At 42.3% G+C, this 144179-nt stretch overlaps 2 protein-coding genes across 3 annotated transcripts; both read left to right on the top strand.

The window, feature by feature from the left end:
- The first annotated feature begins 34526 nt into the window (after positions 1-34526).
- LOC139557226 (forkhead box protein J3-like) lies at positions 34527-118602 on the top strand. Of its 2 annotated transcripts, none has more exons than XM_071371745.1 (13): positions 34527-34834; positions 67269-67386; positions 67755-68201; positions 80793-80867; positions 90794-90877; positions 96039-96140; positions 98655-98783; positions 105674-105872; positions 107963-108307; positions 109324-109425; positions 111102-111305; positions 113436-113537; positions 113781-118602. In XM_071371745.1, exons 3-13 carry the CDS (start codon positions 67851-67853, stop codon positions 113891-113893), a joined length of 1806 nt encoding a protein of 601 aa, XP_071227846.1. In that variant the 5' UTR covers positions 34527-34834; positions 67269-67386; positions 67755-67850; the 3' UTR covers positions 113894-118602. The 2 variants fall into 2 exon arrangements, with proteins under 2 accessions (XP_071227846.1, XP_071227847.1); XM_071371746.1 differs by lacking the exon at positions 34527-34834 and adding an exon at positions 67079-67167.
- Positions 118603-124369: 5767 nt separating this feature from the next.
- LOC139557225 (cytochrome c1-like) lies at positions 124370-141849 on the top strand. The gene is made up of 4 exons (XM_071371744.1): positions 124370-124916; positions 137892-138305; positions 138656-138764; positions 140422-141849. The coding sequence occupies exons 1-4, from the start codon at positions 124850-124852 to the stop codon at positions 140426-140428; spliced, it is 597 nt and encodes a 198-aa protein (XP_071227845.1). The 5' UTR covers positions 124370-124849; the 3' UTR covers positions 140429-141849.
- Positions 141850-144179: the final 2330 nt, after the last annotated feature.

The following is a 144179-nucleotide window of genomic DNA, read 5'->3' as shown; positions in this document are numbered from 1 at the left end:
ATACAACACGTTCAGATTCATACCTTTTACTACTGTCAATACTATTTTCTCTTTAAACAAATGAATGAATGATGGAGTGCCTGATTTAAAGGGATTTTAAGACATGAAGTTCACAGGACCAATCTAGAAGCAGAACTACCACCTGACATTATATGGTTAACATTCATCAGGATGTGTGTTATGAAAATGCCTAATGGCTATTAGAGTAACATTTCCTACATGAACAATATCCTCATGTTGACGATTGGTGCCCTGATTCTGATCACACAGTACGTCTACCAGTTGTTGAGGTTTGCTTGTTGACGAGAAGTGGCTTAAGAGAGGTGAGGTGTAGTGTGGTAGGTTACTAAACTAAGCTCTCACGATGAGTCACCTTGCCTTAAAGCTATAATTCACTCCTAATCTCAGAGCGCTAACTCAGTCTTTAGTCACACAATCACACATGTATGGTATCACTGTTTATGGTCATCATTATTGTAATTTATTATGCAATTAAATTTTATATTGTATTTTGTACTCTCTTACTGTTTCATGTTTATGTTTTGTACTCAGTTATCATTCGAAAAAGAGATCACGGATCTCAATAGGATCTCCTGAATAAAAAATAATTAAAAATGATACTGAAACACCCAGAAATGTATTATGACTGGTTTCATAAAGGTGTTATGATTGTCTAATGTGTACCCTGTATAGTAAAGTGTTACCTAAAAACATACTGTTTACACTCAGATGTTCCTCTGAGGTACCTTGGGTAGCTTCATACTATACTGCGTATAATAGTGTTACTTCCCGAGAGGGAAATTCACCGTTAAAGATCCTCCTCATAAATACTCCAAAAGCTGGAGACAGCATAATCCATCTCTCTTCCCTGCCTCTGCAGACAGTTTCCTGACTCTTGTTTGGGAATTCCTAGCTCTGCCTTCCTGTATTAAAAGACACAGGTGTGTGTCCCAAATGGCACCCTATTCCCTATTTAGTGAACTTCTTTTGACCAGGGACCATAGGGTTCTAGTCAAAGGTAGTGCACTATGAAGGGAAAAGTGTGCCATTCGGTACGAAGCCACAGACTGATCCTCTTCACTCCACAGCAAAGTGCTAAACAGGGGGAACTGGATTGGTCAGGTCACACAGAAGCCAGATATAAACCAACCAAGGAACGTTCTTCTGGAGAAGACAGAAAAAGTACAATCCTGCAGGCCTGCAGAACAAAACACTTGGATCCCAAATGACACCCTATGGGTCCTGGTCAAAAGTAGTGTACTATATAGGGAATAGGGTGCCATTTGAGACGTACACTTAGAAAGTCTATTGCTCCGATGCAATACATTCATTACAGTAATTAGCTAAGCTGCCTTCATCAGGTTTTAACATAAACCAAGGAACAACCACAGGGAACTAGGGTGAAGCACAATTGAAAGGGTTATACAAAATATAACTAAAATCACATGGTGTTGAATTAACATGGTGGTCATGTATCCTGCTCTTTGTATAGAATGAGTAGATATTCTGGGAGTCCAGGTATTATTTTATTATAAATGACCTCTAAGTGGTTCAGCCCTGTTCAGGTCCTGTGTGTCTCAATTGGTAGAGCATGGTGCTTGTAACTCCAGGGTTGTGGGTTCAGTTCCTGCTGGGACCATTTATACAAAACTATATGCATGCACTTCTGTGAGTTGTGTTGGATAAAAGCCTCATCTAAATGACATATATCTTCACTTCCTGTTAAGCTGATTCTGGATGGGGTAGGATATAAACACACACGCAGCACCACAAGGAGAAACTACAGTCAAGACGCTGTCCAAACAGATGTTTATTCTGCCCAAAGCGGAGCAGGCCCACTGCCTCTTGTTTTTATTTGCCGCCCTGAATCCTCGCCTTTCGTGTAACCATAGAGGCTCTGTCGCGGGGGTCAGCTCTTTCAACCCCACATGGCAGCACAGAGATGTGGCGGCAGCATCGAGACAGGGAGGAGGAGGAGAAGGGGGAGGAGGGCCTCAGCTGCCAGACTCATGGGGACCGACCGAGCCCTGGCCAGCCCTATAAACATGACGCAGTGTGGCCATCAGGGACTTGTCTTTAAAAACGTCCCTCTGGAAAAAGTCTGCACCAGAGTGACTCACCGTCCGAAAAGGAGGAGGAGAGAGAACATGAGGGGGAACTGTCCCAAACATTTCCAGACAATCGAAAACAGGCACGGTTTGTCCCTGACTGATGGTAACCAAATGTTGAATTAAGGGTAACGTTTTGCTGTTGTGTTTCCATGACAGAATAGAAAACCAAAGCTTCTTTATAAGCTCACGTGACCAGGGATAATGAATACGTGATGAACATTTTTATTCAGCATTTACGTACCATGGGAGTTGGTCAAGTGACGGGATGGGATTTCATTGCAGTGTGTGTGTGTTCCCTGTGGTCAAGAAGTGGTTTGTGTGAACCACTTCTTGATCCAGATTGAATAGAACTCAAATCCTATGGAACACTATCCCCACTTTAAAAAATATATAAATCCCAACTCACTGTTATTAAAACACATGAGAAAGTAACACATATCCAGCTCCCACATTTCACTGAATAGTTTCTCCAAACAGTATTGACAACCATCTTCCGTTCCTAACATCCAAATTAGTACCAATAGCCTACTAATGGGGATAGAAACACATGGCTGTACGCTGCTAAACTGTTACACAGAACCAGACATTAGCCCTGCTAATTCCCAGTCAGTATACAATATGTCTGGTGTGAGTTAAGGAAGCTGGTGCTCCATGTGGTCAAGGGGGAGAGGTCGGGGAAGCACTACAGAAATGCTCGGTGAGGCCGCTGCTTTGGCAGGTAGATGAAGTGTGGATCACACGGGGCGGCGTAGGGGTGATTCATGCGCAAGGGAATGCACTGTAAAGAAAACAACGCCATAAATCAGCCCGTCCAGCTGCCATGCTAATTGTAATTGAAATGAATTTGTCTCCCGCCCAGTGCCGGTAATTGCAATTGGTATTGACCAAAAAAAGTCCACCGATGGTTGTTGGGAAATGAAACAGTGATTTGTCTCAAATGGCACCCTATTTCCTATATAGTGCACTACCTTTGACCAGAGCCCTATGGACCCTGGTTAAAAGTAGTGCACAACATTGGTTTTGTCCAAAATGGGAGGCCTATTCCTTAAGGAGCACGCTAAGAGCGATGTGGGGCCTAGCATTTGTGACGTAAATAAAAGGAGGGAGGGAAGGAGAAAAGAGGGGGGAAACATGTAACAGGTGAGTTACCGTTGTGCCTTGTTTGTGATGATGTGTTCAGTCAAAGTGTGATGTCTTTCTTTTCGAGGGATATCAGAGGTTGTGCTATGGCATGAAACGTAACATGGCTTATTGAATCTCACTTAGGCCAAGGACAGGTTGCATACTGAACATACACTATGCCTCATAACAAAGAGGTCCACTGTTACTATGTGCTTTTGGTTTAGTTGGAGATTGACCTAATACCTTGATTTTCACATGGTAGTAGCCAAATGTGGTCTATGAATTATGATTTAACACGCATCTGTTTACAAATAATTTAAAAAATAATGATTATTAAATTATGAATATTCATATTGCATTGGCTGTTTACCTGGCAATAATTATACCTGATAGTATCTGATTAAGTCAAGTGCAGGTCCTATGTGCATAATTTTTCTCCCCTCTTCAAAAAACTAGTGCAAACAACCCCACCGTCCCCATCTCCCCTATTGGCCGGTTCAGCCCTATGGGCTCTTGTCAAAAGTGGTGCACTACCTAGGGCAAGGAAGGCTGTTCAATTCTAGTCCTGGAGGGCCGAAACACTTCTGTTATTTCAAATAAAATAAAATAAAATATATATATATATTTTTTTGTCACATACACATGGTTAGCAGATGTTAATGCGAGTGTAGCGAAATGCTTGTGCTTCTAGTTCCGACAATGCAGTAATAACCAACGAGTAATCTAACATAACAATTTCACAACAACTACCTTATACACACAAGTGTAAAGGGATGAAGAATATGTACATAAAAATATATGAATGAGTGATGGTACAGAACGGCATAGGCAAGATGCAGTAGATGGTATAGAGTATAGAGTACAGTATATGGTATAGAGTACAGTATATACATATGAGATAAGTAATGTAGGGTATGTAAACATTATATAAGTGGCATTGTTTAAAGTGGCTAGTGATACATTTTTTACATCCATTTTTCCATTATTAAAGTGGCTGGAGTTGAGTCAGTATGTTGGCAGCAGCCACTCAATGTTAGTGGTGGCTGTTTAACAGTCTGATGGCCTTGAGATAGAAGCTGTTTTTCAGTCTCTCGGTCCCTGCTTTGATGCACCTGTACTGACCTCGCCTTCTGGATGATAGCGGGGTGAACAGGCAGTGGCTCGGGTGGTTGTTGTCCTTGATGATCTTTATGGCCTTCCTGTGACATCTGGTGGTGTAGGTGTCCTGGAGGGCAGGTATTTTGCCCCCGGTGATGCGTTGTGCAGACCTCACTACCCTCTGGAGAGCCTTACGGTTGTGGGCGGAGCAGTTGCCGTACCAGGCGGTGATACAGCCCGACAGGATGCTCTCGATTGTGCATCTGTAAAAGTTTGTGAGTGCTTTTGGTGACAAGCCAAATTTCTTCAGCCTCCCGAGGTTGAAGAGGCGCTGCTGCGCCTTCTTCACAACGCTGTCTGTGTGGGTGGACCAATTCAGTTTGTCTGTGATGTGTAGGCCGAGGAACTTAAAACTTTCTACCCTCTCCACTACTGTCCCGTCGATGTGGATAGGGGGGTGCTCCCTCTGCTGTTTCCTGAAGTCCACGATCATCTCCTTTGTTTTGTTGACGTTGAGTGTGAGCTTATTTTCCTGACACCACACTCCGAGGGCCCTCACCTCCTCCCTGTAGGCCGTCTCGTCGTTGTTGGTAATCAAGTCTACCACTGTAGTGTCGTCTGCAAACTTGATGATTGAGTTGGAGGCCTGCATGGCCACGCAGTCGTGGGTGAACAGGGAGTACAGGAGAGGGCTCAGAACGCACCCTTGTGGGGCCACAGTGTTGAGGATCAGCGGGGTGGAGATGTTGTTACCTACCCTCACCACCTGGGGGCGGCCCGTCACGAAGTCCAGTACCCAGTTGCACAGGGCGGGGTCGAAACCCAGGGTCTCGAGCTTGATGACGAGTTTGGAGGGTACTATGGTGTTAAATGCTGAGCTGTAGTCAATGAACAGCATTCTCACATAGGTATTCCTCTTGTCCAGATGGGTTAGGGCAGTGTGCAGTGTGGTTGCGATTGCGTTGTCTGTGGACCTATTGGGGCGGTAAGCAAATTGGAGTGGGTCTAGGGTGTCAGGTAGGGTGGAGGTGATATGGTCCTTGACTAGTCTCTCAAAGCACTTCATGATGACGGAAGTGAGTGCTACGGGGCGGTAGTCTTTTAGCTCAGTTACCTTAGCTTTCTTGGAGACAGGAACAATGGTGGCCCTCTTGAAGCATGTGGGAACAGCAGACTTGGATAAGGATTGATTGAATATGTCCGTAAACACACCAGCCAGCTGGTCTGCGCATGCTCTGAGGACGCGGCTGGGGATGCCGTCTGGGCCTGCAGCCTTGCGAGAGTTAACACGTTTAAATGTTTTACTCACGTCGGCTGCAGTGAAGGAGAGTCCACAGGTTTTGGTAGCGGGCCGTGTCTGTGGCACTGTATTGTCCTCAAAGCGAGCAAAGAAGTTGTTTAGTCTGTCTGGGAGCAAGACATCCTGGTCCGCGACGGGGCTGGTTTTCTTTTTGTAATCCGTGATTGACTGTAGACCCTGCCACATACCTCTTGTGTCTGAGCCGTTGAATTGCGACTCTACTTTGTCTCTATACTGACCCTATCCCTCCTTGCGGAGGGAATAGCTACACTGTTTGTATTCGGTCATGTTTCCGGTCACCTTGCCCTGGTTAAAAGCAGTGGCTTTCAGTTTCGTGCGAATGCTGCCATCAATCCACGGTTTCTGGTTTGGGAATGTTTTAATAGTTGCTGTGGGTACGACATCGGCGATGCACTTGCTAATAAACTCGCTCACCGAATCAGCATATTCGTCAATGTTGTTGTTTGATGCAGTGCGGAACATATTCCAATCCACGTGATCGAAGCAATCTTGAAGCGTGATATCAGATTGGTCGGACCAGCGTTGAACAGACCTGAGCGCGGGAGCTTCCTGTTTTAGTCTCTGTCTATAGGCTGGGAGCAACAAAATGGAGTCGTGGTCAGCTTTTCCAAAACGAGGGCGGGGGAGGGCCTTATATGCGTCGCGGAAGTTAGAATAACAATGATCTCGGGTTTTACCAGCCCTGGTAGCACAATCGATATGCTGATAGAATTTAGGGAGTCTTGTTTTCAGATTAGCCTTGTTAAAATCCCCAGCTACAATGAATGCAGCCTCAGGATATGTAGTTTCCAGTTTACATAGAGTCAAATAAAGTTTGTTCAGGGCCGTCGATGTGTCTGCTTGGGGGGGAATATATACGGCTTGTTTCTACCTGGTGTCCCAGGCATGAATTAGTCCCTGAATTAGGATGAACAGCCCTGACCTAAGAAATGGGGTGCCGTTTGGGATGTAAAAATTATGACTTTTATATGCCAATATATTGAGATTTGTCTGGTTCTGGCTCACACCACACATAGCCAGGTACTTATTCATTAAATCAATCTCTCGCTAGCTAATTGGGATGTGAACAGACCTGTGTGTGGACTGGAAATCAGCTAGAAGAGAAGAGTGAAAGGAAACATATCCTAAATAGGATATACAAATATTTCATTGGATATTTTGGGACAAGGTTTACAAATTTGTGCAGGAAGACAAGCCACAGATATCCAGAGATACAAATTTCACTACCAAATGCATAGGACCTAGAATCAACAATTCAACAGTGTACTGTTATAGTGTTGAGAAATTGACTAGGTTTCCTGGCAGTATTTACAGTTTTTACTTCTGTATTCAGCAGATGGGACCAACAGTATAATAAAATAGTGCATTGTTTATATGACAGATTTTTGGACAGTTCAGATTTTTGGACATTCTCTCTGTTGCAATGACTATGGATGTGATAGATAAACCAGTTGTGAAAGCTACCATGCCCCAAAATGACACAACGCTTCCATCGTGAAGCCCAGAAGACTCCACACAGTCGGAGGAGAAGACCACAGGCTTCTCTGCTCCACCGCACCCCCTCCCTCTCCGGCAGGCAATCTATATTTCATAAGCGGGCTGTGGAGCTCCAGTGCCCAATTATCAGCAGATAAGGCACAGGAAGCCCTGCAGCGGTGGCAGAGCTATTTAGACAGGGGGGAAAGGAGGGAAGGCAGGCAGGGACTCAACCCCCAAGGGGCACTTCACCCTCCCTCCCACCCTCCCTCCCTTCCTTCCTCCCTTCCTTCTCTGACAGCCTCCTCCCTTACCTTACTGCAAGGGTTCAATTAGCTGCGGCGGCAGCTACACTAGCACCCCAAGCCAGGGAGCAGGGAGGGAGCCATTATATCACCGCCACCGCCGCAACACGCAACACTGAACTCAACCTCTACCCAGCAACCTCAGAGTAGGCTCTGGGTTGATCTCCCACACACACTCTTACAGGAAAGCTTTGGCTTCCTCAGCCTGGAAAACAATAAGGTCATTCGTACGAACGTGAACTTAGCACTGAGGAGAATGTGTCAAAAATCAACAAAAGACGAGGATGGCTTATCTTTATGATTCCTAAACCTTTATTTTGCAGTCGACAGCAAAAACAACCCCGTGACCTCATAGTGACTCTAGAGTCAAATTGTATCCCGTTTTCTGAGGCTTTGACCTGTATACCTCACATTAAGTAATTCCTGTCTCTGACAAAGTGCTTCCTGTGAACTCATTTCCTAAATGTTACAGCGGCATCGGCTTTATCAGTTAAGCACTTTAATGTCAGGGTTTTTCACCCCCCAAAAAAATAAATGAGTCAAGAATAAATTACTTTGAACCCAGAGTTGATTAGTTTGAGGTAAAGCTCTATGCCGTGTTGGCGTCACACTTTATTTTGCCTCTGTCTGCTCAGGAGAGGAGCTCCAGGAACTAGTGCTGCGCAAGGTCGGACAAAGATCAGGCACGACTCATGGATACGAGACAGATTTCGATTTGGAGGGACAAGCGACACACACACACTCCGCAGGGCAGGGCAGCCCATAGATCAGCCAGGGACAGGATGCAGGCTGGGTCAGAGATGAGGGTGTGTGTGTGTGTGTGTGTGTGTGTGTGTGTGTGTGTGTGTGTGTGTGTGTGTGTGTGTGTGTGTGTGTGTGTGTGTGTGTGTGTGTGTGTGTGTGTGTGTGTGTGTGTGTGTGTGTGTGTGTGTGTGTGTGTGTGTGTGTGTGTGTGTGTGCGTGTGTGCGTGTGTGTGCATGCGTGTGCGTGCGTCCGTGTGCGTCCGTGTGTGTGCGTCCGTGTGCGTGCATGCGTGTGTGTGCGTGCATGTGTGTGTTGTCTGCGGACGAGTGTACTGTGTCTGTGTGTGTGTGCACGCAAGCATGTGTGTGTGTGTGTTCGAGAGTTATAAATCAATTAACACACAAAATCAATGAATACAACACGTTCAGATTCATACCTTTTATTACTGTCAATACTATTTTCTCTTTAAACAAATGAATGAATGATGGAGTGCCTGATTTAAAGGGATTTTAAGACATGAAGTTCACATGTGTGTGCACGTGTGTGTCAGTGCGCACTCACATACAGTACCAGTCAAAAGTTTGAACACACCTACTCATTCAAGGGTTTTTCATTTTTTTACTATTTTCTACATTGCAGAATAATAGTGAAGACATCAAAACTATGAAATAAAACATTTGGAATCATGTAGTAACCAAAAAACTGTTAAACAAATCACAAATTAACAAGGCACACCTGTTAATTTAAATAAGCTGGTTGAGAGAATGCCAAGAGAGTGCAAAGCTGTCATCAAGGCAAAGGGGGGCTACTTTTAATAATTTCAAATATAAAATATATTTGGATTTGTTTAACACTTTTTTGGTTACTACATGATTCCATATGTGTTATTTTACAGTTTTGATGTCTTCAGTATTATTCTACAATGTAGAAAATAGTAAAAAATTAAGAAAAACTCTTGAATGAGTAGGTGTGTCCAAACTTTTGACTGGTATTGTACATGTGTGCCCACATGTGTGTGTGTGTATATATATGAGAGCGAGAGAGCGAGAGAGCGAGACCGAGAGCGAGCGAGAGAGACAGAGAGCGAGAGAGAGAGACAGAGAGAGACAGAGAGAGACAGAGAGAGACAGAGAGAGACAGAGACAGAGACAGAGACAGAGACAGAGAGAGAGAGAGAGAGAGAGAGAGAGAGAGAGAGAGAGAGAGAGAGAGGCCAAAGCGAAAGAGGCCAGGCAATGCTCACGGGCATGGAAAGCAGGCCAACTCCACCCCCCACTACAGAGACACTCCAGACTCCCTGCTGAACGGTCATGTCGAGGTACCATCTTTCGCTCTCTCTCTCTCGCTCTCTCTCTCGCTCTCTCGCTCTCTCTCTCTCTCTCTCTCTCTCTCTCTATCTCCCTTCCAACCTTTCTTCCCACATGAAAAAATACAATATTATACTATGGTATAAATACTATAGTATTCACTGTAGTGTTTTTGCGGATTGTAGTATACTGTATTATATACTGTAGGGTTTTTGAAGACTATAGTATACTGTACAATTTACTGTAGGGTTTTTGCAGACCATAGTATAGTGTAGTATTTACTGTAGTGTTTTTGCAGACCATAGTATAGTGTAGTATTTACTGTAGTGTTTTGCAGACCATAGTATAGTGTAGTATTTACTGTAGTGTTTTTGCAGACCATAGTATAGTGTAGTATTTACTGTAGTGTTTTTGCAGACCATAGTATAGTGTAGTATTTACTGTAGTGTTTTTGTTTTGTTATCTTTGACATAGAAGTGGACACCTACTGGTGAAATAGTAAAAGAGCAGATTTTCCACAACCTCTAGGTAGGTAGGACTGGGGTCTGAAAGGATATTCCAGGATATATTCAAATTAAATACTGTAGTTTTTTCAGACATTACTGTAGTATTTACTACAGTGTTTTTTATATATACACTAACTGGACAGTTTCTTAGGTACACCACCCTGTTCATGAAAATTGACAGTGAGTCACGTGGCCGTGGCAGACAGGCATCGAGGCATCGAGGCATTCAGTTACTGTTCGATTGAACGTTAGAATGGGCAAAACAAGTGACCTAAGCAACTTTGAGCGTGGTATGATCCTCGGTGCCAGGTGCGCTGGAAACGAATGCCCTCCTTGGGTTTTAATGCATGACACTGTCTAGGGTTTACCGAGAATGGTGCGACAAACCAAAAACATCCAGTCAGCGGCAGTCGTGTGGGTGAAAACAGTTTGTTGATGAGAGAGGTTGAAGGAGAATGGCAAGAATCAGGCAAGCTAACAGGTGGGCCACAAATAGACAAATAACGGCACAGTACAACAGTGATGTGCAGAACGGCATCTCGGGACGCACAACTCCTCGATCCTTACCATGGATGGGCTATTGCAGCAGACGACCAAACCGTGTTCCACTCCTATCAGCTAAAAACAAGAGGAAACGGCTCCAGTGGGCACGCAGTCACCAACACTGGACAACTGAGGAGTGGAAACACATTGCCTGGAACATGACAGCGAGTTCAGTTTACTTGAGTGGCCTGGTCAGTCCCCAGACCTCAACCCAATAGAGCATCTTCGGGATGAGATGGAATGGGCTGTTCGCAGCGCGAACGTACTGCTGTCCAATCTGCAGCAACTGCGTGATGCCAATGCATCAGCATGGACCAACATCCCTGTGGAATGTTTGCGCATCTTCTAGAATGCCTTGAAGTGGGGTCCGATTCACCGCCGGTGAATATGTATAGTAAAATAAAACATGTTATAGTAAGTACTACACATGATCGTGGGATACTACAATGTGTAATATAATTCTGCAGTATACTACAGTTTACTGCAAAATTCTATAGTAAGGACTGTAGTATTCTATAGTAAATTGTAATATTGTTTCATGTGGGTTTAGCTCTCTTTCTCAATAGATTGTCTGCAATCTCTTAACTGCCTAGTGCTCAAGCTGTAGCTTTTTACAGAGAGAGAGATTGAGAAAGAGCAAGACAGAAAGAAAGAGAGCAAGAGAGAGAAGTTTCCCTTTTTTGAAGTGCATGTTCCATTGCGAGAATACCCCGGCAGCGGCAGCCCCAGACATCTGGTTAGAGTTAGCACCGTGACGCGTTTCCTGTGCCAAACCGGGCCACGGTTCACGAATAGCTATTTATAAACCCTCCGACATAAGTTGAGGTCTTTGGCTTTGGAGACCACTTTAACACTTTCAAAACACTGTTCCAAAGTACGAGTAAAACCCATGATAACGCCATCACAGGAAACGTATCTAGAAGTACAACTAGAGGTAACAGGAGATGCAGTGTTACTCCGCACTTTGAGTATGATCTTGATCAACCACTGAGAAACTGAACACATTATCAGTGTCACAATTCCAGTCACTCTATTCCCGATAACGATGATACTGATAAGTCATACTACATAGAACAGTACTAATGTCATGAAGCATGACTCTCCATAGGCTTTTTTAGTCCAGGACTAGGCTTAATCTGTGTCTGTGAAACCAGACCCAAATAATCAGTTTGCAGATCAGTGTTAAGCAGATAGGTCCTGCGTTATAATCTTTATGTGAGATGGAGGAGTGGAAAAGTGTGAACCCAGAGAGTAGTGGTGGAATGTGTAACAGAGGTGAGGGTTGAACCCACACACAGCCATGCTCTACAGGGAAACCCTGTGTACTGTGTGGGCCACGCCGGGGCTTGTGGGTAACGAAAGCGAGAAATGAGGGGGAGAGACCCAAGTCAGAGAACTGAAAAAGCAAAGAAGCGGAGGTGGAGAGAGGGTATAGGCCTTAGAAGGGATTTCCTGCGTTGGAGGGACACCATTTAGACAGATTTTCAGTAACTACAAAAGTAAGGGCATTGTTGTAGGCTACTTCTCAAAAGAGAGGATGTTCTTGAATTCAGTTGGAAAGTTCATACTCCATACACTGAAAAGACAAAAACGTAAACAGAAACGTATCAGTGGCATATTGCCTTCCGAAATCCTTGTGTCATAAACTTGTGTCATAAATTCTCATTCTAATGTAGTGTAGCCTCTGAACTTGACTCCTGAAACATCGCTTGGATTGTTAAAGGATCAGTGCAGTCAAAAATGTGATTTCTGTGTTTTATATCTTTTTCCACACTATGAGGTTGGAATAATACTGTGACATTTTGAAAATCACGATAACGCCCTTTTAGTGTAAGAGCTGTTTGAAAAGGCCGCCTGAAACTTCAGCTTGTTTTACAAGGATGGAGCTTTGGGCTGTCTGGCAACATCACCAGGAGGTATAAGTTAGTAGACCAATAACAAAGAGCGTTTCAAACATTTCTGCCAGTAACTAGTTTCCAGGTTACATATCACTCCTGTTACTCTCAGATTAGGCTCCTGCAATTGTGCCCCTCACTCAGACCATTACCAGACAGTCCGAGCAATATTCTTGCTTGAGAAATTGCTTTTTGCTAAGAAGCTATTTTTGTTTCTTTTTGACCATATTAATTGAAAACAATCAAAATAAGGGTACCCCAAAATAGTTTGATATTGAGATAAAAACGTCTGCATTGGACCTGTCGTACCCATATACGGGTTGAAAATGGAAGATTTAGACATTGACAAGTGCCTAAATTGGAACACAGTGGCTATACATGACGTCAGAGCTCAGGGTCTCCGCTTCACAGCTCTGTATGGGTTTTGACTGACAGCCGTTCTGAACTTGAGCACCGCGCATGACAAGGAGTTGCCCCCATCCCTCCCGCTAATTGGACAACTTTTGCACATTTTCTGCTGTCTGAGTGAGAAAAATGCTGTAAATTACGAGGACTATGTAGTTTGAAAGATGAGGCGTTGAGGATTATAATAAATACCGCTTGATGTCAATCAAGCAAGACAAACGCCCAGTCCAAATGTGCACTTCACATTGCCATGCCATAAAACTCATGTAATATACAGTGTCAACATTTATGATCACTATGTTTGGCGTACATTTACAAGATGCCATGGCATTGTACCCTGGGTTGTCCTGAACAGAATGAGCCTGTTTGTAGTATTGTGAAGACAATTCTCCGCAGGCTGCACTTCTGAATGCCCTCGTGGCTCCATTCTAAGCGCCCCAAAATGACCATCTGCTTATCTGAATTGCCTTGTGATACTTAATACTGTAAGATCATATTCTATAATTTATCTAGTCATAGAACGAGCTTTCAAATTATGCCCACTTGACCCAAATTGCGATTTACAATGGACTGTTTTTGGATTGCATAAACTACAACAGTAATTGTGTGATGGCTGGGATGCAGGGCTGTGTTCAAAACAACTAAAAGTGTGCTTGCTCTAATTTCTCAACGGCACAAAAGAAAAACACCTTATAGTTGAAAACTCTTCTTTGACTCATAAAGGTGCATTGATATTACGTAGGAACTGTGCAAACTTTGGAGAGGTGTGTAGCCACTTGGAAACACCAGTTAGACCTCTCACTCAAACACTTGTCATTTTTTTGTCTTATGTTGCACCGACCCAAATGTTCCAATAATATTATTTTCATGTTACTGAATGTATCCAAAGAATTTTCAGATTTCGTTATCAACAAATGCAGCGAAAGGTACAGTAAATGTAAAATGCACATAAAATCAACAGTATAATGTTTGGATTCAGTCTTGTGTCAGTGGAACTGTTATGTCCTCACCTTTAGTCTAATAATTTTCCCATAATCTCCAAACTGATCCCTTTTAATTGCTGCCATAGTTATGCATATGCTTTCCATATTTCTTCTGTAAGGAACATTTCAATTTAGCCCTATCCATATAGGCCAATTCCCACAAGCGTAAGAGGTTAAGGATTCAATCATCCCACTCAAATTCCAATATTCCAATAATTGCCTAGAGATTTAAAGGATATTGAGTGGGGTAAATGGTTCTAACCAATCCAATCTGAGCTGAAAATACATGTTTAGGTTTGCAATTGAATCAGAAGACGGCAAACGAGGACAAACGAGGACAAATGAACGTTTAAGGAGAGTGTATTGATCTGTGTGAGGGTCACGGTGAGGTCAGCACTATCTGATGATAAATGAAAGGGTCCTCGGCGTGGACAATCACCTCCTGACCCACTCTACCTTTTCCAGGGCGAATGACCCACAGCTGCACCTGCCCGCCGCACAGGATGCATGTGGGTGACTAAGACATTTGACTAAGACGGTGGAGCTAGCTGACGCTTTATCGCTGGAGCTAACTGATGGTGCTTTTCAATCCTATATGCCCTCTTGTTTGTCTCTCTCTTTCTCTCTCTGTCTCTCTGTCTCTTTCCATCCTGGTCTCTTCTTCCCACTTGAATTATCCCTCTCTCTGTCTCATTTTTTTTTTTTACATTCCTACCATTTCTCCCTCTCCACTCTCTCCATGCCACATCTCCTCCCGTGCTCCCTCTCTCCCTCCATCCTTCTCTCCCAGGCAGGCGGCAGTAACCGCCCTCCAGCGTAATATCCTGCAGGTGCCCTCAGGTTCTAACCTGTCAATAACCCAGCATTTTAGTATTTTTGGCACAAATCCCATTCAAGTCATGGTACCGATATTAGCATTTTCTGGGCCATTTGTGACAAAACCATGGACCTCCCGTCCCTCAGCCAACCCGCAGCGCCGATTAAGGCCTGTTCTCAGTTTACTGCTGAGTTAGATACATGGTATGATGGTCAGGTCTTGTATTGAACCGTCATAGGAATTACGGAACTGGAAATGGAACTGCAGGAATAGAGGGAAATCTTTTGGTTGAAGTTTAAGTGAGAGCCAATTGGATCTGCAACCACTAAATGTTTATCTATATACATTTCAGTGAGATACACAATCTATGTTGTTTATTTGATTTGGGAGAAAAAATAAGAAGAATGACTGCCCCCTCTCATTGAAGCCACGGAGGTTCAAGGCCAACCACCAGGCATTGTTTGCAGAAAACAGGATCCCCATTATAATGAATGGAACAATGACAATCTTCATGGTCAGTCTTCATGTAAAAACAAGACAGACGAGGTACCAATAATAGCTTGTCATATACCACAATATAACCTTGAACAGATTATTTTAAAATCGCACACAGAAGAAGTTCAAAGGATAGTTGAGTTGCTAATGGCAGCCTGCTGTACCCCGGTCGGCCTTCAACTTGAGTTACTCAATGAGAGGGGGCAGCATTGAGATAGCCTGCAACGTCACTTCCTGGAGTAGCTCAAACTGTGCATGTTACAGTATGTCTCCATGACATGCCATCTTATCCAACTTTGTTTGGTTTCAATGCACTTTTGAGTCTTCACATAGGAATGAATGGTGTCAAGTGATCGCTGGCTTTGTCCAATCATATATACAGTAACTTATCCCAAAAAATAAGTCAGCTAACCCATTCATATCCATAACGGAAATGTATTATTTCCTTTAATACCTTTGTTCTCTGAGCGTACTGATGGACAATTCTGAAGACACTTCATTAAATTGGCCAAATCGCTTGTCTCCAGTTTTTATATATATATTGTACTACAGTGAGTTTTTTTTTACTACAGGATTTAAAAAAATTGTTATTGTGTTACAAAGTGGGATTAAAATGGACAACATTGTAGTGACTTCACAAAAGTGACCTAAATGACAGAGCGAAAAGAAGAACACAAATATTCCAAAACATGCATCTTGTATGCAGCAAGGCACCAACGTAATACTGCAAAAAAAACATGGCAAAGGAATACACTGGCCTAAATGCAAATCCATGTTTGGGACAAATCCAACATGACACGTCACTGAGTAACTGCCTCCTTATTGTCAAGCATGGTGGTGGATGCAGCATGGTATGAGTATGCTTGACCTCGGGAGTTTTTCAGGATAAAAAGAAACGGGTTAGGGCTAAGCACAGGCAAAATCTGCTTCAGTATACTTTACTCCAGACACTGAGAAAATAATTCACCTTGGCTACACAGACTACCTGAGTTGACTAAGGGGTCTGAATACTTTTGCAAGGCATTTAGTCTTTGGACACATTGAGTAATTGTTTAATACACATTTCAATGAATCAAGTCCCTCTCTCTCACACACATACCACAGACATACAAACACACAGGTGTGCTTTGATGTCTGTGGTATGTGTGTACACACGTGTGTTTGTGTGTGTTTGGGAGAGAGGGAGAGAAAGAGGGAGAATGCGATCACTTGACCTCATTCATTCCTATGTGAAGACTCAAAAGCGCATTGAAACCAAACGAAGTTGTGTAAGATGGCATGTCATGGAGACATCTGTAACATGCGCAGTTTGAGCTACTCCAGGAAGTGACCCTCGACAACCACTGTGATTATTATTATTTGACCCTGCTGGTCATCTATGAACATTTGAACATCTTGGCCATGTTCTGTTATAATCTCCACCCGGCACAGCCAGAAGAGGACTGGCCACCCCTCATAGCCTGGTTCCTCTCTAGGTTTCCTGCTAGGTTCTGGCCTTTCTAGGGAGTTTTTCCTAGCCACCATGCTTCTACACTTGCATTGCTTGCTGTTTGGGGTTTTAGGCTGGGTTTCTGTACAGCACTTTGTGACATCAGCTGATGCAAGAAGGGCTTTATAAATACATTTGATAGATTGATTGCTGTAGCAGGCCTCACTCGCCATTGACTTACACTGGATTTGCTTATGATATACTCTAGGAATGTGTGAGAGTGTTTGGATTTCTTTAGATATTATTTTTATTTACAGTACCAGTGAAAAGTTTGGACACACCTACTCATTCAAGGATTTTTCTTTATTTTTACTATTTTCTACATTGTAGAATAATAGGGAATACATCAAAACTATGAAATAACACATATGGAATCATGTAGTAATCATGTAGCTGGTTGAGAGAATTCCAAGAGTGTGCAAAGCTGTCATCAAGGCAAAGGGTGGCTACTTTGAAGAATCTAAAATCTAAAATATATTTTGATTTGTTTAACGATTATACTTTTCTTTCAAAGTAAATTTGTTTTTAACCCTTATCGTATATAGTATTTAGCGTTTATTAGGATCCCCAATTAGTTGCTGTCGAGGCAGTGGTTACTCTTCCTGGGGTCCAAACAGGAATCAAAACACAACAAATAAAATACATAAAATGCATAGTATACATAGCTCTACATTTACATCAAAATGTAGCCATTCAGCAGGTGCTCCCATCCCAGAGTGACCCACAGCTAATACATTAATCCCAAGATAGCCAGTTGAGACAACCCTATATCAAAGTTGTATCACAATTATACATATCACATCGCTACATAATACAATACATAACACAATGCAAAATACAATACAAACTACATAAAAATGTACTGTGTCTCTTCACAGTCCCCGTTGTGCAGTAAGGTGTTCTTTTATCTGTCTCTTGAATCTGGTGTTATTGCTAGATTTAGTTACCTGGGGTGGCAGAGAGTTCCATGTAGTCATGGCTCTATTTAATACTGTGTGTTTCACAGCCTCTGTTCTGGACCTGGGGACTATGAAGAGACCTCTGGTTGCATGTCTTGTGTTGTACCGATGAGTGTCCAAACTGTGTGCCAACTGATTGAACAGACAGTTCGGTACCTTCAACACATCAACACCTCGCACAAAGACCAATAGTGATGCAGTCAATCTCTCCTCAACTTTGAGCCAGGAGAGACTGACATGCATGTTACTTACATTCACCCTCTGTGTACATCTCCGTGAAATACGTGCTGCTCCGTTTTGGACCAACTGCAACTTACCTATGTCCTTCTTTGCTGCACATGACCACACAACCGGGCATTAGTCCATGTGTGACAAAACTAGGGCCTGTAGGACCTGTCTGGTCGACTGAGATGTCAAGAAAGCAGACCAACACCTTACCATGGACAGACCTCTTCCAATTTTAGAGACCATTGAGTGTATACAGTTTTGACCATGACAGCTTGCTATCTAGGGTTACACGCAGCAGTTTAGTCTCCTCAACTCCTCAGCTCAGTTGCCACATTATTCAATAATAGATCTAGATGAGGTTTAGGGTTGAGCGAGTGATTTGTCCCAAAAAACGCTACTTTTTATTTAGCACCAGCCTATTGCTAGTTACCTATTCTAAAACTGACTGTGTTAACGGTGTTAGTTAGTTATTTTACTGCCGTAGCCGACGTGTATACCGTTGTCGTCGGCGTACATAGACACACAGACTATATTCAAGGTCAGTGGAAGGTCATTAGTAAAAACAGTAAACAGTAACGGCTCAGAGCATCTACAGAGGGACTATCTGGACAATCCAAATAATGTGTGACCCAAACTGTACACACAGAGAACACACAAATGATGCATGGCACTAACAGTCTTGTGAGGGCCTCTCTCCAGTCTGGGATGAGGGTCCTCCCTAGGCCACACAGTACTGTAGGTGTGTGAGGAGTTCATGTCATCCTGATCCCAGCCGTAGCATGTGGCAGCATGAATACCATCCTCTCCTAACTGGGGGGCAGCGCGTATTTCTCCCGTGATCTCCTGTTACTGCGGTTAGCGGCACAGACGTCATGAAAATCGTCTACTCTCTACTGTCGGGTTGCCATTTTGTGAGCGGTGGGGCGGCTTGGCAGCGGCTTGATCTACAGTGCCTGCCTGCGTCATCCCACAGCAGCATTCAGAGTAGCACTACACCATGCCATCCCCTCCAGGTACAGGTATGATTTAAGCACCCGAGTACGCCCCCTCCCTCTCAATCACTATACACTCAGTGTAAAGAGTTTACTGTGAATTTGACAGTAGCTTATAGACAGCTCGGTGGCAAGTAAAATTCTATATTTCATATTACAGTACACCTACTGTAATATAAATACGGTATCAAAGCAAGTACAGTGTAATGACACACAGTAAAACTGACTGTATTATACTGTAAAAGAGTAAATGCTACCGTAATCGGAAACAAATGAATGAATGAAGGGGAGGGGTTTGTACTTCACAGTATTTTACTGTAATTACAAGAGATTGGTGCAAGCAGGTTGGCTGTTAGGTAAAGTGTTTACACATTACAGTATATTAATGAATATTTGGTGTTTTATATCACTTGCACTTCCAGAGGCCTTAATAAAGGCTTGCAAACAGGAAGCCACTGCAGAGCAAAACAGAGCAAAACAACACAGCAAAATGCTCAAGCGTTTAAGGTTTTAGACTTGCTGCCGCTCCAATCTGTCCCCTATATAAATTGACAGGGCACTATGACCATATAAGAGTTAAATTAGTACAGCATTCTCACTCACCGGTGCAACAAATACAGCCTCTTACAAAGCACGCCTCAAAATATGTTAATGAGCCAGAAACAATAATACCATTCACCCACTGTGGTCGAAGGTTTTTTTGGCGCTCCAAAGATACGATAAGGTACTGTATTCTGTGGGGTGGAATTACAGTACCATTCACAATACAGCAATTCTTACCCTACCCACAACATTTTCCCACAATGCACCATCGTTTACAGTATGCTGCAGTAAAACGTTTCAGAGTATTTTACTGTTGATAATTCCCCAAATTTCCGTATAATTGACAGTTTTCCATTACAGTGCTCTCACACTCTCTTAGTTTTTGCGATTCACTAGAGATCTGTATTGAGTGAACCTGCTTCTTGCTTTACTTGCCTGAAAATGAATTAGGGCAGTTGACGGCTGTAATTAGTGGTGTTTCCATGATTCTGTTTCAATTGCATTGTTATTTCATGTTTTATAAGCTGCTGTTCTCCTTATTTTTGCCACACTTACAGACTGGTCTGCCCAATATACTACAAATCTGTGCCACAATGTGTTCCCCAAACCTGCTCAGTGGGTCATCTCTCATTGTGTCATGGCCGCTTCTATGGAACAGATCATCCTGGAGAAGCATGGGGGAGGTTGTTGTTGGGTTGTCCCATTGAGGTGAGGTGCACTCGAGGGTCAGCAAAGAGGGGACCCTCTAACCGCGGCGAGGGTGCGATGGCTCTCCCGCTCAGCGTGGAATGGAATGGCACTCATGAATGATGCATGGGGGACATCTGCCACCACTGAATTATAGATCAGTGGAGCCCAAGCATATGGGAACAGACTAGCATGTGTTAATGGATGTGGCATGTGGCAGATATCATGTCAAACACATACAGTACATATCCATGGTGAATGGAAATAACCAAGACACCCCACATTGTAGTCTACTATAGTATTTACTGTCGTGCTTTTGCGGATTTTAGTATTTACTGTATTGTTTTTGCGGACTGTACTGTGCTGTATTATTCACTGTAGTGTTTTTGCAGACTCTAGTATACTGTAGTATTTAATGTAGTGTTTTTGCAGACTGTAACGGGTGTCGTCGGAAGGATGAGACCAAGGCGCAGCGTTCTTTGAGTTCCACATAATTTATTGACGAAGTGAAACTTTAGAAAAGAAAAAACAATAAAGAATACAACGACCAAACAGCTTCGTTGTGCAAACTACCTGCACACAAACAAAGAACAAGATCCCACACAGAAAGAGGGAAAAGGGCTGCCTAAGTATGATCCCCAATCAGAGACAACGATAGACAGCTGCCTCTGATTGGGAACCACACTCGGCCAGAAACAAAGAAATACAAAACCTAGAGATACAGAACATAGAATGCCCACCCAAATCACACCCTGACCAAACCCAAAATAGAGACATAAAAAGCTCTCTAAGGTCAGGGCGTGACACAGACATTACTGTAGTGTTTACTGCAGTGTTTTTGTTTTATAATCTTTGACATAGAAGTGTAGGATTTCTCTTTCAGGAAACACACTGGAGAAATACTAAAAGAGCAACCAGTAGGTAAGTAGGAAGGTAGGACTGGGGTCTGGATGGATACTTACATATGGTCTATACTTGTTATGTGGGTTTCTCTCTGATGCGTGGCAAAAATTGTGATATGGAGGAGGGGAATGGGCAGGGTATATGCAAATTAAATACTGTAATATTCACTATTGTTTAAAAGGTGTAGTGTTTTGGGGGACTGTAGTGCTTTTGTGGACATTACTGTAGTATTTACTACAGTGTTTTTTTTGGATTCTACAGTATACTACAACATAATATAGTAAGTAATACAAATAATCTCTGAATACTACAGTACAGTATGTAGTATAGTATTCTACTGTATACTGCAGTTTACTATAGAATTGTTTCATGTAGGAGTGAAGAAGATTCTACTGTACAATCCAGGTCCAATGGCAAGAGCAGTGGTGCAGTGGAGGGTAAACACACTTAATTAAACAAACATAAACAAAGTCATTGCCGTTTGCGTACCTTATTTACGGGAAAATGGGACCATTATTTTCTTCACAGTGAAAGGCGGTCAGTGTAAACCCACCTATATTTTTACCACTATGTCACTGGGCAGAAACCTTTACAAAATATTGGATGTGCCAATGTAAAATGTACAAGTGGTGATGATGCATTGTGTTTGGTTTGACATTTGCTCAAAAATCATTAACCCAATCTAAGGGATATGACTCAGTGAATAACAGGGATGGACTCAATTCCATTTCAAATTAGGAACTAAACAGAAATTACAATTACAAATTACAATTACAATTTTCTGTCAGGGAGAAGCGTTGAGGAAAATTGGAATTGGAATTTCAGTTTGGTTCCTACAATCGCCTGAAGTCCAATGGAATTGACCCCAACTTAAAAAAAACGACCTCCAATTTCCTCATGCTGGTAGTTTGTAAAGGTTAAAATGATGGAGCTAGTCTTCTAGGCATCCCTCTCGCTCCTTAACTCAGGCCTGCTTGAATAGTCTATACTCTCTGCTTACAAATCCGCCTGTCTTTTAAAGAGGGCAGATTTTCTTTAAACATTTCAACTCTAGATCTGACATGGTACAGGTGTCGTCTTTTCTTAAGCCCATAACCATGTGTGTGAGGTGTATACTTTTGTTTCAAAGTAGATTTATTTTAAACTACCAAGAAATACCTTGTCTGACCCTGATTTAGCCCACTGCAGTAAAAGGTTAATTAACCAGCACCTCGCTCCAAACCACCCACATCTCACTCAGGCGTCTTTTAGCTCAGCTCTCCCGGAGTAAAGGCGAGTGATCAGAAAAGGTCAAAGTTGACATCGGTGTAGTAGATGAACTGAAAGTTGCATCATACGGAACCCCCTCGCCCTCACACATATCTACACCACAGGTTTCAAAGGGAATCCTCTCGCCCACCACTGTTCCATGGCGACTCACTCTGTGTGCGCGCGCGCGTGCCTGCGTGCTTGCGAGTGCGCATGTGTGTGAAACTGTGCTGCCACTCACTCACCAACTATTTTGCCATTGATGCCTGCTGATACCTGACAGTGGAAACAGGCGTAGGCTGTAGGCTGTAGGGCGTAGGTGGGAGATTGGTGGTAGGAAACACCAAGAATTCCTCTGAAGTTCAGAGCACGCGGAACAGAATGGAATCAGCCCTGTCGCTTCTCACAACCACATCTCTGTCATGTGTATGTCCTTCTATGTATGTACTTAGTAAAACATTTTATAAAACTAAATACTGATAAACTTGTCTTTCTTGCACTCACACTTGTCTTTTCTTAAAGGGAGAATGTACTCAAACAATTGTTTTGTATTTTTTTCATTAGTCCACTGTTAATACAGCCCCAAAATGTTTTCCATGTCAGCAGTCAAGTTTTTTTTACAATATATTTGGCATTTTAGTAACCTAGTAGACACTCTCATCCAGTCAGTGCATTCAACTAAAACAACCACATATCACAGTCACTGCAATAACAGGTCAAATTCACCCAAAAATGATTGTGCTTTTTTTTTCATGTCAGCAGTCAAGTTTTCAATATATTGGACTTTCAAGATGCAGTATCACTGGCCAAATCATCATGATGATACAAAACGCATCACATGATGCAAAAAAGGTGTTCAGAGTCAGAGACGGCCCAATAGTTTTGTACACACCTACAGCGGGCTAATTATCTGGCTAATAGAATCAGCGAGCATGGGGTCAGCATTGGGTCAGCTGAAGGCGAGTGTGAGCACGCTGACTGCTGCAGATGAAAAAGACGGAGGGGAGAGAGGGAAGGAGGGAGTGGGCGGTGCCCTGCCCTGGCGATTGCCAAATGGCGGGGCTGGGGGGTGTGGGGTAGGCCAGAGCATTTATACATTAGCAGGCCCCGGCACACTAATTGCTTCTCACTTAGACAAATCTCCCGCAAATCTCCCGCAAATCACAGCTGCAACAGCAGCGCTGCTGGGCCCCCCCGGGACTGGAGACGGCAGGCGGGCAGAGGAGGAGAAGAGGAGGGAGGAGTGTAGGAGGAGGAGGGGATGGGGGGTGGTTGCTGAGTGGAGCGTGTGCACCAGAGGCGCCTCAGAGCAGGAGGAGAGGAGGAGGGAGGAGTGGAGGGAGGAGGATGGTTGCTCCCCTGAGAGAGTGGAGAGAGAAAAAAAGCTCCAACACTTCAAGAGCACCCCTCTCTCTCTTCTTCTCTCTCGCTTCTTCTCTCGCTCTCCGCTCATGAACAGTCCAGGCTGCACGCGCCCCACCCCCCTCAACCCCTAACCTCCCCTATCCTCAGAACCCCCACCACTTCTCCATTCCCCAACCACCCCTTCTGCAAGCTTTCAGATCTCTGCCCTACCCCCATGCTTAGCCATCCTCTCTCTCTCTCTCTCTCCATCACTCCTCTGAAAAGAGCGGAGAGTGGAGGAAAGACGAAACTCTACAAAGAGGGAGAGAAAAAAAAAATCAATAACACAGATGGATAGCCGGATAACAGGGTCCGGCATGCTCCGGCAGTGAGGCAATCCAGAGGGTGCCCACACAACTTCCACACAGGCGGAGAGATGAGGAGACGAGAGGAAAACAACGTGCTGTGAAGAAGGTGGTGGTGATCTGCTGAGGCCTATATAACACACACACACACAAACGAACACACACACACACACACACACACATGCACACAGAAGCAAACACACACAGTCAGACACACACACAAGCACATAGACACACACGCGTGCTAACACACACACACACAGCTTTAATAGCCATTCAACCTAATCAGTGAAAATGATGTACAGTACATTAGAGTTAACTGGTCAAATGAATGGTTACCTTATAAAATGCCAGTGAAAGAAAGAAACCAACCGGCCTGCCAACTGACTCTGGAGGGTAATCTGAAATACTGAACGGCTGGTGGCAATAGCTTTCTGATCATCTGTAGTATACTGTACATTGTACACGTACAGTGTACTCGCTGAGCAGTACCTATTATGACAGCGCCCACACTCATCAAACTCATTTCTGCTTTTCTGATATCATTTATATTTGTCACATTTGAAACATGCATGGCAAGCTAACTAGTCTAAAGCAGAGTTTCCCAAGCTCGGTCCATAACTTTGAGGATGCTGCCCTCTTGTGGAAATACAAGATACCCAAAGAAAGCGGAATGTATTGATCATGTCAGGAAGGAAAGTGCAGTCATCACCTTAAAAAAGAAGATAAAGAATGAATTTCATATCTACGACTTTCTTTAGCCTCTTTCACAAAAACACTGCTGGGGCCTAAGAATATCTTAGCTTATGAGGCTGTATGGACATGTACATTTGCCTACATGTACACACTAAGAAAAGAGGGTTCCTCAAGGATTATTTAGGAAGGGTGATGGTAGAATAGTAGAATATACAAAGTGCAATTTCGAAATTTGGTTGAGCATCACCAATATTTCTCTTGTTATGTCAGCAAAGCCTGGCCTCATAGACTAGACGTAACTTGGTAAATGTAAATCCACAACACTCAAATTAGTATGATATGTTATGTTTGGTGTGGTTAGTTGGGGTGGGGGGTGCATAACGTGAACGTCTAGGAACTGAAAGGTTGCAAGTTCAAATCTCATGAAGGACAACTTTAGCATTTTAGCTAATTAGCAAGTTTTCAACTATTTACAACTATTTAGCTACTTTGCAACTACTTAGCATGTTAGCTAACCCTTCCCCTTCCCCTAACCCAAACCTTAACCCTTTAAGCTAACCCTTCCCCTAACCCTAACCTTAACCCTTTAACCTAACTTCTAAACTTAACCCTAACACTAACCCCTAGCCTAGCTAACGTTAGCCTGCTAGCTAACGTTAGACACCGAGCCACCTAGCTAGATTTCATAACATACCATATGTTGTGCAAATTGATAACATATGTAACATATTGTACTTTTTGCAAATTCATAACATAAAATACAAAATGTACAAAAATGTACAAAATTAATTCATGCCATTCGAAAAGTAACATATCACACTAAATGGAGTGTCACGGATTCACGTACAGAATAACACAAAATGCTCTGAGACCAGGTTGTTCAACAGGACAGTTGCTTACCAAGTAGACATTGAATGTTCCTGAGTTGCCTAGTTACAGTTTTGACTAAGTCATGATGTTTTTATTATACTAATCAAGAATCAATGGGTATATGTCATTCATTTTAAAGGATGTATCAGATGTATAGATTTTATTGCCGACGGCTATTCTTCCTGGGGTCCGACACGTAATGAAAAAAACATTACAGACAAAAAGACTACAATATACATACATTTTAAAACATGAACATAGACATTACAGATTTACACACATATATACATTACTACATATACATATGCCTTAACTAGGTTAACTGTGTTAGATAGGAGAGAGGTGTGTTGTGAGGTGTTGTTTTATTTGTTTTTTAAAAGTTACAGTGAGCACAAAGTATTGGGACTGAGACAAACATTTTGTTGTTTTGGCTCAGTACTCCAGCACTTTGGATTTTGAAATGATACAATGACTATGTATTTAAAGTGCAGACTGTTAGCTTTAATTTGAGGGTAGAGGGACGGGGGACGGGGGGGACGGGGGGACAGGGGAAAGGGTATGATTTTTATGCCTCTGTAACGTTTTTAACCCTTATCGTAGATGTATATAATATGGAGAGAAAACTACTAAGCAGGAAAATAACATTGTTCGGCGAAGGCTTTCAGTGTCATTGCACAACAAGCCTCCGTACATTTATAACAGGTAATACTCCTCCCATTGCAACCATATATGTTTAAAATTGTTATTATAACAATAACATATATGATTGTGTTTTTCATTATTGAATGAGGGGCCCAGAGGCTTGGCAGCTTAATATTTCCCCCTAACAATGAGTGAATTATCAACCAGTAAAACTCCTACACTGCATAATGAAAGTCATCACATCCTGTGCACAGTTGTCACATATTGCTGCCTTATATTTCATTCTAAAAAGGGATTAAATGGGATTTATTTTCTATTTATCTACACAACCTACTGCATATTTACAAACTAAAAGAACAATTATTCGGGAACAGATCTGTTATTTTCAACTCTTGAGAACCGTTTAGTAATGTTACTTTTTGCTAAATAATTCGGTGAAGTTGTAATGCTACACTGAACAAAAATAGAAATGCAACATGTGAAGTCTTGGTCCCATGTTTCATGATCTGAAATAAAAGATCTCAGAAATTTCCTACATAATTTCTCTTAAATTTTGAGTCAAATTTGTTTACATTCCTGTTAGTGAGCATTTCTCCTTTGCAAAGATAATCCATCCACTTGACAGGTGTGGCATATCAAGAAGCTGATTAAACAGCATGATCAATACACAGGTGCACCTTGTGCTGGGGACAATAAAAGGCCACTCTAAAATGTGCAGTTTTGTCCCACAACACAATTCCACAGATGTCTCAAGTTTGCCAGAGAATGTAATGTTAATTTCTCTACCATAAGCCTCCTCCAATATTGTTTTAGAACATTTGGCAGAACGCCCAACCGGCCTCACAACTGCAGACCACATGTATGGCGTCATGTGGGCGAGCAGTTTGCTGATGTCAATGTTGTGAACAGAGTGCCCCATGGTGGCGGTGGGGTTATGATATGGGCAAGCATAAGCTACGGACAACGAACACAATTGCATTTTATCGATGTCAATTTGAATGCACAGAGATACTAAGTCCTAAGGCCCATTGTCGTATGATAATGCACGGCCCCATGTCGCAAGGACCTTCGCACAATTCCTGGAAGCTGAAAATGCAAACTCACCAGACGTCACCCATTGAGTACGTTTGGGATGCTCTGGATCGACGTGTAAGACAGCGTCTTCCAGTTCCTGACAATATCCAGTAACTTCGCACAGCCATTGAAGTGGAACAGGACAACATTCCACAGGCCACAATAGACAGCCTGATCAACTCTATGCAAAGGAAATGTGTCTCGCTGCATGAGGCAAATGGTGGTCACACCAGATACTGACTGGTTTTCTGATCCAAGCCCCTACCTTGTTTTTAACAGATGCATATCTGTGTTCCCAGTTATCTGTGTTCCCAGTCATTTATGGCTCCCGAGTGGCGCAGCGGTCTAAGGCACTGCATCTCAGTGCTGGTGGCGTCACTACAGACCCTGGTTGTATCACAACCGGCCGTGATCGGAAGTCCCATAGGGCCGCGCACAATTGGCCAAGCGTCGTCCGGGTTAGGGGAGGGTTTGGCCGGAATAGGCCATCATTGTAAAATAAGAATTTGTTCTTAACTGACTTGCCTAGTTACATAAAGGTTAAATTAAAAAAATAAAAATCCAGAGATAATTTTGATTCCAACCACAGGTGCCAACCATGGCTCAGCCTCCACTTTGAAATTCTGGGGAAAAATTGAAGTTTCTCTCTCCTCCAGAGGAGGCAATATTGTGAGGAAATTGTTACAGAGAGAGGCATTTTGGATCTAAACTGTTATTGGCTGCAAATAGTTACATTTTTTTCATTTCCAAGCCCCTCAGTTGAGCACCTGACAAGCTTTCTTTTCAACTTACCGCATTTGTCATGGTTGTACACGGTATAAGAGGCAAATGTATCTACCTAAAGTATCTTAATATCAGCAGATAGTATGTAGGCTACAGTAAATGTATTAAACATTGCATCTTCCTTTGTCATTAGAGGGATCGGTGGAGAGTATGGACAGTCTCATGATTGTGCTGCTGGGGAAGTTGGGAAGAGTGCCACAGGAAACACCATCCTGGGAAGAGAGGTGTTTACGGTGGATGTCGGTGATGGATGAGTCACCAGTGTGTGTCATAAGGGGATGTCTTAAGTCAATGGGAGACACATTACTGTGATTAACATTCACGGGCTGTTTGACACAGACATTGACAATGTGGAGATCAGGAAAGAGATCTCTATGCCTGCCACAGGCCCCACATCTTCCTCCTGGTCCTAACTGTGGGAGCATGCTTCACTCAAGAGGAGAGAACAGCTGTTAAGATAATCAAGAACATGTTGTAATACCGTTGTACTATTCACTAGAGGAGATGACCTGGAAGGAAAGAGCAACAGCATACAAACATTTGTTGAAAAAGCAGGATGCCACATAAGGTAAATAACTCAGAAATGTGGGAACAGATACCATTAATTTAACAACAATTACAAAATAAATCACTCTCAGATCTCGAAAGGGAGGAAGAGAGAATACTGAAGGAAATGGAGAAAGAGAGAACAAGAGAAGGAAGAGTTGAAGGTCAAACAAGAGGAAGAAAATGCAAAAATGAAGAGAATCAAAAAAATATCAGATTTCAGGTATGACCCAGATGCAGACAGTGTCGAAGAAACAAAAGTTTACATCTAGTACAGGGGCAGGCAAACGACAGGTCAAGGCAGGGTGCAAAAGGTCCAAAACGGCAGGCAGTCTCAGGGGCAGGGCAGGCAGGGGGTCAATAATCCAGTGAGGTGGTGCAAGGTATTGAACAGCAGGCAGGCTCAGGGTCAGGCAGAACGGTCAAAATCGGGAAGGACTAGAAAACAGGTGCAAGAACAGACAGGAGCAGGGAAACAAACGCTGGTAGGTTTCAGGAAACAAAAGGAACTGGCAACAGACAAACAGAGAACACAGGTATAAATACACAGGGGATAATGAGAAAGATGGGCGACACCTGGGGGGGGGGGGGGGGGGGGGGTGACACGCACACAGACAGGTGAAACAGATCAGGGTGTGACAAAAAAGCAATACGTGAAAAAGAGAAAGCTTCTCTTAAGAGGAAGACTAAGACAGAAGCAAGAAACCAAGCTGTAAATTAATTTAGTGCAAAATTAGAGTAAGAATTTGCAAAAGCTGGAGCGCAGGGGTATAAGGATGCACAATCTAAACTATTATTAGTTGGACAAATTGTGGGATTCACTTATGGTGCTCCGGTAGCAGCTGTTGAGGAGCTGAGCAAGCAGATTTTAGAAAAAGAACAACAACAAAATCTGACTTGCATGCATAAGATACTAAACAAATTATGCATAGGATATGCGATATTTGAGTCTCTCTCTCTCACTAATTGGTTGTACAATTGACACAGATATTATTTCAGTTTGTGTGATATGGGGGTTGGAGACAGAGAGAAAGAAAAACTTTTATTAACAATGGCAACACTGCCATGTTGATCTGTGCCTTGATGTTAGAAAACCAAATTAGTGTCTGACTTTCTTCTGTCGCAGTTGCACCTCCCCCAACATCACTCCTCGACTTTCGTCTACAGTCGGTTGCTTGAGCCTTACCACTTGAGCGCCCAATGCCTCTGAGGGTAAACATTATTTCTACTCAGAGACAATCAAATGCAAGCACTGAATGCCACCGTTCCCATTCAAACTCGAAATCCAAATCGGAAGTTCGCCAGACTTCCAATAGTCGAGTGTACGAGACGAGAATTGGGGAGGCTGGCTACGCAAGACAGACGAATCAGTTTGCATCCACGTTTTAGAAATGTCGACTCAAAAAAGGGAAATAGGAAATGCAAATATCAAGAGTCAAGCTGATAGGAGCCAATAAGATTCCTCTGAGGAAGAACTTTAGACCAGTTGAGTAAAATGAAAGAAATCTGTACAAGAGAAACAGCATACTGTGAAAAGCAACACAATCTCTAAATAAGACGTTGCAATTTGTCACATGTGCTGACATGTAATCAGTGGTGGAAAAAGTACTCAATTGTCAAACTTTAGTAAAAATAAAGATACTTTGGGATTTTGGCAGAGGCCCTTTATCTAAATCGTATCCACGAGTTTGTCTGAGGAAGTAGATTAAGGGCCTCATTGCCAAAATCCTGAAGTATCCCTTTAATACAAAATGACTCAAGTAAAAGTGAGAGCCGCCCAGTAAAATACTACTTGAGTAAAAGTCTAAAAATATCTGGTTTTAAATGTACTTAAGCACAGTGGTGGAAAAAGTACTCAATTGTCATACTTGAGTAAAAGTAAAATGTAAATGCTAGTCTTACTTCAAACAAACCTGACAGCGTGATTCTCTTGTTTTCTTTTTTAACGGACAGCCAGGTGCACAGTCCAACACTCAGACATAATTTACAAACACAGTATTTGTGTTTAGTGAGTCCGCCAAACCTGCCGAAAATCTGGTGTTTCTATGTCAAACAGTTTTGTTATATTTCAGTCTATAAAGTGTAATATTGGGATGCACACTCAAACTTGAATTTATCTGGCATGGTACAGGTGTCTTCTTTACTTTCAGCCCATAACCATGTGTGTGAGGTGTATACTGTACTTTTGTTTCAAAGTAGATTTGTTGAAGACTACCAAGATGCACTCTGTGTGACCCTGATTTACCCCACTGCACTAAAAGGTTAATAATGTTGTTGGCAACAATATTAATCATTCAATATGATATCAATATGAGCCAGGCATATCGTGATATCGCTTTATCCTTCCTGTTAACCCACACTATTATGTCAACAACAAAAAAAACACCTGGCTGTTCCCGCATGCACAAAACCCTCTCAAGGGGCTCTCAGTTTAGAGAGCAGAGCAGGGAGAGACCGAAAAGAGAGGTGCTGCACTGCAACCACGCACACCACCAAGACACCCTCTCTTTCATCCCTCTTTGATCCCTCTTTGATCCCCCTCAGTAACGTATTGAACGAAGCTGTGTTAAAAGTCTATAGAAAAGATTTCCATTTTTATACACTCAGGCAGAGAGGACCTGACCTCTAAAAAATAAGGTGGTTAAAGATCCATGTTTTATACAATCATAATGCAGTTTGTATGTGGGGTGTTAAAACAAAGAGAATTAAAAGACAACAGATACTATTCATTTTCTATGGTTGTGTTTACCTAATGTTATTCCAATATGGTTTCGCTAAGAATGTTCATGAATCAAGAAAATCTAAACTAACAAGTCAATTATTGAGCAATTTACTCTTTTAGAAAAAAAGTTTGGGGTTGCCAACATACATCTCTCTCCCAGTAATACTGAGAACTTTGACTCACAGTTGAAACGTTGATGTGCAGTAACAATTAACTATGTTTATAATCAGCCATGGGTAAGTCAGAGGTCAAGATTACCCAGTCCTGAATGAGTAGGATTGCTTGGCTGTCTCCTTGACTGAATATCCCTGTTTCCCTGATACTAACTGTTACCTGGTCTGGGTACTAGTTTATTTCACAACTACATGGAGTGGCATGTTAGCTAAACAGAACGTTTCACAGGCTAGCTTTAAGCCTGTAGTCATAGCCCCAGGAATTAACCTCATTACTGTATACAGACATGTAAGCAGAAAGGCATATGGGCTATACTCTTTGCAAATTATGTTATTATTAGGGCACAAGGCGAGACCCAAATGCAGACACAGGAGGCCGATGGTAGAACTCCAATATTTATTATAACAAAGGGAGTAGGCAAAGGCAGGTCGGGGACAGGCGAGAGTTCACAAACCAGGTCAGAGTCCAAACAGTACCAGACGATAGGCAGTCTCAAGGTCAGGCCAGGCAGGGGTCAGAAACCAGATCCGAGTCCAAAAACAGTACAAGGGGATAGGCAGGCTGGTAGTCAGAACAGGCAGAGTGGTCAGGCAGGTGGGTTCGGAGTCAGGACAGACAAGGGTCGAAACCAGGAGCACTAGAAACAAACAGAGACTGGGAAAAATAGGAGCAAGGAAAAACGCTGGTTGACTTGGTAAACAAGACGAACTGGCACAGAGATACAGGAAACACAGGGATATATACACCGGGGATAATAAGCGACACCTGGAGAGGGTGGAAACAATCACAAGGACAGGTGAACCAGATCATGGTGTGACAGTTGCCCCTAAAACTCAACTCTTGACCTCAAAGCCAGTTCCACTGCGTTTTTGTATTGTTCCCCCCTTTAATCAGCTATGGATTTAGACCTGGGACACCAGGTGGGTGCAATTAGTTATCAGGTAGAACAGAAAACCAGCAGACTCCGGACCTCATACGATAAGAGTTGAATACCCCTGTTATAATGGATGGCATGAAAATTATTTGTGAAATATTTGCATTGACCCCCCCCCCCCTTTTTATCCCATGCTGCTGCTACTCGCTGTTTATTATCTATTATCTATACATAGTCCCTTCACCCTTAACTACATGTACATATTACCTCAATTACCTCGACTAACCTGTACCCCTGCACATTGACTCGGTACCGGTACCGCCTGTATAAAGCTTCATTATCGTTATTTTATTGTTGCTCTTTTATTTTTTACTTTAGTTTATTTAGTAAATATTTGTATTTATTTTTCTTAAAACTGCATTGTTGGTTAAGGGCTTGTAAGTAAACATTTCACGGTAAGGTCTACTACACCTGTTGTGTTAGGCGCATGTAACAGATACAATTTGATTTGATTTTAAATGATATTATGCTGTAATTACATAGGTCTGTTACTGACATCTACAGGCCCAAGGTGGTAAGGCAGGACAAACAAGTATCTCTATGGCAGTTATTTCAGTTATTACACACACACACGCGCGCGCACACACACACACGCGCACACACACACACACACACGCACACACACACACACACACACACACACACACACACACACACACACACACACACACACACACACACACACACACACACACACACACACACACACACACACACACACACACACACACACACACACACACACACTTGTATAACTAACCTTGTGGGCACACACAATTCAGTCCCATTCAAAATCCTAGTTTCCCTAACCGCTAAACCTAACCTTAACCCTAACCCTAGCTCCTAACCCTAAAACTAACCCTAGCTCCTAACCCTAACCCTAAACCACCTAGAAATAGCATTTGACCTTGTGAGGATGAACAAAATGTGTTTGTTTACTATTCTTGTAGGGAAAGAGGTAGGCCCATTGTGGTTTACGGAACTTGAGGTTTGGTCTCTAAGGGCCACAGAGAATGACATAGGGACAGAGGAGGCATCAGAGCCAGGAGGATGGAGGAGGAGTGAAGCTGCACAGAGGACTGAACCTTCTCTCTGTAACCGAAGGTGGGAGTGAGAAGGCGAAGGCAGGTGGTGAAATGGTGGAACCACAATGTCCCTCACATAGGGAAACCCCTGAACCCACTATGCCACGTTTTGACCTGAAGGTCTTCATCAGGCTGAAGCCAAGTTCATACCTGCTCTCAGTCCTGCCACAGGGGGTGCCCAGGCCGGGATTGGAGTCCCCCCCCCCCCATCATCCTGAACATACACAGGGTAGGATTCTGTTATGATTGCCAGTATAGCCATATATAAACTCAATGTATGGCAATGTATTAAAACGGTATTAAAATGCTACACAGATTTATAAACTATCTATAAATATGACTTAACATGACCTTGCCCAAAGAAATACATATAGAATCATAAATCATAGAATCTCTATCGCCACCACTGAGCCAGCTCCTTTACCAAAGGGAGAGGGATAGCAGGATAACAAGAGCAGCCACCAGAGGGGACTCTTGTTGGATAAATCTGACACACAAGTCATTCTCACCAACCAGCATCAGTTTCCTAATCACTGAAGGACTATAAACCATAACTCACCATCTACAGTATATATATATGTCTCCCTGTCTGATCATATGTTGTGATATACTGTATGTCCTGTGATGTATGCTATCGGAAGTGATGTGTATGCAAATTTCCCTATGGGACAAACATTTCTTATTTCCTTCCTTTTTTCCTTCCTTTTTCCCCTTCCTTCCTTCCTTTCTCCCTTCCCTACTTGCTTCATTTCTTGCTTCCTTCCTTCCTTCATGCATTGTACCACTAACTACTGAAACACTCTGCCTACATAAATAATAGGCTGTTCTAACTATGACAATTTTAAACACAAACTGAAGACCTGCCTGAAAGCAAATCAACATTATAATGATGACTAGTTTGATCCATGCATCATTTTTATAATCTGTCTGATTTAACCTGTCCAGTGGCTATATATGTAAATTAGATTACTAGAAGAAGAAAAAATAACAGTTTATTATTATTATTAGCAAGTCGTTGTTGGCGATAACTAATTACCCACGAAAAGTTAATTAAATATGTAACACGGGAACTAGTTATGTAGATGTTAAATATGTTGTCAGACTGTGGTGCATGGATTTGTCTTCAACGTGCTCCGGCTGGCATTGGAAGTAGTTCCGGTGGTTTAGCAAGAGAACGGAGTCAGGAGACGCGGCGGGATCCTGTTGTTGGAGAAGCAAACGCGAATAGCGGGATGAGGAAGTCTCCAATTCATGGCACACAATTGACCACAGCACCGGTCAATGTGACACGAGTATTGCATGGAGCATGCAACTTCAGTGACAGCCCTAGAAGGTGAAGAAGCTCAGTCCTCGGAGGAAATGTTCAAGTGCAGCGCTGGAACCTCTGTAAAATTTTAACCGGTTCATAACCATCCACCCGGGTAAGTAAGCTGAAGAATTGGGCAATGTCTGTAAGCAAGGCCGGGAGAAAATATCTCACATAGACAAATACATTTAATTGAGCTTTGGGGTTGCGTTGCGTACAGGCCTTGACAGGTTTTCTCTCCCTGTCATGCATATAGACAGCCCATGTTATTTGAGGATAGCTTTGAATTAAACTTCCACAAGTTTTTTTCAGGGTGATCCTGGGTCGTGCTTATCTGATTGATTGTGTTGTTTAATTGCCTTGTAAGGAGCAGAATGACTTTGACATTGAATTTAGAAATTGATCGAAACGGTTGCGCAAACATTCTGACATGTATGCATCAATGCATGCACTATAGGCTACTTTTTAGACATGCGTGAACTTCTGAAGTGGTGACATATGGTAGGGTCCAAAATTATTTACACCCTTGATAAAAAAAGAAGATCAGAATTGATTGCATAAAATAAATAATTCAAATACTGAGCTATTTTGTATGCAAAAAAATGGGAAATTATATTATCTTATACTTTTTTTTTCTCTCAAAAAGGTAGGGGTAAAAATGATTGACATCCCTGTTTTCAATACATTTCAATACCTCATCTTGTTTTCAATACCTTTCAATACCTCACCATGTTTTATGAGCTGGAAAACACATGGGGAGGGATTTTAGACAATTCCTAGATACAGAATATTTCCAGATCCTTGACATCCTTCATCTGCGCTTATGGACTGCCCTCTTTGATATAAACCACAGTATTTCAATGGGTTTCAAGTCCGTAGATTGTCTGATTAATCTGGCTGTAATTAATTGGTATATACAGGCAGACACATTGGGGTGTAAATGTTCCTTACAAGCCAGAATATTTAATGAAAATACATTTAAACTTACTCCAAAAAAAAGTTCTGTGCGGTTCGTCCTTCAGACGCTCAAAATTGAAGACAAAATATCCACAGGAAAGTATTGTTTACCCAACTTGTTAGAGAGCCGGTAGGTATATGGTTTTGTCGGCTTGTATTTCCGGTTTATCTTTTCAATCTACTGACGCATGCTTTGTGGTGTAAACACTTGCACAATATGTAAATCATAAACAATAACTGAGCATAACCAAACCATAGACCATAGACCAAACCATAAACCGTTGCTCGCATTCAGCTGGCAGTGGCAAACCTACCGGCACTCTAAAAAGTCTGGTAAACAGTACTTTACTGTGGATATTTTCTCTCAAATTTTGAACGGCTGAAAGAAAAACTGCACAGACAATAGAGTAAATTTCAATGTAATTGTATTAAACATTCTTGCTTGTAAGGAAAATGTACAAAATGTTGCACTCCAATGTGTCAGGCTGTATATACCAATTAGTTGTGTATGACAGCGTGATTAATCAGTCCGGAGACTGAGATGGCCATGGCAAAATTTGATTTTGTGGGGAATGAAACCATTTTCTATGTGGATTTTGATGTGTTATTGGGGTTATTGTCTTGCTGTTTCAGCCTTTTGGCAGATGCAACCATGTTTTTGGCTAAAATATCCTGGTCACTGGCCTACACACAATATCCTATACTGTCAAAGTTGAATTGTGTTTTCAGAATGTTTTGAAACATTTATAAAAAAGGAAAAGCTGAAATGTCTTGAGTCTATAAGTATTAAACCCCTTTGTTATGGCAAGTGTAAATAAGTTCAGGAGTAAAAATTCAACCACAAAGACCAGGGAGGTTTCCCGATGCCTCGCAAAGAAGGGCACCTATAGGTAGATGGGTAAAAAAAAAGCAGATATTGAATATCCCTTTGAACATGGTGAAGTTATTAATTACACTTTGGATGGTATGTCAGTAAACCCAGTCACTACAATGATACAGGCGTCCTTCCTAACTGAGTTGCCGGAGATGAAGGTAACCGCTGAGGGATTTCACCATGAGGCCAGTGGTGACTTTAAACAGTTAGAGTTTAATGGCTGTGATATAAGAAAACTGAGGATTGATCAACAACATTGTAGTTACTACACAATACTAACATAAATGACAGAGTGAAAAGAAGGAAGCCTGTACAGAATAAAACATATTCCAAAACATACATCCAGTTTGCAATAAGGCACTAAAGTAAAATTGCAAAGAATGTAGTAAACAAATTAACTTTTTGTCCTGAATACAAAGCGTTATGTTTAGGGCAAATCCAACACAACACATCACTCTTCATATTTTCAAGCATGGTGGTGGCTGCATCATGTTATGTTAGTTTTTTATTTGGATAAAAATAAATGGAATAGAGCTAAACACAGGAAAACTCCAAGAGGAAAACCTGGTTCAGTCTGCTTTCCAACAGACACTGGTAAACAAATTCATCTTTCAGCAGGACAATAACCTAAAACACAAGGCCAAATGAACACTGGAGTTGCTTACCAAGATGACATTGAATATACCTGAGTTTGACTTAAATTGGCTTGAAAATCTATGGCTGTCTATCAATGATCAACAACCGACTTGACAGAGCTTGAAGAATTTAAAAATAATAATGTGCAAATATTGTGCAATCCAGGTGTGGAAAGCTCTTAGACTCACCAAGAAATAATCACAGCTGTATTCGCTGCCAAAAGGTGATTATAGCATGTATTGAATACTTATGTATATGAGATATTTCTGTATTTCATTTTCAATAAATTTGAAAAACATTTCTAAAAACATGTTTTCACTTTGTCATTATGGGACATTGTGTGTAGATGGGTGAAAAAAAATTGACACAATTTTGAATTCAGACTGTAACACAAAAGGTTGTATGAATACTTTCTGAAAGCACTATATCGATTTTGTGCATAGAGCACACTTCTGACAAAACAGAATTTTCTGCCATGTTGAAACTAGCATACGGAACAACTCTCTGCAAAATGTGTCCTTTTCAGTCTGAAAACATTGCCGAATATAACATGTAGCACCAAAGGACATGTGGGGGGAGGGTTCTTGAATTATTATTTTTTGCAATATCAAATTCTCCAGACCTCCAAGGGAGGCGTGACAGCGATGTGATTTTGGAGGTATGGCAACGCGAGACTACTACCAAGAATAATTTATCTACACTATATATACAAAAGTATGTGGACACCCCTTCAAATTAGTGGATTCGGCTATTTCAGCCACACCCATTGCTGACGGGTGTATAAAATCCAGCACACAGCCATGTAATATCCATAGACAAATATTGGCAATATAATGACCTTACTGAAGAGCTCAGTGACTTTCAACGTGGCATCGTCATAGGATGCCACCTTTCCAACAAGTCAGTTTGTCAAATTTCTGCACTGCTAGAGCTGCCCCGGCCAACTGTAAGTGCTGTTATTGTCAAGTGGAAACGTCTAGGATCAACAACGGCTCAGCAGCGAAGTGGTAGGCCACACAAGCTCACAGAGCTGGACCGCCGAGTGCTGAAGTGTGTAGCGCGTAAAAATCGTCTGTCCTCGGTTGCAACACTCAGTACCGAGTTCCAAACTGCCTCTAGAAGTAACGTCAGCACAAGAACTGTTCGTTGGGAGCTTCATGAAATGTGTTTCCATGGTCGAGCAGCCGCACACAAGCCTAAGATCATCATGCACAATGCCAAGAGTTGGCTGGACTGGTGTAAAGCCTGCCGCCAATGGACTCTGCAGCAGTGGACCATAGAATTTCATTGTTTGATTCGTCCATAGGACTGCTAGATGGTGAAGCATGATTCATCACTCCAAAGAACACGCGTTCTTTGGAGTGATGAATCATGCTTCACCATCTAGCAGTCCTATGGACGAATCAAATAATGAAATTCTAGATGATTCTGTGCTTCCAACTTTATGGCAACAGTTTGAGATGGTTTGTCGAGATCAGTGTGGAAGAACTTGAATGGCCTGCACAGATCCCTGCCCTCAACCCCACTGAACATCTTTGGGATGAATTGGAACGCCGAATGCGAGCCAGGCCTAATCGCCCAACGTCAGTGCACGACCTCACTAATGCTCTTGTGGCTGAATGGAAGCAAGTCCCCGCAGCAATGTTTCAACATCTAGTGGAAAGTCTTCCCAGAAGAGTGGAGGCTGTTATAGCAGCAAAGGAGTGACCAACTCCTTAATGCCCATTGTCTTGGAATGAGATGTTCGACGAGCAGGTGTCCACATACTTTTGGTCATGTAGTGTATTTGATTTTGAATTTTAGGACCCCTGTACGTACAGTTGAAGTCGGAAGTTTACATAAACTTAGGTTGGAGTCATTAAAACTCGTTTTTCAACCACTCAACAAATTTCTTGTACATAGTTTTGGCAAGTTGGTTAGGACATTTACTTGTCATGCACAAAGTAGTTTTTCCAACAAGTTGTTTACAGACAGATTATTTCACTTATAATTCACTGTATCACAATTCCAGTGGGTCAGAAGTTTACATACACTAAGTTGACTGTGCCTTTAAACAGCTTGGAAAATTCCAGAAAATGATGTCATTGCTTTAGAAGCTTCTGATAGGCTAATTGACATAAGTTGAGTCAATTGGAGGTGTACTTGATGATGTATTTCAAGGCCTACGTTCAAACTCAGTACCTCTTTGCTTGACATCATGGGAAAATCAAAATAAATCAGCCAAGACCTCAGAAAAACATTGTAGACCTCCACAAGTCTGGTTCATCCTGGGGAGCAATTTCCAAACGCCTGAAGGTACCACGTTCAAGTCAAAGTTTATTTGTCACGTGCGCCGAATACAACAGGTGAAATGCTTACTCACAGGGTCTAACCAGTAGTGCAAAAAAGGTATTAGGTGAACAATAGGTAGGTAAAGAAGTAAAACAACAGTAAAAAGACAGGCTATATACAGTAGCGAGGCTATAAAAGTATCTAGGCTACATACAGACACTGGTTAGTTAGGCTGATTGAGGTAATATGTACATGTAGATATGTTTAAAGTGACTATGCATATATGATGACCAGAGAGTAGCAGTAGCGTAAAAGAGGGGTTGGCGGCGGGTGGGGTAACACAATGCAGATAGCCCGGTTAGCCAATGTGCGGGAGCACTGGTTGGTCGGCCCAATTGAGGTAGTATGTACATGAATGTATAGTTAAAGTGACTATGCATATATTATAAACACAGAGTAGTAGCAGTGTAAAAAGAGGGATGGGGCGGGCACACAATGCAAATTGTCCTGGTAGCCATTTGATTACCTGTTCAGGAGTCTTATGGCTTGGGGGTAAAAACTGTTGAGAAGCCTATTTGTCCTGGACTTGGCACTCCTGTACCGCCTGCCATGCGGTAGTAGAGAGAACAGTCTATGACTGGGGTGGCTGGGGTCTTTGACAATTTTTAGGGCCTTCCTCTGACACCGCCTGGTGTAGAGGTCCTGTATGGCAGGCAGCTTAGCCCCAGTGATGTACTGGGCCTTACGCACTACCCTCTGTAGTGCCTTGCGGTCAGAGGCCGAGCAATTGCCGTACCAAGCAGTGATGCAACCAGTCAGGATGCTCTCGATGTTGCAGCTGTAGAACCTTTTGAGGATCTCAGGACTCATGCCAAATCTTTTTAGTTTCCTGAGGGGGAATAGGCTTTGTCGTGCCCTCTTCGCGACTGTCTTGGTGTGTTTGGACCATTCTAGTTTGTTGTTGACACCAAGGAACTTGAAGCTCTCAACCTGCTCCACTACAGCCCCGTCGAAGAGAATGGGGGCGCGCTCGGTCTTCCTTTTCCTGTAGTCCACAATCATCTCCTTAGTCTTGGTTACGTTGAGGGATAGGTTGTTATTCTGGCACCACCCGGCCAGGTCTCTGACCTCCCTATAGGCTGTCTCGTCGTTGACGGTGTTGTGTCGTCTGCAACTTTTCTTTTTTTTACCCCTTTTTTCTCCCCAATTTCGTGGTATCCAATTGGTAGTAGTTACAGTCTTGTCTCATCGCTGCAACTCCCATAAGGACTCGGGAGAGGCGAAGAAGGTCGAGAGCCGTGCGTCCTCCGAAACACAACCCAACCTAGCCGCACTGCTTCTTGACACAACGCACATCCAACCCGGATGCCAGCCGCACCAATGTGTCGGAGGAAACACTGTACACCTGGCGACCTGGTCAGCATGCACTGCGCCCGGCCCGCCACAGGAGGTGCTAGTGCGCGATGAGACAAGGATATCCTTGCCGGCCAAACCCTCCCTAACCCGGACGACGCTGGGCCAATTGTGCGTCGCCGCATGGACCTCTCAGTCGCGGCCGGCTGCGACAGAGCCTGGGCTCGAACCCAGAATCTCTGGTGGCACAGCTAGCACTGCGATGCAGTGCCTTAGACCACTGCGCCACCCGGGAGTCCGTTGTCTGCAAACTTAATGATGGTGTTGGAGTTGTGCCTGGCCATGCCGTCGTGGGTGAACAGGGAGTACAGGAGGGGACTGAGCACGCACCCCTGGGGAGCTCCAGTGTTGAGGATCAGCGTGGCAGATGTGTTGCTACCTACCCCCACCACCTGGGGGCGCCCCTGGGATAATGGTGTTGATGTGAGCCATTACCAACCTTTCAAAGCACTTCATGGCTACGGACGTGAGTGCTACGGGTCTGTAGTCATTTAGGCAGGTTGCCTTTGTGTTCTTGGGCACAGGGACTATGGTGGTCTGCTTGAAACATGTTGGTATTACAGACTCAATCAGGGACATGTTGAAAATGTCAGTGAAGACACCTGCCAGTTGGTCAGCACATGCCCGGAGCACACGTCCTGGTAATCCGTCTGGCCCCGCAGCCTTGTGTATGTTGACCTGTTAAAAGGTCTTACTCACGTCGGCTATGGAGAGCGTGATCACACAGTCGTCCGGAACAGCTGATGCTCTCATGCATGTTTCAGTGTTACTTGCCTCGAAGCGAGCATAGAAGTGATTTAGCTCGTCTGGTAGGCTCGTGTCACTGGGCAGCTCGCGGCTGTGCTTCCCTTTGTAGTCTGTAATAGTTGCAGGCCCTGCCAAATCCAACGAGCGTTGGAGCCGGTGTAGTATGATTCAATCTTAGCCCTGTATTGACGCTTTGCCTGTTTGTTGGTTCGTCGCAGGGCATAGCAGGATTTCTTGTAAGCTTCCGGGTTAGAGTCCCGCACCTTGAAAGCGGCAGCTCTACCCTTTAGCTCAGTGCGAATGTTGCCTGTAATCCATGGCTTCTGGTTGGGGTATGTACGTACAGTCACTGTTGGGGGGACGTCCTCGATGCACTTATTGATAAAGCCAGTGACTGATGTGGTGTACTCCTCAATGCCATCGGAAGAATCCCGGGACATGTTCCAGTCTGTGATAGCAAAACAGTCTTGTAGTTTAGCACCTGCTTCATCTGACCACTTTTTTATAGACCGAGTCACTGGTGCTTCCTGCTTTCATTTTTGCTTGTAAGCAGGAATCAGGAGGATAGAGATATGGAGGGCGAGGGAGAGCTTTGTACGCGTCTCTGTGTGTGGAGTACAGGTGATCTAGATTTTTTCCCCCTCTGGTTGCACATTTAACATGTTGATGGAAATTTGGTAGAACTGATTTAAGTTTCCCTGCATTAAAGTCTCCGGCCACTAGGAACGCCGCCTCTGGGTGAGTGGTTTCCTGTTTGCTTATTTCCTCTGTACAAACAATAGTACGCAAGTATAAACACCATGGGACCACGCTGCCGTCATACCGCTCAGGAAGAAGACGCATTCTGTCTCCTAGAGATGAACGTACTTTGGTGCGAAAAGTGCAAATCAATCCCAGAACAACAGCAAAGGACGTTGTGAAGGTGCTGGAGGAAACAGGTAGAAAAGTATCTGTATCCACAGTAAAATGAGTCCTATATCGACATAACCTGAAAGGCCTCTCAGCAAGGAAGAAGCCACTGCTCCAAAACTGCCATAAAAAAGCTTGACTACAGTTTGCAACTGCACATGGATACATAGATTGTACTTTTTGTAGGAATGTCCTCTGGTCTGATGAAACAAAAATAGAACTGTTTGGCCATAATGACCATCGTTATGTTTGGAGGAAAAAGGGGGAGGCTTGCAAGCCGAAGAACACCATCCCAACCGTGAAGCACGGGGGTGGCAGCATCATGTTGTGGGGGTGCTTTGCTGCAGGAGGGACTGGTGCACTTCACAAAATAGATGGGATCATGAGCTAGGAAAATTATGTGGATATATTGAAGCAACATCTCAAGACATCACTCAGGAAGTTAAAGCTTGGTCGCAAATGGGTCTTCCAAATGGACAATGACCCCAAGCATACTTCCAAAGTTGTGGCAAAATGGCTTAAGGACAACAAAGTCAAGATATTGGAGTGGCCATCACAAAGCCCTGACCTCAATCCCATAGAAAATGTGTGGGCAGAACTGAAAAAGCGTGTGTGAGAAAGGAGGCCACTAAATCTGACTCAGTTACAACAGCTCTGTCAGGAGGAATGGGCCAAAATTCACCCAACTTGTGGTAGGCTATCTGAAATGTTTGACCCAAGTTAATCAATTTAAAAGCAATGCTCCCAAATACTAATTGAGTGTATGTGAACATCTGACCCACTGGGAATGTGATGAAAGAAATAAAAGCTTAAATAAATGATTCTCTCTACTATTATTCTGACATTTCACATTCTGAAAATAAAGTGGTGATCTTAACTGACCTAAGACAGGGAGTTTTTACTAGGATTAAATGTCAGGAATTGGGAAGAACTGAGTTTAAATGTATTTGGCTAAGGTGTATGTAAACTTCCATATATATATATATATATATATTTGATGAAACATTGAATTTCGCCTTTCTGCTATTAGCCCATAGAAACACTTTGAATAACATATTCATTCATGGACAAATGGATTGAAGTGAAGTGAAATGAAGGATGTTTTGAAGTGTCTGTCCTATATCTGAGATATAAGAAAGCGCAGGAAAAAAGTAAAACATTTTTTTTACTGTGGAATTACTTGTATACCATTGACATGGAAATGCCTTCTTCCGGGTTACCTTCAGACGAGTCCCATGACACTTGTGGGGGTCGTAGAGCAAAACGGAGAACAGTCTTTCCATGGAGGAGTCATATTAATTTGTAGGCCAAACCGTACAGACGTTTTCGTGAGTAGACCGATTTTCGAGATGTCTCCTGGTCTGACATATCGATGTAGCTCAGACACCTTTGATTGCAGATGCGGAAGGTCGACATCGGCGGATGTGCTGGATTGAGACACAGCCCATGCAAAACAATATCTCTAGCTTAAACAGACAGATTTTGATGATTTTATTTATTTTTTAAATATTTTTTTATTATGCGTCGAGCGGAGCATGAGAGGCCTCAAGCGGAATGTTATTATTTATATTTTTTTATGCGCAGCTCATGAGGACCCTTGATGATGTGATGCCTGAGGACATTGACTCTTCTGCCTAATGGTATTTCCGCCAGTGGATTTATCTCGGAAGACAGCAGGAGAGGGGCTGGTTGTTTTTTTGTTACAATTTAGCCATGTACGAACTCCATGGTTGAATGTGACATAGGCCTAGGTCTACATTATGATTTAGTCATTTTGAAAGCATCTTAAACTAAGCACAAGGAATTGTGCTGATTGTGAAATACAAGAATGATGATGCAATTGTGAAGTGTAGGCTATTCACTGGTAGCCTACTCAAGTCCATGACAAGCTAACATCTGTAGCCGACAATAGCCTATATTGGCACGTTTTTTGTTTGAACAATGACCAATAGCATATTCAGTCCATGGCGTGTGTGTCTGCCTTTGAATACAGACCCTACTACTGAAATCATATTGCATTAGGCTTCTTTAGAAGTGCATTTGGTCTATGGGTTGTAAAACAAGCCTTGTTGGGGTTTTTTATGTTTAAAAAAACCTTGCATGCATTTGGTGTTGATGCATGTATTTAAATCTGAGAAAATCCAGTTTGCCATAGAGGAGTTGGGAATGACTCCTATCACAACACATGTGGAGACCCACATGATATATAATTGAACATAGGTCTACTGAAAGAATGTCATGCTTAATCTTAACAGAACATTAAGTGAAAGGTTGAAAGATGCCTGGTTCCTGATTTGGATGCATCCCAAATTCCTATCAAGATGAGAGCTGTCTGAACAGATTTTTCTCATCATTATTTGTGCTGAGATTTACATTCGGTCTTAAATAGTGTTGATTGAGGGTAATTTGGCGTTTTAATTGCAGAACAGCTGCCACTCTCTCTCTGCTGATTGCCATTGTAGACATTCTCAATAGATCACTCATAGACCCTTAAATGCCTCATTAAAATATGTTATGCAGATTCCCATTAAACTTTCTAAAAAGGAACCTTCATAATGTTTTCTGATTTCTATTTTATTCTCAGAGGTCATTATAATCACTGTCAATGTCAGCAAATGCATCACCAAGAAATTAGGGGTGCAGAATCAACCTACTTTTATTAAGTGAAATTGGAAATTATGTTTTGTATTTGGGCAAATCCACAGTAACGGAATTGTGCTGAGACTTATATTTTTCAGTTTAAAATGTACGCTAAACAAAAAACATTGGTTTGAAGTTTAAAATCAAACAAACAAATGACTTGAGTATCTGTTCAATATAATGGATCATCTGTGATAAAGAGAAAACATGTAATGTAACATCTAATTAGGGTCCCCTGGGAAACACTGACCAGCAACACTTTGGTTCCTACATTGTCCCATTAATTCCCCCCTGGCTATTTAATTTGTCATATCACACTACAGTGTGTTCAATGTGCTGCCCACTATATTCCAACTATAGAATTAGAATAATCATTCTATTTCCATGATTCCAACAGTTCACAATTATTAGGCCTCGCCGTTTTGCCCATATCATGCAGCCCTATGCCATTTAAACTTTTTTTTTTGCTCACCAAGCGAGGAGTTTATGTATGGTCAATGAGTGTCCACAAGTGTGGAAATTATAAAAAATGAATGCAGGAAATACAGAAATTGATTAAAGTACTTTTTTGGTTGAAGTTGGACTGAACAGTATAAAACAATCCAAATGGAGAACACCCCATTGAAATCACTTATAATTTATGTGTGGCCACCCTAGGCTCATTAGGTACTCAAAACATGTTTAGAACTTTTATTATAAAATTTTTAAAAACACTGAAAAATATCATATGATATTTTGGCCATATCGCCCAGCCCTAGTGTGTGTGTCTCTGTCACCAGATCTCAACCCAATTGAACACTAATGGGAGATTCTGGAGCATCGCCTGAGACAGCGTTTTCCATCACCTTCAACAAAACGCCAAATGAATGAATTTCTATTGGAAGAATGGTGTTGCGTCCCTCCAACAGAGTTCCATACACTAGTAGAATCTACGCCAAGGCACAATGAAGCTGTTTTGGTGGCTCGTGGTGGCCCAACGCCCTATTACGACACTTAATGTTGGCATTTCCTTTATATTGGCAGTTACCTTGTATATGCTTCGTTCGAGTTTAGTTCTTTGATTACAGTGCCATGCATTGAAACAAATAAGATATCCTGATAAGCTCCAGCTCTTTGGTCGAACTGTAATGCTGTAATGCTGACTATATTATTTGCATAGGAGTATAGATGTCTGCAAATGATACATTTAAATTACAGCTCCGTATCAGACGACACGACTATGAAATTGTGCAATTGTTTCTCCAACCACATTAATACGAGGGAATGTTCCCACCTTTGCATACCAATTTGATCATTTGGAATTCCAGTCCTTTATCCCTGAAAGCATTACTAAATGCTCCCCTTGTTAAAGCGATTATTCAAATGACCTGCCATTAGTTGAAGTAACAGACCCCTGTAGGTAAATTGACTCCAGAACAAGCTCAATGTGCTTTCAAGTCTCCATTCTGCTTGGGCTATTCCCAACATGTACTCTTATCAAGGACCTTTTCACAATCCATCCATGCCTAAAATGCTGTACCTTTTGAAATATACAGTACCAGTCAAAGGTTTGGACACACATACTCATTCAAGTTTTTTTTTTTTTTTTTTTTTACTATTTTCTACATTGTAGAATACTAGTGAAGACATCAAAACTATGAAGTAACACATATGGAATCATGTAGTAACCAAAAAAGTGATAAACAAATCAAAATATATTTTTGAGATTCTTCAAAGTAGCCACCCTTTGCCTTGATGACAGCTCTGCACACTCTTGGCATTTAACCCCAATTGCTCCTGTAAGTCGCTCTGCATGAGAGCGTCTGCTATATGTCTAAAATGTAAAATGATGAAGAGGAAATTATATTACTAGCAGTGTGTACATTGATATTATTGTTCTGTGGGTGCTGCAGTTGAGACCAAGGACTTCTAGATGGATCTGAAAATCCATGCTGTGATCGTGGTCAGGGCCCTAACAAACTGTTGCACATCACCAGAATCCAAAATTGATTAAGCGCTTTTCAACCGTGGGGTCTCCGACCTTTTCTAGCATGAGAGCACACTCATTTGTTTTAAAGCTTTCAAATAGGCACATTCTTCTCTTCTCCTCTCCCTTAAACTCCTCCCCAGGTCCTTAGTATACAAGAGAAAGTAGGGCACTATGTTTTCTGTCAATATACCTGGTAAAATAATGGTTAATAAACAAGTCTTAGGGGTCCTATAAAATCATTTTTTTCTCAAATTCTGTTTTTTATTTTCCCAAACGATTATGTTTTCTCAGTTAAAATGTTCCTGGTTTTAGATTTGTTTTGTTTTTCACTCTCAAAATGACAATTGTTCATAGAACATCCTACTTCATTGTAATTATTTTATCTGAGTCCATGTACAGTAAATGCTTAAATTCCATCAGAAGACCTTTTTAGTGTAATTCCACCACAATTAAAGGCATCTGGCCTTTAATTGTGCATCTAGCAAGTGGGGAATGGTCCGGTCTAACAATGGTTATGCAGGCCTACTGCTGTGCTCATTTCATGGCAAGGTTTGCAAATAACAAATAATATATACAAATTATATACTTATAATATACTTCTGCCAGGTAAGCCTACTTTGCAGTTAACATTTAATTAAGACGATTTTGGGGAAAGGATGTCTGTCAACCCACAAGGCTGTTATCACATCAACTGGCTACACACAGAGTGATAGACAAACTTGTGCACTACATAGACAGACGGGCAATTTTGCTGGAAATTAATTGGCAGATATTGTTAAGTTTGGCTTTTTAAGCCAATAGTGGCTAAACCGGGTTGGGATAATGTTGCATTGATTAGTTAGTAGCTGGGAGCTTGCCGTGTCTAATACTTTGTTTATGAGATTTGTTTCTGACAGTTTTCGTTGGAAAACATGAACTGCGTGTACTTTCAGAATTGTTTGGCGAGCTACATATATCTAGGCCAGTAGCTCGCGATCGGCCTGTTGGAGACGGCTGTGTTAGAAAGACCTTTAATGATTTATTTTGAAAAATGTGTCATTTCAAATTTAGAGAAAGACTTCAGATAAGTGGGACTCATTAGGTTTAAATGTCTAGTGTAGAACTGGTTAAGGAGAACTGAACTGGCATTTGCAAACTTAGTGCTGCCAACACCCTATGCAACTAGTGAGAAGAACACAGAAGCTCCACTTCTGAACTCTGTGTAAAACCTTGGGTTGACAGTAGTGTACTATTGCATTGTACTGGTTGTTTTTTAATGAGGAACAATTGTCAGCCTATTTGCATGTAAAACAATGTAATTATAAACAACCATCAAAAATATGTAATACTTCTAAAACATGTAAATGACTCCCCATTATAAAGTGCAACAAAACCAAAGCCGTTCCTTCAAGCGAATGCCTCTAGGTTTTGGGGGTTGTTGCATTATTAATGCTATCCAGAAGCCCAACTTTTAGGTTGGCGCAGTTGGGCGTTTTTAATCTATTTTTGCTGTAAATCAATGAATTTTTAAAAAGGACTTCTGAATATTGGTGGATGTGGGAATGCAGTTGATTTCCTTGGTGACGCAGTGCTGTAGCCTTTACTGTGCTGAGCCTAAGTTCATAAAGAGCGTCCTTCCCTCTCCTGGGACCTCTCGTATGCCGAAATGCTGCACTCCCATATTTTATTCATGGTAAAAGACGCCTTTTTAACTTTTCCGTTCTCAGGATTTCGAGTTGCGTTAGCTTTTTCCTTGTTATAGGTGGTAAGTCGATGAGTTGCAACCTCTTCTATCGTGGTATGTTTTTAGGCGTTACTGTTTATCTGTGTAGGCTAGATATTTGATTCTAAGTTCTCAAAGGGCCCAGTGTGTCTTAAACTACTGGTTGAGACCATAGCACCGCATGGATTTAGCTAAACGGCATTGGCACTTGTATTGGAACCTGTGCTATAGTCAGATGACATGAAAATAGAGCTCTTTTGCCACACATACGAGTGGTGGGTTTGGTGTCGAAAAACTGAAGCATATGCAGAAAAGTACCTCATACCTACTGTAAAATATGGTGGTGAAGCTTTGATGTTATGGGGGTATTTTGCTTCCACTGGTCTTGAGGCCCTTGTTAAGGTCAACGCCATCATGAACTTTACCAAGTACCAGGATATTTTAGCCAAAAACCTGGTTGTCTTTGCCAGGAGGTTTAAACTTGACCGTATATGGATCTTCCAGCGAGACAATAACACCGAGCGCACATAAAAATCCCCAATTAAATGGTTAATTTACCACAAAATCTACATTTTGCAATGGCCATCTCGCTCTCCGGACTTGAACCCCATTGAAAACCTGTGGTTTTATTTGGAGAGGGCAGTCCATAAGCGCAGACGAAGGATATCAAGGATCTGGAAAGATTCTGTATGGAGGAATGGTCTAAGATCCTTCCCAATGTGTTCTTGCAATCTCATAAAACATTTTAGAAAAAGGCTCAGTGTCATTATCCTCGCAAGGGGAGGGTGCTGGAGTATTAAAACAGGGGTGCTAATCTTTTGTAGATGTTTTTTTACACTTATTAAACAAAATCTCTTTCTGAGAAATTGTATTTATTGCGTATACAATATAGCTCAACATTTGTAGTATTTATTTTTGTATTTTTTGCTGATCTTTATCAAGAGTGCCAATCATTTTGGACATCAGTGTACAGTACCAGTCAAAAGTTTGGACACACCTACTCATTCCAGGGTTTTTCTTTATTTTTACTATTTTCTACATTGTAGAATAATAGTGAATACAAAAAAATATTGAAATAACACATATGGAATCATGTAGTAACCAAAAAAGTGTTAAACAAATCAAAATATATTTTATATTTGAAATTCTTCAAAATCGCCAACCTTTGCCTTGATGACAGTTTTGCACACTCTTGGCATTCTCTCAACCACATATGTTTTGATTTCTAAGACATTCTAAGGTTTGTATCATCCACAACTAGTGATGCATCGATATTACATTTTTGGCGAATACCGATATCCATTTGCCTTGCCAAGAAAACCGAAACCAATATTACATTTTAAGCATTCTAGTACAGTTCAATAGTTAAAACACAGGCACTGCATCTCAGTGCAAGAGGGGTCACTACAGATCCTGGTTCGAATCCAGGCTGTATCACATCCTCCCGTGATTGGGAGTCCCATAGTGCGGCGCACAATTGGCCCAGCGTCGTCCGAGTTTGGCCAGGGAAGGCCGTTATTGTAAATAATAATTTGTTCTTAACAGACTTGCCTAGTTAAATAAATGTTACACACACACACACACCACACTGACCCAAAAGTAATTTTTTGGGCATTTATGTATGTCCCCATTTCCAGTAAAACATAATCAAAACCTATTTATTTCACTTACTTGCTGTGCTGTTTCGTTGTTCATTTGTTCAGTCGTTTCATTCTAGCTAGCTAACTATATAGCTAGGTGTCATAATCAAAAATAACCCTAATTTATAAGACAGTTCTTATTTGATTAATGGTGGTCGGACCCATCTATGTGAAGCTAGCCACAGTAAGGATTAGCCACAATAGTGGACTTTGCAGTTAGCCTTCAAAATAAAAGTATGTCCTTGACAGTGATGCAAATGAATACAAATAGTAGAATTATGCCATAATTGAATACATCATGCTAAACGAGGCTGGAATGTTATTTAAAATCAACAAAAGACAATAATTTGTTAATTTGACAATCTATTAATCACACTGGATGTACTATAAACTCAGCAAAAAAAGAAATGTCCCTTTTTCAGGACCCTGTCTTTCAAAGGTAATTCGTAAAAATAAAAAAAACTTCACAGATCTTCATTGTAAAGGGTTTAAACACGGTTTCCCATGCTTGTTCAATGAACCATAAACAATTAATAAACATGCACCTGTGGAACGGTCGTTAAGACACTAATAGCTTACAGACGGTATGCAATTAAGGTCACAGTTATGAAAACTTAGGACACTAAAAGGGGCCTTTCTACTGACTCTGAAAAACACCAAAAGAATGATGCCCAGGGTCCCTGCTCATCTGTGTGAACGTGCCTTAGGCATGCTGCAAGGAGGCATGAGGACTGCAGATGTGGCCAGGGTCAATAAATTGCAATGTCCGTACCGTGAGACGCCTAAAAAAGCGCTACAGGGAGACAGGATGGAGAGCTGATCATCCTCGCAGTGGCAGACCACGTGTAATAACACCTGCACAGGATCGGTACATCCGAACATCACACCTGCGGGACAGGTACAGGATGGCAACAACAACTGCCCGAGTTACACCAGGAACGCACAATCCCTCCATCAGTGCTCAGACTGTCTGCAATAGGCTGAGAGAGGCTGGACTGAGGGCTTGTAGGCCTGTTGTAAGGCAGGTCCTCACCAGACATCACCAGCAACAACGTCGCCTATGGGCACAAACCCACCATCACTGGACCAGACAGGACTGGCAAAAAGTGCTCTTCACTGATGAGTTGCGGTTTTGTCTCACCAGGGGTGATGGTTGTATTTGAGTTTATCGTCGAAGGAATGAGCGTTACACCGAGGCCTGTACTCTGGAGCGGAATCAATTTGGAGGTTGAGGGTCCGTCATGGTCTGGGGCGGTGTGTCACAGCATCATCGGACTGAGCTTGATGTCATTGCAGGCAATCTCAACGCTGTGCGTTACAGGGAAGACATCCTCCTCCCTCATGTGGTACCCTTCCTTCAGGCTCATCCTGACATGACCCTCCTGCCTAACAATATCACCCTCCATACTTCTCATTCTGTGCATGATTTCCTGCAAGACAGGAATGTCAGTGTTCTACCATGGCCACCGAAGAGCATACCACCATAGTCCCTGTGCCCAAGAACACCAAGGTAACCTGTCTAAATGACTGTCGCCCCGTAGCACTCACATCTGTAGCAATGAAATGCTTTGAAAGGCTAGTCATCGCTCACATCAACACCATCATCCTAGACACCTTGGACCCACCTTAATTCGCATACCACCCGAACAGATCAGGGTTTCCGTTAGCCGGTATATGACAGCTTTTGGCCGAATAAAAAATAGAGAAAAATAAAAAACATTGCAAAATAATCATTTTTATTAATTGATGGAAATACCAATCGATGTGCTCCAACTTCAAAGGCAAATATACTTCATATGCTTATAAATCCTCACGCTGCTTGGAAATTAGTGTTGGGTGTGTGTGTTTCCATTTTTACTCACGTAAAATAACTGGCGAGGATTGTGTTGATTATCCCCGTTTACAGTGTGCCCGCCGAGAGGATTCTTTCTCCAAAACAGCATAAAGACGGCCTCAAGATTGCTCTTTCTTGAGGACAAGGTAATGAGACTAATGACCATTGCAAGCTGCTCCAAGAAGTTGGACAGTTTTGACTTCCCAACAACAGCGGCTCACTTTGATCATTGTAGTCCCGTGTGGGTCAGTTGGTAGATCATGGCGCTTGCAACACCAGGGTTGTGGGTTCGATTCCCACAGGGAACCAGTATGAAAATGTATGCCCTCACTACTCTAAGTTGACTAAAATGTAAATAGTTAGTCTGGGTAGCTACTCGGTTATCTACAATGACCCTTTTTGCACTAACTATTTTCAGTCTTCACATGCTGTCAATGATCTACACAAAATACTCTAATGTCAAAGTGGAAGATTAATGAAAAATAAAACACTAATATACCTTGATTAGATAAGTATTCACCCCCTGAGTTAGTACCTATTTGAAACACCTGAAAAACTTCCAAGTCTTTGCTGATGTTATTTGTGTAGACAAACAGTGAAATGCTTACTTACGAGCCCTTCCCAACAATGTAGAGAAAAATGTTAACTTACCAGTACCGAGTAGTGTTGTCACAATACCAGATTTTTGACTTTGATGCCATTACCAGGTTTATTATCACAATACACGATACCGAAACAATACGCAACACCAAAACGATACTCGATACCGCGGCAAAATAACAAAACAGGTCATTTGACTGATCACATTCTCATTTACAGCAACAGCCTGTATAATAATTACAGGGGAGATGAGGGGGATGAATGAGCCAATTTGAAGCATGGGATGATTAGGTGGCCATGATGGTATGAGGGCCTGATTGGGAATTTAGCAAGACACCAGGGTTAACACCCCTAACTCTTACAATAAGTGCCAAGGGATCTTTAGTGACCCGTTTTAACATCCCATCTGAAAGACGGCACCCTACACATGGCATTGTACCCAATCACTGCCCTGCATATTGGGATACATATTATTTTTTACCAGAGGAAAGAGTGCGTCCTAGTGCCTTCTGAAACCACTTCCAGCAGCTTCTGGTCTCCCATCCAGGGACCGACCAGGACCAACGCTGCTTAGCTTCAGAGGTAAGCCAGCAGTGGGATGCAGTGTGGTATGCTCCTGGCAAAAAAAATCTAATTGTATTAGTTAAAGTCAAAGAATAAACACTGGCCTTTTATTTTATTTATTTTTTACATTGAACAATATGTTGATTACTGGTAGAACACATACAATAGCAAATATAATATATTCAATTTCTAGCAAAAATTAAACACCATATTAAATAACAGAAAAATACCTTCAATTTTCCTTATGCAAAACCATATCGGAGACTCAAAGCAGAGAAAATAATTGTACAATTACATGTAAACTGTTTTAAAATGTAATTTGATACATATCAGGGTTACTTTGCTCATCTATAGCCATAATATTGTCAATTGACATTCATTAGACCTATAATTCATTATTCATTATAGCGAAATAATTGTATGTATTGAATGAATAGTTTAGTTCCAAAACGACAGGGACTCTACAAGGTGTCGAAAGTGCTCCACAGGGATGTTGACTCCAATGCTTCCCACAGTTGTCAAGTAGGCTGAATTTTTGGGGTGTTGTACCATTCTTCATACACACAGGAAACTGTTGAATGTGAAAAACCCATCAGAAAAACCCAAACCGGTGTGCCTGGCACCTACTACCATACCCCGTTCAAAGACACTGAAATCTTTTGTCTTGCCCATTTGCCCTCTGAATGGCACACATACACAATCCATGTCCCATGTCTCATGTCTCCTCCCCTTCATCTACACTGACTGAAGTGGATTTAACAAGTGACATCAATAAGGGACTGACCAGGTGAATCCAGGTGAAAGCTGTCATTGAAAGAGCCTGTTCTTAATGTTGTGTATACTCAGTGTAGCTGTGGACAGCACAACAGCAATCAGCCTGTAGAGCAGTGCATGGCACGAAAGACGTGCCGGTGTTATATGCCGTTCCGTACATTCTAATAGAATTAGTAGAGAGGAGAAAGCGATAGCAAGTGGAGAAGAAACGGCACAACGTGTTAAGGGGAAATAGTAGGACCGTGGGTTACACACCTGAAACCAAACATAAAGCCTAGACTGCAAACATGCGCTAGAGCCGTGCTAGATCAACATAAAAATGTCATAGCCCCATGATGAGTGAATATGATTGCCTAACCTGTACAAATCACAATACAATTTGATACAATGAAGGCTATATTGTAAAGACTATGCCTATGCATTGCATTCAGAACTTAAGAATGAAGTGGCAATGAGTAACGATGAATATCGTCAGATAAATATAGGTGGATCATGAATTATACTGTATGCACCCTTGTCCCTGCAGAAGATAGCTACTGTATATTTTGAAATAACTGTTTGCTCCCTGCAAGATAAAGTTTGACACAAGACAAAATGATGTTTAGCAAAGAGCCATAGTAAAAATGTATGACACTGAATATGAATCCCGGATGTAAGGAAAACCCATAGGTTAAGTGTTCCCCATGAATAGCCTTGAGACTTGAGTAAAATGAGCGTTAACAATAAATCCAACCAGATCAGATAGCTGAAGTGAATGATATTATATATCAATGTGGAATGACAGCTAACCACGCCCACAGATCTTAGAGATGTAATTATCAAGCTCTCTTCTCCAGGAGTTAAACATGGGGCTTAACTCAATTTTATTGAAAGATGAGCAAGAACCCGCAAATAAAGGCATCGGCTTTGCCTCAATATCTTATAATTGAACTTTTTTCAGATGGAATGTCGTCTGGCATCGAGGCGGAGAGTAATTATGATTATGGATTTGCCTTTTTGTACCTTTTTTCTCCCTCTTTCCAATGCCCAGTACTCCCAGACATGACAGTTGTTGGCGTGCCGACAGGCTCCTACATTAGCCACACAACACAGTCCTCCTCGGAAACCCCGTCAGCTCATCACACTCGGGGGTTGTCATTACTTCGCCTTCTTCCGATAGAAAATATTTGGATTCCTCCTTCTCTCTCACTCCATTCAGAGTCCCTATTAAAATGCAGAAGTGTAAAGCCACTCTCGGTCTAAAAGCCTGGCGAGCAGCGGGGGGCTGTTAGCGCTGCAATCATCTGAGTGAGTGCATCCCAGCCACAAAGTCTAATGGGTGAATACAATAACAATAACACACAGGCCCAAACTCTTCTAAAAATGGACAGTATGCCCAGTTATGTGTCTCATAACCAGTTCACAGGGTTGTGCTAATTTTAGGGCTTTTTGAAAGATGTTCAAATAATGTTTAAAGTCACTGAAAACCCCCCCCCCCAAAAAGAATTCATCATATTCTGTTACTGCTCATGTTTTTTAGGTCGAGGCTAAAAGTTGCAAATCAATTTAAAATGGCCCTATTGCTCACTATTCCCTCTTGAAGGCACCAGACATGTGTGGCAGACAGGCTTTTGTCACTATATTTTGAGCGGGGGAAGGAACATATTACGGGCCCTAATCTCGTTCACCAAAATATGCATATCTGTTTTAGTTTCAGGCAAATTATATAATATTGAAAGTCAGGATAATAAGGAATAATAGGAATCAATGCAATTACCAAAGTCCTGCTAATCTAATCCTCTTTGGGATCACCCCTCTTTCTCTCTGCCCAGAGTGTTTCAGTTTTGGTATTTTGGGGTATTTTATTAGGATCCCCATTAGCTGTTGCAAAAGCAGCAGCTACTCACCCTGGGGTCCACACAAAACATGAAACATAATACAGAATGACATAATACATCACATCAAAAGACAAGAACAGCTCAAGAAGAGAAATACATAAAGCATTTTAAAGGCATACGTATGGAACCCTGACCTGTTCACCGGACGTGCTACCTGTCCCAGGCCTGCTGTTTTCAACTCTCTAGAGACAGCAGGAGCGGTAGAGATACTCTTAATGATTGACTATGAAAAGCCAACTGACATTTACTCCTGAGGTGCTGACCTGTTGCACCCTCTACAACCACTGTGATTATAATTATTTGACCCTGCTGGTCATCTATGAACATTTGAACATCTTGGCCATGTTCTGTTATAATCTTCACCCGGCACAGCCAGAAGAGGACTGGCCACCCCTCATAGCCTGGTTCCTCTTTAGGTTTCTTCCTAGTTTTTGGCCTTTCTAGGGAGTTTTTCCTAGCCACCATGCTTCTACACCTGCATTGCTTGCTGTTTGGGGTTTTAGGCTAGGTTTCTGTACAGCACTTTGTGACATCAGCTGATGTAAGAAGGGCTTTATAAATACATTTGATTGACGTAGCATACATATCAATTCATACACACAAACTATCTAGGTCAAATAGGGGAGAGGCGTTGTGCCGCGAGGTGTTGCTTTATCTGTTTTTTTTTTTTAAACCAGGTTTGCTGTTTATTTGAGCAATATGAGATGGAAGAAGGTTCCATGCAATTAGGGCTCTATATAATACTGTATGCTTTCTTGCATTTGTTCTGGATTTGGGGATTGTGAAAAGACCCCTGGTGGCATGTCTGGTGGGATAAGTGTGTGTGTCAGAGCTGTGTCTAAGTTGACTATGCAAACAATTTGGGATTTTCAACACATTAATGTTTCTGATCAAAAGAAGAAGTGATGCAGTCAGTCTCTCCTCAACTCTGAGCCAAGAGAGACTGGCATGCATAGTATTTATATCAGCCCTCTGATTACAATTAAGAGCAAAACATGTTGCTCTGTTCTGGGCCAGCTGCAGCTTAACTAGGTGTTTCCTTGCAGCACTGGACCACACGACTGGACAATAATCAAGATTAGACAAAACTAGAGCCTACAGAACTTGCTTTTTGGAGTGTGGTGTCAAAAAAGAAGAACATCTCTTTATAATAGCCAGACCTCTCCCCATCTTTACAACCATTTAATCTATATGTTTTGACCATGGCAGTTTACAATCTAAAGTAACTCCAAGTAATTTAGTCTCCTCAACTTGTTCAACAACCACACCATTCATTACCAGATTCAGCGGAAGGCTAGAACTTAAGGAATGATTTATACCAAATACAATGCTCTTAGGTTTAGAGATGTTCAGGACCAGTTTATTACTGGCCACCCATTCCAAAACAGACTGCAACTCTTTAAGGGTTTCAGTGACTTCATTAGCTGTGGTTGCTGATGCGTATATGGCTGAATCATCAGCATACATGGATACACATGCTTTGTTTAATGCCAGTGGCAGGTCATGATAAAAATAGAAAAGAGTGGAGGGCCTAGAGAGCTGCCCTGCGGTACACCACACTTTACATGTTTGACATTAGAGAAGCTTCCATTAAAGAAACCCCTTTGAGTTCTATTAGATAGATAGCACTGAAGCCACGATATGGCAAAGGTTTAAAAGCCGTAACACAAGTTTTTTTCAACAACAGGTTATGGTCAATAATATCAAAGTCTGCACTGAAATATAACAGTACAGCTCCCACAATCTTCTTATTATCAATTTCTTTCAACCAATCATTTGTGTCAGTGCAGTACATGTTGAGTACCCTTCTCTATAAGCATGCTGAAAGTCTGTTGTTAATTTGTTTACCAAGAAATAGCATTGTATTTGGTCAAACACAATTTTTTCCAACAGTTTGCTTAGAGCTGGCAGTAAGCTTATAGGTCTGCTGTTAGAACCAGTAAAGGCCGCTTTACCACTCTTGGGTCGCGGAATTACTTTGGCTTCCCTCCAGTCTTGAGGACATAGACTTTCCTCTAGGCTCAGATTAAAAATATGACAGATAGGAGTGGCTATAGAGTCAGCTACCATCCTCAGTAGCTTATCATCTAAGTTGTCAATACCAGGAGGTTTGTCATTATTGATTGATAACAAAAAAAAATCTTCCTCTCCCACAATAACTTTACAAAATTCAAACTTGCAATGCTTTTCTTTCATTATTTTTTTTTTAATGCATGAATATAATTGCTCACTGTTCATTGTTGGCATTTCCTGCCTAAGTTTGCCCACTTTACCAATGAAATAATCATAAAAAGAATTGGCAACATCAAATAGTTTATTCCTCACAAAACTATCTGATTCAATGAAAGATGGAGTTGAATTTGTCTTTCTGCCCATAATTTCATTTAAAGTACTCAAGTTTTTTCCCATCATTCTTTATATCATTGATCTTGGCTTCATAATACAGTTTCTTCTTCTTTTTGTTGAGTTTAGTCACATAATTTCTCAATTTGCAATAAGTAAGCCAGTCAGATGTGCAGCCAGACTTATTAGCCACTCCTTTTGCCCCATCTCTTTCAACCATACAGTTTGTAAATTCCTCATCAGTCCTTGTAGCCACTATATTGTGATCACTGCATCCAATGGGTACGGATACAGCTTTAGAACAAGGTTCTACAGTATTAGTAAAAATGTGATAGATACATGTGGATGATCTTATTCCTTTAGTGTTTGTAAACACCCTGGTAGGTTGATTAATAATCTGAACCAGATTACAGGTTATTACATCTCTTGCGCCTCCAGAGATGCAACCTCTCTCATCGTCACTCAATGCCTAGGTTTACCTCCACTTGTTGAAGGAATTTTGATTCCTGTTTATTAACCAATTCAATTAAAACACTCTGCCCATAAATAAGAATTTGTAAGATAATTATCAGCATAAAATGGACAGATACCAGTCTTAAAATCAATCAATCAATCAATAGCGTTTATTCTCGAGAGTACTGAATCATAGTACAATTTACATCAGGTTATATAATAAAGATGATGTCATAGGTTTTAATGTCCAACCTCCTCTCGGATACAATGGCAATACAGTTTGAGTTCTCATTACTGTCTGCCACCTGTTAAACTATCTACAACCAACCCAAGGTCTTTCCCCTCCCTGGGTAGAGACATCATTCTAGCCTGTCTGAAGATAAACCCATTCTTTCTAAACAAGGAACACATAACATTCAACATTTATGAGTTATAATTCTAAGTCAAATGTATACATATTTTAGTCATTAAACACAAAAATCCCGTAACACCACTGTACTCGCACCCTACCATACCCTTGTCTGTACATTATGCCCTGAATCTATCCTACCACTCCCAAAAATCTGCTCCTTTTATTCTCTGTTCGCAACGCACTAGACGACCAGTTCTTATAGCCTTTAGCCGTACCCTCATCCTACTCCTCTGTTCCTCTGGTGATGTAGAGGTTAGCCCAGGCCCTGTGTGTCCCCAGGTGCTCTCATTTGTTGACTTCTGTAACCGTAAAAGCCTTGGGTTCATGCATGTTAACATCAGAATCCTCCTCCCTAAATTTGCTTTATTCACTGCTTTAGCACACTCCGCCAACCCTGATGTCCTAGCTGTGTCTGAATCCTGGTTGAGGAAGGCCACTAAAAATTCTGAAATTTCCATCCCCAATTACAACATTTTCTGTCAAGATTGCTACTCCGCCCCCTTTGCAGGCTCTCTCTGCAGTAGATAGAACTGCTAGAGTTCTGTCATACTATCCAGGTCTATGCCCAAACATTTCGAGCTTCTACTTTTAAAAATCCATCTCTCCAGAAATAAGTCCCTCACTGTTGCCGCTTGTTATAGACCCCCCCTCAGCTCCCAGCTGTGCCTTGGACACCATATGTGAATTTATTGCCCCCCGTCTATCGTCAGAGTTCATACTGTTAGGTGACCTAAACTGGGATATGCTTAACACCCCGGCCGTCCTACAATCTAAGATAGATGCCCTCAATCTCACACAAATTATCAAGGAACCTACCAGGTACAACCCCAAATCCGTAAACATGGGCACCCTCATAGATATCATCCTGACCAACTTGCCCTCTAAATACACCTCTGCTGTTTTCAACTAGGATCTCAGCGATCACTGTCTTATTGCCTGCGTCCGTTATGGGACCGCGGGTCAAACGACCACCCCTCATCACTGTCAAACGCTCCCAAAAACACTTCTGCGAGCAGGCCTTTCTAATCGACCTGGCCCGTGTATCCTGGAATGATATTGACCTCATCCCATCAGTAGAGGATGCCTGGTTGTTCTTTAAAAATGCTTTCCTTAACATCTCAAATAAGCATGCCCCTTTCAAAAAAAATTGAACTAAGAACAGATATAGCCCTTGGTTCACTCCAGACTTGACTGCCCTTGACCAGCACAAAAACATCCTGTGGCGTACTGCACTAGCTTCGAATAGTCCCTTCGATATGCAACTTTTCAGGGAAGTCAGGAACCAATATACACAGTCAGTTAGCAAAGCAAAGGCTAGCTTTTTCAAACAGAAATTTGCATCCTGCAGCATTAATTCCAAAAAGTTTTGGGACACTGTAAAGTCCATGGAGAATAAGAGCACCTCCTCTCAGCTGCCCACTGCACTGAGGCTAGGAAACACTGTCACCACCGATAAATCCACGATAATCGAGAATTTCAATAAGCATTTCTCTACGGCTGGCCATGCTTTCTACCTGGCTACCCCAACCCCGGCCAACAGCTCTGTACCTCCCGCAGCAACTGGCCCAAGCCCCCCCTGCTTCTCCTTCACCCAAATCCAGACAGCTGATGTTCTGATAGAGCTGCAAAATCTGGATCATTACAAATCAGCTTGGCTAGACAATCTGGACCCTCTCTTCCTAAAATGATCCGCCGCCATTACTAGTCTGTTTAACCTCTCTTTCGTATCGTCTGAGATTCCTAAAGATTGGAAAGCAGCCGCGGTCACCCCCCTCTTCAAAGGGGGAGACACTCTAGACCCAAACTGTTACAGACCTATATCCATCCTGCCCTGCCCTTTTAAAGTCTTCGAAAGCCAAGTTAACAAACAGATCACCGACCATTTCGAATCCCACCGTACCTTCTCCGCTATGCAATCCGGTTTCCGAGCTGGTCACGGGTGCACCTCAGTCACGCTCAAGGTCCTAAACGATATCATAACCGCCATCGATAAAAGACAGTACTGTGCAGCCGTCTTCATCGACCTAGCCAAGGCTTTCGACTCTGTCAATCACCGTATTCTTATCGGCAGACTCAATAGCCTTGGTTTCTCCAATGACTGCCTCGCCTGGTTCACTAACTACTTCTCAGATAGAGTTCAGTGTGTCAAATCGGAAGGCCTGTGGTCCCGACCAATGGCAATCTCTATGGGGGTGCCACAGGGTTCAATTCTCGGGCTGACTCTTTTCTCTGTATATATCAATGACGTCGCTCTTGCTGCGGGTGATTCTTTGATCCACCTCTACGCAGACAACACCATTCTGTGTACATCTGGCCCTTCTTTGGACACTGTGTTAACAAACCTCCAGACGAGTTTCAATGCCATACAACACTCCTTCCGTGGCCTCCAACTGCTCTTAAATGCTAGTAAAACGAAATGCATGCTCTTCAACCGATCGCTACCCGCACCCGCCCGCCCGACTAGCATCACTACTCTGGACGGTTCTGACTTAGAATATGTGGGCAACTACAAATACCTAGCTGTCTGGTTAGACTGTAAACTCTCTTTCCAGACTCACATTAAGCATCTCCAATCCCAAATGAATTCAAGAATCGGCTTCCTATTTCGCAACAATGCCTCCTTCACTCATGCTGCCAAACATACCCTCGTAAAACTGAGTATCCTACCGATCCTTGACTTCGGCGATGTCATTTACAAAATAGCCTCCAACACTATACTCAGCAAATTGGATGCAGTCTATCACAGTGCCGTCCGTTTTGTCACCAAAGCCCCATATACTACCCACCGCTGCGACCTAAATACTCTCTTTTTCGCTGGTCCTCGCTACATATTCGTCGCCAAACCCACTGGCTCCAGGTCATCTATAAGTCTTTGCTAGGTAAAGCTCCGCCTTATCTCAGCTCACTGGTTACCATAGCAACACCCACCCGTAGCACGTGCTCCAGCAGGTATATTTCACAGGTCATCCCCAAAGCCAACACCTCCTTTGGCCGCCTTTCCTTCCAGTTCTCTGCTGCCAATGACTGGAACTAATTGCAAAAATCACTGAAGTTGGAGACTTATATCTCCCTTACTAACTTTAAGCATCAGCTGTCAGAGCAGCTTACCAATCACTGCAGCTGTACACAGCCCATCTGTCATTAGCCCATCCAACCAACTACCTACCTCATCCCCATATTTGTTTTTGTTTTTCTGTTCTTTTGCACACCAGTATTTCTACTTGCACATCCTCATCTGCACATCTATCACTCCAGTGTTTAATTGCTAAATTGTAATTACTTCGCCACTATTGGCGTATTTATTGCCTTACCTCCTTCATTTGCACACACTGTATACAGATTTTTCTATTGTGTTATTGATTGTATGTTTGTTTATCCCATGTGTAACTCTGTTGTTTTTGTCGCACTGCTTTGCATTATCTTGGCCAGGTCGCATCTGTAAATGAGAACTTGTTCTCAACTGGCCTACCTGGTGAAATAAAGGTGAAATAAAACAACATAAAAAAACAGGCGCTGGTTACAGTACGAAGCTTCCTCTTGAGCGGACATCTAGATGAAAACCAGTCAGTATTCAGGTCCCCAAGAAAGTAGACCTCTCTGTTTACATCACATACACTATCAAGCATTTCACACATATTAATTAGATACTGACTGTTAGCACTTGGTGGCCTATAGCAACACCCCAAAAGAAAAGGCTTTAGATGTGCTAAGTGAACCTGCAACCACAACACTTCAATAACACTTGACATAAGATCTTCTCTAAGCATTACAGGGATATGGCTCTGAATACAGTTGAAGTCGGAAGAGTACATACACAAATTTCTTGTTAACAAACTATAGTTTGGGCAAGTCAGTTAGGACATCTACTTTGTGCATGACACAAGTAGTTTTTCCAACAATTGTTTACAGAGAGATTATTTCACTTATAATTCACTGTATCACAATTCCAGTAGGTCAGAAGTTTACATACACTAAGTTGTGCTTTTAAACAGCTTGGAAAATTCCAGAAAATTATTCATGGCTTTAGAAGCTTCTGATAGGCTAATTGACATCATTTGAGTCAATTGGAGGTGTACCTGTGTATGTATTTCAAGCCTACCTTCAAACTCAGTGCCTCTTTGCTTGACATCATGGGAAAATCAAAATAAATCAGCCAAGACCTCAGAAATAAAATCGTAGACCTCCACAAGGCTGGTTCATCCTTGGGAGCAATTTCCAAATGCCTGAAGGTACCACGTTCATCTGTACAAACAATAGTACGCAAGTATAAACACCATGGAACCACGCAGCCGTCATACCACTCAGGAAGGAGACGCGTTCTGTCCCCTAGAGATGAATGTACTTTGGTGCGAAAAGTGCAAATCAATCCCAGAACAACAGCAAAGGACCTTGTGAAGATGCTGCAGGAAACCGGTACAAAAGTATCTATATCCACAGTAAAACGAGTCCTATATCGACATAACCTGAAAGGCCGCTCAGCAATGAAGAATCCACTGCTCCAAAACCACCACAAAAAAGCCAGACTACGGTTTGCAATTGCACATGGGGACAAAGATCTTAACTGTTTGGCCATCGTTATGTTTGGAGGAAAAAGGGGGAGGCTTGCAAGCTGAAGAACACCATCCCAACCGTGAAGCACGGGGGTTGGCAGCATCATGTTGTGGGGGTGCTTTGCTGCAGGAGGAACTGTGCACTTAACAAAATAGATGTCATCATGAGGAGGAAAATTATGTGGATATATTGAAGCAACATCTCAAGACATCAGTAAGTTAAAGCTTGGTCACAATTGTTTGTTCCAAATGGACAATGACCCCAAGCAAACTTCCAATGTTGTGGCAGTATGGCTTAAGGACAATAAAGTCAAGGTATTGGAGTGGCCATCACAAAGCCCTGACCTCAATCCTATAGAAAATTTGTGGGCAGAACTGAAAAAGCGTGTGCGAGCAAGGAGGCCGACAAACCTGACTCAGTTACACCAGCTCTGTCAGGAGGAATGAGCCAAAATTCACCCAACTTATTGTGGGATGCTTGTGGAAGGCTACCCGAAACATTTGACCCAAGTTAAACAATTTAAAGGCAATGCTACCAAATACTAATTGAGTGTATGTAAACTTCTGACCCACTGGGAATGTGATGAAAGAAATAAAAGCTGAAATAAATCATTCTCTCTACTATTATTCAGACATTTCACATTCTTAAAATAAAGTGGTGATCCTAACTGACCTAATACAGGACATGTTTACTAGGATTAAATGTCAGGAATTGGGAAACATTTAAATTCAGTTTATTTGGCTAAGGTGTATGTAAACTTCCGACTTCAACTGTAAAGGCAATGGCTTCTAGACTGGCAATCATTTGTGTATCTTTTCAAATAATATATAGAAGCATGGGGTCTTTAGACGTGAGTCCTGTGATCATAGCCGTGTGAATTTATTTATTTTTTGCAGAGAATTTGTTGTCAAAGGGGGTGGCAAATCTCCTTTCTTTTTTGCCCGCGCTACAGTCGGCTATAACAGTCAGCTAATACAAGGCTAGTAAATGCCCAGTGCACTACTTTTTTGAGAACATGTCTCTTTAAAAACAATACAAATAATTTTTCAGATTTTGTTCAGATTTTTCAGGGGGTGCTGCAGCACCCTCAGCACCCCTACTTCCCATCGGCTATGCTTGTGGTTGTATTGGTGTTGTTGCTGTCTCCACACTACTATGCATTTGAAAGGTTCCTTACTCACAGCCCAGCTGCAAGGAGAACGAGATAATCCCTCTGATGTGAAATTCATTGGTTGTTATTCAATATTTGACATGAAATATCAATGTGTTTTATTAGATGTTTGTTTACATTTTAGTCATTTTAGCAGACGCTCATATCCAGAGGGACGTACAGGCGCAATTAGGGTTAAGTGCCTTGCTCAAGGGGACATGGACAGATTTTTCATGTAGTCGGCTCAGGGATTCAAACCAGCGCCCTTTCGGTTACTGGCACAGTGCTCTTAACCGCTTGTCTACCTACCTGATTGCCCCTTTAATGAATCCATTTGCAGACTTGGCACAAGCCCCTTCTATCCAAGGTATCAGGGTTCCCACAAGTCTTCCTGTTTTTGCCTGTAATTACTATGTGTCAAGTAACTCTCATGACAGGCAATTCTTCTATGGATGGCTGTGGTACAAGTTGTGGTTACATTCAGATATTTGATTTTGGAGCTTGCTTCATCATGGCTGAGCCGTGGTTACAGAAGCTAAATACCTCAGTGATGGTATTAACACACAACCACAAATCAGAGACAAGCTCTGAACCCTGTGTACCAATTGGGCCTGTGCTACGGAACTCAATGCTTCAAAATAGCTAGCCTATTTAACTGTTTTACTCTGGAAAGCTCAGTAAGGCGTGTCTCTGCAGACTTGAAGGAAAACAAATGAACTGTAACGGCACACTTGCTTCAGATACAATAGGCAGAGCGCTTCCAGGTATATGGGTTAGGGCAGTCACTGTGGGACTTGTTGACTGGGTAATCACTGTCTTTGTGTGTTCGGTCCCCTTTTTCCCAGAAGCAGTGTCATGCCCCCTCGCTGTTCTAGCGTATTACTCATCCTAGCGCCTCGCTATGCTAACGCTATGCCATCACAACAGTCAAGCCCACGCTCTAAACTGCAACAACAACAGCAGCAGCAGCAGCAACACAGCAGGTCGGGGCTTGTGGCAGCCTGATTTGCAGCTAAAGCCTACTCTTAATGAGGGGAAAAGAATAACTTGTGTTGTTTTTTTTCCCTTCCCCATCCCCCTGCAGCAAAAAGGTGGACTAATTAAGATCGCTTCCTGGGATTGGGGGTCTGGCTCTGCTTTCTCTCACAGTGCCACTGTCAAGGGCCTTCAGGAAGAGACGGGGGTGGCGGTACAAAAGCTCACCCAGCATTTTCCCAGCATGTTTGGCTAGATGAATATGCGTTAAACATTTTTGTTTTTTCAACTTGTAATTAAACTGGTTTGCGGGCAGAGTATTGTCTTCGTTTTCTTCTCTTGTATGTTGCTCTCGAGGGTGATCTGCAGAAACCGAGTTTTGTATTCCTGGTAGACCGCCTTAGAAGTTTCAGGAGATGATACTGTGTGTGTGTGTGTGTGTGTGTGTGTGTGTGTGTGTGTGTGTGTGTGTGTGTGTGTGTGTGTGTGTGTGTGTGTGTGTGATTGCGTGGGCTGGTGTGTTTGTCTCTGTTTAAGGACACTTGAAGGTTGTATGGGCTCAGATGTACAGGTATCCTTTGGAGGCTTAGCTCTACTACTGACCAGGTTTTAGCCTGGAAATTGTATTTTCAGGGTTCAAGCAGGACATTGGTCCACACTGAAATTACTCTATACTCTGAAATAGATATTTTAGATTTTATTAATATATGAAGTGTTATTTTATCATGTTATTTGTGTACAGCAACATTTAGCCCTGCTTGTGTTCTTCTACATACCTTTGCGGATTATGGTACTGTGTGGATCTGAGTCTTACAAAAATAGCTGAAAACAAATTAAAAGTAGAGCCTTCTCTTCTGAAGCACTGTGGTTGTTTGTGGCAGAAGCGCTACTACCTTCAGGTCTGAAACTGAGAGGTGGGCCTGGACTTGACAGCAGAGTGGGGCACGTCGACAGAGAACAGTGGAGATTCTGGGTTTTCGGGTTCCTCTGGGGAGTTGGAATTCCTCCCGTGCTGTTCCCCCATTTGGCAGGCAGTTGTGAAAAAAATTCCCAAGCTTTTAGTCACTACGCAGATCGAGTTGCCGTTTCTACTTTGTTGGAGGGAGAATGACAGAAGCAAGCCAGATAGACAGAACTCCGACAGTGTTGCTGTTGTGGTGGGTGGCTTTGCGATAAAGTCATTTTTTTTTGTCACTAATGAGTGTTGTCAGCCAGGACTTGACAAACTCCCCTTTTGTGTGTGCTTTCTGTGTTACAGCATTGGCGCCTCAATGAGGAGCGTATGAACATGCACCATAGAAGGACTACTCTACCTTTCGGTTCAATACATTCCACAGATGCTTGGGCCAGAGAAGAGATGTAAAGATACTAAAACAGTAAGAATTTGCTCAAATTAACTCAAATGACTTTGTTTGCTGATGCCTTTGTTTCTTTATTGTTAAATGTACAGCTTTGAGTGAAGTTGAAACTTAGAGGAAACAGTTTCTATGTAAAATATATGTTTGATATTGAGGGAGGCTATGACAGACACAGTATTTGCTGTGCTGAAATCTGGACCATTTCATGGAAAGAATCAAGAGCACCAAATCCCTCTCCTGACCATATCTGATCACGTACATACACTATCATCTCCTGACACTTCTATTCGTCCGTAGTCCAGTCAGCTGCAGTGCATACCGTTTCATATCTGTTCATTTCTTCCTAGTTTTTCTGTTGTTTAGCAAACACCCTACTTTTCTTCTAGAATTCAGCCGGTGCCGCTGTGCAACAGCAATCCAGTGAGCGAAAGGAGAGCATCTCCCCGCCCTGCCCCTGAGTCCCCCAACCCTTCACCACCATCATGACCTCTGAACTAGGGAGCAGCCTTACCTCCATGGACTGGCTTCCCCAGCTTACCATGCGGGCGGCCATCCAGAAATCCAACGCCGGGCACCAACACCACACTCACGGGTACCCCCACGGGCATCATGGCCACGGGCTGGGAAAGAAGAATGCCCAGCTGGACCAGGGAAACATGCTGGACCAGGAGGAGGTGGCCCAGCATAGGGATGGCAAACCACCCTACAGCTACGCCAGCCTTATCACCTTCGCCATTAACGGCTCGCCGCACAAGAGGATGACCCTCAGCGAGATCTACCAGTGGATCTGTGACAACTTCCCCTACTACCGGGAGGCTGGCAGCGGCTGGAAGGTAGGAGGTGGATATGGAAGAATGGCATTTGGTGTGTATTAACGGGATGGTTCACTTCAGATTCAGTTTATTCTAATGGAATTAGGTGGTGCTCATCTTTCCTATTAGTTTGGGATTGAGGTCTGCATATTTTTCTGACTGCATGATGTGGGGATCTATGTAACCCACTTTTGAGGGATACGAATGTCTGATAAACTTAGATTTTTGGTAAACTATCCCGTCAGGTACGTTTATACCTGTTGCAGTAACGGGTCTTGTTGTGAGGACAGGATTTTACAAGTTCAATTAGCAGACTTGGTCTGACATAGTCCACCGTTTATCACCTTCTAAATTCAATATAATGTATATTATAATCTGGATAGTTTGGGTCCTAGATGCTGAAAGGTGTGGAATATCAGACAATTTTACATGAGTATGACAAAAAAAAAATATTATACTGTTCTAATTACTTTGTTAACCAGTTTATAATAGCACCTCTGGGGGTTTCTGGTATATGACCAATATACAGTATCTCGGCTAAGGGCTGTATCCAGGCACTACGTGTTGCGTCGTGTGTAAGAACAGCCCTAGGCCATATACCATAAATCCTCAGGCCTTATTGCTTAAATAGAGATTTCAATGTGATAAAAAAAATACATTGAATAAGTCTGAACCAGTTTTGACATTTTTGTTTGAATGTTTGTTTCACATTTTAATTGCTGCGCTGGTCTTGACTTTTTCAACTTGTCTCGGATGTATGAGGAAATATTACTGGTGACGGTCAGTCATTGCGACAGTTGTCAGATCCAACAGCAGAATGTGGAAAAGCTTTGTAGAGGAGTACGGCAGTGAGTGACCGAGTGCATGTTCCATTCAGGTGGCATTAACAAATCTTTAATGGTGCAATCTGCGATTTGTACATGAATTAAAAATGTTTTTACTTTAAATGTATTATATATGGATTGCAGCTTTCATGTAAATGGCATTGTATGAATCTAGGCAATATGACATGACATGCTTCTTTTACTTGAGAGGTGAGTGGAATCATCTGGAATATTTTGGTTTAGTCTAGGGAATACCTCCCATTATTAATCACATGACAGAGGCTGTGCTTTTTCTGAGGAGGCTGCCTGGCTACAATGTCCCAAGTAGATGTGTCCCAAATGGCACCCTATTCCCTACAGGCCCTAGTCAGAAGTAGCACACCATATAGGGAATAGGATGCCATTTGGAACAAATCCACAACAATCTCCATTTAATCTCTTTTTTTCTCAGTGAGTGAAAATATCTTCCCTCTCCATGCTCCGTTCACAAACCTATGTTTATTCTCAGGATTTAATCTTCCTGAGCTAAATTGCATGCCAGCAGCTCAAAATGGTTTGTGATAAAAGTCTGTTTGTTTTGGTAGGGTTCCAAGCTTGTTGACATGGTCATGAGATATGTTCTGCAGATTTCTTCTTTCATTTGCTTACAGAAAACCAAGAGAAATAGATTTTCTGGACCTTTCAGGTATTGTGATTTGTTTTTTCTTGAATTGTCAATGGTTACTCTCTGTTCAGGCGGTTACGCCGTCATATGGGCAATATAACTCAGTCTTAAATAGGATAGGCATAATGCCCTCATTAATACGTGTGGTACTACAGATGTTTAAGATCTGTAAGCTTTCTCTGATGTGCTTATAAGTATTTATTTAAGTACCAAGAGTGGTATGTCTTCCACACAACAGTAATAAGTAGGGTTGACCCCAAATATTCTATTCTATTCCGATTCTATGAGAAATAACTGAGTTTTGGCGCAGATACAGTGACTAATGCTAGCTAACGTTAGCAACCAGCTACTTAGCTGACATTTGTGGGTTTGACGGATACCGTATTTATTTTTAAATGGCAAATCTGATTCAAACCTCACAATTGGGATACAGGGACATCCCTAGTATTAGGGACGTTAATACAGACATTAATACTAAACTGAATCTATTGATCAACGACTTGTATTTATATTATATTTTTTTAACTCTGCATTGTTGGGAAGTGTTCGTAAGCAAGCATTTCACAGTTGTCTCCACCCGTTGAATTTTGTGCATGCGACAAATACAATTAGATTTTCTTATTTAATTTTCGTTAGAAAAACACTTCTTCAGTACATTGGCCCTCTTGGGTATTATAATTGTCCTTGCATTGACAAGCTAGATGAATCACACGTGTACTTACATGTGTAAAAAGGCTACCCATATATCCACCATAAACGTAAGAACCATCCTGAGGATTTAGCCTTTAATTTCCTCAAGACCAAACTAGACATCCTAGGAATACTCCAGATGATGAGATGCACAGAATAATCTGGCACGAGGACTGTTAAGGACTAATAGGCCGACTGCATACATGGCTCAGCCTCAAGCTGTAAACATTTAATCCCGGATGTACCTGGCCAGTGCAGAGGTGTTGTGGTTGAAACGGTGATCTGCATCAAAGTGAACGTGAACGAATTCATTACAGTCAAGGTGATTACTGTCAGCTGCAAACAGTGGGAGACAGACATGGAGCCCAAGCAGTGTCTGGATTCCTTGATTTGGAGAATATACTGTTGATGCTCAAGTAAAATAGCTTGTACAACACGCACGCACACTCACACAGACACTTACGCGCACACACACAGTCCACACACACACACACACACACAGTCCACACACAGTCCACACACACACACACACAGTCCACACACACACACACACAGTCCACACACACACACACACAGTCCACACACAGTCCACACACACACACACACAGTCCACACACACACAGTCCACACACACACAGTCCACACACACACACACACACACACACACACACACACACACACACACACGTGAGTGTGTGAGTAAGAGAGACTCCCACTCAGGTAGGCATACGTGTGCAGTCTACAGATTACAGTAGGGCTGCTCAGCCAGAGGAGATGGGTAGTGGTGAGTTTACTACCCAGCACACGCACGCGTCTGCTCTGTATGATAATGTGGATGCACAGGCAGCAGAGAGGCCAGGTTGAAATCAGGCCAACGCTAACTCCTCTCCCATTTTGAACACAAGCGCATTAGCCACAGGATACACTGAGTGTAATCAGATAACTCGTCAAGGTCATAACACGTCCACATGGTATGAGGGAGCAGGACATGGGATGCATCCCAAATGGCACCCTATTCTCTTTATAGTGCACTACGTTTGACGGGGGCCCACGTAAACCTCTCACTCATTGGTCGATAACAGCATTTCTCATACACATAGGGCTCTGGTCAAAAGTGGTGTTCTACAAAAGGAAAAGGGCTCTATTTGGGACATGGACTCTGGTCAAAAGTAGTGCACTATAAAGGGAATAGGGTTCTAATTTGGAACAAGGGCCCTGTTCAACATTTGTGTGCTATATAAAGGCAATAGGGTGTTGTTTGGACTAGAGGTTGGCAGAGGTTGATTCCGGCAGGAATGGGAGAGAATTTCTAGTCAAGTTCGGAACAGGACAGGATTCCTTATTGATGTCACTTGTTAAATCCACTTCAATCAGTGTAGATGAAGGGGAGGAGACAGGTTAAATAAGTATTTTTAAGTCTTGAGACAATTGAGACATGGATTGTGTATGTGTGCCATTCAGAGGGTGAATGGGCAAGACAAAAAGATTTAAGTGCCTTTAAACAGGGTATGGTAGTAGGTGCCAGGTGCACCGCTTTGAGTGTGTCAAGAACTGCAACGCTGCTGGGTTTTTCACGCTCAACAGTTTCCTGTGTGTATGAAGAATGGTCCGCCACCCAAAGGACATCCAGCCAACGGCAGGCCAGTGTTCGAAAACGGGTCATTGATGAAAGAGGACAAAGGAGGCTGACACAAATTGTGCAGAGCAAGTTAGTCAACTGACATTTCAGTAGAATATTGCTGTCCAAAGACCCATAAAAGAATGCACAACTCGTTGTACCTTGACACGAATGGGTTATGGCAACCAACTTAAGTTCTACTTCTTTCAGCAAAAAACAAGAAACTGTAGTTGCAGTGGGCTAAGGAATGAAAATACTGGACACTGGAGAATTGGAAAAACATTGCCTGGTCTGACGAATTGAGGCAGTTCTGAGGGCAAAAGGGGTGTAGCTCAATATTAGGAAGGTGTTCCTAATGTTTGGTAAACTCAGTGTAATTTAGTTAAGAAAAAAGAATTAGAAGAAAATAAATGCTAATTTCCCCCTTCCGTCAACTCACTCTCATGCCTCGCTCCAGTTGTAGCCAGCCACTACTTTAACTTATATGCACGCGGAGACCCACCATTACACATGCCCATATCCATGAGTTCATCCAACTCTGGGTAAGAGGAAGGGCTGCCTTCATTGCCCAAATCTCGTACTGTGGTTGTTATTAGCTGTGTGTGCAGGCAATGGTCTCGTGAGCGCTGAGCAGCAGCCAAACGAAGCAGTTGCTATGGCTACTCACAACCCAAGCGGGAGACAGACGATTTCCACTAGATGGCACAGCCACGAAGTCTAAATTGCCTGTATTGTAAAAATGCATGAACACTAAAATGACATTTTAAGTTAGGGTTAGGCAGTGTGATTAAGGTTAGGTGGGGTTTATGACTTTGACTGTGGTAACTAGTGATGACCGGGACAAACAAACAGCAGTTAATGGAGGAAGTTATTTCTGATTTCCGCTTGTAAAAATGGGCACCGAGGGATTTTTATCAGGATGGGACAGGAACATTTCCAGGGTTATAGAACTGTTGATCTGGGATCAGGACTGTACGGGGATTTGTTCTTTTCTTTACAGGACAAGTCGGGACAGGAATACATTTTCACTCCTGTGTCAACCTCTAATTTGACATCCCAACTGCTATTCTGATACCAGCTGTTATGGAAAGAGGTGCTCTGCTTTATAAGCAGTAGGCCTAATATAAATGTGTGTTTTATGTCACATTGAGCTATGATATAATGTGTTTTACATGCATACCTACATATGTACTGTGTTTTATAGAGCTTTTATAAACTTCTGGAACTGTGGTTTTGATTCATAAACTGTTGTCTTTTCTCTATGAAACCTTTTGTGAAGTGCACATATGCTCATCAGTTGAAAAGCATATGATCAGTGTTGCATCCCGGTAAAAAAACGAGAAATCGTATTTGACTATGCAATGTTTCAATCAGTGTTCTTTTTTTTTTTGCTATTTTTTTTTGCTATTCAGTTGTCATTAGGTGGCATCATATGAACTGGACTTGTAGCTCCCGTGCAGAATGCCTCATATTCCTTCTAGATAACATATTGGGGTGCAGTCTTCGCCGCCCGATTTCTCTCGTGTTTTTTCTCTCAGCCCCGTCCTCCTTTAGATTCCATAGTGCCTGGCTCTACTTTCTCATGCCCTGTTCTCTGCCCTTGCAGCCTTTTCACATCGCTGTGTCCTTCCACCCCACACGGCCTAGGCCCTCTTCACGAGAACACGTAATCAGTGCCAGTGGAATTCACCACAGGCATTTCCTCTCGTCTCACTAGTCAATATTAGTGTTTCTCTTACCATTATTATCATCAGCGGGCATGAAAGCCTGCTGAAGGGACTAGGCTGAAAATGAATATGCATCAAATACTAACCTTAAGTTGGAATTGAAACTGTAACAACACAAGTTTGCCTATCCTTATGTAAATCTAGATGTAATGCTGCTGTGCCTGCCCTTGTGGTCCTGCTACCAGTCTTGCTGCCTGCCCTTACAGCCAGATAATTGGCTCTGAATTAGCGCCCCTAATGTGACGGTGCAAAAGGCTGCTCTGATGGCCTTTGGCCTTTCAATGGACGCCACGTGTCACACCCAATGATATAAAATTAGCAAGGGTCATGGATTTTTTTCTGGATTTTATTTTCAACAGTTGGTTTTAGAATAATGGGGATGAATGCATCAGTGATTTTTGCGCTCATGGGACTACTTTTTGGGTCTGGGGGCAAAGGACAGTACAGTAAAAACGTCGTCTTTGATTGATCCTTTGTGTGTGTGTGCGTGCGACGGAGTGTCTAAAATGCATATTTTGTCATATATATATATATATATATATATATATATAGTCTATATGGATATTTTATTGTGTTTTTCTCTTTCGTCTTGTTTACTCTCTGTTGCCTGGCAACGCAGACATAGCTGTAGCCTCTTGCATGCATCCCCTGTTAACATGTTACGCATGTCCTGTCTGCCAGCCAGATGTGTGTGTGTGTGTGTGTCTCCACGCACCTGTTCCTTAGGCTCCACTGTCAACCTTTCTTGGCTATTACAGACTACTACGCATGGTCTCCTGTATAGTAGAAACATTTGCACACATTATTAAAACTTAGATAAGATTTTTATTTTAAAGATGATTTTTTATTGTGGATGAGGATGAATTTGTGGTGGCTCCTGATTTACATATGTTACGTTTATGTGCTTGACAGATATGCGGCACAACGTATTATCATTGCGGCTGTTATGACCACCGTAACTCTTGTTGAACAGCGGCCTTAAAAGCACTGTTTGTTAAATCTGCCCCTCTATGTGCCCAGATTTCATTTGCAAATATTTCATACTAATCAGTATTATCAGTCTGTATTTATGTTGTAATTAAAAGTGTGAGGTATTTCCCTGGTTCTATTCACAGGAGGATAGGCATACGTCCAATGTCATATTTCCTTCATTATTCACCTAGGGTTGTTATTCTCTGATATGTCTAATAATAGGGGTGGTGTTGATTTCAAAAGGGGCTGGAATGCAACAATTACAAGGCTGCATCTGGGATTTGGCATAGTTGATAGAGTATACAGTATGTCATACCTGTGCAATGTTAACGACCCTCTGCATTGCAAGGTGAATAAGGGTTTTTAATGTAATTATATTGCATTAAATTGAATATTATTCCGATGACAGTGGCATCAGTAAGTTGGGTCTTCATTTTGTTAGGAGGTAGGGAGGATATGTTTGTCTGGATGTGACATTAGGGTGTTGAAATACTTGATGCAGCACAGAGGAGTTTAGGCAGTAGGATCTGATTCATTAAAACATGTATGTACAACCACTGATAGGTGAGACGACTTGCTTAACAAATCACCACTGGATTGATGCAAACTATAATGATATCATTCTGCCAGGTATGTCACGCCCTGACCTTAGTTATCTTTGTTTTCTTTATTATTTTGGTTAGGTCAGGGTGTGACGAGGGTGGTATGTGTGTTTTTGTCTTTTCTAGGGGGTTTTGTATATCTATGGGGTTTTGGTATTGTCTAGGTATATGTAGGTCTATGGTGGCCTGAATTGGTTCCCAATCAGAGACAGCTGTTTATCGTTGTCTCTGATTGGGGATCCTATTTAGGTTGCCATTTTCCATTTTGGTTTTGTGGGTTATTGTCTATGTGATGTTGCTTTCAGCACTCGTGTCTTATAGCGTTCACGGTTATTTTGTATAGTTTGTTCAGTGTTCTTCGTTATTAGAAGGAAGATGTATTATCATCACGCTGCGCCTTGGTCTCCTCACTACGACGAACGTGACAAGGTAGGGATAGACTACTTTTGTAGTTAACATTTAATTGAGGGGTTTTTGTGAAAGCCTTTCCATCTACCAGAAAACGGTTGTCATTCGCATCATTGCTAACGACTACACAAAGTGGTAGACAAACGCTGCGTCATTGCCTCTTGAGAAAGTTGAAGGAAAATACGAATCACTTAAGCATTTTGTCTTATCATGTCTTAAGAAAATGTTATACATGTTCTAATAAGTTCACTGTCCTTAACGTCTTTGTATTTTCTTTAAAGAACAAAAAAAGTTATATTTTTGGGTCGGCTAAAACTATGATTTGGTCAAACAGTAAATTCCTGCACTCAAACTAGTGTCTGCGCTGCCCCTGTACCTGTTTCGCTGCCCCTGTACCTGTTTCGAGCTTTGAAAAGTGCTAGATACTGGCTCTTCCAACTGGGCGCTCCGAGTGGATAGGGAAAATATGTGTTCTGATTGGCAGCATTTCAAAATGCAGTAGCAGGAAAACTGTTCTTACAGTTAAAGAGCGGCAGGCCTCAGCTTTCTGTACGTACTCAGTAAATCAAGTATAGTTGAAACCAGTGTTTTAAAAAAAAAAAAAAAAAAATGGGTTAAATTGACTCAACTCCCAGTAATCTTAACGCTCGAGAGTGATATGCTCCCTCAAGTTAGTGTTGATAACTGGAGTTCATTGGGAAGGAGGACTTTTAACTCCATTAAAAGTAACCAGGGAGTTAAATCTATGGAGTTATCCACAGATGTGGGAGGAGCTTCATTATTATATTTCCCAGCATGCTCCGTTGGAGGCAGATTTTTATTGTTTGTTTCAATGTCTGTGTTTTTGCATTTACATTGATTGGTTTTGATCTAATGCTACACAAAAATAAGAAACATATATTTTTCTAAACTAATCCAGTCTGTAAATAGTTGGATTTATAGTGACCATTAGTGAGAGAGTAGTTCCAGTTTACATGATGTAGGTAGTCTTCATGTACTGTTTCCCTACTCTTACACGCATTCTAAATGGAAGTTGTGAGCAATAATTTAAAAGTGCTAGATATTTTCCTAAAATTGCACGGGAGTGGATTAAAAACGACATTGAAAAGTGTAGAAAGGCAATTTGAGTTAAATTTAAGCAACTCTCTGAGAGTTGGATATTTACTCCATTTAGTGTCGTTTTAACTCCAAAAATATCAACACCATGACCAGAGTAGTTTTAACACAAAATGGGGGTGGGACCATATAAAACCTAAAATAGTGTTACATTTGACTTCGTAGGAGTTGAATTAACTCTTGCGATTTTACAGCACATTTAAAATAAAATCTCAACTCTCAATTTTGAGCGTTCTACCAGTTTTACAACCAGTCATTTGTATGGCTTTGAGATACGAAGCACGAGACTGCCATTGGCAGTGATTTCATAGGGCTACTTAGTCATCATTGGGTAGTGGCAAAGGTTTTTTAGGACAATCAATTCCACTGCTAACTAGCAGTATATTATATTTAGGGATTTAGCTAAAGAGTTTTGAGTTTGCACTTTGTCAGATGGTGAATTAGCCCGTTTGTGTTATTAGTACACACAAAAATATGTAAACAAATTAATCTGTATTGAACTAAAGGATTTTGGAGCCCTATTTTGATATAGCAATAACAGCCTGATTGTCAACCCAAAATGGATGACAATCACTGGTTTAGGTTACAAATATCTTGAATTATCCATTTCTGCTGCATATTATATGAAACAACTTATTTATTGAACCATACTATCTCAGTAGCACTGTGAATGAAGATGATTGCACATGTTTTCTATTGCGTGACGCCATGGCAAAATGTTGTGTGGCCAAATCATGGGCTGGTGCCACCAAATTAAAAGGTTAGTGGCACTAATGCCACCAGGGGAAAATGTTAGTCTGGAGCCCTACCCTAACCTTAATTAATTTCAACCCCTATACCTTACGTTAAGTTTCCGTTCTGCCGGTTGAATATACACCTCCTACTATTTTAGACTGTTGGGACACAGCCATGTGCTTTGGCAACACTTCGTGTCCCTGTCCCCATTCTCCACAGAGAAACCCGGTACTGACAAGACCAGTCACTTTGCTGCAGCACGGGGTCTGATATGCACTGGAAGGAGCCAGTCGCCATGGCCTACCACTGGCCCCTTTCCCTATTCAATTTCTACTATCTTGGAAAAACCAAAGTTGGGATCAATTCCCTACCAATCCAAGTCAGGTTAATCCAGCAGATACGTTCAGACTGAAAGATTTCCACTGAAAAACAGCACATGCTTTGCTGCACTATAGTGTCTGTTTGTCTGTATATAGATGTATGCAGCGTGCACACGGATCCTCGCCAGGTCCCCAGGGACACTGGCAGCTCAGTCTCCTGAAATCTCTTTGTGCCCATCACTCACACAGTGGGCTCCAGTTACAGCAGACTTCCCATTCTGCACTAAGAGGGTGGGGTGGTGCTCCATCAAATGGAATGATAATGTATTTGGTTGCATTTGAAGCAGTGAGTCGTATTCAACCCCCTCCTCATACAGGATGTGTCGATCACTGTCTCTGCTTAGACCTGTAGTTAAGGTGTCCCGGTGTTGTCTCTAGATCCCGTGAGATATTTAGATGTGACAATGCAACTCCCTATCCCCAGACTCCCTACCCTTCTCTCTTCCAACACTATCCTTATCTATCTCTCTGCCTGTGTCCTCACCCTCTCTCCTAACCATTTGTTTACCATCTCTCTCGCTCTCTCTCTTTGTTTCTCTCGCTCTGTTTCCCTCAATCTCACTCTGTTTCATTCTCTCTCTCGCCCTCGCCCTCTCTCTCGCCCTCGCTCTCACCCTCTCTCTCGCTCTCGCCCTCTCTTGCTCTCGCTCTCTGTGACAGTGTTACAGCGACCCCTGGGAGCCCCAGGACAAACATGCTGAAACTCCAGGAGAGTTAGTGGAACAACAAACACTCCTCAGTATTGCTTCTGACTAGGGCCGTCTGTGTGGGAGCCCAGTAGTTCCCTATACTGTACACACCCTATCACACCAGTCCCCTCTTTCTCAGCAGACCTCACCTTCTGACCTCAAGTCATTTCTGTTGCACCCATAGCTTTAACATTATCCACACATGTTACTCTGGCATATATCTACTTCAACAATAACCATTACTCTGTCCAATATCTTCCTCAACATTAACCACCATGACACTGACTATTTCAGTCGGACCTTTATCCCCTGTATTTGCTAGGCTACATCTCCCTGTAATCTCATTATCTCATCTAGACCCTTTATCTTCACCATAGCCAACACATCACACTCTCTGACCTATATATCCAGTGCGTTAAACGCTCTCCATCCCCAACAGCACTCTCACAGATTGCACTCTGAGCTAATATCTCCAGCACGGTTATGTCACCTTCTGGCCTATATCCTCTAGTGATCTGCACACATAACCTCTATCTCTCTAATTCTCTCTACCCCTCTCTTTTTCTATGCATTTCTGAAACCCTAGATTTTGGCTCATGTCATGCTTATTCAGCGTAAGCCTGTGCGATATTACACATCATAGATATTACTAAAGCAGAGCGCTTACTAATAATAGCCGCAATGATTATATAAAAAATGCCTGCATCCTTAAGGCAAAGTAAACCGTCTAATTTCAAATCCCCAAAATCGTCTAACAACAAGGAAGTAGGAAGTCAAATTTGACAACCTCCTTTTCACCGTATGCCGCCTTCCAATGAGATTAATTTAGCGCTGGGCAGCAGCAAAGCCCCAGCTGTGCCCAATAAGCTTGTTAATCATCCAACGCCATCAAACGAGTGGGCGGACGCGGGAGCGAATCACATTAGCGCCGTTCACGTCGCAACCACTCAGTGCATTATTGTCAATGCCATCGCATCGAGCTATGACAAATTCAGCCCATTCAGTGAGAAAGGCACTATCTCTCGCCGTGGTAACGGCTCTCCGTTGGTTTATGGCCCGATACAGCTGGCAGGGCTTACTATAGTAACTGGTAAAGAGTCGTCACTGTGGAGCGATGTTCTCAGTCTTCTACATCTGTCTTCTGGGGGACCAATGGTAGCACCACTGGGAGTACTAGACAAAGACGTGGTCTTTTGAGTTAAGAGGCCTGGTGGTTTTTATACAGGGATATCGGTCTGTGTGTGTGTGTGGCATCTGCCTGCAACTGGTCTGTGTTCTGTGTGTTTTTGGTTTATGGTTTGGCCTCTTTTTGAAAAAAACGGTGCAGCAGGATGCCATGGGCATAAATTAATTATTCATGTATTTGTCAGGTAATGACTCTTTGCATTAGCTTGCTGTATTCTCCTCCTCCATATTCTGACCATGGGCTATGAGCTCACAAGATAGATTGAAAAGTTGGAGAGAGGATGGAGAGGGTGAGGAGCAAATGAAGAGATCCTTTTGAAGAAAGGGATATTGAGAGAGGGATAGAGGGGGAAAGGGATAGAGAGAGAGGAGGACTCTCTTCTCCCCTCCCCAGTGGTATTAATTAGGAGCTCCAGATGAGTGGAGGAGCCCTGAGGGGGAACACGGTTCATGTCAGGCCAGGTGTACTGGAGCTTTACTGTATGGTAGAGGAGCTACAGTCAGACAGGCTGATAGAGGCTCTTATCTCCATGGATTTCCACTATACAATTACTTAGTGCTGCTAGACATGGAATTACTTTTGTTTAAGACTGCTAAATCACAAATGTCTCCATTGCATAATTAACCACCTAATACAGTTATGGATAGTTTTTTCCAGACCCAGATTAAGCCTAGTCTTAGACTAAAATGCCGTTTTAAATGGAGGCATACTCGGCAAACCGGCCATTCAACTTTTCTTGAACTGTAAAACAATAGAGCATGGTGAATTAATAGATGATGCAGGTACTGACTATCTTCTTCTTACTAACAGGTGCCTGGGAGGGTGTGGTTGTCTGGTAGTTTGCGCAAAAGTATAATATTTAATCTTACTCATGCAGACCAAGTGAAAAGCTACTTGTCCTCTACTTTTTATGTTTTGTAAATGTATATTATTTTCTATGCTGTCATGATTGTGTTAATGACAACATGTCTATCTCCCCTCTTCTCTCTCTTTTCTCCCAGAACTCAATACGGCATAATCTGTCCCTGAACAAGTGTTTTCTCAAAGTGCCTCGCTCTAAAGACGACCCTGGGAAAGTAAGTATTTCCTGACCATTATAGTCTATGAGAACATATTTAACACAAGAACCGCTTGGCCTTGAGGGACCCCCCTTCAAGCTAAAGAGCAGTCATTCTGACAGTGTAATTAATACATTCCATATATGCTACGCAAAAAATGATTGGTTGGGTTGATGAAGGTAACATTAGCATAACACAATAGAATTTTCATTCGTTTATGTAAAAAAAATATTATAATAATTCAAGTGTTGAATTTTATTTGTGGAGTACCTTTGTTACAACTATGACACAGAAAGCATATGTGTAGGAATGCGGGAACAGCTTATTTTTATAAAGATAAAATAAAAATAAAACTAACCACCAAGACACGCGGTCAAATGATAACTCCAGTAGCCTAAAAATCAAGCGCCAAGTGTGCTTGTTAAACAGTGAAAATCAGCACACTATCAATAATGGTGGCATAATGAACATACAATAAGTGTAGATATGACAGCATTCAAAAATAGTCCATTATTGTCAGCTCGTTCGTACATGGTGTGCATCTTCACGTAATGGCATCAGTTGGAGCATGTCCATGTCACATAATGAAAGCTGGTGAGTACCTCGCTGATGTTGTTTTTTGCTTTGGGTCTGCTCTCTGTGATAGGATTTTGTGCTGATAATCGGCCGCAGCATTGTCACCGGCTTGTTCTATCTAAACAGTGCCATGCCTTCCTCGCCCCCGTCGCACTGTTTCATTTGGTGGTGGCGCTGGCACCTGCACAGTGTGCACCGTTCTGACTTTGTAGCGCTAAGGTCTCGGGTGTGTACAGTGCCTTCAGAAAGTATTCTTACCTCATTTGCACACACTGTATATAGATGTTTCTATTGTGTTATTGACTGTACGTTTGTTTATTCCATGTGTAACTCTGTGTTTGTCGCACTGCTTTTACTTTATATTGGCCAGGTCGCAGCTGTAAATGAGAACTTGTTCTCAACTGGCCTACCTGGTTAAATAAAGGTGAAATAAATTAAAAAACATTCATTCCCCTTGACTTATTCCACATTTTGTTTCATTAGTCTGAATTCAAAATGGATTATAATAAATGTTTTTGCTCACCCATCTACACATAATGACAAAGTGAAAACAGGTTTTTAGAATTTTGGCGTATTTATTGAAATTACATAAAGAAATATCACATTTACATAAGTATTCACACCCCTTTGCTATGACACTACAAATTGAGCTCAGGTGCATCCAATTTCCTTTGATTATCCTTGAGATGTCACGACAACTTCATTGGAGTCCACTTGTGTCCAATTGTTTGGACATGATTTAGAAAGATACACCTTTCCATATAATGTCCCACAGTTGACAGTGCATGTCAGAGCAGAAACTATACCATGAAGTCCAAGGAACTGTCCGTAGATCTCTGATATAATTGTGATGAGGCATATATCTGGGAAAGGGTATAAAACAAATTTTAGAGTGTTGAAAGTTTCCAAGAGCACAGTAAGTAATTGCCATCATTGGGAAATAAGAAAAAAAATTGAACTACCCAGACTCTGCCTAGAGCTGGCCGTCCGACTAAACTGAGCAGCCAGGCAAGAAGGACCTTGGTCAGGGAGGTGACCAAGACCTCAATGACCACACTGACAGAACTACATAGATCCTTGGCTGAGATGGAAGAACCTGCCAGAAGGACAACAGTCTCTACAGCACTTCACCAATCTGGGCTTTATGGGAGAGTGGCCAGACGGAAGCCACTCCTGAGAAAAGGCACATGACAGCATGGCTGGAGTTTACAAAGTCATGTGAAAGACTCTCAAACCATAAGGCAAAAGATTTTGTGGTCTGATGAGAAAAATATAACTCGGTCTGAATTGGGGCGGCAGCGTAGCCTAGTGGTTAGAATGTTGGACTAGTAACCGAAAGGTTGCAAGATCAAATCCCCGAGCTGACAAGGTACATATCTGTCGTTCTGCCCTCTGCAGTTAACCCACTGTTCCTAGGCTGTCACTGAAAATGTTGCCTAGTTAAATAAAGGTAAAAAATAAATAAAATGCGAAGTGTTATGTCTGTAGAAAACCAGGCACAGCTCATCACCCTATTGTGAAGCATGTGGCAGCATCATGCTATGGGGATGCTTTTCAGTGGCAGGGACTGGGAGACTGGTAAGGTTAGGAGACAAATTTGATGAGAACCTATTTCAGAGTGCAAACGAGCTTAGACTGGTGCAAAGACTTACTTTCCAACAGAACACTGTAATGCTGGAAAGCTTTATAACAAGAATGTGAGTGGCCTAGACAAAGCCCAGACTTGAAACCCATTGAAAATCTGTGGAAAGACTTGAATATTGCTGTTCACTGCCTCTCCCCATCTAACTTTACAGAGCTTGAGAAAATCTGCAAGGAAGAATGGGAGAACATTTTCAAATCCAGATGTGCAAAGCTGATACAGTACAGACATACCCAAGAAGACTCAAAGCTGTAATCGCTGCCAAAGGTGCTTCTACAAAGTATTGACTCAGGGGTGTGAATACATTTGCCAACATTTCTAAAAACATGGTTTCACTTTGTCATTATGGGGTATTTAACAGTGGTGTAAAGTACTTAAGTAAAAATACTTTAAAGTACTACTTAAGTAGTTATTTGGGGTATCTGTACTTTACTATTCATATTTTTGACAGCTTTTACTTCACTACATTCCTAAAGAAAATAATGTCGTTTTTACTCCATACGTTTTCCCTGACACCCAAAAGTACTCGTTACATTTTGAATGCTTAGCAGAACAGAGCATGGTCCAATTCAAGCACTTATCAAGAAGATATCCCTGGTCATCCCTATTGCCTCTGATCTGGCGGACTCACGAAACACAAATGCTTCGTTTGTAAATGATGTTGGTGTGCACCTGGCTATCTGTAAATAAAAATACATTTAAAAAAAGTGTCTGCTTAATATTATAAATTATTCATACTTTTACTTTTGATACTTAAGTATATTTAAAACCAAATACTTTCAGACTTTTACTCAAGTACTATTTTACTGGGTGACTTTTACTTGAGTAATTTTCTATTAAGGTATCTTTACTTTTACTCAAGTATGGGTACTTTTTCCACCACTGGTATTTAATCCATTTTGAATTCAGGCTGTAACACAACAATGTGGAATAAATCAAGGGGTATGAATACTTTCTGAAGGCACTGTAGATTCAGGCTGAGGCTCAGAATCAGAAGAATAATTATCATAGATGTCATGATTAATTTCTTCCTGACCATTTGAATTGTTTTCATTCAGATTTTGTAGCATTGCTAACACAGCATGTGCATCCAATCATCTTGATCTTCTTGCCATTGTAAATTACGCACGTTCTCACTGTGTACTCCGAGATGGGCAGAGTAGACAGACAGGCCTGCTTGGATTCGGTCGACTGATATAGGGTTTACCATTTTGAGATTATAATTAGAATAGATCAATACAATATAATGGGTCACCCTGTTCTTCATTCACAATTGGTGATTACCCAATTATGCATCGTTCGCCTCCCCTCGCTCATCAACTCACCCACTTTCCCCCTTTTTCCCCCTCTTCCTCCCCCATCATACTTTCCTTAATTTATTTCATCTGTTATATGTGTGAAATTAGTTTTGGTATAGTTTAGGTTCAGTTGAGGCAATTATCGGGGTGATTATCAAATGTGCACGGCACCTTTGGGGTGATTATCAACTGGGCATGGCACCGGGGCAACCGTGGAAAACCATTCAAAAATGACATGCCCTCCTAAAACTCATTAAAACACTGTCAAGGACAGAGTGGGGCATGACTTAAAATGTGCAGAGTAATATTATTATTTTTAAATTCATGAGCTGTCCAAATGACTGTTTTTCATGGTTCCAATTTTAACTTTGAATAGCCACCTGTTTTGGTATGAGAAAGCAGAGTCTGTGTTTCAGTGTGTTTCATATCAAATTGCCCACCAATGAGGTTGAAAATTGTTGATTAGACTTAATGTAAAAACACAAACAATTGATGAAACCATTTTTTATGTGAACATATGTTTGTAATATGATTAAGTGTACTGTATCTGTGTCGAGTGAATGTAATAATATTGCAAAAAAAAATGTACCTCCGACTTAACCCCAAATCCCACGTGGTCAATTGCTGATTTATTGATTATGCCTAAAGTCTTGGTCATCTGGTTGGTTGAAGGTGGTGCAATTGCTGACACATTTTGCATAATGCCCCTCATTAAACATATAGGCAAAAATTGTTTCAATGAATGCATGGCCAGACTGAATCAGTGAAGTGTAACAATGGTGAAACAAAAATGATATGTTCAATCTGGATTCCAGGCTACCATTCTTTTTTGGTTTTACCAATATTGTTTTGACCCAAAGAGTGTTGAGCTCCGCCATAGGGATATGAACTGTTTGAAAAATGAATCAACTCAATAATTCAACTGGAATCCTTGGTCGAGGCCTGTAGTTTGACACAAAAAGAGAGGTTCTCACCTGATTTAGCTCTACTTGGACCTGGCCAGAGCCTAAACTCGGGGGAGAACCACTGTGTAAAACAAGGGTAGTAATACATCTCTCTTGTTACTGTGATTGGCCACCTTAGAGACATAAATATAGCTAAATCATGTATGTACTCACATTATCAACTTGTTTTGGGTTATGATACTGAGAGCAGATGATCCATGTGTGTGTTCCTATTAGGGCTGTCAGAGTTAATCAGTTAATTCAACTTTTTGTAATTTTAGTGCACCAATTTTTTTTATTCTCAAAGTGTTCAAAACACACTGAAAACATAAAAAATACATTATCTATACAGCTAAAAACAACAAAGCGATGTCAAAATAAGTTGTCATTGAAGTTAGAGTGCCAGATTTTGCATAAGTGATAACTTATAAATCCCGCATGAGCTCAGTTCAACCCCATCAAAACCCAAAATATAAGTTTGTTTTACTCCAAACTTTGTAAACCATGTAAATGTAAACAAACACTCTATAGCCTCAAAACATGGTTAAAATTATAATTTTGATTAAAAAATTTACAGTATGGTCAGTCTCTGCATCCGTAGCTCTGTGTATGAATTTGAGAATGATTACATTTCTCCAGGCCCATCTCAGCTTGTTAACAAAACAGAGGCGGGTTGCCTGCTTTGTTATTGTTTCAATTAAGGACTCTAGCTTTAATTGTAAATCATGCCATTGTTGATGAGATGCTTTTTTCAATAAAGCTTTAATTGAAAATAATGCCATTGTTGATTAGATGCTTTTGTAATTAATTAGGCTATTTTCACTTGAACCATATGGTTTATCCACTAGACTAGAAACTATTGTAGTGTAATATAGAACATCACCATCAACTGGATGTCACAATTTTGTTTGGTGGAAATTATCTAACCATTATGTAGGTTGGTGGAAATCCCCATCAACTGAGGATGAGGGGTCTCCATTATGTAGATGTGTAAAAAATTATGTTGAATACTGTAATAGTAACCTACATTTATCAATCTGACTCCATTGCTATGTGAATGCTATAGGCCCATAATCGTATCCAGTGCGTATAGCCAAGGTTGTGAGCCTTGCATCACCCCTCGGAATACTATGAGATGCACATGTCTAGGTTTACCGTTATGCAAGTATTAAGAGGCTAAGGAACAAGGAGATAATATCTTGCAATCATTGTCTTAGCATTTAATTATTGAGTTAACCGTAGCTCAGATATGCACAGAGAGACTGAGTATACAGTGCATTCGGAAACTATTCAGACCCCTTTCCACATTTTGTTACGTTACAGCCTTATTCTAAAAGGGATAAGAAAATGTTTTATCATCAATCTAGACACAAATCTACATGACAAAGCAAAAACAGGTGTTGTATACATTTTTACAAAAGTATAAAATAAAAAAAATGGATTTACATAAGTATTCAGACCTTTTACTCAATATTTTGTTGAAGCACCTTTGGCAGCGATTCTTCTTGTGTATGACACTACAAGCTTGGCACACCTGTATTTGGGGAGTTTTTCCCATTCTCTGCAGATTCTCTCAAGATCTGTCAGGTTGGATGGGGAGTGTTGCCGCACAGCTATTTTCAGGTCTCTCCAGAGATGTTCGATCGAATTCAAGTCCGGGCTCTGGCTGGGCCACTCAAGGACATTGAGACTTGTCCCGAAGCCACTCCTGCGTTGTCTTGGCTGTGTGCTTAGGGTTGTTGACCTGTTGGAAGGTGAACCTTCGCCGTAGTCTGAAGTCCTGAGTGCTCTGGAGCAGGTTTTCATCAAGGATCTCTGTACTTTCCTCCGTTCATCTCTCCCCTGATCCTGACTAGTCTCCCAGTCCCTGCCGCTGAAAAACATCTCCACAGCATGAAGCTGCCACCACCATGCTTCACCGTAGGGATGGTATGGCCAGGTGATGTGCAGTACCTGGTTTCCTCCAAACATGACGCTTGACATTCACTCCAAAGAGTTCAATCTTGGTTTCATCAGACCAGAGAATCTTGTTTCTCATGGTCTGAGAGTCCTTTAGGTGCCTTATGGCAAACTCCAAGCGGGCTGTCATGTGCCTTTTACTGAGGAGTGGCTTTCGTCTGGCCACTCTACCATAAAGGCCTGATTGATGGAGTGCTGCAGAGATGGTTGTCCTTCTGTAAGGTTCTCTCATCTCCCCAGAGGAACTGGAGCTCTGTCTCCCCCGATTGCTCAGTTTGGCCGGGGTGGCCAGCTCTAGGAAGGGTCTTGGCGATTCCAAACTTCTTCAATTTAAGAATGATGGAGGCCATTGTTCTTGGGGACCTTCAATGCTGCAGACATTTTTTGGATACTCTTCCGCAGATCTGTGCCTCGACACAATCCTGTCTCGGAGCTCTACGGACAATTCTTTCAACCTCAATGCTTGGTTTTTGCTCTGACATGCACTGTCAACTGTGGGACCTTATATAGACAGGTGTGTGCCTTTCCAAATAATTTCCAATCAATTGAATTTGCCACAGGTGGACTCTCAAGCATGATCACTGGAAACAGGATGCACCTGAGCTCAATTTCAAGTCTCATAGCAAAGGGTCTGAATACTTATGTAAATAAGGTATTTCTGTTTTTAAATTTTTATACATTTGCTAAAATGTTTTTTTTTAAACTGTTTTCGCTTTATCATTATGGGGTATAATGTGTAGATTGATGAGAGATTTTTTTAAATCCATTTTAGAATAAGGCTTTAACATAACAAAATGTGGAAAAAGTGAAGGTGTTGTGTTACAGCCTGAATTCAAAATGGATTAAATATTTTTTTAAATCTCACCCATCTACACACAATACCCCATATTGACAAAGTCAAAACATGTTTGTAGAATTTTCAGGTCTTGCCCTACATTTCCAAGCAGATTTAAGACAAAACTGTAACTCAGCCACTCAGGAACATTCACCGTCTTCTTGGTAAGCAATTCCAGTGTAGATTTGGCCTTGTGTTTTATTATTGTGCTGCTGAAAGGTGAATTCATCTCCCAGTGTTTGGTGGAATGCAGACTGAACCAGGTTTTCCTCTATGATTTTTTTCTGTGCTTAGCTTCATTCCGTTTCCTTTTTATTCTGAAAAACTCCCCAGTCCATAATGATTACAAGTATACCCATAACTTGACGAAGCCACCACTATGGAGAGTGGTACTCAGGATTCCTTCTATTCACTCTGTCAATTAGGTTCGTATTGTGGAGTAACTACAGTGTTCTTGATCCATTCTAAGTTTTCTCTTATCACAGCCATTACTCTGTAAATATTTTAAAATCACCATTGGCCTCATGTTGAAATCCCTGAGCAATTTCCTTCCTCTCCAGCCTGTATCTTTGTAGTGACTGGGTGTATTGATACACCATCCAACATGCAATTAATAACTTCACACCATGTCTGCTTTTTTTATGTTTACCCATTTACCAATAGGTACCCTCCTTTGCGAGGCATTGGAAAGCCTCCCTGGTCTTTGTGGTTGAATCTGTGTTTTAAATTCACTGCTCAACTGAGGGACCTTATAGATAATTGTATGTGTGGGGTACAAGGGATGAGTTAGTCATTCAAAAATCATGTCAAACACTATTATTGCACACAGAATGAGTCCATGCAACTTATTATGTGACTTGTTAAGCAAATTGTTATTCCTGGATGTATTTAGGCTTGCCATAACAAAGGGGTTGAATACTTGTTGACTCGAGACATCTCAGTTTTTATTAAGTGTTAAATGTGTATAGGAGAGTGATACAAAATCTCAATTGAATCCATTTTGAATTCAGACTGTAACACAACAACATTTGGAAAAGGTATGTGAATACTTTTTGAAGACACTGTACAAGTGATTTTTTAATTTAACCTTTATTTAACTAGGCAAGTCAGTTAAGAACAAATTCTTATTTACAATGACAGCCTACCGGGGAACAGTGGGTTAACTGCCTTGTTCAGGGGCAGAACGAAACCTATCCTTTGGCGTGACTTTGATAGTGAATCTATTTTGTTTTCTAAGTGGAGTTCTCTCAACAGTAATTTTCACGATAGCACGTTGGTAATAGTCAGTGACAAATATCAAAGCTAAGCAGGGCTGGGCTTGGTAAAAACCCTGGATAAGATACCAAAGGGTAGCTGTACGTAGATCAATGCTCCAGTAGGAGGTGCTGCCCAGCCTATTGTTTTTTTTCTGTGCTGGATATAACATTGAAGATCTGAAGTTTTTATAGGTACAAATTCAACATATCGAGTGCTTGGACTACAAGGTTCTATTGGCAAAAAGGTGATTCTGAGATCATTGGCAAAAAGGTGATTCTGAGATCATTGGCTTTAATGTTCTGAAACCTAATTAGTTTTAATGGTGTCAGCTATTTTTATATTGTATTTTTTTAACTTAAGAACATGAATTGGGGTAGTTAGAGTAATATAAAGGTAGAAAACATTGAACAGACATTTTTTAGAAAAATGCAGATAGAACCTTATAGTCCAAAGCTCTCTATATGTTGTACAATGTTTGTCTGTGTTGAAATTTGGTTACTGTAAACAGGTTTCCATCCAACCTTTTTATGTGAGTAAAGTACATAAAAAATGTAACTAGAGGCCTGATGGAAACAGCAAATTTGTCTGTAAATTTACCAAATATTGACTAACAAAATACACTAGACAATGTGGGATCGTTTTGTGTCGGTTAAATTCATTATGTGAGAGATGGCGGTGGAAACTCATTTATGCAAATATTGATATAATAACCATCATATCAAAGTAAACTTGGAGTTACACGATGATATGTTGTGTGGTCCCGCGATGATGTGATGACTCGGAAAGCATGAAGTTTATTACTCTACAGATTCAATAAATTATGATGAACTTCACAGGGTGGTGAAAGTGCACAGTGATGAGCTTGATGCTCCTTTCCAATAAATATTGATGGTCTTATTCTGGTGACATGATGATCGATTCTTGGCTGCCGTTTGACAAAAATAATCCGTAATATTCTCATCATGTAGCTAGCCTACCCGCAATGTATACAGCATCTGCCAGCTGTTGGCTAGAGTACACATGCCAAGACCAGAGTGTGCACATTCGCTATGTAACGCACCCAAAAAATTGTGACAAAACCATCAGTAGAGTTGAAAATGGCTGCAAACCTATTTAACTTGTATTTATTATTCGATACATGAGAATTTAACCGCAAAAGTTATATTTAGGTGCACTACGTCATCACACACAGCCTATTATCCACAACCAATCAATATGATGGAAACACATCTCTGTTGGGAAAATATTATTTTTATGCAGATTTTAGAATATTCACATGAAACCCTGTCGCCAATTTCACCTTCAAAACAACAGTTGATGACTTTTTTCAAATCCAATGTATTTTCCATGTAGATACCACATCAAAACAACATTGATTCAACCAGTTTCTGCCCAGTGGGTAGTGTTAATATCTTGTTTGTTTTGGTTTCCAGGGGTCCTACTGGGCTATAGACACCAACCCTAAAGAGGACACACTGCCCACCAGACCAAAGAAGAGGCCGCGCTCTGGAGAAATGGTGAGTACTGGATTTCAAATTAGAGTGGACCAGATGATCCCAAAAGACCGGTCATCAGGAGTCGGGACGAAAGCAACAGCTTTCGACACCGCTGAATTGTCCTCACATGGGCTGACATACAATTTACACTGGTCCTATTAACGGTAATTTGTGGCGTGCACAAATGTAGCATATATACACTACCAGTCAAAAGTTTGGACACACCAACTCATTCAAGGGATTTAATTATTTTTATTTTTTTACTATTTTCTACATTGTAAAATAATAGTGAAGACATCAAAACTATGAATAACACATGGAATCATGTAATAACCAAAAAAGTTTTTCACAAATCAAAATATATTTTCGATTTGAGATTCTTCAAAGTAGTCACCCTTTGCCTTGATAACCGCTTTGTCCACTCTTGGCATTCTCTCAACCAGCTTCACCTGGAATGCTTTTCCAACCGTCTTGAAGGCGTTCCCACATATGCTGAGCAATTGTTGGCTGCTTTTCCTTCACTCTGTGGTCCAACTCATCCCAAACCACCTCAATTTGGTTGAGGTCAGGTGATTGTGGAGGCCAGGTCATCTGATGCAGCACTCCATCACTCCTTCTTGGTCAAATAGTCCTTACACATCCTGGAGGTGGGTTGGGTCATTGTCCTGTTAAAAAACAACTGAAAGTCCCACTAAGCGCAAACCAGATGGGATGGCGTATCACTGCAGAATGCTGTGGTAGCCATGCTGGTTAAGTGTGCATTGAATTCTAAATAAATAACCAACAGTGTCACCAGAAAAGCACCCCACACCATCACACAGATTTCCACCAGTCTAATGTTCATTGCTCGTGTTTCTTGGCCGAAGCAAGTCTCTTCTTCTTATTGGTGTCCTTTAGTAGTGGTTTCTTTGCAGCAATTCGACCATGAAGACCTTATTCATGAAGTCTCCTCTGAACAGTTGATGTTGAGATGTGTCTGTTACTTGAACTCTGAAGCATTTATTTGGGCTGCAATCTGAGGTGCAGTTAAATCTAATACATTTATCCTCTGTAGCAGAGGTAACTCGGGGTCTTCCATTCCTGTGGCGGTCCTCATGAGAGCCTGTTTCATCATAGCGTTTGATGGTTTTCGCGACAGCACTTGAAGAAACTTTCAAAGTTCTTGAAATTTTCAGAATTTACTGACTTCCATGTCTTAAAGTAATGATGGACTGTTGTTTCTCTGCTTATTTCAGCTCTTCTTGCCTTGTGTTTTTTTACCAAATAGGGCTATCTTCTGTATACCACCCTTACCTTGTCACAACACAACTGATTGGCTCAAATATATTAAGGAAAGAAATTCCACAAATTACCTTTTAACAAGGCACACCTGTTAATTGAAATGTATTCCAGGTGACTACCTCAAAGCTGGTTGAGAATGCCAAGAGTGTGCAAAGCTGTTAAGGCAAAAGGTGGCTACTTTGAACAATCTCAAATATATTTAGATTTATTTAACACTTTTTTTGGTTGCTATATTATTCCATATGTGTTATTCCATAGTTTTGACGTCTTCACTATTATTCTACAATGTAGAAAATAGTAAAAATAAAGAAACACTGGAATGAGTAGGTGTGTCCAAACTTTTGACTGGTACTGTATACTGAACAAAACTATAAATGAAACATGTAAAATGTTGGTCCCATGATTCATGAGCTGAAATAAAAGATCCCAGAAATGTTCCACAAAAAGCTTATTTCTCTCAAATGGTGTGCGCACATTTGTTTACGTCGCTGTTAGTGAGCATTTCGCCTTTGCCAAGATAATCCATCCACCTGACAGGTGTCAAGAAGCTATTTTATTTCAGCTCATGAAACATGGGACCAATACTTTACATTTTGCGTTTATATTTTTCTTCAGTGTATATAAGAGACGATAATCAGTTGTTCCGCGTCAGATCAATATAAATGTAACAAATTCCTAAACAAATTCTAGGCTACAGTATATGGACATTGAGTATTGCATTCTATGCTTAATGTAAAACGACTCAGTCTCATGATCCTGTATCATTTCGGCCAACAGTTATCACCTATCTACTTTGAGATGGTGATATCATGCTGTGAAAAATCACGTCTCTTCTGCCCCTATAGAATTAGCACTATACCACTGGCGTTCAGTGACCTGAGCGCCTGAATGAACACGGCGCTGCAGCTCACTGAGCCCCGAGCAGCAGCAAGCCCACTCTCCCCCTTCACATCTACCTCTGCCCTACCCATCACCACGGAAACAAAGCAGGCATATAGCGCCAAAGTGCACAATCATCACAGCCCAATGAGAAGAGAGAGGGAGGGGAAGAACGGAAGGGAGAGGGTGAGAGCGACAGGAAGGGTGAAAGAAAGCAAAAGAGTAAACGAGAGGGAGAGAGAAGGGAAAGAGCAGGAGGAAGAGAACAAGAGAGAGGAAGAGTGAGAGGGAGTGGAGAGAAGAGGTAGAGTATTCTAGGCTTCTTTTCCAGTTAACACACAAGGCCCTAGGCTTCCGTTATACATATTTTCTTCTGGATTTTTTAAAATCACAAACATTAATTCAGAACCTAGTCATTTTTTATTACACGTAAGCCCTATGACCCTTTTAGTACGCTTCGGGTTGCATTGCTGGCAGATTTGCAAGAGTTGTCAGATTGGCTCACAGAAATATAGCCGTCTTTCACTGTCAAAAGAGTATGTGTGTTCCATATTAGTTTTCTCTAGATCTATTGGCAACAGACAAAGCATTTTAGTATGTGGTTTTCAATGCAGTATAGTGCATTTGGAAAGTATTCAGACCCCATGTCTTTTTCCACATTTTGTTACATTACAGCCTTATTCTAAAATGGATTAAAAAGTATTTTTTCCCCTCAATGTATGTAAAATACCCCATAATGACTAAACAAAAAACAGATTTGTAGACATTTTTGCAAACAAAAAAATGAAATATTACATTTACATAAGTATTCAGACCCTTTACTCAGTACTTTGTTGGAGCACCTTTGGCAGCGATTACAGCCTTGAGTCTTCTTGGGTATGATGCTACAAGCTTGGCACATCTGTGTTTGGGGATTTTCTCCCAATCTTCTCTGCAAATCCTCTCAATCTCTGTCAGGTTGGAGGGGGAGCGTCGCTGCACAGCTATTTATAGGTCTCTCCAGAAATGTTCGATCTGGTTTAGTTCCGGGCCCTGGCTGGACGACTCAAGGACATTCAGACTTGTCCCGAGCCACTCCTGCGTTGTCTTGGCTGTGTGCTTAGGGTTGTTGACCTGTTGGAAGGTGAACCATCGCCCCAGTCTGAAGTCCTGAGTGCTCTGAAGCAGGTTTTCATCAAGGATCACTCTGTATTTTGCTCTGTTATTTTTTCCCTCGATCCTGACTGGTCTCCCATGCTTCACCGTAGGGATGGTGCCAGTGGCATTCAGGCCAAAGAGTTCAATCTTGGTTTCATCAGACCAGAGATTCTTCATTCTCATGGTCTGAGAGTCTTAAGGTGGCTTTTGGTAAACTCCAAACGGGCTGTCATGTGCCTTTTACTGAGGAGTGGCTTCCATCTGGCCACTCTACCATAAAGGCCTGATTGGTGGAGTGCTGCAGAGATGGTTGTCCTTCTAGAAGGTTCTCCCATCTCCACAGAGGAACTCTGGAGCTCTGTCAGAGTGACCATCGGCTTCTTGGTCACCTCCCTGACCAAGGCCCTTCTCCCCTGAATGCTCAATTTGGCAAGGTGGCCAGCTCTAGGAAGAGTCTTGGTGGTTCCAAAGTTCTTCAATTTAAGAATGATGGAGGCCACTGTGTTCTTGGGGACCTTCAATGCTGCAGACATTTTTCAGCTACTCTTCCCCAGATCTGTGCCTTGACACTATCCTGTCTCAGAGCTCTACGAACAATTCCTTTGACCTCATGGCTTGTTTTTTGCTCTGACATGCACTGTCAACTGTGGGACCTTGTATAGACAGGTGTGTGCCTTCCCAAATCATGTCCAATCAATTGAATGGACCACAGGTGGACTCCAATCAAGTTGTAGAAACATCTCAAGGATGATCAATGGAAACAGGATGCACCTGAGCTCAATTTTGAGTCTCATAGCAAAGTGTCTGAATACTTGTGGAAATAAGGTATTTCTGTTTTTGATGCACATATCATGGACTAGTCACCTTACAGACAAACAATGGCTATCTAACTGTTCTTCTGTGGTATATAGTGGTCAAATAGCAAGTAAAATGTTGTTAGGGCCGAGGCACCAACTATCCTTTCTTGTAGGCATACAGGAAGACTAATTATCTTTCTCTTTCCTGATACACTCTTGAATCAAGCCATTCTTTCCAAATACACACACTTCTGTCATGGATCTTGCAACTCTCTCCCCTCTTTTAGAGTTTATCATAAATTAAAGTTTGCATTTGTTGCAAACCAATCCTCTTTCAGTGAGCAGTTTTGGGAGCCAGGCAAGTGAGGGTAGACTGAAAAAGTGGTGAAAGATACATTTTGTGTCTGTAATAATTATTAACATTATGTTATGGTTTACTCTAGACTATACCAGCTCAATATTAGATGCTATCTATCCCATCAGTGTTATGTGGAGCAGTGTTGTAAAGTACTACTTAGTTTTTGGAGTTTTACTTCACTACATTCCTAAAGAAAAGAATGTACTTTTTACTCCATACATTTTCCCTGACAACCAAAAGTACTTGTTCTATTTTGAATGCTTAGCAGGACAGGAAAATTGTCAAATTCACACTTATCAAAAGAACATCCCTGGTCATCCTTACTGCCTCTGATCTGGCAGACTCACTAAACACACATGCTTTGTTTGTAAATTATGTCTGAGTGTTCCCCTGACTATCTGTAAATTAGTGTTGGGAGTGTTCCCCTGGCTAAAAAAAACTAGAAAATAGTGCTGTCTTGTTTACTTTGTAAGGAATTTTAAATGATTTATACTTTTACTTTTGATATTTAAGTATATTTTAGCAATTACATTTGATATTTAAAAACAAATACTTTTATACTTTTACTCATAGTATTTTACTGGTTGACTTTCACTTGAGTAATTTTCTATTAAGGTAACTTTACTTTTACTCAAGTATGACAATTGGGTACTTTTTCCACCACTGCTGTAGAGACCAAAAGACAGCCCTCTCCCATCTCTCCTTTATATTACTCTGTCCTATTCTCCAGGCCTCCACCCCCTACAGCCTGGAATCGGAGTCCCTGCGAATGGACTGTATCATGTACGGAGATGCCTCTCCCACTCTGGCAATCAACACTGTGACTAACAAGGTAGTTGTCTGTCGTAATGACATGCAAACCCTTAGCCCTCTGGGGCAATATTGTAACACTGGCCATCTTTGTTCAAGGTAGTGATATTAATGGCGCCCATCTTTTTTTCCCGACCTGCTAACCCGCACACAATTTGAGGTTAGCGTATGCTGGTACGAAAAACTACCCTAAAATAGGCAAAAATAGGTTTCCAGTTGGCACATTGTGGGCGAGGAGAGAATCTCCAGCGCTCCACTTTTTCCTTTGATACCAACGGTGAGGAAAAGGGGTAGGGAAAATGGAGAACGAGCTGTTTCCCAAATTGTATGTGTTAGTCAAGCACATAACCACGTGTTATTTTGTAGTTAGCTCCTTAGCTAAGTCGTTATTACGACGAAGGTAGTTAGCTACAGCGTTTAGTCAACTAAGCAAGAACACTTTGTTAACCGCACATGCTATGATCTCCACAGCGGTAGTAGGCGCGAGTGTATTGACGTGCGGTGTTGCGTGAATGGAAACAGACATGGCAGACAGGGATGTTACGCTAATACCGTCCTTCACAGAAAGTTATTATAAACGATTACAGTAGTAGGCCTATGTTAATTAACCCCCTGGGGTCGATTGACGATCTAATTAACTTTTTTTTTTAAATCCCCATTTAAAAGCTGTCTGTTTGAGCTAGAGATATACGTTTTTTTATATATATATGGGCTGCGTCGCAATCCATGTTGCTAGTGTCGGTCTTCCGCGCCTGCGGTGGAAAGTGGCAGAGCTACAGCGTTGTTTGTCAGTCCAAGAGACATCCCTAAAATTGCTCTTCTCACGAAAACATTTGTAGCGGGCGAACTGTTTGGCCTACACGTTGTTTTTTTCTGTTTGTTCCACGACCCCCACAAGCCCCACGGGACTCGTTTGAAGTCGGTTCCACTGATGTGCCAACCTCTGTCTGGAGCATCAAACCGTTTGGGCAACAAACTAATATGACCCCACTATGGAAAGGGGAGACTCACGAACACGATGGTGTTCTACGAGAGCCAGAAACAAGCGTCACGGAACTCGCCCCAAGGTAATCCGGTACCGGTTTAAAAAGTGAATGGAAGTAGTTTTGTGCTACCAAAAAAATGGGATTAAATATGTCAATTTTGGGGGGGGATAATTTCTTAGCCTTCTTATCTTCTAGATATAGGAACGACACTTCAAACCCTTATTCCTTATTGTTTAATTTTTGAATGTCTGTTTTGCCATTTATAATTGTGTTATTCAATGCATTTCTATGGGCTATAGCAGTAAAGGCCAAATTCAATATTTGATCAATGAATTATACCTACAGGGGTCCTAAAATTCTAAATCAAATAGCTAAATGATCCATGGTGTCATGGTTTACCAATGACAACAAGGCATGTTGAATGAATGGTAGCCTAGTAGTCAGACTTAACTTGATGCATTATGTCAGGGATGGAGATCTGAAACAAGCTCATATAGGCCTAGTTCAGTTGTTTCATATTCCAAATAGCCTACTGTAAACTAGACTACTACATTGCATCCAGTAATTGAATTAGTCAGAATTTTCTCCCCAAACAAAATGAAGACAGTTTACTTTTTCACTAGACTATCCACATTAAGACACCTATTAATTAGAATAATCATTACCCCTAAGTTTAACTTAGAAACATTTGAAAGTTTCATAGAGACCACCTCAATTTAATGTAGAATCAAACAGAATACTTCTGTGTTGGCTACATTGTTTGCTATAATTTCAATGGATACTTATGGACTTCCCCAGAGTCAGATGAACTCATGGATACCATTTCATGTCTCTGCAGTGTGAAAGAAGTTGCTAACTAGCGCTAGAGAAATTGCTAACTAGCTTTAGTGCAATGACTGGAAATAGCATGCTAGCAGATACCCATAGACTTCCAGTCATTGTGCTAACGCTAGTTAGCATTGTCTCGCAAAACTACCTCTATCTTCCTTCATTCTGTACACAGAGACATACAAATGGTATCCATGAGTTCATCTGACTCTGGGAAGTATATAAATCCCAAAGTATCCCTATTAGACTCTAGGTTTCTAGAAATGGCATTTACAGGTTTTTCAAATGCAAAATGCTCCAACCTCCTGAGGGGGGAGTTGACTGACCCCCTCCGTACCTCCCCCTACCCAACCTTAGACCAGCACCACTTTGTCAGAAAATCCCAGGGAGAGCCCTGATTTGTACATTTAAATGTATTTCTAGTTAGCTACTGAAGAGCAGCAAATTACCAAGTACCTATAACAGTCTTCTGCCAACATCAATATTAGGCTAAAAAGTGCATTTGCCTATGATTTGAGCAGTGCGGGTGTCACGTGTCGTTATGGGGGCCATGGGTGCCCCCACCGCGCTGAAGTGGTACTCGTAAGAATTCTTCAATCTTGGCAGGTCTGTTATTCCAGCAAGTGATATAAACATTGGCCATCTTTGTTCCAGCAAGTGATATAAACATTGGCCATCTTTGTTCCAGTTGGGGATATTAACAACCACCATCTTTGTTCCAGGTAGTGTTGTACAAGACGGAGCAGGAGGACAGCGACAGCCCCAGGAGCAGCCTCAATAACAGCCTCTCTGACCAGAGCCTGGCCTCAGTCAACCTCAACAGCGTAGGCATCGTGCACAGCTACACGCCGGTACGTCACGCACCTCACTTAATAACACCGCTAACACTGCCGCAACAGGACGTTTCATGTCCAACGGCTTGAGGAGAACGAAAGCTATACTAAGACTGTGACCCACGTGGCTCTTTATTCCCTTTTATATTGCTACTTTTAACCAGGACCCATATGACTCTGGTCAAGAGTAATGCACTATATGTAATAGGGTGCCATTTGGGGCAGAGAATAAGTGTTGTGTCAAATGGTAGAGGTAGGGAACATCTAAACCAGACTGCCTATATTGATTTGAGTGACCTTTGCTTGAAAAATCCTATTTATTTTATTTGTCATTAGAAGTCTTAGTGGGAATCTGCCATTGTTGCTATTGGTCGACCTTTACTGCTGTACACGACTTCAGTCTTGGATCAGAGTGGACTTTTCCCAGCCAGTGTTTGCTGGCTCACTACTTCAGTGGTTATTGCGGCAATGCTGCTCATGTGAGGCTGTGTTATTGTTTGTGTCTGAGGCCACGGCAGTGTGACGCAGTCACTACTCACACACAGCCCCTTACCTATTCCAGGTCACACACACAAACACTGTGTGGAAATACCTGGAGTGGGGTGGTGTGCATGAACACACTACTGAGGCGAGGGTTAAATTCATACCTAAAGGGTTGTTTCTTTAGGGAATTAACTTATTTGATATAGGGGGCAGCATTTTCACTTTTGGATGAATTGCGTGCCCATAGTGAACTGCCTCCTACTCTGTCCCAGTTGCTAATATATGCATATTATTATTACTATTGGATATAAAACACTCTGAAGTTTCTAAAACTGTTTGAATGATGTCTGTGAGTATAACAGAACTCATATGGCAGGCAAAAAGCTGAGAAAAAATCCAAACAGGAAGTGAGAATTCTGAGACTGGTCAACATTCAACTCATCGCCTATTCAATTCCCTGTAAGATATGGATTTGTTTGCACTTCCTACGCCTTCCACTAGATGTCAACAGTCTGTAGAACGTGGAATGAAGCTTATGCTGTGTTGTGGGGCCGGATGAGAAGGGAATGAGTCAGTGGTCTGGCAGTGGTCTGGCAGATTGCCAGTTTCTGGCTTTCCTCATGATATCGCCTTGCGTTCCATAACTTCTACAGACATGAAGGAATGCTCCGGTTGGAACGTTATTGGATAAATATGATAACAACATTCTGAAGATTGATTCTCTACTTAGTTTGTCCAGTTTATTCGACCTGTTATATAACTTTTTGAAGTTTTCGTCCGAGTTCACCTGCATCTACGCGAGCGTTTGGACATGTGCACTAAACATGCTAGCAAAAGTAGCTACTTAGACATAAGTAATGGACATTATCAAACAAAACAACAATTTATTGTGGAACTAGGATTCCTGGGAGTGCATTCTGATGAAGATGATCAAAGCTAAGGGAATATTTATGATGTAATTTCGTATTTCTGTTGACTCCAACATGGCGGAGAAATTTTGTTATTTTTGAGCGCCGTCTCAGATTATTGCATGGTGTGCTTTTTACGTAAAGTTTTTTTGAAATCTGACACAGCGGTTGCATTAAGAACAAGTGTATCTTTAATTATATGTAAAACATGTATCTTTCATCAAAGTTTATGATGAGTATTTCTGTTATTTGACGTGGCTCTGCAATTTCTCCGGATATTTTGGAGGCATTTCTGAAAATGGCGCCAATGTAAACCGAGATTTGTGGATAAAAATATGCACATTATCGAACAAAACATAAATGTATTGTGTAACATGATGTCCTATGAGTGTCATCTGATGAAGATCATCAAAGGTTAGTGATTAATTTTATCTCTATTTCTGCTTTTTGTGACTATCTTTTGCTGGGAAAATGGCTATGTTTTTCTGTGGCTATGTACTGAGCTAACTTAATCGTTTGGTGTGCTTTCGCCATAAATCATTTTTGAAATCAGACATGTTGGCTGGATTCACAACATGGGTAGCTTTAATTTGGTGTCTTTCATGTGTGATTTCATGAAAGATTGATTTCTATAGTAATATATTTGAATTTGGCGCGCTACATTTTTTCTGGCTTTTGGCCAAGTGGGACGCTACCATCCCACATATCCCAGAGAAGTTAAGGGGTAGAGTAGAAACAAAACTGAACATTGGCTTTGTAAGAGCCTGTGTCTTACTGTTCATCACAGGGCATTTGGTTTGTTCCCCAGCGGAAACTAGAAACCACCTGTTTTCTCAACCTAATCCTTACCCGGCACCTAGGATTGCCACAAACTGTTTATTTAAACCAAGGCACTCCTGTGGCGTTGTAGCGTCTACTATTTCATTGTCTGTAGTGTCGGCCAAAGCAAAGAACCCCAAAGACTTAGTCCACTATGTGCTATGGGTCAAATTTGGGTGCAGTGTGGAAACCAATACGGGCCTGTGTGACTGTGAGTAGACAATGTGGTCCTAACTGAATTCTATGCTTTAGTATCATCGGAAGAAAGTGCTAAAATGGACATAGAAAGGTATCTGCTAAAATAAAGGAAACACCAACATAAAAAGTCTTAATAAGGTGTTGGGCAATGACGAGCCAGAACCGCTTCAATGCACCTTGGCATAGATTCTACAAGTGTCTGGAACTCTGTTGGAAGGATGTGACACCATTCTTCCATGAGAAATTCCATAATTTGGTGTTTTGTTATGACGGTAGAAAATGCTTTCTCAGGCGCTGCTCCAGTATCTCCCATAAGTGTTCAATTTGGTTGAGATCTGGTGACTGAGACAGCCATGGCATATGGTTTACATGGTTTTCATGCTCATCAAAGCATTCAGTGACCACTCGTGTCCATTGTCATCCTATGGGGGCATAGCCATGGTAGCCAAAATAATGGCCTGCCCAGCATTTGTATACATGACCCTAAGCATGATGGGATGTTAATTGCTTAATTAACTCCGGAATCAAACCTGCGTGGAAGGACCTAAACTCAGCAAAAAAAGAAACGTCCTCTCACTGTCAACTGCGTTTATTTTCAGCAAACTTAACATGTGTAAATATTTGTATGAACATAACAAGATTCAACAGCTGAGACATAAATTGAACAAGTTCCACAGACATGTGACAAACAGAAATGGAATAATGTGTCCCTGAACAAATGGGGGGGTCAAAGTCTAAAGTAACAGTCAGTATCTGGTGTGGCCACCAGCTGCATTAAGTACTGCAGTGCATCTCCTAAATGGACTGCACCAGATTTGCCAGTTCTTGCTGTGAGATGTTACCCCACACTTCCACCAATGCACCTGCAAGTTCCCGGACATTTCTGGGGGGAATAGCCCTAGCCCTCACCCTCCGATCCAACAGGTCCCAGACGTGCTCAATGGGATTGAGATCTGGGCTCTTCGGTGGCCATGGTAGAACACTGACATTCCTGTTTTGCAGGAAATCAAGCACAGAACGAGCAGTATGGCTGGTGGCATTTTCATGCTGGAGGGTCATGTCAGGATGAGCCTGCAGGAAGGGTACCACATGAGGGAGGAGGATGTCTTCCCTGTAACGCACAGCGTTGAGATTTCCTGCAATGACAACAAGCTCAGTCCGATGATGCTGTGACACACCGCCCCAGACCATGACGGAACCTCCACCTCCAAATCGATCCCGCTCCAGAGTACAGGCCTCGGTGTAACCCTCATTCGTTCGACGATAAACGCGAATCCGACCATCACCACTGGTGAGACAAAACCGGGACTCGTCAGTGAAGAGCACTTTTTGCCAGTCCTGTCTGGTCCAGCGACGGTGGGTTTGTGCCCATAGGCGACGTTGCTGCCGGTGATGTCTGGTAAGGACCTGACTTACTACAGGCCTACAAGCCCTCAGTCTAGCCTCTCTCAGCCTATTGCAGACAGTCTGAGAACTGATGGAGGGATTGTGCGTTCCTGGTGTAACTCGGGCAGTTGTTGTTGCCATCCTGTATCTGTCCCGCAGGTGTAATGTTCGGATGTACCGATCCTGTGCAGGTGTTGTTACACGTGGTCTGCCACTACGAGGACGATCAGCTGTCCGTCCTGTCTCCCTGTAGCTCTCACGGGCGTCTCACAGTATAGACATAGCAATTTATTGCCCTGGCCACATCTGCAGTCCTCATGCCTCCTTGCAGCATGCCTAAAGCACGTTCACGCAGAGGAGCAGACACCATTTTGTTTTTTTCAGAGTCAGTAGAAAGGCCTCTTTTAGTGTCCTAAGTTTTCATAACTGTGACCTTAATTGCCTACCGTCTGTAAGCTGTTAGTGTCTTAACGACCATTCCACAGGTACATGTTCATTCATTGTTTATGGTTCATTGAACAAGCATGGGAAACCGTGTTTAAGCCCTTTACAATGAAGATCTGTGAAGTTATTTGCATTTTTACGAATTATCTTTGAAAGACAGGGTCCTGAAAAAGGGACATTTCTTTTTTTTTCCTGAGTTTATATCCCTCATTTACTCAAGTATTATAATTTTTTTTGTCAGTTACCTGTAGTTGGACATATTTTTGGGGTAGATGAGGCAACTGTTTGCCATTTGTTTATCAATCACTCCCCCACCCCACTCCCACCTCCCCTGCACCTGCATTATACAAAAGGTCAACACAATTTCATCAAATTAATCTATCTATTCTCGAGGCCATCCTCTGTTTTCCTCCCATCCCCTCATCTCTCGTTCCGGGGGTAATCCCCAAACCTAATTTACGGCCAGTCATGTGGGATCAGGGTTAGTTCTGCTTCGTTAGTCCACCCAGGTGACGCCTCCTCGTTGAAGGTGATTACTCCTGGCGTCTCCTGCTGAAGTCTCAAGTCCCAGCACTGCCAAGATCGCTGGATAGAAAGGCCACGTCGGCAGGGATGGATGTGTCGCTTTCAGTTTGATCAACTTCAGGGAGGTGCCACGCCGATTGGACTTCTAATTGTATATTTGAGGCCACTGCACATGGCAGAGCCACAATTAGGATGGAGAAAGGGTGAAAATATTATACATACAGTGCCTTCAGAAAGTATTCACACCTCTTGACTTTGTCCATATTTTGTTGTGTTACAGCCTGAATTTAAAATGGATTACATCTAGATTTCTCACTGGCCTACGCACAATACCCCAGAATGTCAAAAGTGGAATTATGTTAATAAAAAATGAAAAGCTGAAATGTCTTGAGTCAATAAGTAATCAACCCCTTTGTTATGGCAAGCCTAAATACGTTCAGGAGTAACAATTTGCTTAACAAGTCACATAATATGTTGCATGTGCTCATTCTGTGTGCAATAATAGTGTTTGACATGATTTTTTAAATTACTACCTCATATCTGTACACCACACATACAAGTATCTACAAGGTTCCTCTGTCGAGCAGTGAATTTCAAACACAGATTCAACCACAAAGACCAGGGAGGTTTTCCAATGCCTCGCAAAGAAGGGCCCCTATTGGTAGATAAAACTTTTTTTTAAAGCTGACATTGAATATCCCTTTGATCATGGTGAAGTTATACACTTTGTATGGTGTATCACTACACCCAATCAATACCAAGATACAAGCGTCCTTCCTAACTCAGTTGCCAGATAGGAAGGAAACCACTCAGGGATTTCACCATGAGGCCAATGGTGACTTTAAAACAGCTACAGAGTTTACTGGCTGTGATAGAACATTGAGGATGGATCAACAACATTGTAGATACTCCACAGTACTGACTTAATTGACAGAGTGAAAAGAAGGATGCCTGTACAGAATAAAATATTCTAAAACATGCATCCTGTTTGCAACAAGGCACTAAATTAAGTATGCAAAGCACGTGGCAAAGCAATTAAAACTTTGTATTTAGGACATAAAGTTATGTTTGGGGCAAATCCAATGCAACACATTACTAAGTACCACTCTCCATATTTTCAAGCATAGTGGAGGCAGCATCATGTTATGAGTATACTTGTAATCGTTAAGGACTGGGGAGTTCTTCAGGAAATTTTTTTTATGGAATTGAGCTAAGCACAAGTAAAATCTGACAGGAAAACCTGGTTCAGTCTGTTTCCACCAGACACTGGGAGATAAATTAACCTTTCTGCAGGACAATAACCTGAGAAACAAGGCCAAATCTACACTGGAGTTGCTTACCAAGAAGACAGTGAATGTTCCTGAATGGCCTAGTTACAGTTTTGACTTAAATCAAAAATCTATGGCAAGACCTGAAAATGGTTGTCTAGCAATGATCTACAACCAATTTGACAGAGCTTGAAGAATTTTGACAAGAATAATAAGCAAATGTTGCACAATCCAGGTGTGGAAAACTCTTAGACTTACCTCAAGACCCACAGCTGTAATCACTGCTAAAGGTGTTTCTACAAAGTATTGACTCAAGGGTGTGAATAATGTAAATGAGATATTTCTGTATTTCATTTTCAATACATTTACAAAAAACATGTTTTCACAATAATCATTATGGGTTATTGTTTGTATGGGTTTTTTTTGGGTTTTTTTAAACACAAAAAAAACAATTTAATCCAGACTATAATTCAACAAAATGTGGAAAAAGTCAAGGGGTATGAATACTTTCTGAAGGCACTGTATATGATGGACTTTATAGAAGTAGAATGACTGTATAGTATAAACTACTGTAGTGTTGTTATTCCCTCAGTAAATTGCATTGAGAAGGTAATTAGGGCAGAATCCTAACATGAGAATTTTCGTAACACAAAAAATGTTGTTGGTTGTCGTGGTCTCCGAAAGAGGTGCTGGCTTAGTATAGATACAATCGGCCTGGGCTCTCGGGTTAGAAGGGGGAATGACTAGCAGAAGACAGGGATATAGAAAACATGTTTACTACCATGCCTTAAACAGGCACAGTGTGGATACCTCAAGTTAGCATCCAGACTTTTTAACCAAAGTAATGAAAATACCCTTTCCCCCTCTCTCTCTGTAGGTCAGTAATCACACAGAACCCTCCTCCCAGTCTCTGAGTTTAAAGCTGCATCCTCCCCCTCCACTTCCTCCTCCTCCCCAGCCCCAGTACAACGTAGCCGAGGGGGACAAGCAGCTCCTCTTCTCTGACTTCGAGGACCTCAGTGCCTCCTTCCGCAGCCTCTACAAGTCTGTCTTTGAGCAGTCCTTCAGCCAGCATGGTGAGTCATGGGTAGAAGCACTCTGATGCAGACCTGGGTTCAAATACTGTTTTGTTTTCTATCAAAATACTTTGGGGCATTTGATTGAGCCTGCCTGTAGTCACGGTGCGGTTTGCAGCAGGCTAGCTAAATCGAACACAGCTGAAGTATTTGAAAGAAAACATGCTACCGTCATACCCGGTTGATGAGAAAACAGAGGAAGAGCTGCATGGGGAACACAAGTGGGAACAAAACATGCTTTTTCTACTGATTATTTTACTGGTTAGCTAAAAGCACACACCACAACAACATGGCGATCTCCTACACCAAAGTTTGGACGGTTAATTACGTTAACCAGTAATAAAAATGTTTCTTTTGTATTCCTCTATTGAACTCACATAAACAAATAATAAATTGTGCTAAAGATCTAAAATCTTTGCGTCACTTAATCAAACGAGCCAGGCAATCAAGGGGAATTCTCAGAAAAACAAAACATTGTATTCACACTTGATTGGAGCAAAGTGCAGCGGCTGTGTGACTAGCTTTGATACTTGCTAATTAGATTGTGAAGCTTCTCGCTAATTGCTTCCTGTAGCTTCCTATTGGGTCAACAGGGCCTCTTCCTGCTTGTTATACCATCCACCTTCTCTAACCCCAAACATGGACGCGCTCTGTCGGTCTGTTGCCTGAAATCAATGCCTTCATGACAGTTTCTTTTTATTGTTCCAAAAATATTGTACAAGGAGGAGGAGCAACGAGCTGAATTGTGTACAATGAAATATAAAAACGTAACAAATATACATCACTACGAGAATAAATAACAATGACAAAGCCTAGGGCATTGAAAGTCAATGGCTATGTTGGCTGCTTTTTAGCAGGTGTACCATGGCTGGAGTGGCACTGTAACCATAGCACTTAATCCCAAAGTGTATGAGGTCCCAACACCTCTTTTATGAATTGGCAGTTTGCTGTACTCCCACCATACAGTATGGGCAAAGTTTACGTCATGCAAAAAACCCCACATCTGTGCATAAAATACTGTACAATTTGTAAAAAATTCTTCAATGTGCGTTCATTTAAGAAGGCGACTATTTATGCCTTGCTCAGTTTAGGGAACTCTAGCCTAGTTAAATAATCGCCTCCATATAACGTACATTGTTATATGTATATTTAAAAGTTAGAAATTAAATCACGCTGCCATATAATAATGATGTTTACGGGTATTATTTGCACCAATCTGTGCTCTCCTGCATTGTTGTGAAAATGCCATCCTACAATATGTGGTCCGTTCTATTTCTATGGCCCCCACAGCCTAGGCAAAGTGAAGCTCACTGCCTTGCATGCTTGGTGCTCCCGAGTGGCACAGCGGTCTAAGGCACTGCATCTCAGTGGAAGAGGCGTCACTACAGTCCCTGGTTCGAATCCAGGCTGTATCACATCCGGCCGTGATTGGGTGTCCCATAGGGTGGCGCACAATTGGCCCAGCGTCGTCTGGGTTTGGCCCTGGTAGGCCATCATTGTATATAGGAAATTGGTAATAACTGACTTGCCTAGTAAAATAAAGATACAATTTAAAAAATGCTTCTACCAAAGGAATGGTGTCAGTAGTCATTGCCTTTGAGGGGCTGAAATGCTGTGAGTCACCCAAGCAGCCAAGCTCCTCACCCTCCCTAGAAAACCACAGCGTGTCTAAACCACATGGACTGACTCAGTCAGGGTGCATCTCAATAGACTAAAGTGGCTTCTCCTCTCCCGTCTCCTTTCCTTCATCTGTGTTGTGAAAGACTGATGAAAGCCTGCCCGTGCAAATAAAGGTGAATGACACAAGGAGAGTAGAGGAAGCCACTTTAGACTATTGAAATGCACCCTCAGAGCTTCAGTGAGGATTCCTGATGTGGTAAGGCAGATAGATATCAGTCTAAATAACACACATGCATCTAGAGTCAAATTCATCAAACCCATCAGAATGAAATCCCTCCGGTTTGCGTGAGTATTTTTTTAATGAGAAAACATCTCTGCATCAATTGCAGTCACAATTGGCGTAGGTGTAGTGCTTCTAACCTTTCCTGTCCTGTCTGTCTGTTTGTCTGTGATTGTGGTTGGCCCTGCAGGTCTCATGGGTATGCCCAGCGAATCGAGCCAGCAGCCACAGACGTTGTGCTCCTACCAGCACTCCCCTGGCCGGGGCAGCAGCAGGGGCATCAACGCCCACAACCACCAACACGCACACAACCACGGTCACCGCCATAACCACCACCCGCCCCACTCGCAGCACCTCTCTCCCCACGCCACACACAACCAACACCAACCTCATCAACACACTCAGCACAGGCAGCACTCATCTCAGCACACACAGCACCCTCAACACCGCCAGCACCCCAACAGTGGGCAGCAGCAGTCACAGCACCTCCAGAGCCATACTGGCCAGCCAGCACAGATGCCCTGCACCAGCACTGGTAAGACGCACTAGTGTACTGTCTGAGACAAAACGCACCTAAAAAATGGACGGCCGAGTGCCTCTGACTAGAATATCGCCCGTAATTTTCTGTTAATTTCCCGACGATTCCACATGCTGAATCGGCACAAACAGCAACCGCTTGGCGACACCCAGCAGGCAGTCGCTTTAACACACTGCGGCGACAACAAACGATAGGACAGCCACCCGCTGCTTTTAGCCATTCGTTGTGGTGGTGTGTCTGAAGCTTAAGGCAGGACTCGGGTTCAGCTGCTATCCATGAATACTACTCCCTACATGCTCAGCAAAGACTCATGGATTGCATTGTATTAGCTATGTAGTTTGTTTTCCCACTACTCCTCAAAGCGTGTCACACCGTGTGAAGCAGACTTAAACTCATAGAGACAGGCATTTCTGAACCTCGCCGAGGTCTCTCATTTGCCTGGGCTAGTCTTTGTTTTTCCTGTGTCTCTGCACTGGGCTCTAGGCTCAGAGAAAAGCCCTGTACAAATAGACGCTGCATTATCTGGGTTATTTCCCTCTCCACAGCGCCTGGGATGAATGAAAGCAATCCCCTGTCTTTGATCCACAGCTTCAAATGTGTTGCCGTTTGTGGTTTAAGGCAGAAAATCATTCCTCTTCACTAACGTCTGTGACTTGAATTTACTCAGTGAAAAAAATGACATCTTGTGGTCAAAAGCGTCACTGCATCTTACTCAAACTACATGACTTCTGTTGGTCCTTGGCTGTCACTCTGTTGATTGCAGCACCGTGCTCTTGTGTCAACGTTTCCCTGATCGTGTTCCCGGGCTAACGAGACTAACATTTCGCCTACCGTTACTTAGTTGTGCCTTCCTGCCTAACACTGACCCGGCCTCGCTCTATTGCCCACTCCCCCTACCTAAAATAATTGGTTTTAGGTTTGTTTTAATAGAATTATTAGATGCCTAACTGGTTTTGGGGCCCTGGTGCTACACCAGGAAGAAATCTAGGGGGAAAACGTGTGTGTCTGTGCAGGTCTGTCAGCCGACTGGTACCCCAACTTGGACTGGCTGAAGGAGAGCTGTCGCATCGCCGGCAGCTACAACTGGGCTGACGTGGACCTCGCTCCATTCCAAGGTAAGAAGAAGGAATACTTTATTAAGACGGACCAAACCACTGATTACACATACACATTAGGTTGGAGAGGCTGGAGCAGTGGGAGCCACAACAGTGTTGTTCCTTGCACAACAGCAGGTGAGGTTATCTTTCTTGGATTTGTCACTAACAACTCTCTAGTAGTCGGCTCAAATCCCATCAGATTTTTTTCCAGGATTTGAACCGGAAACCGTCTGGTAGCAAGCCCACCCCTCTAACCTCTAGGCCGCCAAAACCACCGACTAGCATATCCTAAATGTAAGAAATGGTGGTAACATCACGTGTATAATGCTATTGTAAAACCTGTCACAATCATCTCATAGCTCCTTATTGTAGCCTTATTTCTGAATTTAAATGTATAAATAAATACATTTTATGCGTTCATCAATATGCACAGATTATTCATTTGGAAATTATACTGAAATGTACGAAAATGTCACTTACCGTCAAATAATCTTTCTTTGACACAAAACTCTTTCATGACATACACTGACCAGATGAATCCAGGTGACAGCTATGACCCCTTAATGTCACCTGTTAAGTCCACTTCAATCAGTGTAGAGGAAGGGGAGGAGACAGGTTAAAGAAGGATTTTTAAGCCTTGAGATAACTGAGACATGGATTGTGTATGTGTGCCATTCAGAGGGTGAATGGGCAGGACAAAAGATGTACGTGCTTTTGAACAGGGTATGGTAGTAGGTGCCAGGCTCACCGGTTTGTGTCAAGAGCTGCAATGTTGCTTAGTTTTTCAACTCTCAACAGTTTCCTGTGTCTATCAAGAATGGGCCAACACCCAAAGAACATCCAGCCAAATTGACAACAACTGTGGGAAGCATTGGCGTCAACATGGGCCAGCATTCCTGTGGGGGGTGCAATTCAATATTAGGAAGGTGTTCTTAATGTTTTGTATACTCAGTGTATGCAAAAGTTAGACCCTATGTGTTGGTTGTAAGTCACTTTGGATACAGAGCATCTGTTTAATGGATGTAGCCCAATGTCAATGATCATTTCCCAGGTAGAAAAGGCCCATCCTAGGATGCGTATGAAATGGCACCCTATTACCAATGAAGTGCACTATATGCATCTGAAATGTCACCCTATTCCCAATGTAGTGCACTACTTTTTGACCAGAGGCCCCTAGTCAAAAGTAGTGGACAACGTAGGGAACAGGGTTGCAGCGGTAACTGCAGCCCTGGTCTCTGGTCTGCTTGGCCACTGCCTCAGTGTGAATAATCTAATTATCCCTGGCTGTGGAGCACTCTTATCAGGGTCATTGCACAAAGCTGCACATCTACTTATGATTGATGACCGTGCTGAATGTTTAGATGCAACTCGCCCCCACAGCGCTTCACCTCCTTCACAGTCGAGCAGCAATGGTGGAACCCAATCCTCCTTCTACCCTAATTAACATACTGCTTTCATCCATCTTGTGTTTTCAGAAGGGTTGCAAAGTTCTGTTAACTGTCCCAAAATTCCCAGGTTTTCCAGAAATTCCAGCTGGAGTATGCTTGAATTTCCTGCTTATTCCCTCCTGTTTCTTGAAATCTTCTGGGAAAGTTACCATAATTTTGCAACACCAGTTTTCAGACCAGTGCAGGTGAGGGAAAAGAAGACTAGAACAAGAAACTAAAATGACCCAATCTGTGTGTGTCTGACAGGACTAAAGGAAAGCATGAGGCAGGCGGAGCTCAACAACTGGTCCCTGGACTCAGCCCAGATAGCCGAACTGTGCTCCTCCATCAACCAGTTCTTCACCCGCACTGGGGTCATCCCACCACAAGGCCCATTGCAACCACAGCCACCCCCGCCTGCCTGTCACGGCCCCATGCACACCAGCAAGCCCAGTCAGCACATCAACACAGGTCAGTGGCCAGTAGGATGGAGTTGCCCCTCTAGAGACTGGTCTAAAGTCAGTTGTTAACAATGGTTCTGCTTAGGCTTCGAGGACAATGGAAACCTGATCCTAGGTCTGTGCCTAAGTGCAGTCTCTACCGTGCCTCCCATATAGATCTGAAAGGGTTTGATTGATTAAAGCGAAACTTCCTTTACTGATCTAATCAGGTAGGCTGGAGTTCAAATGTAATTTGTCACATGCTTTAACTTACTGACCCTTCCAAAAATGCAGAGAGAAAAAAAGAGAAATAAAAGAAAAATATAATAACACAAGGAATACATTTTGTTACATTACAGCTTAAATAGTTTTCCCCCCCTCACCAATCTACACACAATACACCATAATGACAAAGCAAAAACAAGTTTTGGGACATTTTTGCAAATTTATAAAAAATGTAAAACCGATATCACATTTACATAAGTATTCCGACCCTTTACTCAGTACTTTTTTAAAGCACCTTTGGCATTAATTACAGCATAGATTCTTTCTGGGTAGGACGTTACAAGCTTGGCACACCTGTATTTGAGGAGTTTCTCCCATTCTTCTCTGCAGATCCTCAAGCTCTGTCAGGTTGGATGGGGAGCGTTGCTGCACAGCTATTTTCAGGTCTCCAGAGATGTTTGATCGGGTTCAATTCCAGGCTCTGGCTGGAATTCAGAGACTTGTCCCGAAGCCACTCCTGCGTTGTCTTGGCTGTGTGCTTAGGGTCGTTGTCCTGTAGGAAGGTGAATCTTGGCCCCAGTCTGATGTCCTGAGCCTGCTGAAGCAGGTTTTCATCAAGGATCTCTCAGCCTTTTTTAAAATTTGATTTATTTTACCTTTATTTAACTAGCCAAGTCAGTTAAGAACAAATTCTTATTTTCAATGACGGCCTAGGAACAGTGGGGTAACTGCCTTGTTCAGGGGCAGAACGACAGACTTTTACCTTGTCAGCTTGGAGATTCAATCTTCCAACCTTTCGGTTACTAGTCCAACACTCTAACCACTATCCTGCCTTTGCTCCGTTCATCTTTTCCTCAATCCTGACTAGTCTCCCAGTCCCCTGCCACTGAAAAACATCCCCACAGCATGATGCTGGCACCATTATGCTTCACCATAGGGATGGTGCCAGGTTTCCTCCAGACGTGACGCTTGGCATTCAGGCCAAATAGTTCCATCTTGGTTTCATCAGACGAGAGAATCTTGTTTCTCATGGTCTGAGAGTCTTTAGGTGCCTTTTGGCAAACTCCCAAGTGGGCCGTCATGTGCCTTTTATTGAGGAGTGGCTTCCGTCTGGCCACTCTACCATAAAAGCCTGATTGGTGGAGTGCTGCAGAGATGGTTGTCCTTCTGGAAGGTTCTCCCATCTCCACAGAGGAACTCCAGAGCTCTGTCAGAGTGACCATCAGGTTCTTGGTCACCTCCCTAAGGCCCTTCTCCCCCGATTGCTCAGTTTGGCCGGGCGGCCAGCTCTATGAAGAGTCTTGGTGGTTCCAAACATCTTCCATTTAAGAATGATGGAGGTGACTGTGTTCTTAAGGAACCTTCAATGCTGCAGATTTTTTTTCAGTACCCTTCCCCGGATCTGTGCCTCGACCCAGTCCTGTCTCGGAGCTCTAAGCACAATTCTTTCGACCTCATTGCTTGGTTTTTACTCTGAAATGCACTGTCAACTGTGGGACCTTATATAGACAGGTGTGTGCCTTTCCAAATCATGTCCAATCAATTGAATTTACCACAGGTGGACTCCAATCAAGTTGTAGAAACATCTCAAGGATGATCAATGGAAACAGGGTGCACCTGAGCTCTATTTCGAGTCTCAAAGCAAGGGTCTGAATACTTATGTAAATATTTCTAAAAACCTGTTTTCACTTTGTCATTAGGGGGTATTGTGTGTAGATTGCTGAGGATTTTTTATTTGTTGAATCAATTTTAGAATAAGGCTGTAACGTAACAAAATGTGGAAAAAGTCAAGGGATCTGAATACTTTCCTAAGGCACTATACTGTATGTAACAGGACAGATAATGAACAGGAGCATCAGTATGTGATGAGTCAAAAGAGTTTGTGTAGGTAACTGAATGACTGTTGCTTCCTGTTGGTTGTCTTCATCTCCTGTAGGTAATCCGTATATGGACTCTAGACAGAACATGTCTTCAATGATGGGACCCCCGGGTTACCCCCACATGACCCCCATGAGCACCGCAGGCTCCACGATGACAGGTACTACTGCTAACTACTCAGCCCCCTCTCATATTGGACTGTGTGTGTGTGTAAGTAATGTCATGTAGTTTTATAACGTAATAATGGTGCAATGCACAATGGTTTGTTTGATGTCTGTTTGGACCCCAGGAAGAGTCTTGGCAATAGCTAATGGGGATCCTGCTAAAATACTCGTACTGTTTATGTGTTTGCGTATGTATGCGTGCGTGCACAGCTGCCTTACACCTTTACCTCCATCTTCAGGGCACCATGGCCAGATGAACCAGCAGCACATGATGCCACCTGGGCACTACCAGATGAGGAGGCTGCCTACCGAAGACATCCAGGACGACTTTGACTGGGACTCCATCGTTTAGAACTGCCCCAAGGAGAGGAAGAACGAGGGATAGGGAAAGAGGATCAGAAGAGTGGAAGAGGATTGGGACCGGCCACATATGCCCTTTGGAGAAAGAGAGACATTACAGGAGAGGAGTGTCAATCACCTGATTTTGGTCTTTTTATACAAGAGTGTAGAGTGACTTTGAAGACAATCAAACGTAAAGAGAGACTAGTCAACGTTTACCACTGGACAAGTTATGGTCATTTTGTCGAGAAAAAATTACATTTGGAACGGTTTCGTCTCAATGTTCCAAGTGCCAACAGGTTTAGAAGTCGCCACAAATTGTGACAAGCGATGGTGAAGTATTTTGTTTAATATATGCTTCGATTCTCGTTTCCTTCCGCTCAAAGTGGAAAGTAGCGTTTGTGTTTTCCGACAGGTTTTTTTCAAGACACGTCCACCTGCCACTGAACTGAAAGGACTGGGCGTGGATGAAAAAGATAGTGCCATTATACGTCGGAACAAACAACCGGCATCATGCCAATTAGTCCACACAGTATTGTGACTTTTCCTCCTCTACTCCCCTATCTGGCAGAAGGGATAAGAAATCCACAGAATTATATTTGCGCCACTTCCAAGAAATACAGGTAGTTAGAAATGTGACAATAGGGGTAGACCAGATAAGAATGCTCACGCTAATAAGGGAATGACATTGGGGTACGGTGGCTGTCGACAACAACAAGTGTTTGACTGACTCAGGCGCCATCTTGTTGGTGTAGGCTTATATTGCAGAGAGAAGTGACCGTATGTTATCAGAGGAGAAATCACATTATACCACACCTGGGTTCAAATGCTATTTGAAATCTTTCCCGCCTTGAGTGCGAGATTAATGGGGTTTGCACTTTTGAGATGTTTCTATTGGTCCAAAAAGTCTTAATCAAGCACAGCTGAATTTTATGAAATTCAAATAAAATATTTTGTACTTTTTAGCCATTTTTCTCCCCAATTTCGTGATATCCAATTGGTAGTTAGTCTTGTCCCATCGCTGCAACTCCCGTATGGACTCGGGAGAGGCGAAGGTTGAGAGCCATGCGTCCTCCGAAACACGACCCTGCCAAGCCGCACTGCTTCTTGACACACTGCTCACTTGACCCGGAAGCCAGCCACACCAATGTGTCGGAGGAAACCTCATACAACCGAAGTCAGCGTGCATGTGCCCGGCCCGCCACAAGGAGTCGCAAGAGTGCGATGGGACAAGAATATCCCGGGCCAGCCAAGCCCTCCCCTAACCTGGACAGCGCTGGGCCAGTTGTGCGCCGCCTCATGGGTCTCCCGGTCGCGGCCGGCTGCTTCACAGCCTGGGATCGAACCCGGGTCTTTAGTGTAGCCACTCGGGGGACCTTTGAAATTATTTCTCATAGTATTTGCATTGCACCATTAAATTTGTATTTGAAATCTATGTAACTTGCTTTAACATTCAATGGTTTGATGAGAACAAAAATCTTCCAGTGTAACAACTTTTGTGTTTAGTACTTCGCCACTTTCTTAACTCTGTGATCATGAAAAAATGGTGACGCTGGGCCAATGTTATGTATGTATCTCCTGTTAATCCCTTACTGGTATTGTTGTGGTGTCTACAGTTGTTTTGTTCTCGCTATCTCTGTGTGTTTTTCTGAGTGTGTGTGTGCGTGTCTGTGCGTGTGTGAGTGCATGCGCCTATGTGTGACAGCACACGTGTGTGTTAGCGTTCATCAGGGCTGTCCTGTTGGAAACTCCATGGTACCAAGTCCTCAGGGTCCCTGTTTCCTCTTTTTTTATTTCCGAATCACCCCTATTTCCTTTTGAACGTTACTGAAAGGTCAACTGGGTTTGTGTGTCGTTTACTGTACATGTTGGCAGGTGTTTCGACCACTGTGGTGGAAATATGCGCCTAATGTACCACATTATAATCTACAGGGCCTTCAGAAAGTATTCACACCCCTTGACTTATTCCACATTTTGTGTTACAGCCTGAATTCAAAATGAAGTCTATAGATTTTTTTTCTCACTCATTCTACACACAATACCCCACAATGACAGCGTGAACACATGTTTTAAGAATTGTTTGCAAATTTATTGAAAATGAAATAACGAAATATCTCATTTACATTAGTATTCACACCCCTGAGTCAATATTTTGCAGACTCACCTTTGGCAGCGATTGTGAGTCTTTCTGGGTAGGATTCTAAGAGCTTTCCACACCTGGATTGTGCAACATTTGCCCACTATCATTGTTAGACAACAATTTCCAGGTCTTGCCATAGATTTTCAAGCAGATCTAAGTCAAAACTATAACTCAGCCAAATTCACTGTCTTCTTGGTAATAAACTCCAGTGTAGATTTCACCTTGTGTTTTAGGTTATTGTCCTTCTGAAAGGTGAATTAATCTCCCAGTGTCTGGTGGAAAGCAGACTGAACCAGGTTTTCCTGTGCTTTGCTCCATTCTGTTTATTTTTTTTATACTGGCAAAACTCCCCAGTCCTTAACAATTACAAGCATACCCACAACAAGATGCAGCCACCACTATGCTTGAGAATATGGAGAGTGGTACTCAGTAATGTGTTGTATTGGATTTGCCCCAAATATAGCACTTTGTATTCAGGACAAAAACTTAATTGCTTTGCCACATTTTTTTGCAGTATTACTTTAGTGCCTTGTTGCAAATGGGATGCATGTTTTGGAATAATTTTCTTCTGTACAGACTTCCTTCTCTTCACTTAGATTATTATTGTGTAGTAAGCACAATGTAATTGATCCATCCTCCGTTTTCTATTATCACAGCCATTAAACTCTATAATGGTTTTAAAGTCACCATTGGCCTCATGGTGAAATCCCTGAGCGGTTTCCTTCCTCTCCAGCAACTGAGTTAGGAAGGACGCCTGTATTTTTGTAGTGACTGGGTGTATTGATGCACCATCCAAAGTATAATTAATAACTTCACCATGTTCAAAGCGATATTCATTGTCTGCTTTAAAAAAAATGTCCCATCTACCAATAGGTGTCCTTTTTTTCGATGAATTGAGAAAACCTCCCTGGGCTTTGTTTGAGATTCACTGCTTGACTGAGGGACCTTACACAGATAACTGTATATGTGGGGTATAGAGATGTGGTAGTCATTCAATAATCATGTCAAACACTATTATTGCACACAGAATGAGTCCATGCAACTTATTATGATTTAAGCACATTTTTACTCCTGAACTTATTTAGCCTTGTCATAACAAAGGGGTTGAATACATATTGACTCAAGACATTTCAGATTTTGAAAACATAATTCCACTTTGGTATCGTGTGTAGGCCAGTAACACAAAAATCTCAATTAAATCAATTTTAAATTTAGGCTGTATCACAACAGAATGTGGGAATTGTCAAGGGGTGTGAATACTTTCTGAAGGTACTGTACATTTAAGTGAAATGCTGTGGATTTAGGACTTAAGAAGTCTCGTGTACCAGGTGAATTTGGCTGGTGAACAAGAATACTAGAACTTGACTTCAGTTGAGGGTTAGATTCATTTGGCCTGTCTCTTACAAAAAGAAAGTGGCCTGTTATCCTGTTCACTAAATGACCACTGGGCTAGAGTCGGTTACAGATTGGCTACATTCCGATTCTCTACCCTTCTACCGACGTGTGCAATCGTACACTCGCCCCTAATAGCTTTAAAAGGAACCAATTGGTGTGAGGAATATGGTGAAAACTCTTCCAGCCATGCTTGCACCAATCCAGAGCTTTTAATCGAGGAGTGATTGAGTCAACATTGCTGGAGAAGGGTACCCACTGGGAACACACTGGTTGAATCAATGTTGTTTCCGCATCATTTCGATGAAATTAGGTTTGAACCAACGTGGAAGACGTTGAATTGACATCTGTGTTCAGTGGGGTAGAGAATCGTAATGCAGCCATTGACTGTTAAAACACTCTTGACCCCTCAAAACACAAATCCAGTCATGGGCATTGGATGAGGACACACGATGATTCCAAGGTGCCTCGTCATAGGATGGGAGAGGGTAAGCAGTTTTTGCACATTGCTGGACAATGTGGTACGGTAGCATCAGGTCAAGAAAATGGTTGGACTGCTAGGTCTAACCTCCCCCTTAATTGAATCATAAAAAGAGCTTAGTGAGGGAAAGAGAGGATGGTAGATAATGCAGGATAAATAAGGAATGAACAGACAAAATGATCAAATGAACTGCGTTACTTACGTTTGTCATTGTGTACAAGTGTGTTTTGTCCTCTCGCTATCCCGTTAGTATACCTACAATTACAGAATTGAAATCGTATCCATTCAACAATGTAAATCAGTATTTAACGAATATATACTGTAATGATGATGATTATGAAACGGGACCCTAAAGTGCTCTTGTGTCTTTGAATACACTTACTCAGTTGAGTTGCAATGTTCCAGACAGCATTTCATTGAAGAAGGATTAGCATATACAGTATATTGTATGTCTGTGTTATTGTGCTTACTGTAAATACTGTATGTCATTTCAATCATCCCTTTACCCTTCAGCAATGGGACTCATGAATGAGAGAAAATGGAGAGGGAAAGTATTTCAGTATTCCTCCAAGAGAAACACAGTATGTATATTCCTATAAACTGTATATATCATACGTGATCAAATGCATTGGCTTTTTGTGTGACACTTCCGTGTACTGCAGTCCGATATAATTGTTTCAATGTTTATTAAAATGTCAAGTGAACCTTTTATTCTTCATTTACCTCCATTTTGTTCTTTGTAGAAAGTGATACAAATGTGCTACACAAGATACTTGGGTGCTACAGTTACATACATTTATGTTTTCCCTTGTATTTTCTTCCTGCTCCTCCTGCCCTTTCTCTCTTGAGCTGACAAAATGTTGACAAATGGGTCGTTCCATCAATTCGGTGCCTTTTGAGAAGTGTAACTTGGTACATTTTAACATTGTCATGAATAGCACGTTCAACTAAATAAAAAATATGTTTTCCTAGCTCAGGAGGTTAAATAAAAATACTATAGTAAGTACCTATTAAGTATCAAATAAAGTAACAGGGTTGATGATTTCATCTTAAATCAGATATAAATCCCCTTGTGACATGGGAATAGAGCTTGTTGTGTGGAACAGAGCGTGGCAATTGAATGCAAGTTTCACAAGAACCACAGGTTTGACCTTAAAATGAGGAACAGACGTAAATGAATCACTAATCACGTGAAATAAATAATATTCTTCAGAAATTACTTTTGTCAAAGTAACAAAATAACTAGTGCTTTACAATGATGGTGAAACTTGGATGCGTTTTTGGATGAAGTGGGTTGAAATCTTCCTAGAAGTGACATGGTTGACAGAGGGACATGTCAAAATTGTGAATTTTGGCAATTTAGCAAGCCTTTATTCATATAAAAAAATCAGATTTATTGAATTATCCATGTGGTTTATATTACAATACACTTAATTTAATATAACAGGCTTTTAAAGTGCAACATTGGTGCACAATGTCTACTTAAAACATCAAAGGTACACAAAAGGCACTCTCTTTTTGTGGAATGACCCAAATATGATCTTTCCTCACCTTCTAATCTTTACACTCCATGCTTATTTTGTCCAACAGATGTCGCTAGTGTGCAAAGCTAGAGTTTGTTGCGCTCTACTGTATTCAATGTAAACTCTTTGGACCACCTTGCTCGAACGTGTTAAAGTCACACTGTTCTACCTGAATTTACTGTTCTTTTTTCATTGTGAAAACGTGTTGAAACCAAGTGGAGGGCACTCTCTGTCAGCAAAGCATGTATGTTATCCTAAACCATTTAGTCAATCCACAAGAGAAATCTATTAAAAGAACATTGTAATGCATATAGACTTCATAGAAGTAATGGGCACTCCTTTTAATCAAATGAATGGGGAAAACTCACCATTTAGCTGAATCTAAGATCACAATCAGATGATGGAGCATGATGACATCTTTCTTCGTGTCATTTTGATCCAATTGAAATGCTTGCAAATCATTGAGTGAATGAGAATTCAAACAACAGAAAAACGTTGTTTAGAATGTATTTCTCAGTGTAAATGTTTTGTGTTTAATTTATTAGTATCCACATTAAGTACTACACATGCAGCAGCTACTCTTCCTGGGGTCCACATAAAACGTACAAACACATGATCAAGTACAAAACAGTTATAGACAAGAACAACATATTATATTTAAATTGGAGTTATATATTGGAAAGACACCGAGACAACAAAAATACTTTTTACACACTATTCATACATTCATATTCTTATGTACAGTACCGTTGTGATACAAGATTAGTTTTTTTAAAGCTAAACTTGCTTTTTGCCTGAGTAACCTCTGGTGGCAGAGAATTCCATTATGACATGGCCCTATACATAACTAAGAGATGCATTGAATCTGTTTTTGGTTTGGGTATCGTGAAGAAACCCATAGTGGTGTGTCTGGTGGGGTATGTAAGTACAGTACCAGTCAAACCTTTGGACACACCTACTCATTCCAGGGTTTTTCTTTATTTTTTCCTAGCTGAACCACCCCCCGGGGTTCGGCTAGGAACACTGTGCCTCACGAACGTGCTTCCCTATTCCCCAGCTGAGTGCCATCGCCAGGCACGAGGTGGGAAGGATGGTCTCAGGTTCCGGGGTAGTAGCCGTGGGGCTATAGCGGCGTGACAGCGCATCCTGCTTGATATTCTTGGATCCCGGCCGGTATAAGAGGGAGAAGTTGAACCGGGTGAACAGTAGGGCCCACCTAGCTTGCCTGGAATTGAGGCACTTGGTGGTGCAGAGATATTCCAGGTTCTCGTGGTCAGTCCACACAATTAAAGGATGTTCCCCCCCCCCAGCCAGTGCCTCCACTCCTCCAATGCCATCTTCACCGCAAGAAGCTCACGATTCCCCACATTCCCCATGCAAACTGCTGGGACAGAACAGCTCCCACTCCGAAATCCGAAGCGTAGGTCTCCACCACGAACTGCCTGGATGGGTCAGGATGAACCAAGACGAGAGCAGTGGTGAAGTGGTATTTGAGATCCAGAAATGCCCAGTCAGCAGCTGGGGACCACGTGAACGGAACCTTGGGAGAGGTGAGTGCAAACGGGGGAAGCCAGGGTGCTGTAGCCCCGGATAAAGCGGCGATAAAAGTTGGCAAATCCCAGGAAACGTTGCAGCTGTTCTCTGGAGCTAGGCTTGGGCCAATCCACCACCGCTCTCACCTTTCCGGGAGCCATCTGTACAATCCGTGCACAGATGTGTACACTCTCCCGCGCAACCCAAGAACATGTGCTCCACGTCCGACAGATTCTCCAACACCTCCTGGAGAACCAGCTTTTTGTAAAAGCAGAGAAGTGCGAATTCCATCGCTCCACCATCCCCTTTCTGGGTTAAAGAAGAAGTTACAGGACAGAGGAGCCTCTTAAAGAAGAAGTTACAGGTCTGTGAGAGCCAGAAATCTTGCTTGTTTGTAGGTGACCAAATACTTATTTTTAACCATAATTTGCAAATAAATTCATTAAAAATCCTACAATGTGATTTTCTGGAATTTTTTCTCTCATTTTGTCTGTCATAGTTGAAGTGTACCTATGATGAAAATTACAGGCCTCTCATCTTTTTAAGTGGGAGAACTTGCACAATTGGTGGCTGACTAAATACTTTTTTGCCCCACTGTAACTAACTCCTTGCTAAGAGTTTCAGTGAGCTTACTGCTGTAGGTGCTGATGTGTAGAGTGTACAATCATTATCATACATAGTCATTTTAGCTTCTTGTAAGACAAGTGGCAAATCATTAGTAAAATTAGAGGAAGAGTATTGGCCCAAGGCAACTGCCTTGAGGGATACCAATGTTAGAGAAGCTTCCATTGAAGAATACTCTCTGAGTTCTATTGGACAAGTAACTCTCCCACCATGTGATTGCAGGTGATCTAAAGCCATAAAAAGTGAGTTTTTTTCAACAACAAATTATGATCATCAACATCGAAGGCTGCACTGAAATCTAAAAATGCAGCTCCAACTATCATCTTATCCATGTCTTTTAACCAATAATCAGTCATCTGAGTCAGTGCAGTATACAGTGGGGAGAACAAGTATTTGACACACTGCCGATTTTGCAGGTTTTCCTACTTAGAAAGCATGTAGAGGTCTGTAATTTTTATCATAGGTACACTTCAACTGTGAGAGACGAAATCTAAAAAAATCCAGAAAATCACATTGTATGATTTTTAAGCAAATCTGGTCAAGAACTACAGGTACAGTATGATCTCTGTAATTGCAAACAAAGGTTTCTGTACCAAATATTAAGTTCTGCTTTTCTGATGTATCAAATACTTATGTCATGCAATAAAATGCAAATTAATTACTTAAAAATCATACAATGTGATTTTCTGGATTTTGGTTTTAGATTCCGTCTCTCACAGTTGAAGTGTACCTATGATAAAAATTACAGACCTCTACATGCTTTGTAGGTAGGAAAACCGGCAAAATCGGCAGTGTATCAAATACTTGTTCTCCCCACTGTATGTTGAGTGCCCTTTCCTATATGCATGCTGAAAGTCAGTAGTTAACTTGTTCTTTGAAAAATAGCATTGTATTTGTTCAAACACAATTTACTACATCAGTTTACTTTGAACAGACAGCAATCGGATTGGGCGGCTGTTCGAGCCACCAACGGGTGCTTTACTATTTTTAGGTGGTGGAATTACTTTAGCTTCCTTCCTGTGGACACACACTCCTTTAGGCTTTGGTTAAAGACATGGCAAATAAGGGTGGCAATACAGTTTCCTACCATTCTCAATAGTTTCCCATCTACGTTGTCTATACCTGGTGGCTTATCATTATTGATGGATAACAATAATTGTTCCACCTCATCCACAAAAACTTGACCACATTAAAAACAGCAGTCCTTCTCTTTCATTATTACATATTCAATACACAAATAGTGCCTTCAGAAAGTATTGACACCCCTTTACTTTTTCCACATTTTGTTGCGTTACAAAGTCAGATTAAAATTGATTAAATTGTCATTTCTTTGTCAACAATCTGTACAAAATACTTTAATGTCAAAGTGGAAGAAAAAATCTAACATTTGTAAGAAGAAAAATAATAATGAAAAATAAAACACTATCTTAAATAAGTGTTCAACCCCCTATATTAATACATATTAGAATCACCTTTGGCAGCGATTACAGTAGTGAGTCTTTCTAGGTAAGTCTCTAACAGCTTTGCACACCTGGATTGTACAATATTTGCACATTATTCTTTAAATTCTTCAAGCTCTGTCAAGTTGGTTGTTGATCATTGCTAGACAGCCATTTTCAAGTCTTGCCATAGATTTTCACGTGGATTTAAGTCAAAACTGTAACTAGGCCACTCAGGAATATTCAATGACGTCTTGGTAAGCAACTAGTGTATATTTGGCCTTGTGTTTAGGGTTATTGTCCTGATGAAAGGTGAATTTGTCTGGAAAGCAGACTGAACCAGGTTTTCCTCTATCTTGCCAATGACAAGCATTCCCATAACATGATGCAGCCACCACCATGCTTGAAAGAACTCAGTGATGTGTTATTTTGGATTTGCCCCAAACATTTTTTTGTTTGTTGCAGTTTTACTTTCGTGCCTTTCTGCAAATAGGAAGCATGCTTTGGAATATTTGTATTCTGTACAGGCTTCTTTCCATTCACTGTCAATTAGGTTAGTATTGTGGAGTAACTACAATGTTGTTGATCCATCCTCAGTTTTCTCCTATCACAGACATTAAACTCTAACTGTTTTAAAGTCACCATTGGTTAAATCTGTTTCCTTCCTCTCCGGCAACTGAGTTAGGAAGGATTCCTGTATCTCTGTAGTGACTGGGTGTATTGATACACCATGCAAAGTAATTAACGACTTCAAAATGGGATATTCAATTTTGACCCATCTACCAATAGGTGCCCTTCTTTGCGAGCCATTGGAAAACCTCCCTGGTCTTTGTGGTTGAATCTGTGTTTGAAATTCACTGCTCGACTGAGGGACCTTACAATTATCTGTATGTGTGGGGTACAGAGATGAGGTAGTCATTCAAAAATCACACTATTATTGCACACAGAGGCAATGCAACTTATTATGTGACTTGTTAAGCACATTTTTACTCCTGAACTTATTTAGGCTTGCCATAATAAATGGGTTGAACACTTATTGACTCAAGATATTTCATATTTCTTTTATTCATTTATAAAAGTTTAGTCAAAACATTTCTCAAATGGCGTTATGCCTAGACCTAGTAGCTGAGGAATGGAATTGTTTTTCTGTTGTGCTGCATGTTTATTTATTTTGTGTGGAAAGAAGGTGTCTGTTTTGAGGGTATATTTGCATGCAACTAATTGCGTACGTTTTTGTGGTGTCTACCTTGTGTGTATAAATATATTGGTGTATTTATTTATATATTTCTGTGTGTGCTGCTGGTATTGCAGGGCAGTCCGCAGTCAGCAGCTGACTGGACTGTTCAAGTAGGGAGGCAGCACCAGGGCAGAGACCACCTTACACTGCCCAGCCCCCTGCTCACCATCACACCCCCCGAAAGTACCAACACCCGTCCTCCACTCCCGACACACTCACTCTCTCTCTTTCCCTTGCCCTGTGCCTGTCTTTCTCCATTCTACCAAGTAGCCAGCCAGACCTTTTCTCTCTCTCTCTCTCTCGCTCTCTCGCTCTCTCTCCTGCCCTGTCGACATCCATCGAGCGTTCCACGCCTTTCTCCCTCAGCCTCCAAAGCCGTGCTGTCTGCCGTTACTGCTGCTGACCGTCCGTGTCTCTATCTACAACTGCAACAAGTTCCCTGGGACATTTTTGGAAACTTTTTCCTCAAGACATTTCTTTTTTTGCTATCTCCCTGGAGACGCCAGTGCATGTGGTGCTGTGTGTGAAAGGGTCTAGTGTTGCTCTTTGCCCTGGGGGTCTCTGTACACCATTAACCAGAGGAGAAGACTACTTGACATCATGATCAAAGTTCAGCTGCTGCTTCTGCTGGCCCTGGTCGGCCCCCTCTGTGGCGTCGCACACGCAAGTAAGTCAACACCCAGGGCTCGAGCCCTCATGGCACACTGTGTCTTTTCTGTCTGGCCACTCTGCCTGACTTTCACACTCCCACACCACACATCTCTTATCATACTCACACACCCTTTGTCTGTTTGGCTTGTATCCTGCCGCGTCGTGAATTTGAATCTTGGGGCTGCTCTTAGTTCTTTGTCCTTCTTTCTCAAGGAAAAGTGAAAACACCTTTTTGGTTTGATTGATGTGTAGTTTATTTTGTTTTTCACAGTAGTTATTTTTTCATTTGAAATGTGTACAGCTGTGGTATTGGCCTCTTGTATTCTCCTCTAAATATAAGGTGTGCGTTTAATTTAGCAGTGAATTGCTTTGGATCATCCTGAATGGAAAAAGAAGAGCTTTGGCCGAGGGTGTTAATGTAATAAAGAGGGGCGACTGGGTGGATAGTCTGTGTCGATTCTAACAGTTCCCTCTCTCTCCCTCCCCCCACACTCCTTCCCCAAGCCTCGGTGAGGAGGAAAGTTGGATTCGGAGACACAAGGGGGAATGTGATGTAATGGTGCGAGGTCTTGTGCCTCGTGCTCATGATTTCTTGGCCGCCGACAGGGAGAAAAAGGAATATCCTTTGGAAGGCTACCAAACAGTGCTCGGGTCTGACCAAGTATACACACTGTACACGTTTATCCGAAAGCTTTACCCTCCCTATCTTTCTCTTTCCCTCTCCGACTCTCCCTTGCAAGTCCTAGGTAGGAAAGCCTTTCCCCATGGGGAGGGAGGGAGGAAAGTGAGCAGAGACAGAGTACAGAAGGGCTAGTTTGTGTGTGGGTATTAATAGAAAGTAGCTCTATATTTAAGACTGTCATATGGATGGGACCGGGAGAGAGAACACCCGGCTACGTGAGGGCTTAACAGGGAGGGCTGCTGCCTGCTGCCCCACCTCTACCGCATGTTGTTAGACTGCCATGGCCCACCGCCCCCTCCACATTTACCCATCTTTGGCAGGGTATCAAGCTTTACCAGCCCCCCTCAAACCCCACTCCGGCCGCCCCCTCCTCTCCTACATTCCCCCTACTCCCGGTTGATGAGTCTAGGGCCGCGCAGTTGAGGGGGGTTTATTTTTAAACGGCAACCTTTACCGACCAGACGCAGCCCTTTTCACGAAGGCCCATTTGGAAGAGCGTTAACTCTTAAAGATGCTCCTCTCTGCTCCACGCCCTGACAATTAAAATAAAAATAACATGAATCAAATAAGTAGAAAAACCTGCACATGCTCCGAAAAGAGCCTGTTGATTCTTTTTACCCAGTTGACTCCCTATGCATTCCTCTCCCAAGCCCCTCCTGGCTCAAAATGAGCTTTGTCAGAGCCGCTCGCCTTTAAAAGACTCACTCCAGCACATCTGGCTACAGATCCGGGTCAGTGCCCTCTGTCCATGCCTGCTTGTAAAGTGATTCAAGTGTGCCCTCACACACCACACACAGTGCATTCGGAAAGTATTCAGACCCCTTGACTGTTTCCAAATGTTGTTACGTTACAGCCTTAATCTAAAATCAATTAAATACATTTTTATCTTCATCAATCTACACTCAATACCCCATCATGACAAAGCGAAAACAGGTTTTTAGACATTTTTGCACATATATAAAAAAAATAAAAACAGATACCTTATTTACGTAAGTATTCAGACCCTTTGCTTTGAGACTCAAAATTGAGCTCAGGTGCATCCTGTTTCCATTGATCATCCTTGAGATGTTTTTACAACTTGATTGGAGTCAACCTGTGGTAAATTCAATTGATTGGACATGATTTGGAAAGGCACACACCTGTCTATATAAGGTCCCACAGTCGACAGTGCATGTCAGAGTAAAAACTAAGCCATGAGGTTGAAGGAATTGTGTGTAGAGCTCTGAGACAGGATTTTGTCGAGGCACAGATCTGGGGAAGCGTACCAAAAAAATTCTGCAGCATTGAAGGTCCCCAAGAATACAGTGGCCTTCATCATTCTTAAATGGAAGAAGTTTGGAACCACCAAGACTCTTCCTAGAGCTGGCCACCTTGCCAAATTGAGCAATCAGGGGAGAAGGGCCTTGGTCAGGGAGGTGACCAAGAAGCCGATGGTCACTCTGACAGAGCTCCAGAGTTCCTCTGTGGAGATGGGAGAACCTTCTAGAAGGACAACCATCTCTGGTGCACTCCACCAATCAGTCCTTTATGCAGTGGTGTAAAGTACTTAAGTAGAAAAACTTTAAAGTATGGGGCATCTGTACTTTATTTTACTGTTTTATATTTTAGTATTACTTCACTACATTCTTAAAGAAAATAATGTGCTTTTTACTCACTACTTTTTCCTTGACACCCAAGAGAATACTTGGTCATCTCTATTGCCTCTGATCTGGCGGACTCACTAAAAACAAATGCATCGTTTGTAAATTATGTCTGAGTGTTGGAATGTGCCCCTGGCTATCAATACATTTTAAAAACAAGAAAATGGTTCCGTCTGCTTTGCTTAATATAAGGAATTTGAAAGTATTTATACTTTTACTTTTGATACTTAAGTATATTTAGAACCGAATACTTTTAGACTTTTACTCAAATAGTATTTTACTGGGTGACTTTTACTTTTACTTGAGTAACTTTCTATTAAGGTATCTATACTTTTACTCAAGTATGGCAATTGCGTACTTTTTCCACCACTGCCTTTATGGTAGAATGGCCAGACGGAAGCCACTCCTCGGTGAAAGGCACATGACGGCCCACTTGGAGTTAACCAAGAGGCACCTAATGAACTGACTATGAGAAAGAAGATTCTCTGGTCTAATGAAACCAAGATTGAACTCCTTGGACTGAATGCCAAGCGTCACATCTGGAGGAAACCTGGAACCATACCTACGGAGAAGCATGGTGGTGGCAGCTTCATGCTGCGTGGATGTTTTTCAGCGACAGGGACTGGGAAGAATAGTCAGGATCGAGGGAAAGAGCAAATTACGGAGAGATCCTTGATGAAATCCTGCTCCAGAACACTCAGGACCTCAGACTGGGGCCAAGGTCACCTTCCAATAGGACAACAACCCTAAGCACACAGCCAAGACAGGGCAGGAGTGGCTTCGGGCCAAGTCTCTGAATGTCCTTGAGTGGCCCAGCCAGAGCCCGGACTTGAACCCAATCGAACATCTCTGGAGAGACCTGAAAGTAGCTGTGCAGTGACGCTCCCTATCCAACCTGACAGCGCTTGAGAGGATCTGCAGAGAAGAATGGGAGAAACAGGTGTGTTAAGGTTGTAAAATCAAATCAAATTTTATTGGTCACATACACATGGTTAGTAGATGTTAATGCAAGTGTAGCGAAATGCTTGTGCTTCTAGTTCCGAATGTGCAGTAATATCTAACAAGTAATCTAACAAATTCACAATGACTAGCTTATACACACAAATGTAAAGGGATGAATAGGAATATGTACATGTAAATATATGGACGAGTGATGACCGTGCGGCATAGGCAAGATGCAGTAGATGCTATAGAATACAGTATATACCTATGAGATGAGTAATGTAGGAGATGTAGACTTTATTAAAGTGGATTTATTTAAAGTGACTAGTGATACCTTTTATTAAATCTATTTATTAAATGTATTAAAGTGGCCAGAGATTTGAGTCTGTATGTTGACTGCAGCCACTCTGTTAGTGATGGCTGTTTAACAGTCTGATGGCCTTGAGATAGAAGCTGTTTTTTAGTCTCTCGGTCCCAGTTTCGATGAACCTGTACTGACCTCGCCTTTTGGATGATAGCGGGGTGAACAGGCAGTGGCTCGGGTGGTTGTTGTCCTTGATGATCTTTTTGGCCTTCCTGTGACATCGGGTGCTGTAGGTGTCCTGGAGGGCAGGTAGTTTGTCCCCGGTGAGGCGTTGTACAGACCGCACTACCCTCTGGAGAGCCTTGTGGTTGTGGGCGGAGCAGTTGCCGTACCAGGCGGTGATACAGCCCGACAAGATGCTCTTGTGTTTTAGGTGATAAGCCAAAATTCTTCAGCCTCCTGAGTTTGAAGAGGAGCTGTTGTGCCTTCTTCACCACGCTGTCTGTGTGGGTGGACCGTTTCAGTTTGCCCGTGATGTGTACGCCGAGGAACTTAACTTTCCACCTTCTCCACTACTGTCCCGTCGATGTGGATGGGGGGATGCTCCCTCCGCTGTTTCCTGAAGTCCACGATCATCTTCTTTGTTTTGTTGATGTTGAGTGAGAGGTTATTTTCCTGACACCTCCGAGGGCCCTCACCACCTCCCTGTAGGCCGTCTCGTTGTTGTTGGTAATCAAGCCTACCACTGTAGCGTCATCTGCAAATTTGATGATTTGAGTTGGAGGCGTGCATGGCAACGCAGTCGTGGGTGAACAGGGAGTACAGGAGAGGGCTGAGAACACACCCTTATGGGGCCCCAGTGTTGAGGATCAGCGGGGTGGAGATGTTGTTTCCTACCTTCAACACCAGGGGGCGGCCTGGACCCAGTTGCACAGGGCAGGATCAAGACTCAGGGTCTCAAGCTTAATGATGAGTTTGGAGGGTACTATGGTGTTAAATGCTGAGCTGTATTTAATGAACAGCATTCTTACATAGGTATTCCTCTTGTCCAGATGGGATAGGGCAGTGTGCAGTGTGATGGCGATTGCGTGGTTTGTGGACCTATTTGGGCGGTAAACAAATTGGAGTGGATCTAGGGTATCAGGTAGGGTGGAGGTGATATGATCCTTGACTAGTCTCTCAAAGCACTTCATGATGACAGAAGTGAGTGCTACGGGGCGATAGTCATTTAGTTCAGTTACCTTAGCTTTCTTGGAGACAGTAACAATGGTGGACATCTTGAAGCATGTGGGAACAGCAGACTGGCATAGGGATTGATTGAATATGTCCGTAAACACACCAGCCAGCTGGTCTGCGCATGCTCTGTGGACGCGGCTAGGGATGCTGTCTGGCCCGGCAGCCTTGCGAGGGTTAACACGTTTAAATGTTTTACTCATGTTGGCCACGGAGAAGGAGAGCCCACAGGCTTTGGTAGCGGGCCGTCAGTGGCACGGTATTGTCCTCAAAGCGAACAAAGAAGTTATTTAATTTGTCTGGGAGCAAGACGTCAATGTCCGCGACGGGGCTAGTTTTCTTTTTGTAATCCGTGATTGACTGTAGACCCTGCCACATACGTCTAGTGTTTGAGCCGTGGAATTGTGACCCTACTTTGTCTCTATACTGACGCTTTGCTTGTTTGATTGCCTTGCGGAGGGAATAGCTACACTGTTTGTATTCGGTCATGTTTCCAGTCGCCTTGCCATGATTATAAGCGGTGGTTCGCGCTTTCAGTTTTTCGCGAATGCTGCCATCAATCCACTGTTTCTGGTTAGGGAAGGTTTTAATAGTCACAGTGGGTACACCATCACCGATGCACTTGCTAATAAATTGGCTCACCGAGTCAGCGTATGCATCAATGTTATTGTCTGAGGCTTCCTGGAACATATCCCAGTCCACGTGATGGAAGCAATCTTGAAGCGTGGAATCCGATTAGTCAGACCAGCATTGGATAGATCTGAGCACGGGCGTTTCCTGTTTTAGTTTCTGTCTATAGGCTGGGAGCAACAAAATGGAGTCATGGTCAGATTTGCCGAGGGTAGGCGAGGGCTTTCTATGCATCGCGCAAGTTAGAGTAGCAATGGTCCAGAATGCTACCAGCTTGTGTCACGCATTCAATATGCTGATAGAATTTAGGAAGCCTTGTTCTCAGATTAACTTTGTTAAAATCCCCAGCTACAATAAATGCAGCCTCAGGATATATGGTTTCCAGTTAACATAGAAGTTCTTTCAGGGCCGTCGTGGTTTCTGCTTGGGGGGGATATACACGGCTGTGACTATAATCTAACAGAATTCCCTTGGTAGATAATGCGATCGGCATTTGATTGTAAGGAATTCTAGGTCAGGTGAACAAAAGGACTTGAGTTCCTGTATGTTGTTATGATTACACCATGAGTCGTTAATCATAAGGCATACACCCCCGCACATCTTCTTACCAGAGAGATGTTTGTTTCTGTCACCGCGATGTGCGAAGAATCCGGGTGGCTGCACCGACTCTGACAACATATCCCGAGTGAGCCATGTTTCCATGAAACAGAGAATGTTATAATCGCTGATGTCTCTCTGGAAGGCAACTCGTGCACTAATTTCGTTCACCTTGTTGTCTAGAGATTAGACATTGGCGAGTAACATGCTCGGAAGCGGTGGATGGTGTGCTCGCCTTCTAAGTCTGACCAATAGGCCGCTCCGTCTGCCTCTCCTGCGGCGACGACGTTGTTTTGGGTCGGCCTCTGGGATAAGATTCCATGTCCAGGGTGGAGGTCCGAGCAAAGGATCCGTTTCGGGAAAGTCGTATTCCTGGTCGTAAAGTTAGTAAGTTGACGTCGCTTTTATATCCAATAGTTCTTCCCGGCTGTATGTAATAACACTTGAGATTTTCTGGGCTAACAATGTAAGAAATAATACATAAAAAAACAAATTACTGCATAGTTTCCTAAGGACCTGAAGCGAGGCGACTATCTCTGTCAGTGCCATCATGCGTCATTCCCAAGAAGACCCGAGGCTGTAACCGCGGCCAGAGGTACTTCAACAAAGTACTGAGTAAAGGGTCTGAATACTTATGTAAATGTGATATTTCAGTTTTTATTTGTAATAAATGTGCAAAAAATGTCTTAACTTGTTTTTACTTTGTCATTATGGGGCATTGTTTGTAGATTGATGAGGGAAAAAACAACAATTTAATCAATTTTAGAATAAGGCTGTAACATAACAAAAGGTGGAAAAAGTAAAGTGGTCTGAATACTTTCCGAATGCACTGTATGAGACGTGGGCTGTAAAATCAACTCAGGAAAGCATCTCTTACGGCACCAGCGTGCCTTTTTTAAGCTATCAAAAGTTTCAAGTTTGAAGTTGTAGGCTTGCCTGTTTTATGCCAAATCTGTGTGGAGAGAAAATACAGATCTGTTTGAGTCAGCCAAGGTGGAGGCTATTTTAGCTTGTGAACGCAGTAGCCCCAGACAGAGGTGTAGTTTGGTGTGGCAGGCACTGACAGAGAGGGTAATTCAGTCCAGCCATTAGGCCAAGGGGGCACCTCCACAACATAGCCAAACCAAGGGCTTGTGTGTCTACACTGTCAGCATGAACATGAATGTCTCACTCCTCTTACACCTACACCACAGGCCCAGACACAGTGAAGAGAAGAAAGAAAAAAACATATGACTGCATAGAAACTTATAAAACAGTGAACTGATGGTATCATTAATAATGTGTTTCTGGACTTTAACTTGATATATTTATTGTGGCTCCTTTTAAGCCATCTCAATTCACATTGCTGTATTTATTATATGCAACTTTTCAGGGAAGTAGGAACCAATACACACAGGCAGTTAGGAAAGCCATGACTAGCTTTTTCAAACAAATGTGCATCCTGAAGCACAAACTCCCAAAAGTTCTGGGACACTAAAGTCCATGGAGAATAAGAGCAGCACCTCCCAGCTGCCCACTGCACTGAGGCTAGGATACACTGTCACCATTGATAAATCTATTATAATCGAGAATTTCAATAAGCATTTTTTTATTTTTCAACGGCTGGCCATGCTTTCCACCTGGCTACCCCAACCCCGGTCAACAGCTCTGCACCCCCCCCCCCCACAGCAACTTGCCCAAGCCTCCCCCATTTCTCCTTCACCCAAATCCAGATAGCTGATGTTCTTAAAGAGCTGCAAAATCTGGACCCCTACATATCAGCTGGGCTAGACAATATGGACCCTCTCTTTTTAAAATTATCCGCCACAATTGTTGCAACCCCTATTACTAGCCTGTTCAACCTCTCTTTCGTATCGTCTGAGATTCCCATAGATTGGAAAGCCTGCCGCGGTCATCCCCCTCTTCAAAGGGGGAGACACTCTAGACCCAAACTGTTACAGACCTATATCTATCCTACCCTGCCTTTCCAAGGTCTTCGAAATCCAAGTTAACAAACAGATCACCGGCCATTTCGTATCCCACCGTACCTTCTCCGCTGTGCAATATGGTTTCCGAGCTGGTCATGGGTGCACCTCAGCCACGCTCAAGGTCCTAAACAATATCATAACCGCCATCGATTAAAAGACAATACTGTGCAGCCGTATTCATCGACCTGGCCAAGGCTTTTGACTCTGTCCATCACCGCAATCTTATCGGCAGACTCAACAGCCTTGGGTTCTCAAATGACTGCCTCACCTGGTTCACCAACTACTTCTCAGACAGAGTTCAGTGTGTCAAATCGGAGGGCCTGTTGTCCGGACCTCTGGCAGTCTCTATGGGGGTGCCACAGGGTTCAATTCTCGGGCCGACTCTTTTCTCTGAATACATCAATTATGTCGCTCTTGCTGCTGGTGATTCTCTGATCCACCTCTACACAGACAACACCATTCTGTATACTTCTTTCTTTGGACACTTAACTAACCTCCAGACGAGATTTAATGCCATACAACACTCCTTCCGTGGCCTCCAACTGCTCTTAAATGCAAGTAAAACTAAATGCATGCTCTTCAACCGATCGCTACCGGCCTGCCCGTCTAGCATCACTACTCTGGACGGTTCTGACTTAGAATATGTGGACAACTACAAATACCTAGGTGTCTGGTTAGACTGTAAACTCTCCTTCCAGACTCACATTAAGCATCTCCAATCCAAAATGAAATCTAGAATCGGCTTCCTATTTCGCAACAATGCCTCCTTCACTCATGATGCCAAATATACCCTCGTAAAACTGACTATCCTACCGATCCTTGACTTCGGCGATGTCATTTATAAAATAGCCTCCAACACTCTACTCAGCAAATTGGAGGCAGTCTATCACAGTGCCATCCGTTTTGTCACCAAAGCCCATATACTACCCACCACTGTGACCTGTATGCTCTCGTTGGCTGGCCCTCGCTTCATATTCGTAGCCAAACCCACTGGCTCCAGGTCATCTATAAGTCTTTGCTAGGTAAAGCCCCGCCTTATCTCAGCTCACTGGTCACCATAGCAGCACCCACCCGTAGCACGCGCTCCAGCAGGTATATTTCACTGGTCATCCCCAAAGCCAACTCCTCCTTTGGCCGCTTTCCTTCCAGTTCTCTGCTGCCAATGACTGGAACGAATTGCAAAAATAACTGAAGCTGGAGACTTATATCTCCCTCACTAACTTTAAGCATCAGCTGTCAGAGCAGCTTACAGATCATTGCACCTGTACATAGCCCATCTGTAATTAGCCCACCCAACTACCTCATCCCCATATTGTTATTTATTTTGCTCCTTTGCACCCCGGTATCTCTACTTGCACATTCAACTTCTGCACATCTATCACTCCAGTGTTTAATTGCTTAATTGTAATTATTTCGCCACTATGGCCTATTTATTGCCTTACCTCCCTAATCGTACTTCATTTGCACACACTGTATATATACTTTTTTATTGTGTTATTGACTGTACGTTTGTTTATTCCATGTGTAACTCTGTGTTGTTTGTGTCGTACTGCTTTGCTTTATCTTGGCCAGGTCGCAGTTGTAAATGAGAACTTGTTCTCAACTGGCCTACCTGGTTAAATCCAAATAAAAAAAATTAAATAAAGAATTCCTATTAGCTGCTGCCAAGAGGAGGGAGAAAAGGGGGGGTTAACTTAATGTACTGTTAAAGTTGACTTAATAATAGATTCATGAGTTTCACTGGATTTATCGCTATATTTGTTTTGGACTCAATATTTTGCAGCAGTCAGCTTGAGAGATATATTGGTGATATTTAGCCTATATATTTTTTAAGTTCACAGGATATACGTCTTGATAGAAGTCTTGTGCCCTTGGTGGCCTCAGTTATGTTGTCCAGAAGAGGACTGTTCAACGTCTATTTTTTATTTACATTCGGTTGAGTTGTCAACTAACGCGAATGCAACGTGAAATCAACAAAAATGTCACCATGTCATTGGATTGAGATTAAAGGTTGGCTGAACAAAAATACTAAATCTCCTTATGTTGATGACTTTTTGCAAATCCAATAAGTTTTCCACGATTCAGCGTCATCACCTTGATTTTTTCTGTTTTAAATAATGTGGAAACAACGTTGATTCAACCAGTTTTTGCCTAGTGGGATATCTCTACTCGAGGAAAAAAACATGGCCTGTATGTGGACACTTTTGCGTCTAAGATAAGAGCCAGTGGGAATATTCCACTCTGTGTATCAGACCTCTCCCACTCAACTCAAAGTGCAACTCCTACGGTTAGCATGGGAGGCCAGTGGTTCTGGGTATGCCATACCGTGATGAGATGGGATGGGAGGATACCTCCCCAGCTAAGGAACAACATTCTTTGGCTCTGGGACCATAGCAGACACACTCCCTCATACATCTGCAGATGGGCCCTACCTGTCTACAGACAGCTTAGCACAGGCCTATCTCCCCCCTAAACTTACACACACACATGCAACACACACACACACACAGAGACACACACAGACACACGGGGGACCCTCAGTGGCAGCTGATAGTGATGGATCTGTCCTGCTATCTCTCCCTCTCTCACAATGTATATTTTTATCTCTCCCCCTCTCTGTTGTTCTCCCTCACGATGCCATAACTGTCCGACAGGCAGGATCCCGACCCAATACGGGCCCCACCGCTTCTCCCGGCACTTTGCTGTATTCTGTCACTCTCTGACTTTTCACTCTCGCCCATTTGCCTGTTTGCCTGCCTTTTATGGTCCCCCCCTCCTCCCCAAGGATCGTGTTTGAGAGAAATTTTAAAGCAGGGTCATCGAGACAGACTTTTACTGCTCAGCGGTGATTTAGGGAGCTGATGATACACACACACACACACACACACACACACACACACACTGAAACTCAAGCATTCACACACCAGTTGAGGCTGGTGGGAGGAGCTATAGGAGGACAGGCTCATTGTAATGGCTGGAATAGAATAGGTGGAACAGCGTCAAACATTTGGTTTTCATATGTTTGATACCGTTCCATTAATTCCATTCCAGCCATTACAATGAGCCTGTCCTCCTATAGCTCCTCCCACCAGCCTCCTCTGTCACACACACATCTGCTCTGAGGTCAGGCTATAATGGGACATTAAACCTGAGACAGACTGTGGAACTAGGCCCCTGTTCATGGAACAGGATGAGTGAGAGAGTGAATAAATGAAAGTGGCTGCCGCTGGGCTCTATATTGTTCCGGCTTCAATCAACCCTTTTATACCGCTCTTGCTCCCTCTCCACCTCGCCCCGCTCTCCTCTTGCAGAGCTAACGTTACAGCATTCCCAAAATCTTTATCAGGAGCAACTTCATTCATGGGGTGGAGGCAGGGCAGGGAGAAGATGGGGAGAAGAGAGAGAGAGAGAAAGAGAAGCATAGTGGTAAGGAGGAGGGAGAGAGAGGGAGACAGGGCAACAATCCTGTTCTCTTACTCACTAGCACAGCTGTATTAGCCAGCACAGTTGGAAGGAAATAGTACTTAGAGCTTATTATGAGCAGCGGACATAATGGCACTTTATCATCAGACTTTCCAAACAAACAGCAAAGTCGTTGGAGAACAAACATTTTGTTATATTTGAACTTGCTTGTTGCTAATGAGAATGAGAGCAAATAGGTGACTAAGAATAATGGGGCAGTTGCGGGACAATGAGAGAGAGAGAGAGAGTCAGTTATTTTGAACCTCGTAAAGCATTCTCTATTGTAAAGGGTTTTGAAGAATCACTGGAAAACGGCAAAGAAATGATGTCAGGTTCTAAGTTTAGACAGATCGGAGTTCAGAGAACTTTCATATTGCAGATTTGAAAGGGCAAAGAGTACTCTCAGGAAAAAGGAGAGACTGCAGCAGAACATGTTGCAAGTTTTTGCAGGTTTACCATAATTTCAGTCTTCCACTAAAATGGACTTCTACTTAATAATTTCGAAGCTGCGCTGTCCACGCAAGTTGTGGTCTGGAAGGGAACAGACACAGATAGGACTTGATTTGTAGAGTGCTACAGTAAGGTCTCACTCAGCTTCTACTTTGCGGTCCAACGCTTTGAACAAAGAGGCTATTCTTATTACAAGTGGGTTCATACAATTATAGGATAGATTATAGTACATTTCACTACAAGCATTGACATTCCACTGAGCTCAGCTCAAAGAGCTTCCTTTCCAACTGTTATTGCCATCCAAAAATGGCCAGATGAGAGGATTTTTATTTAGGTTGAGATCGTGCAGATCTTTGGTCTCTCTGGTAACATCACAAACAACTAATTCCAACACATCCGAGTAATTTGGATCCCGTTTTCTCAAGCAATGCGCAACAACTGCTAAGCACCTACTGTAGTTGTGTTGTTTTATACTGAATTGTCCATTGTTTCTTACCCCTATTGGTGTTTTAATGGTATGCCCTCATCTGCTGACTTCCTGCTGTCCCCATCCAGGGCCTGTTAAGGTGGAGACTCCATGAACAGCAAATGAGGCAGAGGGTGTGGCATGCTAGTGCGCAAACACGGCCCAAGACAGGATGGAGAGGGGTGGGTGGGACTGGGGAGGAGGGAGGGAGGACCAATGTTTGTTCAGTCATGGGATGTGGCAGTCATGTTCTCACTGCTACTGATGAGTCAAGCCTTAGGCTGGGAGAGAAAACTACTGGGAACATAATGTCAAGGAAGAATGTTAATATTCACGTAGTTTTTCTCTCAAATTATTTCACCATGCCTTTGCAATGAGGGACTTTCCAACCGTCATTCTCTCTTTCCAGCTACTACATTTCAAAACTATTGTGAAATGACAGAGAAACCAAATGGTGAATAGGACTCCACGAGCTGTTGTTTAGGATATTAACATCACATTCAAAAATAAATGATCATGTACAGTATGTCATCAACAAATGTAGTCTCTCTCTTCAGCGTGTGTGAATATTGTTAATTTGCCTCTACCAATCTCTGATCTCTCTTTGCCTCTCGTCAGGCACACTGGTGACACCAGTAGAGCTGGTGACAGATTCCCCTGCTGTTCCCGAGGCCACCGAGTCCCTCAAAGAGGAAGATCCCATAGTCACCCATGCCCCTTCGGCTGAACCCGAGGCTGCGGCCGAGGATGTCGTAACGGACACCCCTGCCGCCGAGGATGTCGTAACGAACACCCCTGCGGCCGAGGATGTCGTAACGGACACCCCTGCCGGAGAAGAAACCGCCGCTACTGAGGCTGCTGCCACGGAGGTCGCTCCTGTGGAGACCGAAGCCCCTGCCACTGAAGCTGCCAAGCAGGAGGCGGCCACAACTAACGCCCCTGCCATCATCACCGAGGCCCCGGCGGAGCCCGAAGCCGAGGCCACGACAGCTGCAGAGGCTAAGGAGGAGGTGGAGGTGGAGGAACCAGAGGGTAAGGACTGAGGATCTCAGGACAGGAGGTATCTGTAATTAGATAGATATAGAGAGACCATGAAACTGAGGAAACCCTCCCAATGCTACAGTCTGTCTGCTCCCATATAGGGGAATAAAATAGAGGCCAATGATATGTAGAGCACAAGACACCATGAGATTGCTTTGCCCCATTCTCCCTTCATTTTAATTATTTCCTTTCAGTTGATTTTGTCTTTGTTCTGTATTTCCCTCTTTACATCTATCTTTTCCTTCTCTCGGTTTCCTTCCTGTTCTTTCACCTAACGTGTTGTTGTGTCCCTATTGAGGTCAGTCTGGTGGAGTAACTCAGCCTTTGTGTTCCTTCCACAGAGGGTATGGGCTCTGGACAAGTGGTTGGTATTGGGATTGGTGCATTGGTGGCAGTGATCGTTGTCATCGCCGTGGTGATCGCCGTGGTGAGAAGAATGGGCAAATACTCGTAAGTACCTCCAAGGGATGCACATATGGAACTAGATTGAGTGCAGGCATGCACGTGCACGCATACACAGTGTGCATGTCCTGTTTGCCTTGTCATGATCTTAGTAGAGGACTAATAATGCTGTAGAAGCATGAAGCTACCATAAAACCATGCATAATACTCTTATATTTCCACAACTTACGCATGCAGATACATAAAAATGGTATCCTGAGTTCATCTGCCTCTGGGGAAGTAGATAAAGGGCCAAACTATCCCTTTAAGCCACAATGGTGAAATTGGTGTACGGGTTGTTACGAAGAATGTGTTTTAATAGGTAAGACACAACCTGCATCACTTTTCAACCATAACTGGTCCTCTGAACATAATATATTTGAATCAAAGATTCAATTAGAAGTGTCTGAATTCCTTTGAAAAGGAAGTTGTATTTATGAACTTTTTAAATGGGAACAAGAAGCATGTTCCAACAGAGCGCTGCTGTACTCTCTACATCACCTCTTCCTCTGAGAATGCTGTCATGTCTGGGGATGTGCTTGCCTGCTAACGGGGAGCGTTTTCTATGCCATAGGGCTGCTGCTGCTGCTGCTGCTGCTGCTGCTGCTGCTAAGAAAAGGGCTGCCAAAAAAAGGAGCATCTTGGTTTCTATAATTCTCTCTTTGATTGTTTCCCAGTTAACCATCTTAACCCCCTGACTCTCCATGGTCCAACGTCACAGACACATAACAAAGGCTGCATCCCAAATGGCACCCTATTCCCTGCACTACTTTCAAAAGTAGTGCACTATAAAGGAAATAGGATATAATTTGGGATGTAGACAAACTGTCCGTCAGACAAACTGTCCGACAGGCTGTTAGTTACTTCTCCTCTCTAAGACAACCACTCATGGGCCCATGAGCCATCAGGTATTGTTCATTCACTGAAACAGGTGGCTCTATTTGAGATGAAATGTCAGCGCAACACCTCATGTATTAAGGTAGTAGGTCCATTTGACAAATGGTTTCCCAGCTGTGGTGGCAGAATTTTCCACAACACAGCCGTTTGGCTTTACATCGTCAGTTTCCGATTGATTATGTTGCCAATGTCAATCACATATTGGTCTGAAACGGAGTAGCAATTCAAGGCTGTCCTCTTGAATGTTCTATCTCGATAAATAATTCAAAGATATTTGTTGTTGTCGTTGGTCCATTTTGAAACGCTTTGTATGAATTGACTAGATATGGAATTTCATACATTTTACTTTCACAAATTCCATGATTTCAAGTCTGTTTCTCCTTATTTAAAACCATTCAAAACAAATGATATCCTTATCCCAGGCCCAAAATGTCTGTACAGTGTCCATAACCAAGATAACACCCAGTATATTGAGGTGTGTGAATTAATTAAATTACATGAATCCATGCTTTTATTTCCTCGTTTTGGGGTCAATGGAGACTCCTTATATTTATGAATGATGACATTTCATTAAAAACTACAGTATCTACTAAAAGTAATGTTCTGTATGTGCTGTTATCTTTAAAATCATAAATCAAGTATGTTTTTTTATTTTCCAATCCATCTTCTACAATCATCGACTGACATTTTTATGAGGCATAACCAGATGTTTATGTGTGTTGGCCTGTTTGTCTTACTCTCTCGTTCTTCTTCTCGCTTCATCCCTCAGCCCCTGAGGAGAAAGGCTGCAAGACAGGAAGTCCCCAAAACGTTCTGGCAATTCTGATCTATGTAATTTCCTGTCATTAAACAAGCATTCTACCAGCACTCTAACTTAACCAGGATCTTGGACTGTTGACAAAAGGAGGGGATGGTGTGTGGGGGAGGATGTTTGCCCACCTCTCCTCTTCTCCCCCAACCCCAAGACATAGCCATTGACATCAACGGTCCTGTACAACCACACAGCAACCCCGCCATACCAACAACCAAACTGAAAAAAGGTTGCCCACAGGATGTCACATTGAAATTCAGGTTCTTTCATTTGGATTTGTAAAAATAAGTAAGGGATTATCTCACTTGTGGTAGAAAACGCTCTCTCATATGCAAGGGTGTGTACATTAACACAGATGTGCATTTGAGTTGGTGAAGAGGACCTATACAAGACAAAATGGGAATATGGAAAAAAGGAGATGGGAGAGAATGTTGTGAATTCCATAGGGTGTATATACCATGCAAAGGGACTATAGTTATTACTTTATCATATGTTGCAGTTGCTCACTATAGCATTCAGTATATGGAACATTGCAAAGCAGCCAAAAGCTGTTGTGGCCAATGGACCTAACTGAAAATCCCTTTGAAAAACCAACCACATTAGCATTTTGTCACCTTAACACCTAGCCAATGAGTTCCTCACTACAGAAATGTTCCAACAACTATATGAAGCACTGTATGCAGAAGTTGTTTTGACATTGTGCTCATGTTCTGAGGGTTAGCGAGGGGCTAATTAAAAGACGGCTCATTTGCAAGTGTAACGTGACATTCTGCCAGCTTTAACACTGACATAAAAACCTAGTACATATCTGTGAAATTTAGCAGAAGGGTTTGTGCCACTGTCTCTGGTATTCCCTGGATAGTTTGGAGATGTTACTGTTGAAGTACATTAATATGAATTGACTGTACTTTAACTGCCACCCATTCCAATAGGACAGTTTTGACGACTTCGGGTTTCACCAAAAAATGTGTTCCATGTACAGGTAGTGGTTATCAGCCCCCATTCTGCTAGCATTGTCTTTTATAATGTATCCACCGTACTTCTGCTTACTTTAGTTGGGATAGAGTATACCAAGCAAAAATACACACACATTTTCTTCATAATCGTTAGTAGTCATTAATCGGTGTAAAAATCATTGTCTCAACTTAGCTCCGCTTGCTTTAAGAACTCAGTTAATAAGTGCACTGAATGAGTGATGATAATTGTTTAATGAATCCGCTTTAGACACTGCAATCGTTTGCGACGACATTTGTTTTCTGCTTTTGCTCCATATTATCAACTCTAGGTCTTTAATTTTACTGTCTGATTTCTTCAAGTCTTTTATTTAATTGCAGTGTGTTTGTTCATACTGTTTCAATAAAAAAGTGAAAACACTCCACAAATATACACTGACTTACGACTGTTTTTTTTTAAAAGTGTGCATTGGTAGAATTGAAATGTTGTATTGTCTTTGTTGCTCCTTTGTTTCTTAGCTGTTGCTTATCAAATTTGTTTCCATGACACTTTCTAAAGTAAAAAAATTCACAAGTAACTCCCTAGAATGTCGAACACCAAATAAGTAGTGGTGAAACAGCAAGGAATTAATTAGCTCATGACACTGCGATTTTTACCTCAAACTGTTTCCCACATACTTTAGTGTAAAAGTAGCACACACCACTACCCAGCTTGCAGAAGTCGGCGGCGAAAGCTGATTGGTCCAGTCAGGTAATGCACAAAATTACAACACTGCTCCAGTGAATCAAGACAAACAACAGTCAAATGCAGTCCCCGGGGGGGTTGTATGGGTTGCTTGAGACCGTTGAGTCCGTTGGTTGGCTGTCGACACCCGGGGTGGTTCTCTGACAGTTAGGTGTGTATTTTTATGATGTGTTGCGGAGTTTTTCGTACGGCACTGCTAACTTGGGGCAGCGCTCCAACAGTGAGCTGTGAAGCACACAGAGCTGGCCTGTGTCTTGCTCTCTCCTCCATGTGGTTTTAGGCAGCGTCCCAATGCCCACTGCCGCAGTCCGCCAGCTTCAGCCCCCTTTACCTCTGCTCTCTCTCTCTCCACACTGGGAACAATGGAGTCTTTTGAGAGGGAGAAGATGGAGAAGCTATGGGCCGTTGTGAAGCTTACCAGCTCTGCTCTCCTTCTGCCAGTACACATGTAGCCTAAATGGGCTTCCCCCCATGACCCACAGGAGGTGCTACGGCAAATTCTGTACATTGCTCCAGGGTGGAGTCACTTCCTGGGCTGGCCTCATGTTGATGCACGCACTCACATACACATACAGACATATCCAATGCAGATGTACACACATGTAACACAACTGTATACATTATAATGTACAGAGACAAACACTTGACTCTCATACAATGCATTCGGAAAGTATTCAGACCTATTGACTTTTTCCACATTTTGTTACGTTACAGCCTAATTCTAAAATTGAAAATGAACTAAAAAATGTCCTCATCAATCTACACGCATTACCGCATAATGACAAAGCAAAAACAGATTTGTATACATTTTATGCATAAAAATAAGAATAAACTGAAATATAAATATAATTCATAAGTATTCAGACCTTTTACTCAGTACTTTGTTGAAGCACCTTTGGCAGTGATTACAGCCTCAAGTCTTGACGCTACAAGCTTGGCACACTTGTATTTGGGGAGTTTCTCCCATTCTTCTCTGTAGATCCTCTCAAGGTCTGTCAGGTTGGATGGGGAGCGTTGCTGCACAGCTATTTTCAGGTCTCTCCTGAGATGTTAGATTGGGTTCTAGTCCAGGATTTGCCTCGGTCACTCAAGGACATTCAGAGACTTGGCCTGAAGCCACTCCCTCGTTGTCTTGGCTGTGTGCTTAGGATCGTTGTCCTTTTGTAGGTGAACCTTTGCCCCCGTCTGAGGTCCTGAGCGCTCTGGAGCAGGTTTTCATCAAGGATCTCTCTGTACTTATCTTCGATCATCTTTCCCTCGATCCTGACTAGTCTTCCCGTCCCTGCTGCTGAAAAACATCCCCACAGCATGATGCTGCCACCACCATGCTTCATCGTAGGGATGGTTCGAGGTTTCCTCCAGATGTGACGCTTGGCATTCAGGTCAAAGAGTTCAATTAGATATTATATTAGACATTAGCAAACTCTAAGCAGGCTGTCATGTGCCATTTACTGAGTGGCTTCCGTCTGGCCACTCTACCATAAAGGCCTGATTGGTGGAGTGCTGCAGAGATGGTTGTCCTTCTGGAAGTTTCTCCCATCTCCACAGAGGAACTCTGGAGCTTTGTCAGAGTGACTATCGGGTTCTTGGTCACCTCCCTGACCAAGGCCCTTCTCCCCCGATTGCTCAGTTTAGCCGGGTGCCCAGCTCTACGAAGAGTCTTGGTGGTTCCAAACTCATTTAAGAATGATGGAGGCCACTGAGTTCTTGAGGACCTTCAATGCTGCAGACATTTTTTGGTACCCTTCCCCAGATCTGTGCCTCAACACAATCCAGAGCTCTACGGACAATTCCTTCAAACTCATTGATTGTTTTTTGCTCTGACATGCATTCTCAACTGTGAGACCTTATATAGACAGGTGTGTGCCTTCCAAATCATGTCCAATCAATTGAATTTACCACAAATGGACTCCATTTATGTTGTAGAAACATCTCAAGGATGATCAATGGAAATAGAACACACCAAAGCTCAATTTCTCGTCTCATATCAAAGGGTCTGAATACTTATGTAAGTAAGG

Source organism: Salvelinus alpinus, chromosome 28, assembly GCF_045679555.1.
Source record: "Salvelinus alpinus chromosome 28, SLU_Salpinus.1, whole genome shotgun sequence".
Taxonomy (NCBI): domain Eukaryota; kingdom Metazoa; phylum Chordata; class Actinopteri; order Salmoniformes; family Salmonidae; genus Salvelinus; species Salvelinus alpinus.
Note: the sequence above shows the minus strand (reverse complement) of the source record. Positions and strands in the feature narration are given on the sequence as shown.

Coding starts and splice junctions, on each gene's coding strand:
- LOC139557226 (XM_071371745.1), top strand. CDS start 67,851: ATGACCTCTGAACTAGGGAGCAGCCTTACCTCCATGGACTGGCTTCCC. Junction 68,202..80,792: donor AGGCTGGCAGCGGCTGGAAG/GTAGGAGGTGGA, acceptor CTTTTCTCCCAG/AACTCAATACGGCATAATCT. Junction 109,426..111,101: donor GGACCTCGCTCCATTCCAAG/GTAAGAAGAAGG, acceptor TGTGTCTGACAG/GACTAAAGGAAAGCATGAGG.
- LOC139557225 (XM_071371744.1), top strand. CDS start 124,850: ATGATCAAAGTTCAGCTGCTGCTTCTGCTGGCCCTGGTCGGCCCCCTC. Junction 124,917..137,891: donor CTGTGGCGTCGCACACGCAA/GTAAGTCAACAC, acceptor GCCTCTCGTCAG/GCACACTGGTGACACCAGTA. Junction 138,306..138,655: donor GGAGGTGGAGGAACCAGAGG/GTAAGGACTGAG, acceptor TTCCTTCCACAG/AGGGTATGGGCTCTGGACAA.